This window comes from Pelodiscus sinensis, chromosome 1, assembly GCF_049634645.1.
Source record: "Pelodiscus sinensis isolate JC-2024 chromosome 1, ASM4963464v1, whole genome shotgun sequence".
Lineage (NCBI taxonomy): Eukaryota > Metazoa > Chordata > Testudines > Trionychidae > Pelodiscus > Pelodiscus sinensis.
The window spans coordinates 290,986,287-291,108,182 of record NC_134711.1 but is presented as its reverse complement, the minus strand read 5'-3'; the positions used below and the strand labels follow the sequence as shown (position 1 = coordinate 291,108,182).

Below are 121,896 nucleotides of genomic sequence, written 5' to 3'. Positions count from 1 at the left end.
CACTTCCCTAGATCTGCTGGCAATGCTCCTACTAGTACAGCCCAATATTCCATTAGCCTTCTTCACAAGAATGGCACACTCTTGACTTATATCCAGCTTCTTGTCTGCTGTAATCCTCAGGTCCTTTTCTGCAGAACTGCCCAGTAGGCAGGCAGTCCACAACCTGTAGCTGTGCATTGTTTTCTTCCACCCTAAGTGCAGGACTCTGCAATTGCCTTGTTTCCTCCACCTTAGCAGCAGCCACTAATTATGCCCCACTAAACTATTCCAAACCATGTGTGTAGGGGACTGGACTACATGCTCTTTTGAGGTCTCTTCCAGTGCTATGATTCTATGACCTCATAAGCTACATTCTGCTGGACCACCGTCAGGTACAAGAAAGCAGGACGTGGGATCTGAAAATCACTCCCAAGAGATCAGTATGACCACGAATCTCAACACGTTCAGTGTGGCATGCAAAACATACTTCTGCAGTGTATGATCCTGCTCCCATTAAGGTCAATGGCAAAACTCCCACTGGTTACAATGGAAATGTAGCAAGCCCTTAGTCACTATAACCTGGTGACTCCCTCTCTATCTTTGTGTACACTGTGCAATTCTGGGATGCACTCATATTCCATGATGATGAATGACCATTGCCAGCTAGAAAGAGACTGTCATAGTGTCACCATGGGACAAAAAACAAAGGCAATAAAAAATAGAAGTGCTATTTTTCCAACAGGGAGGAAGTAGTTGTGAATCCGAAGGTTGAAGTCAATTAGGTGAAAGTGATCATGGAATGATAGATTTCATGATTCTAAGGAAAAGAAGGAATGAGAGCAGCAGAATACAGACTCATCAGAACTTCATTGTAAGTTGGAACGTTGTCAGTTGAAATTGCTGTTCCCATAGGAATCAATGGGAATTGGTTCCCAAACCAAGGCTTGATACACTATTTTCACCACAATAACCTAGATTTTTGTACTAAATGAATTATAGCTGGCTAATGTAGTAACATCAATGTATTGATTCGGTAAACCACATTCAAATAAACACATAAAATCACGTATGCTTTGACTGTCCAGAACAGAGCTGGAAGGGGTCTCTTGCAGTCACTTGTCTGATTGGCTCCACAGTCAGGGTAGCCTTGCCACCTGTTCTTGATTGGTTCCTGGCCCCAAACTCAATCAAGCAGAAAACTTGAACAGTGAAATCAGTGATTGGCTAAGGCTCAGCTGATGTCTGCTCTTCTCCCTGCTGGCTTTCACCCTAAGGGCAAAACAAGAGTTGTAGAGGAAAAACAGGCAGTCAGCTGAAAAATGTCATAAGTAGAGTCCAGCGTAAGTTGGATGTCATAAGTCAGAGGACTCCCTGTAAAGACAATGGGCTTTAAAAAAGAAGACTAAATGACATTACTAGAAGGTGCAAAATTAGTGGAAAGACTGGGAGCTCTGGGAAACGATATGGGCCCGAACACTACCTTCCACAGTTCCCATTGGCCAGAAACAGCGATCTGCGGCCAATGGGAGCTTCAAGTGACTATATCTGCAGAGGTGCAGGTAAATGAAGCACCAGCAACCTGCCTGGAGCTAACCCTGTCAAGATGTGTCTGGTTTATTGCTTCTCCCACCCACCGGTCCAAATTTCAATATTTACATGAATAACCTAGACAATGGAGTAGAGATTAAAATTTGTGGCTTTGTAAAGGATAAGTAAGCACTGGACTTAGGCTTTCAAGGGTGTTTGTGGAATCTCCATCATTAGAGGTTTTTCAGAACAGCCTAGACAAACACCTTTCAGAAATGGCCTAGGTGTACTAGGTGTTACACTAGACGACCTCTCAACCCTACAGCCTTACATTTCTATTATTCTAATACAGGAGACAAAGTGAAGTGGGAGTCACGTATGTAAATTTTTTCATAAGCTCTGTTAGTCATTTAGCTTTACAGGGCTAATCAATTTACAAGAAGAAAAGAGAAATAAGACGTGTTTGGAAATGGAAATGTGAGTCAAAAGTAAGTAACAACCTTTGTTTGTATTTAGGGCTATATTTATTTTATATTTGCTTTATTGATCAACATTCCCCAGAAGTAATGTGTTTATGTCTGATACAGTGGTATTTTGGAATGTGAGGAAGGCCTAGCCAAAGTGACCAATATGAGTCCACTGTCTTTAATAAATGAACACACAGCAGTTTAAATACAATTAACTTTCTGTCTCTATTTTATTAGATAAAAGAAACACATGCTGGCATGGGAGAAGACAGGAAGTTAAGGGGAAATCTGCAATTTTCTATTGATTCTGATCATAAAATATCAACAGTGATATAATACATAAGCAAAATGCCTTAGAACAAGCCTTGTGCATCTCCAGTTATCTAGATAAGTTCAACTCCCTTTTAAATGATATAAAAGGGAACTAATAAAACTTCTCTTCACCGAAAAACACTTCAAAAGCTGACTTTTATTGTTGTAACATAAAAGGTCTCATCACAATACTATTATTCCTCTGAATGGAGGATTCTGTGATTCCAAAATGTTGTTACACACCCCATGAATTATTCATCTAGAACTTAAAAAATTCAAACATTAATTTCTAGTTAAATAGCAGTAAACAGTGTCAAAGTAGTTGGAGAAACAGAACCATCTGAGACAATATATATTATCTCTTCTGAGTCTATTAACATTAATTCAGCTTCCTTCCTATTTTGGTTTGTGAGATAAGAATCTGGAGTTTAGATGTTCCCTTTCCCATATGTTAACACCGTATTAGTTGCTACTTGGTAATTTGCTATCCTGTGCTAATATGCAGCCATTCAACATCATCAATACTTCCGATTAAGTCAGGCTATTGCATTCAGATATGCTGAACTCCAATCGTAAGGCACACTGTAGACTGACAGATATTTTCAAGTCTTTTCTTTGATTAGCAGAACAAGCCAGCTTCTGTCAGGAGTGTGAATACTGATATTGTTCCAGGAACTAATAGTCATGTCAGCTGAAGTCAGTTCTCTGAAGATCTTTTAATTCCATGCTCTGATCAATTTTGTATAAGTATTAACAATATTTTTATTTGCTTTTTCCCAAATAACAAATGACACTCTTTTGATTAGGTTGAGCCAAATCTTTCCTGTTTATTGTCATATCTGAAAGTGGCTAATGGAGCAGGAGGGACCTGGTTGTCAGGGAAGCTTCCTGACTTCGAGGGGACCTGGGGAAGCTCTGGCCAGGCAAACTCCCAGGCTGTAGGGCCTGAAGCAAGGTCCGAAGGTACAAGGGCTGCGGAGAGGCAGCCAGGGTAGGCAAAGGCAGCATGTCCACACTCCCTTGCCAATGGTGAGTGGCCATTTCAGACTGCAGTTTGCCCCTGAGATAAGGGGCTAGATGAAGAGTGGCCGTGGGTCACTGAGGCAAGGAGGGCATAGGAGGTTGGGGATTCCCAGAGGAGGAGGACCTTAGAGTTTGGGGGCACTGTGGCAGGGCAGTATCCAGAGGAAGGATGCTACATGCTGTGAGGGACATGGATTTAAACACAGAGGTGGAGCAGAATAGGTATCAGCAGGAATGACACCAGCCAGAAGGAGGTGCTCCAGCACTAAAGAGCTAATTGCCTGGAGGTGCCCATGGTGGAGAGTTTTATGCCATACTTTGCAGGGCTGTAAATAATTACATGTAGCCCATGACAGTGGAGAACCAGGCCTATTGTGCTCTAACAGTAATGAGACCCTGCAAAGGAGAAAGGTCTCAGAACCTCAGTGGCAGCTGGAGTCTGAATGTCCACATTAAACACCAAGTTGAATCCCTCACTTCTGCTGTTTCTGTTTCCAAGAATCTCTGAGTAGGGTCGTTTATCAAGAGTTGGAGTGAACCCAAATGTTCTGGGTGGTAGTGGTGGGGAAAATGATAATATTCAGCTGGGTATCCAGAACTGGAATAAAATCCATTTGTATAGTTAATGCAAAAGACAAAGTTTCCACATAGTTCAGGATGTCTTGTATCTGACAACAGGCAGGAAACTCAGATGAAGCAGATGCACCATTCTCTAGCACTGCCGGGGTGGGAGTGGGGGGCAAAAATGCTTAACAGCATAAAGGAGGGTCAGTGAATTAGCTGCCAATTCCTTCAAGCATGGCCGTCAGTTTCCTGCCTTTGTAGATTTGGGTTACAACTTTAGTGGTGCTTAAACAGAATAATTTTATACTTAATTCTTCTAGACTGCATTTTTAAAGGATGATTTGTGGTAAGGTATAAACTGTATACTTACTTGGGGGTTAGAGTGGAGGTTTTGGAGCTGTTCCATTCTCTTATGTAATTATTTATTTAGGCTATTTTAAAATGAATAGTATTGTTCTGAGTAAGGCTGCTGAGTAATACACACAAGATTGGGGTTTTTTTCTCCATAGGCTTATTTACTGACTGATCAGTGTGGATCCTCTGCAGCTGTACTTGTCTATGATTAGATACAGATTTGTATACACTACTTTAACCCAGGTAGTGTTCTTGTCTAGCCCAGAACAGCACTCAGTGTCATTACTGATTAACACAGAGATATGTCGTCAGAATCGATGGTAGGAACCCTTATAAACGTACTCACCATTTCTCAGACTAATGGCTTCTCCATTTAAACTTTTTTCCAAAATAGCAAAGTAATTACACTGTAACTGCTTGCCATATTATACTGTGACATCTTGCCAAAAATGTAACCTAATAAAAAGGCCAGTACAATTCTACATGTTTTTTTTTTTTTCCTTCGGATAAATTAAAAATTCAGACAGGTTTGGCTAGAGATTTATTTTACACAGAAATGGGGCTGGGACCTCCAATACCAAGTTTATGTATGAGGTGAATTTTTTACGACTAAACTAATAAACCTGTAAAAATAGGGAACTGCAGTGCAGTTCTGTCGGTCACACTGCTCCCTTCCCACACAATGAAAAAATATGTTTGATTTTGGGAAGAGGGTGGGGAGAAAAGCTCCTCACGGTTTCTCTCATGGCATTTTCCCAAAAGCAGCCCATCAGATTGGGGATGTGGTAATGTTCCTTCTTCCCCATGGAGCAAACAAGACGTTGTCTTCTCAAATCTGCTGATTCTCAAAGATCAGCTGGAGGCCTATGCATCAACACTGGTTCTGGGGTCCTCAGCCTCGTTGTCTGGCTCCACTGAAGCCATGCTGCTGGGGGCCGCCCCTTTACACAGCTTCCTTTACAACCTCATGAAGGAGGCGGGGAAGGGTTTGCCAGCATGGAGAGAATTTTTCGGATAACTTAATGCAGCGTGAGGTTGTATTTTCAGCACCTTTACAGCTGCTTGTCAGAGTGAACTGGGTTACCATGCACATCCCTGGGCACTTCCTGTTTTACATGCTATGGGTCAGTTTCCCAAACCCCCTTCACAAGAGCTGAAGGCCTCTGAGCATAAATGCCTTACCTGCACAGCTATGGACAGATCTACACGTTGAGAATCCCCACCACATGAATCCAGTGGACACAATCTCACCTTGTATTATGATACACAATTGAGGCATCCGTTATGGTGGTGTGTGGAAGCCTTTTACAACATTTAGCACACAATGGTGTAATACCTTGTCCTCAGGAAGGAGCAAGGAACTTGCCAGCCCAGATGGCTCAGATGGTGGCAATGCACTGCTGTAATTCACATATGCACAACTTTACATTAAAAGGTGCAGCATGGAGAAAGCTCAGATGTAGAATTCCTCTTCGTCAGTTGGGGAGCCTGGCTGAATGCTGCCAGGGGGTTTCCTATCGTTCAAAAAACAAGGGGTTGCTCTTGGTGACTGTTGGAGTTGGCAATGAGATGCTAAGGGGGATGCTGAAGATGATAAGAAAAAGCTGGGAGACCATTTGCAGAGAGATGGAAGTGAACCACCAGGAAGTTCGAGGGTACTGCACATGGCTGACAACGGCCTTCCTCTGGAGACAGCCTGTTTAGATCTACTGACACTTTGCCTTTGTGAGGGAAGAGACGCTTCCAAATCACTACAAAATCCATTAAAGGTAGAGTAGGCTGAGACCACGGACAGATCTGAGGATAGCTTCATTCCCGTGTCGACATCAGTCTCTTGTGAACCCTCCAACTCCTCAATATTAAGTTTGGGGCTGCATTTCCATGTTTTTAACCTGTTCACAGGTGACCCAGTATTGAAAAACTGGAATGGTTCACTAAAGTGAAAGGAGTCAGAGGCTGGAGAGGAACTCATTGTGGGCAAGCAGAACAGAGACTTGCTTCGCTGAAAAGACCATGAAATGCTGGAAACACTACTGGATCGCCGGGTGAGGTCTCCTCGGTCACCATTTCTTAAGTCCTGCTGGGAGATGCCAAGGAACTGACCAAGGCCATTTGCCCGACGGAGCTTGATTTGACCAGCTGACTTCAGATGCTCACTGGTTTGATCAGGGGCACATCTGTGACTATGAGGAATGTAGCTTGGTGAAGGAGTGAAATGGGAATCCCTTGAAGATGGGAAATGAAGCTTGTTCTGCTTAGCAGACTTCCTATACCAAATACGTGCCTGCTGCAGGAGAGAAAAGAAAAGGGAAAGACCACATTAACACAGACTTGGCAATTTTACAATGGTAAGTCTCCATTGTGGGACTTAACTGCATGTAACTGTAAAGCAGAATGTCACTCAGTACACTCACAGTTAAGTATTTCACTGTAATAATAAAGAGAAAGCATTGTGCCAAAATCCAAATATTTGCATAAGGGTCCTTGGAGGAAAACAAAAGTGAATAGGCCTGGAGCTTTAAAACTGTCCTGCTTTGCCTCACAGGGTGAATTCCATCAATCAAGAGTGAGAACCTGAGAAAGACACTCATCTCTTGGAAGACGGTGAAATTTTAAGACGTTAGGTCTGTAGCAAATTTTTCAGATGTGCTCTGAGAATTTGCTATGTAGTATTTTAAAGAACTGTAGTGTTCTTTATGAGGTTTCAAAATGCTGAGCTCCGAAAGACCCTTATGAAGGACATTTAATTTCATTCCAGCTTAAAACAACCTAGTTCTGTACTTGTTTTTATGTCTCATCTGACATACAGTAAAAGCCTGAACTGACTGATTACCCACTTACATAGTATGTGAAAAAATAAAACTAGAGGAAATTGACACCCCTCCTCCCAAAAACCCCTCTGAATCTTGTGTGTCAAAGCTCAGGCAAAAACTAGAAGGGTGAGAAGAGCTCGAATTCCTCCAGCTCACCAGGTTTTCCTTTTTTTCTCAAAATCCCAGTTTTTGTAGTTCTGAAATTTAATGTTTTGATTAGGTTTTACTTAAAAGGTTAAATAAATTGAAGAGAAATTGTATTTATTGGTATTCTACAAGTTAAACTAGAATGGGCTTTTTAGCTACGATAGATTACTATAGGACTTCATTCATATTCTACTTCCAGCGTTTCTTCCTTTAGTAAAGGAAGTTAAATAGCTTTATGTAAGTGTGAACCATTGTTACTGTTCTTTTTTCATTCTTTTCTTTGCTAAGGGTAGTGAGAAGTTTGCTGTGTGCTTCCTTGTGATTTTGACTGCTGCCTTAACTCAGAAATCTCATCCTCCTGCTTTCTCGTTGAAACTCACTACCCCCTTCTATTTCTTCCTCCATCCATCTCATCCCTTTCCTTATCTTTTCTAGGAATGAAATGGCCACAACTGGAAGCTCTTTGAGATGCATGATCCCTATTTACATTCCATGGGGGGGAGGGGGGATTCAAAATCTGTGTTCCTTCCTCCCTTTTGTCATCCTTTTGAGCTTTGGAACAACGCATTCCTCCATGCCTGGAACTCACTGACAGTGCAACATCCCTCTTGGACTTGGAGGAAGACTTATGTTCATGCTTATCAGCATGCTTGCATGACCCATGGCTAGATCCCTGCATTGGGTCTGTACCACTGATTCTGGTGGATCCAGCTAGAGGTTCCATGCTAGGAGCAGTGCTCTTAGGTTGCTCAGGCTGATGTGTAGGGGCAATTCCCTGGCCAGGATGTGATTTCAGTGCCATTGTGGCTTCCATGAAGTGATTGAAGACCTCAGCTTTCCCACGTATGGACAGGAAAGGAGAGGAAGATGCTGTACCTGTACGTGATGCAGGACTCCCCGGAGCAATACTTGTCACAAAGAGAAAATAAGCGAGGGTAGGGAAGCACATATTTTCAATCTCCTCGGTGGAATACAATATGGACCATCACTTGAAGGAGAACTGCATGGCCATCATCAGCCCTTTCTCCTCAGCCTTCCAGCCTCAATTCTAATGATAGAAGGGCACCAATGTCACCTATAGCTTTTCCTTTACCTCATTACCCTCCAATACTTCTATTCTTAGGGTGTGTCTAGACTACATCCCTCTTTCGACAGAGGGATGTAAATTAGACACTTCAAAATTGCAAATGAAGACAGGATTTGAATTTCCCATGCTTCATTTGCATAATTGTGTCATGGCACTCTTTAGAAAAAGTGCTCTTTTGAAAGTGAAACCGCAGGCTAGACGCGGTTCTCTAAAAAATAGAGGCCTTTTTCAAAAGATCCTGTAAACCACGGAAATTCAAATCCCGGCTTCATTTGCATTTTCAAAGTGTCTAACATACATCCCTTTGTCGAAAGAGGGATATAGTCTGGACACACCCTTTGTGTCAGTCAAAACCAGAATCTCCCACTCTTTAAAAAATACTCAAGTTATCCTTATTCTCTTTTCACATTGACCTAGCTCCATGATCTATTTTCTGAGCAGGGGCCCTTCTCCTCCCTCCCCCAACCTCCCTACTCCTAGAAAACCTTTTTTCAATAGTTAATGACTTTCTGGATTCTCCTTTTCATATTAGTTATTTCAATATGGCTTCAGTAGTTTATATTTACAGGTTGTACCTCCAAAAACTGGTACTCTCTGGACTGGTCCAGCAACATCCGTCATCCTGGATCAGAGAGCCCAGGAGCCTAAGGGCAGGAGGGCCAGCTGGGAGAAAAGGCCAGGGCAACAGGATTGGCAGCACAGCTGGGGGCAGTGAGAGACTGTGCCCCGCAGCTGCCTCTAGCATCCTGCAGCAGCATGAGGCCGGGACAGAGCCCCTGGCAGCACAGTTCACGCTGGGTTGGTGCTCTGCGGCAGTCCTGGAGCCCTGTGGCAACCCCCGGGAGCTCAGGACTGAGGTTGGAGCCCTGTGGCAGTGCGGGACCAGAGTTCTCCAGTAGCTTCTTGGAGCACGGGGCCAAGGCTGAAGTCCTGCAGCTGGCCCCGGATGCACGGGGCTGGAGGTCTGCAGCAGGAGTCTGAGCCTCTGTTGCCTGGGGAGCTGGCAGCAGCTGGGCAAGCAGCCCAGTCAGGTTGAGTGGGGGGGCAGGCGAGGCAGGGTGCCTGCTGGGGCAGCCTTGGGAGCCAGTGGCAGGAGACCTCTCCAGTCCTGTAAAATTCTCTCATTCAGGGCTGGTCAGGTCCCTGCAGTGCCAGACGAAGGAGGTCCAACCTGTAAATCACTTCTTTTTAAAGCTTCACTGGAATTCCACACATGATGCAAAATGCCAAATTTTGTTCCAAGATATAGTCATATGCAGTACCCACAGACTACAACAGGGGCCTCTTAGAAGTAGGCCCAAATAAGCCAATACCTTATTTATTGTTCTCCACCTCGTGACTTAACGCAACATTGTTCAAATACTGTATCGCACAGATATTCTCTCAGCTCTGATACACTATCTCACCTCTCAAGCTTCTGCATCCATTACTTGACACCTTGCTTAGTCAGCAAATGGCTTCATTATTTATATTTTAAATGATTTTACAAGTTCATTGTTAAGACTTTTAAGATAATTGGAATTCTCTTTGCCAATGCTAGATCTGTTCCACAACGTGTGTGGTTTTTTTTTAAAAGATTTTCTAGCGCAAGTCATTTGACTTGATAACTGTGTTTGTGACCTAATGTTTTAAAGGCCTCAGTCAAGGAATGCACAAATAAGGACACTTAACAGCTGCAAGGAGTCCCACTGAGTCTAGCTTCAATGTCTACGGGTGCATGTTTTGTCGAAATATTTATCAGCTGTTTAATTACTTAATCCATCTGTTTGTCATGCAGTTTATCTCAGAGCAGAACAATTCTGCAGAGAAAATCAGAAACATTAATGAGTGTAAACTGTTTTTATATACTGGGCAATGATATAACAGAATAATTTCCTGCACAAACCCATGAAGTGAGTAGGATAAATGTGTGTGTGTGTGTGTGTGTGTGTTTTAAAATGAAATGCTGCATTATGTAGGCTATCCAGAAATGGCTTCAAATAAAAATGGATGCTTTTTCATCCTCACATGCCTATTAAAAGCCTGTGCATAATTTTAAAAATAATTATCTTGTCTTCTGCATTAGGAAAAATCAGATAGCTTGGAACATAGATCCACATTCGTCTCTAATAAAACTTCATTGACTTCCATTCCATTAGATCCATTTCGTTTGATGCTTCTGAAACCTTGATCCCTTATCTGTTAGCAAATCTGGTACTGTAGTTAATTTTATTCAAAGATTCAGTCACTTCTGGCATAAAGAAGAATAGCTTATTATATTATGAAAAGATGGATTATGAATTACCATAGCTTTCACGGCTTAGTGTATTCATACACAATACATATGTGAACTCAACAGGGCTTATGTCCCATAAGACACCCTTGGCATGGACAGTTACAAATAAGCAAACAATTTTTTGCAGATATGAAAGTACCTTATTACCTCTAAAGTCATTGTAGTAGATAATGAAAGCATTCCATTGGCAATGTTTTTGTTATTTTAACCCTTTTCTCAGACTGCCCCCTTCCTTTTTTTTCCTTCCCCTCTCTCCCTACTCCCCTATTTATTTTGGGTCTGCATATTCTAAACTCCAAACCCCGGTCATCTGAAGAAGTGGGCTATGCCCACGAAAGCTCATGATACAATCTACATGTTTTGTTAGTCTATAAAGTGCTACCAGACCATTTGTTGTTTTTTAAGTTTATCCTGCACAGACTAACTCAGCTACCCCCTGAAGTTGCTTGGCATGGTCCTATAGCTGAATCACACTTTGTTTTGAAGCAGTTTTTTACTGTCACTGTTTTTACCACTGAGCTACAACTCCCAGAGAGGATTCCATAGCAGGGGTCAAACACAGTTGGACCTGCTGGAGGTAATTGGGGTACTAAAAGCTGGGTGAATGACAGGGATCCAATGTGAGGGTATGTCTACACAGCAGAGTTATTTAGAAATAACAGCCCTTATTTAGAAATAATTTTCCTAGCGTCTACACAGCCAAATCACTATTTTGAAATAAATTTGAAATAGCAGAGCACTTATTTTGAATTTGGTAAACCCCATTCTATGAGGAATAACACCAAATTCAAAATTGCTATTTCAAAATAAGTGCTGTGTAGACACTAATTTTGAAATAAGGGGTCTCCAGCCTTCCCAGGGTGCCCTGGTGGCCACTCCAGCCTTAACCAAGAACACTTCTCTCCCCGCCCCCGCTCTCCCCGGAGCCCTTAAGGATGTAAGACTCTGGCCACAGTGCCTGTGTCAGTTCCAAGCCTGCCAGCCCAGAGCCAGCAGTTACTGCCCCAGACCCAGTGGCCCCAAAACATGAACCAGCAAGCCACTGGCAGCCAGCCCTCCACCGCTCCCCAGGAGCAGTCTGCCAGCTCCCAGGAACCTGCCAGGGCCCGGAGAAGGCAGGCGTCTTCCAGGCCCAAGATGGAGATCATGGACCTTATTCAGGTTTGGGGGGGGATGCACCCAACGTCCATGATCTCCGCACTAGATGGAGGAATGTGGCCAGCTATGGCAGGATAGCTGCCAGCCTGGCCACCAAAGGCCACATGTGAACCCAGGAGCAGGCCTGCATGACAATCAAGTTGGTCCGGCGAGACACTGAGCCCTGAGCTTCCCCTCCCCCTTCCTCCCCTTGCTTCCCCATTCCAGCTCCCTCCTCCCAGGTTTTCCCCTCCCCTCTCCCGCCTCTTTTCCCCAGTCTCACCAGAGTTTCATTCCCTCCCCCCCCCGTTTTGTTACATAAAGAGAGTTTGTGTTCATGAAAATACGTGTATTTTATTTGACATCAGGAAGGGGGGTTAGGGAGGGGTAAGTGGAAGGACGTGAGGAAGGAATGAGGCACAAACCCCCAGTGGGGCAGACCAGGGAGGCTGTTAGTGCTCCTCACGGTGAAAGCTCTCCCACAGGGCCTCCTGGATACTGACAGCTCCCCAATGGATCTCCCGGATGGCAGCCTGCAGAAAGTGCAGCCAGGCTCACAGCAATGCGTCCAAGAGAAGCACCAGAGTGTCCAGGGGCAGCTCTGGCTCCATGTTGCCGAGTGCTGTGGTGTCCTGAGTGAGGGCAACCGGAGCATGCAGAGACAAAATGCTTTGCTGTCCCTCATTGAGGTAGACAAGCAAGCAGGGAAACCTGAGAACTGGCCCTCCGGGGGGGGGGGGGGGGGGGTTCCCTTTAAGCACAGACCTCAGATAGCCTCAGCCAGCAGCCCCACACAGTAAGTCCTGACCTGATGCCCTGCTGGAACTGGTTCTGGCAAGCCTTAAATGTGATTCAGAGTCCACTCAGTGTGGACATGCTATTTCGAAATAGCAAAATGCTATTTTGAAAAGCATTTTGTTTGTAGACACATTATTTCAAAAGAAGCGATTTCGAAATAACTATTTTGAAATAAGCTATTTTGAAATAACACTGTAGTGTAGACATACCCTGAGAGAAGTGCACTTGGAAAAGCTGCTCATGAGAGAGGTAGTGAGAACACAGGGGCAGCTCAGGCTGGCACTGTAATCAAAATCCGTGGGACTGTGACTGGAAAGCAATATATTTATTTTAATATTTGTAATGAGCTGAGCTATACTTTATGGGTCACATTTCAAATACTATCTGAAATTATATGGGCAAGTGCAAGATTTGCTGGAACACTTTTGGAAGCCCTTTATCTCACATAAGGAAAAACCATCCTAACAGTGAGATGTATAACTTTGCTTATTTGTAATTTTATATAACTCTCCAAAGTGAAGTAGTGGAAATTCCATCTCTTGACACATTTTAAACCAGACCAGAGAAAACACTAGCAAATGTAGATTAGCAGATAATCATCTATTGGTAGAGAGTGTGAGATTAGATAATAAATAGGATTTTTCTATCTCTAAATTCTCTCATTTGCTGGCGATTACAGAAGGAAACCATATTTTAGTCTGGAATGAAACTCTGGGGAAGTTGGCTCCCACTTCCGTTGGTGAGGCGACTAGACTTGCCTTTACTGACTAGCTTACTACTGAATATAGAGAGATAGGCAGTTTTCTGTTCCTCTTTGCTTTTACCAAGTACATTTAAATATAATTTAAAAAAATAAAAGGAATTGAAACACATTTTCCAAATGTGATGGGCATAATGAAAACTGAAACATGAGCAAGAGAGACAGATCTTCCTTTGCTACTCTGACCTTGGAGAGCTGAAAATAGAAAAAATACTTGCTTTTATCTGCTAAAGTAAATTACATGGACTTCTCAAAGGTTCTTTTTCGCATAATGCTTTTTTATCTCCCATCTTGGGCATATCTTTTTTTCTGATTTCAAAAGCAAAATCTCATCAACTATAATTTTTTTCCTTTAGCCTCCTTTCAGTTTGCTTTTTGCAATGTCCATTACGTCACTGCAGATTGACAAAGCATTGGCTGGTGTATCTGTGCTGCTTGTGTTAGAAACAAAAGCTCCAGCTACACTGAAAAAGGATCTGGCAGAACAAAAACTCTGTGTACAAACTGACACGGCACTTGCACAGCCTCTAGAACACCAAAATGGTTGATTTTGATTGAAATTCCAAATAGAAAGGACAATATATCTGTCCACGCCATCTAACCATTTGCACGAATACCTATAAGAAAATAGCTGTTGATTGAACGGATTAGTTATATAATAAAACATATTTTCAAACTAATACTTTATCTGCTACCCTGTAATCTTCACCAATCTTTATGAAGTCGATGGTAAATTACAGTCTCTCCACATCACAACAGAATTTTTGGAGGCAATCCAGTCAAACATTCAGAAATGAAGGAAACAACTTTTGGTGAAAGAGAGAGCTATAGAGACTATACTGGTAGTGCCTACGTCCGATAAGAATAATCCAGGAGAGCTGGTTAATGTTTTGTGTGTTGACTAAAGAAAGGAAATTTCCATCTTTAAAAATTTCTCTTAGTTGTATTTCAGTATTCTTAGAAGCCTCAGCTGACACCAGGGCCCTGCACAAACACAGAGTAAGAGACAGTCCCTATTACAAAGGTCTAAAGGCCAAATTTTGACACCATTCCTCATACCAGTTAGTATCTTAGGGTATGTCTACACTACAAAGTTAATTCGAACTACCAGCCGTTAGTTTGAATTAATTTTAATAGCGGCTACACATACAAACCGCTAGTTCGAATATAAATCGAACTAGCAGAGCACTTAATTTGAACTAGGTAAACCTCATTCTACGAGGACTAACGCCTAGTTCGAATTAAGTAGTTCGAATTAAGGGCTGTGTAGCTACTTAATTCGAACTAGTTGGAGGCTAGCCCTTCCCGGGTTGCCCTGGTGGCCTCTCTGGGCCAAACCAGGGAAACTCTTCTGCCCCCCCTCCCGGCCCCAGAACCCTTAAAGGGGCATGGTCTGGCTACAGTGCTTGTGCCAGTTACAAGCCTGCCAGCACCCAGCCAGCAGACCCTGCACCTGGCACGGCATCAGCCAGCCAGCCGCTGCCACCCAGCCCTCCGCCTCTTCCCAGGACCAAGCTGGTGGCTCCCAGGAGCCTGCCCGGGGCTGTAAGAGGCGGGCACCCGCCTGGTCTAGTGCGGAGATCGTGGACCTCATCAAGGTTTGGGGGGGAGGCCTCCAACGTTCACAATCTCTGCACTATCCACAGGAAAGTGGCCATCTAGGGCAAGATAGCTGCCAGCCTGGCTACCAAAGGCCACATGTGAACCCAGGAGCAGGTTTGCATGAAAATCAAGTTAGTCCAGTGAGACCCCCCGACCCTGAGCTCAGAACATAAGAACATAAGAACGGCCATACTGGGTCAAACCAAAGGTCCATCTAGCCCAGTAGCCTGTCTGCTGACAGTGGCCAGCACCAGGTACCCCGGAGGGGATGGACCGAAGACAATGACCAAGCCATTTGTCTCGTGGCATCCATCTCCAGCCTTCCACAAACAGAGGCCAGGGACACCATTCCTACCCCCTGGCTAATAGCACTCCATGGACCCAACCTCCATGACTTTATCTAACTTCGCTTTAAACTCTGTTATAGTTCTACCCTTCACAGCCTCCTGTGGCAAGGAGTTACACAGGTTGACTATGTGCTGTGTGAAGAAGAACTTTCGCTTATTAGTTTTAAACCTGCTGCCCCCATTAATTTCATCTGGTGTCCGCTAGTCCTTATATTATGGGAACTAATGAAGAACTTTTCTTTATTCACCCTCTCCACACCACTCATGATTTTATAGACCTCTATGATATCCCCCCTCAGTCTCCTCTTTTCCAAGCTGAAAAGTCCCAGTCTCTTTAGCCTCTCTTCATATGGGACCTGTTCCAAACCCCTGATCATTTTAGTTGCCCTTTTCTGAACCCTTTCCAAGGCCAAAATATCTTTTTTGAGGGGAGGAGACCACATCTGTACACAGTACTGACGATATGGCGTACCATAGTTTTATACTTCCCCTCCTCCTCCTTCCCCTGGCTTCCCCCTTCCAGCTCCCTCCTCCCCTACGCTCTCTCTTTGCCTCTCCCACGTCCTTTTCCCAGTCTCCTCAAAGGGTAATTCCCCCCCACCCCCAGTTTTGTTAAATAAAGAGAGTGTCTCTTTTTGAACACGTGTCCTTTATTTTTTTACATCAGGAAGGGGGGCTAGGAAAGGGTAATTGGAAGGAGGTGAGAGAGGAATGGGGCACGCGCCCCCGATGGGGAGAACTGAGGTGGCTCTGCAGGCTCCTCAGGGTGGAAGCTCTCCTGCAGGGCCTCCTGGATCCTGACAGCCCCCGATTGATCCCCCCCCCCCCAGATGGCAGCCTGCGGCAAGTGCAGCCGGGCTGATGGCCGAGTGCTGTGATGTGCCGAGTGTGAGCACTCAGGGCACTCCAAGTCAGGACTGCTTTGCTGTCCCTCATCGAGGTAGACAAGCAAGCGGGGAACCCTGAGAACTGTCTGTCCAGGGTGGGGGTCGGGTCCCTTTAAGCACAGCCCTCCGCTAGCCTGAGGCAGCAGCTCCACACGCTAAGTCCTAACCTGATGCCCTGCCGGCACTGGTTCCGGCCAGCCTTAACTTCGGTTCAGGGTCCACTCCATGTGGACATGCTAGTTCGAATTAGCAAAACGCTAATTCAAATTAGTTTTTAGGTCTAGATGCACTAATTCGAATGAGCTTAGTTCAAATTAACTAATTAGAATTAAGTTAGGTCAAATTAGTGCTGTAGTGTAGACATACCCCTACTGTGTTAGATGGACTGGTGTATTAATTTTGATGAAAGACATGTACCCAGAAAGTCAAAAGGTGTTAAAAATGACCTTGTTAATATCCAAGATTAAACAGTATTAAACAAGGTATACAGAGCTCTCAGTCCGCTTAGTAACATGGCAAACACATTGCAAATCTATTAAAATCTTTATTAAAGATACAGAAAATAAGGAACAGTGCATCATTTGACATGTAAAGTATTAAGTAAGGCTTTTATTTTGATATCCTCCCTTGTTCTCTTTCCCTTTAGCTGGAGAGAGCCTTTAGAAGGAAAACCCTGAGTTTGGCAGTTTCCTAGATGGTATTAAAGATAGTTATAACTGTCCTTTAAAAAACACCAAAAACCCAGAAGCTAGCGGAGATGAACTGTCGCTGTTAAGATTGTTGCTGAAGTCTGATCCAATTTCCTAGAAGACAAAATGAGAAAAACACACACACAAAGGGGAGAGAAAAGAACAGCAAATACAAAAAAAATGTAGCTTCTGTGTCTGGGCAGACCCGCCAATGGGGTGGCAGGAAAAGAGGACAGCTACTCTGGGGCCTGGCAATTGAATAGAGCCCTGGGCTCCTAGCCACCACTGCTGCTAGAGCAGCCAGAGCCTTGGGCCCTATACATCACTGCTGGTTCCTTAGGCAGCACGGACCAGGTGGCATTGAAGGGTTGGCTGAGGAGACTTTCCCCCTGCCTCACCCCTTCCACCCAAGGCCCCACACCTCCAGAGCTGCACCCACCCCCATCTTGTCCAGGGTCCAATGTAGTCTGTTGATTGCCCTGGTCTTTGGCTGACTTTCACAGGCATTTAGCCTTATTAATTTCTCTGGACCTGGTGAACTTGTATCAGCACCAGCTACTTAGAGTTTTGCTTTTAGTTTCTTCTCTGGTCACAGAGTTTCAACAAGGTTGCAAAATATCCCGTCTTGGCGGGCAAAGGCAGATGCTTATTAGACAACAAGAAAGAGGGGGATATGAAAGAGAACAAAGTGAAGGAAAAGGACAAAAGAGAGGCAGGGATGAGAGTGTCATATTCCAGTTGGTGGCTGGATTTAGCTGCAGGCTGTTGAGGAGCTGACATCATGAGGATCCCTCTCTCTGGCCCAGTGTGTTCAGGAAATCTCTCAGGATCAGGACAACTAAGGCTGAACAGTGTCATGGCAGATCCTGGGGTTTCAGGAGAGAGCAGGGGTGGCAGCCATAATGGACTTTTAGTCAGCCAGAATCCACATCCATCTACAATCTCCCAAAAGTCTTTTCTTTTTCAAAACCTCAAAAAAAATGCATGTGGGGCGGGGGAGGAGGGAGGAAGAGGTGTGTGTGATGGAATAGCCCAGTCCCTCATTATTTTATTATTGATCCATTGATTTTTCTTGTTTACCAGGCATGATCTTAACACAGTCCTTAAGTTATATGAATAGGCCTCTTTGTATTAATTCAATCTGTGTATCTCCCTTTTGTACCTTTCCGTTTCAACATTTGTTTTTATGGATTATTGTGACATTTTATAGCTTATAAAATGTGTGTGAAAGTTGAGCTCGGGATTAAAATAAATTTGTTGTCCCAGTCACCACGGCAGGAACCTGGTAGCATATAGGCACACTGTATATTCCGTTTAAACTGGTGTTCAGTATATTGATGTGCTAAGTAAAGGTCATTTTTATATGAAAAGATATAAAAGAAGTTATGTCTCTCATGGTGAAGGATAGACTGGCTGAAAGATCACTTTCTGATTTACTTAGCTTCTAAAACCTCAGTTTAGGATTGTGTATTTTTGCCAAAACCATCACTGACACTAGAGAACCCACAAACATCTAAGACAGAAAAGGCAGAGCACATCTTGGAGGAGAAACAGTGAAAGGACAAGATTCTTAAAAATAGGAGGCAAAAGTTAGATTCTTATATCTATAACTAGAAATTTTACCCAGCATTGCTCAGGTCCTTTAGAGCAGTGGACTGGGAGTACAGGGAGTGCAGGAATCAGTGTTGGGGGGAGGGGTGAGGAGGGGCTCAAGGCATGGAGTTCTTGTGCCTAGGGATGCTGGAGTCAGGGTTGGGAGATGAGGAGGGGCTCAAAGCATGGGGCTGGGAGTGTGAGGTTTGGGGGATGAGAGTGGCTTAGGGCAGGGCGCTGGAGGTGTGGGAGATATAGGAACTGGTGGGGGCCATGCTTCTCGGCATCAGCTTCCTGGGGCTGGCCATGAGTGGGGGAGATGCTTCCTGAGTGGCAGTTCCCTGGAGTTGGCCAAGATGGGGGGCAGTGCTGGCCAGGGGGAGGCCAGCTCCCTGTCCCGCAGGCCACATTGGCTAGGGAGCGAGAGGGATGCTTATCTCCAGCCCTGCTCCCTGCTATCTCAATCTAAACCCTGGCCTTGTTTTAAGTTATGACCAGAGAAAGCTGCATATGAAATTTGGTGATCCTAACTCTTACCATTTAGGAGGAGTTCTTGAGCAAACAGATGGACAGATAGCTTCACTCGCTCACAGACAAATAAATTCTCAAATATATAGTAGATTAGACACATGTCTATATTGAGTCTACTGTTATACAAACAGCCATGTTCAGAAACATATTATACACATACCGATCACAAGATAGTGTGTATCTCATCTAGTGCACTAAAATCCCAAACAAAAACTAGGGGGGTGAAACCAATCACTACGCTCTTGAATGAACTCACACAGAAAAATGATGAAAGATAAAAATACCACTTCACCTATGGGGGAAACACTTTTCACAAAATGATTGCTCCATGTCTGACCTTTCAGTCGTCATCCTCAAATGGAAGACTATACAAGTGATGAGGCTAGAAGCTTAAATTCATAACTTTACTAAATACTAAAAGTTTAAAGACACACTGGATTTGTGATTTAGTACAACAATCTGTACCTCACTAACACCCCTTTTTTGTCTTATGAGTGTCAGGATGTTAATAGGACACTACACCTTGAATGGTTCCTTGAAATATGTATTAACTATATATGTTAAACAACCTGTTCCACATTGTACTTAGCTGTGGTGCTCTTAGTTCCCTTCCCACACCTGAAGAAGAGCTCTGAGTAGCTCAAAATCTTTGTCTTTTTTTACCAGAAGAAGTTAATTCAATAAAAGATATGACCTCACCTATCTTGTTTCTTTAATTTTCAGCACACTGCAAAATTAAAGGAAACTTTTGTAAAGGCTTTTCTTTTTGTCCTTCCAGTCAAAATCCATCTTGGTCTTCCTTTTCTTTTACTATTCACATGCTTTGCTTGACAATTATTTACTGAATTCCTATATACCTTGTAAAATTCAACATATGAAAATGACAGAACCAATACTGATCATAGACAATCTTGTGCATACTAAATCCAATAACAGATCTCCCTTTCACTTCAGATGGAAGAGATAATTGGAGGAAGCATCCAAAGCAAAGATGCTACAACAAAACATTTTTGAGTAGGGTGTAATGTTTGCAAACAAAGGATATCAAATAAAGGACTCATCCATTCATAGGTTTTTTTTCTTGCTCTTACTTAATCTAAGCTCCTTGATAATTGCATTTGCAGAATCTTAGCAAAATGCAGGACAATGTAGCACTTTAATTCTATATGGACTCCCCTTGACGGTCAGAATTACAATCTGGATTTCTATAGACAAAGCTTCCGCAACAACGCACAGACTGACATTATTTGCAAACGACAACAAGCGACACACAATCTTAGCCGCGCCGAACACCATGCCATCCAGAGTCTCAAAAACAACCTGGACATTATAATCAAACCAGCTGACAAAGGGGGTGCTGTGGTATACATTCCCCTGCATTTTGCTTCAGCTACCCCAGACTAACACGGCTACATTTCTATCACTATTCTACATGCGGGGCAATTTTACTAGTTGATAGGAGTCCTAACACTGTAAGCCTTCATCAAAAAAACACCCAGGTCACATTGCTGAAGTATATTAAAATCCTAATCACATAGTCAATCTGTGGCACTCCTTGCCTGAGGAGGCTATGAAGGCTAGGACTATAACGGGGTTTAAAAGAGAACTAGATACATTCATGAAGGTTAAGTCCATTAATGGCTATTAGCCAGGATGGGTAAGGAATGGTGTCCCTAGCTTCTGTTTGTCAGAGGGTGGAGATGGATGGCAGGAGAGAGATCGCTTGATCATTACCTATTCAATTCACTCCCTCTAGGGCACCTGGCATTGGCCACTGTTGGCAGACAGGATACTGGGCTGGATGGACCTTTGGTCTGACCCAGTATGGCCATTCTTATGTTCTTATGTTCTTACATACTTTATTACGGGGAAGTATAGATTTATTTAATTTATCATGGAATACTAGAACTGGAAGGACCCTTAAGAGATCATCAAGTCCAGTCCCCTGCCCTCACATAAATATAAGCAATACTTTTGGTGTGTGGAGATAATCAGAGTATGTAGCAATCAAAAATATTAATAACACAAAACTGCAAACTGAAAAAATATTAGTCTCTCATTTTGATGGGAAGTGAAAATTAATATAGATACCGGGGTAATAGTGACAGAATGTTTAAACCCCTGTACAATACCCTAAGCACTCAGTGTCATTGTGCTCGTAATTACTTTAGTTAGAAGATTTATAATTAAAATCTGGCAATCAGCGAGAACGCCACTATTCAAGAGATTACTGTGGTACATGTGGCCTTTAATCTGTATCTTCACTGACCACCCATAATAGTATCATGAGCCTTTGTGGATAAAACCCACTTCATCAGATGAGCTGGAGTGACAATAACAGAAACCAAAATATTATAATGGGGAAAAAAGTACCTGTCAATTGTAGGACTGATACTAATGAGGCTAATTAAGAGGGCTGGAAGTGTCCCATACTTAGCTCTGTTAACATTAATAAGCATGTGGATTTAGGGGATGATCTGCCCCTTTGATTTTTAAAAATAAAGAGAAAATTAATAGAGGGTATAAGCTATTTTTATTGAGCAGAAATACAATCCCCCAATATTTACAAATAAAAGGTTTAACTCTAGGAAACCTCTTCAGTGAAGCAGCAGCTTTGAGGCATGGTTAAGCAAAACTCCACAATGTACATTAATTGTAACTGTGAAGTCACGTGCCTCTGGTTAAGTTTTTGTATGTATCTTAATGAAGAATGCAGCTTTTGAATTATTATTCTATTTAACTCACGGAAGTAAACTGGAACAGCCTTAGGCGACATCTACATTACCGCAGTAAGACAACCTAAGCTACATGAATAATGTAGTTGGAGTCAACGTGGCTTAGGTGACTGTACCGTGGATTCTACACTGCTGTGGAGAGACGGAGGAGGGGGAGAGAGGAGGTGTCAATGGTAGAACTTTCCTGTCGACTTCCCTTACTCTTCTCATCCAGGATAGAGTAGAGGGGTCAACTGAAGAACAATCTGCAGTCAATTTGATAGGTTATAACTAGACCTGCTAAATCAACCAGTACTGGATTGATCTCAGCGCATTGATTCAGGCTGTAATGTAAACTCCACTTTCTTCTTTCTTCTGGGCCTGATAGCTGTCCGAGACAGAACATCAGGAATGGCTGCCCGTCGCAGGGAGCCATAGCCTGTAATACCTCTGAGGCTGGTATAGGGGGCTCTGTCTGTGAGGTGGAGTGTTTTCCATATAAGGGCATGTAAATTAATAATCTTCCCCTGCTCGCTCCACCCATTGCAGTAACAGATCAGCCAGTGGGCTGACTGGTGCTCAGGCCTGCTACTCCACCCACTGCAGCAAAAACCAACCTATGGGGTGATAAGTTCACAGGCAATAAAACAGGCAGGCAGCCCCTCTCTCACTGGGGATTCGCATTGAGTGAACGCCTGGCCTGATCACCCAGACGCCTTGCACCCCCCGCTCTTGAGTCTTACTGAGCGTACTCCGAGTTGGTCGACCCGAGTGGAGACAGTTTATGAGCGTGTGACCGGTACTTGTGTTCCTGCTGTCTCCAGAACTGGTATAACACCCCTTCCCCCCCACCATCATCCCTATCCTAATTGATTTTTTAGTTGTCCTTATTGCTTACCAAGTGACAGTGGCTAAAAAGTTACTAAGTTAGTTTATAAATAGTTGTGGTTTAGGTTTTTTACTGTTTCCTTGTATAAAGTTGTGTAAATAGTCAGCCCTATGGATAATACCAGTGTTAATTCAACTGTTCCTAACCCCTGGGCAGTTATTGGGAATTATTGTGATTTAGAAAAGCCTCAGGGAATTGTTTTGTGTTGTCTGGCAATCTGTTTAATTTTTGTTCTGATGATTGTCTGGCGCCATCAAAATAAAATCAGTTTGTACTTTTTGAAACCCCCAGTTGTGGTCTCATCCTTTCCGGCATCCCTTCGAACCTCGTGTATTACGAGGACTGACAATAGCTATTTAGAAGAACTAGAAGAGATAAGAGAAGAGCTTCCTGGGCCATCTATTGAGCTGCTGTTAGTTACCTTCTCTTTTCAGACAAATAAAATGATAATAAAATCTCTTTTCAATAAAATCTCTTTTCAAATAAAATGATGATAAAATCTAGTAACTAATAGCTATTTTATAATGATGTCTGGTCCGAGTACTCGTATTTCTTATAAAAACTGCAAAAATGTGCACTTTGACCTATTATTTCTCATTCTGGATGATAACCAAACTATGTTTCCCTTTTCTACACTTGGCTCATCTCCTGTCTCTGCTGAAATAGGGCTTACAGGTATTTGAACATCATATCATCTACAGCTGTACTGGTTTATAAATGTTTCCATGAATAAAGACTTTATAACCTCTCTTTTTAGCAGCATTTCCTTTGGTCTGCCTACCAACACGTTATGAAAGCTCGACTCAATTTGTGGTTCTAGGACAAATTAACATTCATAGCACAAATTAATAAATATGTTTCTGTTTCACCACATACAAAATTAGAGATGCTAGTGAATACCTGCAAAAGGATCTTATTCCCATCATGGTCTTCTGTTTGCCACCTGCCTTCACTGATTGGGCTACAAGGGTTGGGCAAGAGAGGGACAAGTTGTCCAATATCTTCTACTCGGAATTCCAGAACCGCTGACTCAGTAGGGGTTGGAATTTGGCCCTCAGGGAGTCTTTTTAAAGAAAACTGAATATCTATATCCATGTTAGAATAGACAGGAAAGACACAAAAGTCTGCCTTTTTCTGACACACCGGTCTTTTCAGGATTATCTGGTACAGTTTCATAATGTCAACAAAGTTTTCATTTCTGCAGTATATGGCAAAGCGAATGATTTCTCTTCCATAATGCACTGGTCGGATGGCCCACAAAGGTGTCCCAGGGGCTAAAATGAAGAAGTCCTGACTGCATGGCATGTAAGGGAGGAACTTGCCATGCACTCGTTCTGTATGGTGGTAATGCCAAGGTGGCCGCTGAAAGGTTTCGTGGAGTTGTAAAATTGGTTCTTCTCCATATTCCTCCTGCAGAAACAGAATGACTGCAAGGGCTGGCTGAGAAACAGCAGCCTTATCAGACTTCCTGTGTTTCCTCAAGACCCGTCTTTCTGAGACTCGGAACAAATGGAGGTCTGGATGGATCCATGCTAACAGTTTATCAATGGCTTGCTGGAGAACTTTGGATTCACCAGGGTCTGTGATGATATGGATACTGACAAGGAAAGGGTCTTGATTTTCTTCCACAGAAACTTCACCTAGAAGTATAAAACAAAATCTGTATTAGGTTTTAAAAAGTACTTAGTAATGCCTTTATTGTGTAGTGATTTATGTAGTTCTTGAAAGAGAAATAAATTATTGAATGAGTTGCAGTGATTTTTCTGTATGAAGCTCGCCTACAATGGTCAGTAATATCTAGAGGTTAGTACAGTCATAAATATAAGAACCTGATAGTTTGAAAATGAGCTAACATTTATCAAGATAGTATACTGCAATAATTATTTATACTCCTCAAAATGGGATAGGTGCTGTACATTCCTATGTAGAAAGACACAGCCGCTCCCCCAAAGTGTTTACAGTCTGAAAGACAAAACAGATAAAGAATTGAGAAAAAGTGATACAATCAACAAACAAAATGGTCAGGATCAAAAAGGACATCTGGCTTGTTTATTTTACGATTTTGTTTTAGTTGGTGCCACCTGGCCTCGTGCATGGAATTCTATTCTATCAATGTGCCATTACTGTTTCTCACCAAGTAAGAGTATTCAAGGAGCCTGAAGATTTTAAGTGCTTAGTGAAAATGTATCTATTTATTAATAAGTAGCACAAAAATCATGGTATCCAAAAGACAAATTTCACTCAGGCAAAAATTACTTGTTACCCCTCAAATGCATGAAGGAATCTCTATGATGTAGCCCCTGAAATCTCACTGACTAGAAGTGGATAGGGCTAATATTAAGTGACAGCTGGGTGGAGGTCAGCGGAGAAATTGCCAATTTCACTCTGAAACTGTGTATGCAGAGAGCTGTACCTAAACAGAAACCCCAAACAGCTCAATAAATCACTTGGCTAATTTAACTATTTAGTTTAAGTGGTTCTCTTTATTTGGGACTTTGAAATTGCCTATATTCATGAGACTAAAGAGTAGCCATGATGTCTAAATATAGTAGATTGATCAAGGTTTGCTAAGCTTTTAACTGTGTGGGTCACCTTTTAGTAGGAAGATTATCACATAGACTGTCTCCACTTCTGTTGGTGTCTTTGTGAACTTCTTCCCCACAGACTGCCAATGCAATTAATCCCTGTGATACCCAAGCATGGAAAAGCAATATTAGGAAAGTATTTAATGTATTTTTAACTGTCTTAGCGAGTGGAAACAGGGAGAACAGATGTGGCCAGCCATCTCTCCACAGACCACAAGTAAGTGCCACATACCACAATTTGGGAACTCATTTAAATAACTATAAGTACAGCCTATACCAAACATACATTAACAGGAGATTTGGGCAAGTCAAGCTGATGATCAGAAATATGGTGGCAGCAAAGTTCTCATGTCTCTGCTATAAAATGGGTGATGAAGAGTCACTGCCAAGTGGTTAATGAAGAGAACAATAACATGAAGCAAATAGAACACCACTTGTCATCACCTACAGCTCCCAACTTAAACCTGTCCAACACATTATCAATAAATTACAGCCTATACTGGAACAGGACACTAAACTCCAAGAATCTCTGGGAGACAGACCCATAGTCTCCTATAGACAACCACCTAACCTCAAGATGATTCTTACCAACAACCACAGGACATACCACACTAACACCAACCCTGGTACTTTCCCTTGCAACAAACCCCGTTGCCAGCTTTATCCACATATTCACTCTGCTGACACCATTATTGGGCCTAACCAAGTGAGTTATAAGATCAAGAATACATATTCCTGCGCCTCCAGAAATATAATCTATGCTATCATGTGCCAAAAGTGTCCGTCTGCTATGTACATTGGCCAAACGTCTCAGACACTTCGCCAAAGAATCAATGCCCACAAAACAGACATTAGACAGTATCACAAAGAAAAAACAGTTGCTTGCCATTTCAACCAGAAAGGACACTGTCTCAATGACCTACTCACCTGCATCCTACTTCAGAAGACATTCAAATCTGCACTTGAAAGGGAATCCTCTGAACTGGCATTCATGCTAAAATTCGACACTCTCCGCAGGGGGCTGAACAAAGACTCCAGCTATCTTACCCATTACAAAGATAGCTTCCCCAATTATCACCTCTAATACTATTAACTCACAGACATCTACCCTTCTCCACCTCTAATATCAACTCACAGGCATTCACCTTCCTTCCCCCCCCACCCCCGGCATCCCCCTTTTGTTCTGAAATGTGATTTGTCCTTTTCATATGTGTTCATTTTTTTAAATTGTATCCTTTGGTATATATGGCTGTGACTATTTTCTTCCACTATTTGATCTGAGGAAGTGGGTCTGGCCCACAAAAGCTCATCACCTATTAAACCATCTTGTTAGTCTTTAAAGTGCTACATAGACCTGTATTTTGTATGAAGCAAATCAGTCACTGATCATAATAATGTAGAAGGGCTCTCCTGCAGAGACTATTGCAAGTGATATTACTCCAAGGTATCCACTGCTGATGTCCCTCTGCAGGGTAGGAACAGTGACTCTGAAACAAGAAATAAGAATGGAGATACAGGGGGGGAAGATATTTTATAAAAACTAAAAAGAAAATAATGTGGTTTAGTTATACAATCATACTTTTCCCAACAGAGTTCAAATCTGTTCTCCCTCCATTTCCTTTGACAGCATTTGTATAACACAGACAAGGGGCAGGCCTGACGCTTATGCAAATAGATGGCTACCTTTTTTCAGAAGCTTAGGCCCAAGGATGTGAAGCAAAGATCCATCATTCCTGTGGGCTGCTTAATTTGCATAAAAAAAATGAGCATTGCCTTTCTTGCCCTCTTGTCTCTCACTCCGCATATCAGAGGGGTGCTGAATGGTCTAAAGCATTTTTCAAAAGCCAAGCTTTGTGAGAACCAGCATTAGCATTAGCATTAGTATTCTGAAGCTATCACCAAATGAGCTGGTTAGCACAAGATGCTAAAACAAACAGCCTCAAAGGACCACCACAGTATAGCACAAAGCCATCATTAGGAAGAGCTAATGCCACGCATAACCATTCAAAATCACCTTTTGTTGAACTAGAAGAAACCATGAACTAAGCTAAAGGGGGAAAGAGTGTAACCAAAGCTGAAAGAGCTTCACTACTGAATATACATTAGCAGGGACACTTAGAACTGGTCCTACTTTTACACCTGCAAAAGAGGGTCTTTTCATTAAGGTGAGAAAAAGCGGAACAGGAATATGAGGAAAAAGAGTCTGATGAAACTTCTACTAAGCTGATTATACATGGTGTGAACTACTTCTGTGTTATTAGCAAGCCTTTCTTCTTCAGCTTCGCTTATCAAGAAAGGGGTAGAAGGAGTGTGCCACTGCTTCTCAAGTTAGTACAATTCAGTTTGCCCTCTGGCAAACTGTCATAGGAGCAAATTAAAGTTCTGCATATATATTATTAGGCTTTCTATGTAAATGATTAAACCCACTAAAAACCAAAAGCTGAAACATTTATTTGAACCTAAACTGTATAGTTCTCACAACTGTTCTGTTTTCTTCCATGACAGACAGGAATTGTTTCCTTGGGGAGGGGAGGCAGAAACATTAAAACTGTTAAAAGGGAACTATCAATATTTATATATGTTTCACGTAGCTTGTGTTACTGCCATCAGCTGGAAGACTTAAAATTGAGATATGTTAGCAAACCAAAAGCCTGATCCCATAAGCTGTGCGCCCTCCATACCCATTGGTTTCAATGGGAGTCCAGGATGCTCAGCAGACTGCTGGACTGGATCTAGAATGTTTCTTTTCCCATGTGTACAGCTTAATATTCTGTTGTTGTTTGCTCTGTTTACACTATAAGCAAAGAAATTGGAGATCTGATAATGCCGAGGCATCAGTCTATTCTTCCCTATTTTCATTCAGCTATCACAAGTATATTTGGTGAGGAAATTTCAACTGGAAAGATTTTTCTGACACAAAATGCAGTTTCCACAAAAATGCAGGTTCCCCCCAGCACCATCTGTATGGGGGGGCAGGGGAGGCAGAGGCACAGCGGGGAAATGGCACGAGTGGGGACTGAAGCAGTCCCCGCTTGTGCCGATTCCCACTGCGGTGCCTTCAGCTTTTGAAATGTAGCAAGAGCCCCCACGGGCTTTATGAAAGGCAGTGAGCGTGGGGGGGGGGGGGGGGGAAGGGAAGCGACAGGAGCCAGCTCAAAAGACAGTTTCCCCCAACACCCTCTCTGGGTGCCGTCTCCACCTCACACACACCCCACTGCCTCTAGCAAAGGCAGCAGGAGGGGGGAATAGTGGAGACTGCTGTGAAGCAGCCAAGCAGCGGCCAGGGCTGGCTACAGACAGGGGCTGCTGCTAGAGCAGGCCCTGCCCTGTGGACAGCCCTGTCCACTGCGAACAGGGGCTTCTTGGCAGCAGCAGCTCCTGTTTATGATGGACAGGGCTGTCCGCCGTGAACAGGGGATGCTGGATCCAGCACAAGCTGGGACCGAGCAGTCCCAGCTCGTGCTGGTCCAGGATGTTGCGCCTACATTTAAAATGCAGAGTCGCTGTGCAGGTGGTTCTCAGAGCCAGCACGAGCCAAGACTGCTCAGTCCTGGCTCAATCCTGGCTCCTGGAGCTACTTCTGCTACAGCTCTGCAGAGCGGTCCTATCAACTAATCGTACAGTCAATACAAATTGTATCAACTATACGATTAGCTAGGTAACTGCAGTTTAACATCCTTACTCCTGTATAACACAAGCCATAGAACTTGCCCAAAATAATTCCCAGAGCATAACTTCCACTCTCAGCTCCCGGAAAGGAGCACTGCAGGCCTCTGGCTGTTGTGAGTACACCAAGGCCACAGAAAAATAACTCGTAACACCGAGGTCTCAGACTTTATCTTTGATTTCAGTGTTTATTGTCTTTCTACCCTGAGAAAGAGAGAGCTGGTAAGGAGTGAACCAAGGAGACACCTTTACCTATATAAGCGACGAGGACTCCTGTGGCACCTTATAGACTAACTGAAGTGTAGGAGCATAAGCTTTCGTGGGCAAAGACCCACTTTGTCAGATGCACTTCAGTTAGTCTATAAGGTGCCACAGGACTCCTCGTCGCTTTTGCAGATTCAGACTAACACGGCTACCCCTCTGATACTATACCTATATAGCACTTTTGGTTGCAGTACGTCTCTGCCTGTTGTTGGGGCCTGGATGGAACCAGATGGAATGGGTGACCCTGAGCTCCTCTCCAGCCCTAAGAGCTGCAGAGGGTAGAAAGCCTATCCTGATAGGGGGAAGTCTGGAAGAGTGAAGATCCCGAAGGTTCAAGACCATGAGACTTTTACCAGAGGTTGCTAAACCCCCTAACCTAACCATTGAACTTTCCTGACTCTTTATATTAGGGGTGTTAAATATCGGTTAACTGAATAGTCGAGTAACCTCATGAATTCTTATCAGTCAGTCGACTGTTCTATAGTGTGCTCTGTTTCAGAGGTAGCAGCGTGGGGGGCCAGGTGGGAGCTGGTCAGCGAGGGGAGCTAGTTTAAAAACTGACTCCCCTTGCAGACTGGCTGCCTGTCTGATAAAGAGGCATCAGCGTGAGGCTGCAACAGCCCTTGTCTTGGGGGGGGGGGGTCTGAGCTCCCAGACCCAGAACTGAGCTGGGCTGCTTGCCCGCCTGGCTCCTAATACACTTTAAATGCAGAGCCGCAGCGGGGGTACATCCTGGACCCGGCTTGAGCCAAGACTAAGCCAGGCTTCTGGCCAGCCTGCTGAAAAACTTACTGGCAGGAGAGGGAAATGAGTGTAGTCTGTAGCATTAACCTATAAGCTTTTGCTTATCAGTTAATTGGTTAATCAACTACACTATTACATCCCTACTTTATATACCCTGAAAGGGCAGCATATATATATGTGACCTGGCTGCAAGGCGGAGTCACAAGAAAGGAGCAGACCATTACAGGAATGTCTGTCAGCAGGCGTGCCAGGAAAGAAGTGAGCCTGCCACACCTAAGTTCAGCACAAAGGGCACCTGCGGTAAGTGAACACCTCCTCATAGGTCTTTATCTTTTTTGCCTTACCCGCAACATCCTTCTCTGGTCTTCCTGGCACTAACCTCAGCCCACTCAAATCCTTCAATAGGCTACTGCTAAGACCATCTTATTAGCTTGCCATCCTAACCACATAACCCCCGTTGCCAAGTCCTTTCCCCTTCACCATCACGACAAATACCCAGATTTATGGCCTTACCTTTAAGGCGATTCACAACTTTAACTCCTCCCTATGTATCCATTTGTATATCTCATCTTATCATCCTTTCCTCTTCTGCTCTGTCACCAGTGCCGGCATTGATTGCCCATTTGATTACTTCACCAGCTAACACCATCACACATCCTGTAAGAAACGCTCTTGAGTGAAAGGGCTACCCCACCTTCCTTCAAATCCCACCATTTCCCCTTCTCCTGTCAGTCCTTTGCTAAATTGCTAATGGACAATGGCAAGGCAGGGAGCCAGCAGGGGTTCTCCAGATCATCTTAAAAAATCCCCCCAAACTCACCCTTTAAACTGCATGCATAAGATTCCTGTTATTACCTACATCCTTTATTCCCCCACACCCTTGTTTCTTGCATCTTGTCCTTACAATCTAAGTCCACAGGGCAAGAACTACATTTTACTTGGTGTCTAGACAGCACAATGAGGCTCTAACCTTCGCTGGGACCTCTGGGCCCTATTGTGGTATGAATGAAAAGAACAAAAATAAGGGGAGAAGGCTTGCACTGTGGCAGAAGGTGAGTAGTGTGTAAACCCCTAGTTCACATCTTCTTATTGAGCACTTCCAGTTCCCTCTCCTCCTGAGGCATAGTTAAGGATTCTTCATCTGCACTGTGACCTCCTCCTTCAGTTCTTACTCCTGAGACAATGACCTTGCCCACTCCCTAATGTAATAAACCACAATCCTCAAGCCTGCAGTCCTTCTGGCTCAGAAAGCCGTACCTCCCTTGTTATCCTCCATGACAATATGCTGCTGTTGCACCCTGTACTGCCAACAATGAAAAAAATCATGAGTTAGGTGCCTGAAATTATGAGATTGTCTTAAAAATCAGGATAATTAAATACTTTATATAATTACACACATATGGGTTCCTTGTTTTTAATGTTTTAGGATGCAAAGGATGCACAAGAATGAGGGCTAGACACTTGATTAAAACAAAAACCAAAAACCAAAATCCAAAGGATCTTCACAAGGTCCAATTCCCATTGCATCGATGCCCATATTACAAAACTGAGAAATCAAAAAACACTACCTAGAAAGATGTCCAGGTTGCATAACCACAGGATGGCCTAACCACAGGCTAAGTGGTTTAGACTGTTTTCCAGATATTTGATTGGACACTGATCCACCACATGATTTACGGTCTGCTGTGCTTCACCACAGCTGCAGAACAGGGAGGAAACCAAAACTATTGAACACTTGTGGTAACTCTGGTTCAGCCAGCTAGTAACCTGTTAAGTCTAGTTCAGGGACCTACAATTAAATGGAGGCAAATGCAGCAATGGACTCCTTGAATTTACTTAGTGTGTTAGACTCTTTTTCCTACTGATTCTAAAGATGTAATTTTTCGCTACCTGGTGACACTCATCATCTTATGTCTGGTAAGTGAACAGCAGCTCTTTTGTCCAAGGCTGTGTCTACACTGGGCCACTTATTCCGGAAAATCAGCCACTTTTCCGGAATAAGCTGCGAGCTGTCTACACTGGCCCTTGAATTTCCGGAAAAGCAACGACGCTCTACTGTACAAAATCAGCCGCTATTCCGGAAAAACTATTCTGCTCCCGCTCAGGCATAAGTCCTTATTCTGGAACACTGTTCCAGAAAAGGGCCAGTGTAGACAGCCCAGTAGTCTTTTCCAGAAAAGCGCGTCTACATTGGCCACAGACGCTTTTCCGGAAAAAGGGCTTTTCCGGAAAAGCAGCCTGCCAATGTAGATGCTCCTTTTCCGGAAAAACTGAAAACGGAATAGTATTCCGTTTTAAGCAGTTCCGGAAATTCATGCCAGTGTAGACACAGCCCAAGAGTGTATGAGCTGCTGCAACAAAAGGGAGCTGAGAGCTCAGCCATGGGTCATATCCCAGACCATAGGAATGGGATTCATCCTCTGAATATGAGCAGACCTCTGAGTTAGTACAGCATGACATGACCTATTTGAGATCGGGGCATTAGTCAACAGGAGATGCAGTAGGTGGTTTCATCAGTTGCAGCTCTCCAAGCAGACTTAACACCATCTCATTGATACTCTGGCAGGGCTATGTGTGCTAGCTACTAATGGCATGAATGGTCAAACTCAGCTCTATGTCGACAAGCAAAGCAGTATTCAGCTGAAGCAAACACCAGTGCCAGTGCAGAAGTATGAAGGACCACAAGGTCTGATCCCCAGGAGATTCTCAACAGTTTTCGTATTAAGGTAGTATTGGAAGAGAGATTCATTTTCAGGTGTTCCAGGCAATACCATTTGTCAGGCTATGGTAGAGTTTTACTGCCAAATTGTGACAATTAAATGGAATGGTAGTGGCCACCCTTAAACATGGATCAAGGTGGTTTGATGACGGTTTAGAACGCATGTAATTGCCACTGTCATTACCTGCTCTAATTGGTGACTTTGTTAGCAGTTTTTCCACAAAAAGCCAAAAATTGCCTCTTAAATGACATCGTTAAGTGGGTCTGGCCCACGAAAGCTCATCACCTATTAAATCATCTTGTTAGTCTTTAAAGTGCTACATAGTTTTTCCTTTTGTTTTAGCAAGATCAGACTAACACGGCTACCTCTCTATTACTATCGTTACCTGTGGGCTGTTCCCACGTGAGAGCTGAAACAGTGCCAGCTGAAGTAAAATGGAGAAGTTCTATCAGGAAACTTTCCCTGCCACCTCTCATGGTATACCTATTTTGTAGAGAAACAGGGGAGCTGTCAATTCAGCATCTTTCATAAGCACTGAAGTCACACAAATGCCAAGAGAGATGGCGTAATCAAACAGATCCTGTTTATGCAACCTCTTTCGCACTGGTGAACAGTTGCTCACATGACTGGTGCCAGTGTGTTCAATTGGACTTGTGTGAGTAATTCCACATCAACATGAGTAACAGTAGAACAATTAGGCCTTAATATAGCAGCTTGTCTTGCTTCTAATGGGCTTAGCAAAAAGGTAGAGAAGTCTGTTAACTAAGTAGCAATTTATAATTAGTGTATTTGTTTTGATTATTAGATAACACATTTAGTTTAGAATTGACTAGCGCTGCATCATTTTTAGTGGAAAATAAATGCTCTTAAAGCTGAAAGACAATGAAGTATGGATTCTGTCCAACTCCAGATTTCCATTTTAGAAGATTTAAGGTTTGCAAAATGTAACCCTTCCAGACATAAAACGTTTCCAAATAAAAATATGAATTGCTATACTTGGCAGAAATCCAGGATACTGATCCTTGTTATATTTCAGTTTTCTATTCCAAGTTTGCAAGTTGTACTAATTCTGCAAATAAATCCATTAATAATCTCTCAATAAATTCAAAACTGTACAATTTATATGAGCTTTCAAAATGCTTCCAAAGACTTAATCAGAGTCTTTTCACTCTTTTCTGCAGCTGTTTAATATGTGCGTACTTTACTAAAATCTGGTTCACAAGTAAAACAGAGTTTTACAAAAGTATGATTGATTAGAAAAGGATAGAAAATACAGTGCCTTTTAAAGAATAGTTTGAAGCTGTGCATACCTACATCATTGCTCAGTTTGGCCCAAGAGCTAACTCTGTACACTGCACAATGTAACCTAATTGGCCGAGACACAGTCATATGCCATAAAATATATCTGTGGTTGTGCCTACCTAGGTAATCAATGTTTTCTGCACAAAACATAACAAACTACTTAGGACTAATAATGAAAGACTATTCTGAGGCACATAAACATCTCACCTAATGGGAAGGTGCCATGAAATAAGCACATACATGCCTTAGCTGATGAGAAAGGAAAGCAGTAACAGAAAGCATGCTTCGTAACAAGGGCCAAATTCTGATTGCATACTGATGGAAATTGGAAAGCACTCCAAATAAGTTAAAATTTAACAAATGCCCCAATCTTTCGCTGCATTGTGTATGGGCAGATTCCCATGACTGTTTGAACTCCTACTAAAATCAACTGCATAGGACTCTGCCCATGCACAGTGCTCTGCAAAACAGGATGTGAGAACTGAATCAGGTCTTTATGTTCTTAAGGGAGATGTAACGGGGTGGCACTTACCTCTTGCAAGCACCCCCTCGCCTTACGTACGCCTGCACTCTAAGGCTACGTCTAGACTGGCATGATTTTCTGCAAATGCTTTTAACGGAAAAGTTTTCCGTTAAAAGCATTTGTGGAAAAGAGCATCTAGATTGGCACGGACGCTTTTCCACAAAAGCACTTTTTGCGGAAAAGCGTCCGTGCCAATCTAGACGCGCTTTTGCGCAAAAAAGCCCCGATTGCCATTTTCGCGATCGGGGCTTTTTTGCACAAAACAAATCTGAGTTGTCTACACTGGCCCTTTTGCGCAAAAGCTTTGCGCAAAAGGGACTTTTGCCCGAACGGGAGCAGCATAGTATTTCCACAAGAAGCACTGATTTCAGACAGTAGGAAGTCAGTGTTCTTGCGGAAATTCAAGCGGCCAGTGTAAACAGCTGGCAAGTTTTTCCAGAAAAGCAGTTGCTTTTGCAGAAAAACTTGCCAGTCTAGACACAGCCTAAGGGTTCGTCTACACTGCGTGCTTATTTTGAAATAAACTATTTCGAAATAGCACGTCTACACTGCAGGGAAGCTTCAAAATTAGTCTGAGACAAGCTTTCCTAATGTAGACATGCTATCTCGATTTGAAGCCCCAGGAGGCACTGGGGAGAAATAACTTAGAATGGCCTTGGTGAGGGGCTATTTCAAAATAGCAGCAGTGGAGTGTCTACACATGCCTTATTTTGAAATAGCTATTTTGGAAAAGGAGTTATTCCACGTAGAATGAGGTTTACAGATATTGGAATAAGCCATCCGTTATTTTGAAATTATTCACACTATTTCCGAAATAACGCTAGTTATCTCGAAATAACGGTGCACTGTAGATGTACCTACCCTAAGTCTGTGGTGACCTACTGGTGGTTTTTCAGGTAGGTTTTCAACCAGTCAGCCAAGTCTCTCACACAGTATGTATGTGAAATAAAACAGACCCTTCCCAGAGTATGCAGTTTGAAAGGCCCTGTCTCTTTACCCTTGCATTCCTAGCCCTCCTCTGGCTCAGTCTTTAAGTAGTCTCAGCCACGGAATGGGGAGACACTGTCTTCACACACTCTCTAGCTGGGTCATTTAACCATCCAATCCCCTTCTGGGTATATTTCACTGTTCAATAATCAGCCCCCTCTTTGCACCTTTTCGATTTCCTTCCTCAGGACTTAAGCCACTTCTCTAGAAATGGGGAGTGGGGAGGAACCCAGGCCCACCCACTACCCTAGGTCCTAGTCCAGGGACCCTATAAATAGCAGCTACATGCCACTGCATCCCCTTTAAACTAGTCATTATGCTGCAGGAAGTTCCCTGGGCCACTTCCCCTTGGCCCTAGCACCTTCACAAATGCTTCACCTTACAGTAGGGGTGAGGTTTTTTTACTCTGGCCCAGCAGCCAAACAGGATGTCTATCTTGCTCCCTCAGTCTCTGCCAACTGATCTGTCCATGGTCCTGTCTGTCCTTTGCCAGCCAGGAAAACAATGCTCATTCCTCCAGCTCCAGCCACCAATTGACTAACTTCTCTGCCCCTGCAGCTCCTTTTATGGGAGCCTGCTGGGCCCTGAATGCCTGCTCTTTGCAGCCTCTCTCATTGGCTGCTTCCCCTCACAGCTATTCTAGGCAGCCTAGAGAACTTTTCTACTGCTCCTATCTGTGGCAAGGTATAGAAGGAACCTGAGGCCTCCAGCCACGGGACGCCAAGCCTAATACACCCTCTGTCAGGGGACATCTAAAAAAACTGTACACGCTTATCACTGTGGAATGGTGGAGCTGCTTCTGTCTACAGGAAGCTCTGGTGCCCCATGGACAGGGTCTGCTGCCACCTCATGCTGCTGCCTAAGATAGAGAGGCAGCAGTGTGGGACAGCAAGCCGGTCTGCAAAGGGAGCTGGTTTTTAAACTGGCTCCCCTCACAGACTGACTCCTGCCTGCAACCCTATGCTGCTGCCTTTGATACAGAGGCAGCAGCATGAGATGCTTGGGGCTCCCCAGGAGTGGGGCCAGAACAGCAATGAGGAGTAACGGTAGTTCGAATTAGGAGCTTTAATTTGAACTACCTAGCCCGTGCCGCGTGTAGCCGCGGGCAGGGAGTTCGAACTACGGGACATTTAAAAATGGTGGCGCCCAGGAACATGCTTTATTTTGAAATCTGGCACTGCATAAACCACTCCAAAGTTTGAAATAAGCTATTTCAAAATTACCCCAAAAGAAGCTATGCAATTTGCATAGCACAAATTGTATTGCACATTTCGAGGTAAGGGTGCTGTGTAGATGCACCCTTTGTGTCCATGCTTCAGTTCCCCCCCCCCCCATTTTCTGTCTTGTCTAGTTAGATCATAAGCTCTTTCGGACACTGTCTATAATTGTTTTTGTAACACTCATACATTTCATCTCTAATTCCTAGGAATCTATATTATCACACATATTGCTATATCTCAGGGTCCCTAACACAATGAGACAAGGGGGTGAAGATACCCTCTTCACATTTTCCACAGAGTTGAACCTGCACCCTCAGTCTTTTACTGCAACTTTACTTTTACTGCGTTCCTCAAGACTTCAAAGATGCGTCTATTATTCATCTATACAAGCGCAAGGGAAATCGCCACTCTTGTGACAACTACAGAGGAATCACTCTGCTCTGTGTTGCAGGAAAGGTCCTCGCCAGAATACTTTTAAGCAGACTCACATAGCACCTTGACCAAGGTCTCTTGCCGGAAAGTCAGTGTGGCTTCAGGAAGGGACGAGGTACTACTGACATGATATTTCCCGCCAGACAACTACAAGAAAAGTGTCAAGAACAGAATGTCCAGCTCTACACTGTCTTTGTGGATCTAACTAAAGCATTTGACTCTGTCAGTTGTGAGGGCCTCTGGAAGATTATGGCCAAATTTGGATGCCCAGACACCTTCATTGAAATGGTGAAGCAGTTCCATGATGGCATGCTTGCCAGAGTCCAAGATCGTGGCAATTATTCAGAACCATTCGCAGTCACAAACGGTGTGAAACAGGGATGTGTCCTGGCCCCCAGTCTCTTCAGCCTTATGTTCTCTGCTGTGCTGATTGATGCCTTTAGAGAAAATAATTTCAGGATCGACTTGCGCTACCGTTTTGATGGAAGGCTATTTAACTTGAGGAGGCTTCAGACCAAAACCAAGGTTCAGGTCGAGACCATTCGTGACTTTCTATTTGCGGATGACTGTGCCCTCAACTCAGGTACGCAAGCAGGCATGCAACACTGCATGAATCTATTTTCTGCAGCGTGCATGAGCTTCGGCCTCACCATCTCCACCAAAAAAACCAAGGTTCTGCATCAACCCACTCCTGGCTGTGACTACACTGAGCCATCCATTACTGTCAATGGCCAGAAGCTCGATAATGTGGACAGGTTTACATATCTTGGCAGCACTCTATCGAAGGCAGCCAACATCGACGAGGAGGTGAATACTAGAATTGCCAGAGCCAGTGCAGCTTTTGGAAGGCTTAAACTTAATGTTTGGAATCGAAGAGGCATTAAGACTGAGACCAAGCTAAAAGTCTACTCGGCGGTCGTCTTGCCCACCCTCCTCTATGCTTGTGAGACCTGGACTGTATATAGTCGTCCTGCGAAAAAGCTGAATCACTTCCACCTGAACTGTCTACGGAAACTGCTGAAGATAATATGGCAATATAAAGTTCCAGATACTGATGTTCTTCTACAGGCTAATATGACAAGCATTCACACCATCTTTGCAAGGCACAACTCAGATGGGCTGGCCATGTTGTGTGCATGTCCGATGATCGATTGCCCAAGAAGATGCTCTATGGTGAATTACAACATGGCAAGCAATCTCTTGGAGGTCAAAAGAAGAGATTCAAAGACACCCTTAAGGCCTCCCTTAAGAACTGTAACATAGATCCTGGAAATTGGGAGAGAATTGCTGCTGATCGTTCCACCTGGCGCAGACGAATACATGATGGTGCAATAGCCCACGAACAAAAGAGACTGCGTTATGCTGCAGAGAAACGTCTTCTTCGCAAGTCCAGGGCTGGTATCTTCTCTTCCTCCGGTCGGCAGTCCGATCTTTCATGTCCTCACTGTAACCGTCAATTTCGGGCTCGGATTGGACTAATTAGCCATCTCCGAACCCACTCCCAACTAAACTGATGACACTGGGTGGTTCTCATCGACCTCGATGGACGAACAGCATAAATACACTGTCTGAGTTCTGAATGTTGACAGAGGCTGAAGACAGTTCCAAATTACTTGGCTCCAATTTCCTCTGCCCACATTTTAATTAGTCTTCTTTTTATAGTAACATCTTCTGGAAATGCATCTTGCTAATGTAAAGCCCAACATAAAATTATTTTACAAGTCTATTTAGCACAGACTCTCGCTAGCCATTCTTAAAAGCATCTCAGACAGATCTGTGGGAAAATGAGAAATAAGGAAAAATATTTCTGCATATTCCGGAAAAGGAGGGTGAAATCTCCACAGATTTCTTCATTTGCAGCTGAAAAAAAATCCATAACAAAGTTATTTGTTTACTTGTCTGCTGAGACATCAGATGAAGGTAAATACATGTTTAATACAGAATGTAATGCATTTGACAAAGCTGGTTTGAAACAACTGAGCTTGCAGTGGACACGATATCTATCTTGGAAGGGATTATTTTTGTGATGTGGATCCATAAAGGCCAAATCAAACCAAGGCCCTGTTATCCCTGCTTGGTTTTCATGACTATTTGCAGTTATGTAAATGATGCCAGGCAGTGACATCAGAGGAGGAAGGCCATCTCTCTCAGTATGCTTGTCTGCTATAAATTCATGTGCTACAGCAGCTTCTCAAGCCTGTCACCACACCAGACTCATAAGCGGAGTGGGGGTGAAGGGTGCAAAAGCACCCCTCGTGGTCCGCCAAGTAAGCATGCTCCAGCTGGCCAGGGAAGGCAGGAGGGGTGTGCTGCCCAAGCCTCCCTCCCACATGCTCTGGCCATCCGGGGGAAGGCTGGGGCTGATTTCCTTGCTTACTTGGGGGACTACAGAGGGGGTGTTCACCCTTGCAGTCCACATTTACAAAAAAGCGCACACACACACCAGAAATTCCTGCATATGGGCCTACATACTGTAGGTTATCTCTGCAGTCAGAAGGGTGAAAGCTTTGTCTTTTAGAGTACGTCTACACAGCAGCATTATTTCAAAATAACATGCGCTATTTTGAAATAACTTAGTCCGCATCTACACAGCAGGCAGTTATTTCGAAATAATGTCAAAATACTATCAAGCTGGAGGACTTCTTACTCGGTCTCCTGCAACCCTCACTCTATGAGGAGTAAGAGAAGTCAGAGGAAGAGTGCTCTATTTCAAAATAACTGCTGTGTAGATGCTCCCAATTTTGAAATAAGCTATTTCAAAATAAGCTACGCAATTGACGTAGCTCAATTTGCGTAGCTTATTTTGTGTACATGCACCCTTAGTGAAAAGATCTAATTCTAAAGCATACATAGAAATCTGTGGAAATTTTCCTGTGCTGTTCTCACTCACTCACTCTATATATATATATATGCAAACTCCTAGGAGTTAGAGGTAAAAGAACCTGTGAGGAGAGTGACTCCATACTCCAAATAAGTAAAGGAGCACAGTTCTTATATACTAAAGTGATCCTACACTTTCTTTTCCTAAAGAGTTTCTTTTCTCTCCACTATTTCTTTTGGCAATGGATGCTGAACAAAACAGAATTCCTATTTGCTGGTAATGTAAAAAAACCTAGTCTGGCCATCAAAGTGAAGGGGAGAAAGGGGCAAAAATTGGCAAGGGCAGAAAGGAGAAAAACTGTGTGTGAAAGTGAATCATTTAAAAAAACATGCCAACCTCTCTCTTCTACTTAGTGGTGTGGGCACATTCTACCTGGAAGATTGGAGCCACAAGAAGCTACAAACACCTCAGTAATCTCAATGTACTAAGATTTTTACTATTCCTCTGAGAATAAACGTTGTCAACAACTTTCGTAAAGTGTTGAGATGGTGGAACCAAGTATGAGTAATGAAGAATCTTTAAACAAACATAAAAAGGTTTCTCTACCACACACCGAGTAACCTAAAAATCATTTATTTTAATTAGTTACCTGACTGTAAGGATGTATGGGGTTTGAATCTTGGACCACAGCTCACATTTTCATGTTAACACTAGACAACCTGAGCACAGCCACTCTCAACACACTGGGAGACCAGAAACTGCAGGAAGTGCCACTCATAGGAAAGCTGACTGGCAATTACCTCTGACCTCTGATTGGTCCTCCAATGACCTTTGATTGGTCTAGGCTCAGTTCTGAGTCTCAGTTTGGATTTGTGGCTCTGACTCTGGTTTGAGCCTTAACTCTGTCATCCAGCTTCTGATTCTGACACTTGGCTCCATTTCCCGGTTCCAGACTCTCACCCTGACTGCTAGGATGGACTCCTGCTTCGACTACAAGAGGTGACTACTCCCACCCTGGTTCCTGACTCTGACAATTTAGATCACATTTCATGGGTGTCAACTATGATGCTGGCAAACCAGGTGCCAGATCATGCAAAGGCCCTCGTGTTTCAACTTAGCAATGACAAATACATAGCTGGAGTTAGTTTGCCTCACCTGTTAGTGTTGTTAAAATCAGATACAGTTATAAAAATGTGCTTAATGTATAGACTTTATGAAATACTTTTATAAAATTCTGCGTGCATTAATATCACTGATAATATCTGTATCCCACATTATAAGGTAATATTTAAGTGTTCACATTATAATCCTCTTGTAACTGTGTAAACCACCAAACCTGAGAATGAGTGTAAAATGTGGGCTTCCAACAGAAGGTTTATGGGCCTTTTCTCATGGGCAGGACCTTCAACACCAGATGTACTGTGGAATATCAGAGGACAAAAGACTTTTTGGATTGCTCTGCCCTCCCCACTCCACATGAAGAGGAGACATACAAGTGAATTCCTTCCATCAGCTAAGCTTGCAATTTGAAGCAGAAGTGACAAAGGAATAAAAAGCCCTAATGAGGAGGAATTGTATCTCTAGGCTGCTTGGACTCTGTGGGGGCAATATTTTCTAAACAAGAGATCCCCAGTGTTTAGTTTCAGTTAGCCATAAGGGACATACAGCGTTTGCTTATTATAGAAGCTTCTATTACCTTTTGAAACTTAAGACTGTAATGCAGTTGTGAATGTATGTTTCGCTGTTTTAACCTTGCAACTAACTCTCTCATTTCTTTTTCCTAATTAATGAATCTTTAGATAGTTTATTAAAGAATTATGTGAGATCTGAGGTGCAACTGACCTGGGATTAGTGACTGGTCCCTCAGGACTGGGAGTAACCTGAATAGTGTTGCAATTTTTGGTGCAAGGGACCATTACCTGCTTGGCAAGAAAGATCAACGTACCCAAAGGGACTGTTTGTGAGTCCATGTTAAGGCTGCTACAGAGACTGAGGAGTTTACACTTGATACTTGGTTGGTGAAATCTAAGTACAGAATTCACAACCATTTTGGAGTTTGTGCCCTGCTTCTTAACAGTCTGCTCTGAGACTGGTACTTGTGCTGTTGAGTCACTGAGGGTATGTCTACACTACCACCCTAGTTTGAACTAGGGTGGTTAATGTAGGCAACCGGAGTTGTAAATGAAGCCCGGGATTTGAATTTCCCGGGCTTCATTTGCATCTTGCCGGGCGCCGCCATTTTTAAATGTCCGCTAGTGCGGACTCCGTGCCGCGCAGCTACACGCGGCACGGACTAGGTAGTTCGGACTAGGCTTCCTATTCCGAACTACCGTTACTCCTCATGAAACCTAATATGATTTATAAAAGTGCTAAGCTGGTTAGAAACTTAACTACTGTTGAAATCAGTGGGAATTAGGTGCCTGACCTGCTTAGGCTCTTTTGAAAATACTGCCAAGTACCTATCAGCATCTTTAGTTGCCTAAATACCTTTGGAAATCTAGGCTGGATCTCATGAGTAAGTCTGAGGTCCCTCCCCGCTTCTCCTCCCCATATCTTCATAGCTGGAGCTCTACTCCAGGAGCCAGGGAGTGAAACGAGGAGTAACGGTAGTTCGGAACTTTCACAATCCAGTCCATCCAGCAGTAGCAGGCTCTCTGGCTATTTTCCGTCCTTTTGGAATCTCAGGTGAAACAAACAATACAAAATCAACAAAAGGAACTAAACAAAAGGGCAAAGAAAACCTCTAGGAAGTTCTAGCCAGGGTATTGGACTCTCCTTGCTCAGAGTACTGTGAGACTCCAGCACAAGTTATAAGATATGACAGTCTCCTCGCTGTTAGCAGAGAGGGTCAGTTTTCCTATTTATGAGAGCAGAGGTTCTTCTGGCTACCAGACCTCTTCCATGGAGCTGGGAAACTTAACAAACAGCTCCCTTATAGGCCTGCCTCTGATGAGTGGTGTTCCCTTCTTTTAAAATTCCCCTTTTATGCCTGAAATGATTAACAGGTACAGCAGGGCATGGTAACTTGAGCCTATAGCAGCTCCTTACCCCCTTCTATGTTGGCACAGGATTGCTACAGCCTGTTTCCCTCACCCACTAAAAATGAGAGATTGCATCCATGAGGGAAACACTGAATTTAGAACAGAAGCTAGTTTATCTCACTTGATTAAAAATGGACCAATTTAGTTGTGATACAAAACTACTCATTAAAGAGAGATTCAAGAGCTAGGTTTTCTTTTTCTCTAGTGCATGCACACATATACCCTGCCCCCACCAAAAGCACGTCTATACCCCTGTGTTTCTATTTTCCCAAACTACGACCCTAATTCCTGATTAAACGTAAGGTTTGTGGTCATCCAGCTGCTGCTATCTGTTCCACAACAGAGCATGCAGGTAATATTCCCGCTCCGATGCTGTCACAATGTGTGTCAGGTAAGAGTGAATTCCACTCCCTGGCTCCTGGAGTAGAGCTCCAGCTATGAAGATATGGGGAGGAGAAGCGGGGAGGGACCTCAGACTTACTCATGAGATCCAGCCTAGATTTCCAAAGGTATTTAGGCAACTAAAGATGCTGATAGGTACTTGGCAGTATTTTCAAAAGAGCCTAAGCAGGTCAGGCACCTAATTCCCACTGATTTCAACAGTAGTTAAGTTTCTAACCAGCTTAGCACTTTTATAAATCATATTAGGTCCCTATCCCTATCTTTAAGTACCTAAATACCTCTATAAATCTGATCCTTAGACAACAGCGCGCTATCTGTGATTTGGGATACTTGGGTTCTGTTCTTTAAAAATAACTGCTGTGTGACTATGGGCAAAATAGATCTGTGCCTCTGTTCCCTCTTCGTGCAGTTTGTTTTCCCTGTTTAGACTGTATGCTCTTTGGGACAGGGGGAGGAGATATCTCTCACTATGTGTGTGTACAGTGTCGACCACAATAGAGACCCGATCTCTATTGAGTCCTCAAGGTGCTCTGGTAATACAAAAAATAATAATTAAAACAATCCTGTTTAGAAGAGGAGACAAGACTGCTTTCTGGTGGAGGAAAACACAAACAAGACTGAGCAGGAGGACAGAAGGGAGAGAGTCACTGATAATAAAAAGGAAGGGAAGCCATTTGTCATGACTGAAATATTTGAAAATTGAACAATTTGCACCACAAACAACTCTGTGCACTGATGGTTCAGGTGGCCATAAGCTGACTCATCATAATCTATGCAACTATCAACATCTAGGTTGTGGCTGTTCTTTGGAATGCAAGTATGAATGTAGAAATACTGAATTTCTGTTTCAAATTTTAAAACTGGAAGCCACAGAGCCCCAAACCAACAGCTGGGCTTAAAAGTAAAAACAGCAATTCAGTAAAAAAGCTAAACAGTTTAGAAACTAATCAGCAACAAAATGCAACTCTGCTACAAGAAACCACAAAGGTTTACCTCAAATTCAATCCATGCACATATTCTGCAGTAGAATTAGAGGATATCATTACATTTTGAAAGAATTATTTCCTATTTGAATAGTGTTACTTTGCACAAACACCATTAATTTATTCTGACTACACTTAAGAAGAGCCAGCTGTCAAAATAAGATTAGGCCTAGACCTTAAAGAGAAAGAACACTGATTTACAAACAGACAGTGTATTCAAACCTTTTTTTTTTCTTTTATTATGCCTGGTATTGTAGAGCTCGCTGCTAAGGCTGAGAGGTTGACAACCCCCAATCCCAAGAGGAAAAGCAGGGTAATGGTGGTTAGAGATTCTCTTCTGAGGGGAACAGAGGCACCTATCTGTCAACCTAGCATGGCATCCCAGGAAGTAATCTGCCTGCCAGAGGCCCGTATCTGAGATATTATGGAGGGACTGTCGAGGCTCATCTGGGCCTCTGACTACTGCCCCATGCTTCTCATCCAGGTGTGCACTAACTATACTGTAAAGTATGGTCCTGAGCAGATCAGAAGTGACCACACAATTCTGGAGGTAGAAGTGAAGGAGTTTGGAGTGTAGGTGATGTTCTCTTTGATCCTTCCAGTCAAAAGTTAGGGGCCAAGGCAGAGACAGCTGCATCTTGGTAGTGAATGCCTGGCTGAGAAGATGGTGTTGCCCAGAGGGTTTGCTTGCTTGACCACAGGATGCTGTTCCAGGAAGACGGACTACTATGCAGAGATGGGGTCCACCCATCGAGGAAGGGGAAGAGAGTACATGGACACAGACTGGCTAATATACTGAGTAGAGCTTTAAACTAGATTTGACAGGGACAAGTGACCAAGCAGGTAAGTTATAAACACAGAGACCTGGGAGATGGGTAAGAAATTAGGGGAGGGGCCACGGGTTGCACCAGCAACGGTAAAGGAGAGACAAGACAGAACTGGGGGGAGGCGGGGGGAATCAAATCAGTATCTTAGAAGTCTATATATTAACGTGAAACCTAAGGGAAATGAACAGGAAGAACTCCTAATGCTAGTAAATAAACACAACTATGACATAATTGGCATCACAGAGAGTTGGTGGAATAATACACATAACTGGAATATTGGTATAGAAGGGTACAGCTTGCTCAGGAAGAACAAACAGGGAAAATAAGAGGGAGGTGTTGCCTTATATAGTTAAAATGTATATTCCTGGACTGAAGTTGAGATGGACATAGGAGATAGACCTGTTGAAAGTTTATGAGTAAGGATAAAAGGAGTGAAAAATAAGGGTGACGTCATGGTAGGGGGTCATCTAACCAGGAAGAAGTGGAAGAAACTGTTCTTTGAACAACTAATAAAATCATCCAAAACACAGGACTTGGTGGTGATAGGGGACTTCAACTGTTCAGACATCTGCTAGAAAAATAACACAGTAGGGCACAGATTATCCAACTAGTTCTTGGAATGCACTGGAGACCATTTTTTTTATTTCAGAAGGTGGAGAAAGATGCTAGGGGAGAGGCTGTTCTAGATTTGGTTTTACAAATAGGGAGGAACTGGTTGAGAATTTGAAAGTGAAAGGCAGCTTAGGTGAAAGTGATTGTGCAACTGTACAGTTCGTGATTCTAAGGAATGGTAAGAGGGAGAACAGCAAAACACAGAAAAATGATTTCAAGAAAGCAGACGTTAGCAAACTCAGGGAGTTGGTAGGTAAGATCCTATAGGAAGAAAGCTAAATATGCATCAACAGCATGACACTATTGCCAAAAAAGAAAAACATTCTGGGATGTATTAACAGGAGTGTTCCAAGCAAGATACGAGAATTAATCCTTCGCACTACTCCACACTGAGTAGGCCTCAACTGGAGTACTGTGTTCAGTTCCGGGTGCCACATTTCAGGAAAGATGTGAAGAACAACAAAAATTATTAGAGGTCTAGAAAACATGACCTATGAGGGAAGATTGTAAAAACTGGGGGGCTGTGTCTAGACTGCATCCCTTTTCCGTAAAAGGGATGCAAATTAGACATATTGCAATTGCAAATGAAGCGGGGATTTAAATCCCCCCGCTTCATTAGCATAAAAATGGCTGCCGCGTTTTTCCGGCTCGGAGCTTTGTCAGAAAAAAGGGCCAGTCTAGACGCGGATATTTTGGAAAATAAAGCCTTTTCCGAAAGATCCTTTATCCCTCTTAAAATCATAATTTCATTGCTGAACTTTTAATGTCAGAAATGCAGAAAAACTTTCCAAGCAAAACATGTGAATGTTAATTTTTTTTAAAGAAAGGATGACACAGATTATTACGTTCAAACACTACATTAAAAACACTTTGGTGTATTGATGGCCCTCATCACTAGCAGAAGGAGACAAACAAACAACACGGTTGACAGAGCTCTCAGGAGGTCCCCGAGCCAACCCTCCTTTGCCCCCAAAACACCAGGAGCAACTCCCTACTTATCCCATCTGCTGGCAGGGCTTTGTGAGGGCGGGATTGAAAAACCACCTAGGAAAGGGGGCTTTTACCCCCACCACAAACCTCCCCTTTCCCTAGGGTACCTCTGTCCAGCACTTCACTCCCTCCTAGGACAATAGCCTGAGAGCGCCATATCTGCATGACCAGGAGCCCGACGGTCGATCTCCCCACACTGAACTGACTTCCAATGGATCGGTAGCTGTCTGGCATGGCAAGCTTCCACAGGGCAATGGCCACCCACTTCTTGAGGAGGATGGAGGGTCGCATGTGGTGTCCCGTCACCTGAGGTCAGGGGCAAACCACTCACACAGCTCCAGAAAGGTCTCCTTCTGCATGTGAAAATTCTGGAGCCATTGCTGGTTGTCCCAGCGCTCCATAACGAGCAGGTCTCATCAGTTGGAACTGGTGTCCAGACATCAGTGCAGCTGTAAGACCTGCACTTACAAAGAGATGATGAGGGTCTCAATGATAAGCTGGGGGTTGTGTTCCTTCAGGGCCAGGAGGGCAGCCTGCAGAAACTGCTGCAGGAACTGCAGGATGACAGATGAGGGCCATAGACTGCACAGAGATAGCTCCAGCTCCATGGCAGAAGTGCTGAGGTGTCCTCAAGGGCAACCACAGCAGTCAGAGCAAAGGCTTTGCTGTCCCTCAATGAGGTAGGCAAACAAGAAGAACCTGAGACATGGCTATAAGGGAGGGTGGGGGTCCCTTTAAGTACGAGCCTCAGATAGCCTCAGGCAGCAGCTCCAGGAAGTAACTGCTGTGCTGATGCCCTGCCTGAAGTGGTTCCAGGTGGCGTTAAATGCAATTCAGCATCTAATCAGTGTGGTCACTCTATTTCGAAATAGCTAAGCGCTATTTTGACGAGCTTTTGCTATACAGACATGCTATTTTGAAATAGGCTATTTCAGAGTGTTTCTTCCGAAATAGCTTATTCCCAAATAAGCATGCAGTGTAGATGTACCCTATGCTAACTGCCTCTCTATGTCCCCAGATGTATTTCAATGGGGTGTATGTTGGTACATTTGTGACACTCTCTGAGATCTTCTTAGATGAAAGTATCTGTATATAAATGTAAAATTATTGCTCCTACTACAGCAAATGGCAGTGGCTTGGCCTGAAATGGAGCCATGCCCTTTAGGATACTTTAAAAAAATATTCATTGAGTGAAAAGGTTACTGATGGTGATGAGCATTTTACTACTAGCATTGTTTCTCTAAATAAAATGAACATCGAGACATTGTTCAATAAGTACACCTGGAGAATTACTGTGAATGAATATGAAAAAATAGCAGGTTGGTTTCTCAGCCTACTAATCTCTACAGTGGACCTTTGTACCTTTTATTTGTTGTTTATTTATTTGTTTTTCAAAGAGCTGTTATGAGGGCAAAAAAATAGTGTCTCTGCACTAGATTCATGCCATTTGGGCACAGAGTAAAAAGTTGGCAGAGCCACAGGGAGCCAGTCTATCTTAGGGTATGTCTACACTACCCTCCTAGTTCGAACTAGGAGGGTAATGTAGGCATACCGCACTTGCAAATGAAGCCCGGGATTTGAATTTCCCGGACTTCATTTGCATAAGCGGGGAGCCGCCATTTTTAAATCCCCGCTGCTTCGAACCCCGTGTAGCGCGGCTACACGGGGATCGAACTAGGTAGTTCGGACTAGGTGTACCGGTTCCACGAGGTGTACCGGTAGTTCGGAATAGGAACCTAGTCCGAACTACCTAGTTCAAGCCCCGTGTAGCGCGGGTTCGAAGCAGCAGGGATTTAAAAATGGCGGCTCCCCGCTTATGCAAATGAAGCCCAGGAAATTCAAATCCCAGGCTTCATTTGCAAGTGCGGTATGCCTACATTACCCCGCTAGTTCGAGCTAGCGGGGTAGTGTAGACATACCCTTATAGAGATAGACTGCCTTCCTGAATTCCCTTATGCACAGGGGAAGTACACTCACCATCACATCTCTTATGGGGAGCAGATTATTCCACTCATTGAGCCAGACTGATGTAACAGGGCACACAGCCCAGGTTCCTGCCCATCCTAAGAACCAGGGAGGGAGAAGTTTTTACCCCCCTTTGAGTTACTGTAAATTGTGCTGACAGATACACAGGAAGTACCCTAGGGAAAATAACTCAGTCTGCAATCTAACCACTAGCACTGAATTGTTAGCAGACTTGTTTATTTAGATAATCTCCCCTTTCTGTGGGGCTCCAACAACTTTACAACACAGGATTGTGTGTATATGTGTGGAAGAAAAGATCACCAGGGTATGTATTTAGAGTGCTTCTTAAAGTAACATTTTTCTTGTTAGAACTAGAGTTTTTGAAAGTGCCTAAGTACAACTGACTTTTAATGAGATGTTAGGTGCTTATGTCACTTGAGCACTTTTGAAAATTCTGTATGTATCTTTTAAAGCAGTGAAATAAATAACACTGAGCACTAATGATAACTGTAAATTCCAAGCAGTAGGCTAGGACAAGTAGTAGGCTAGGACAACTTTCCGCATTTAGGCTCCTTGTCACTAATGACTAGATATTATGCTTATAAGGAGCACATGGGATATTTTTCAGGGGGAGGAAGGCAATACAGCATGTTCACTGCAAATACTACACTCTGAAAAAGTTATAAAAAAATGGAGTGGTTGTGACATGAATATAAATCTATTTAAAGCACCAGATCCCAAGTTCCCTGCGTGGATACAAAATTTGTATGCACATCCGCATCCGTATCTGCAAAAATGAGCCATGGCTCTCCGTATTGATATCTGTGGAGGCAGAAACCTGCAGATATCCATGGATTTGCTCACTGATTTAGCTGAAAGACTGGTAAAATATATTCATCAAGACAATTACGACTGGCTGCATACCTGAAAAATGCCAAAAATTGCTAACACTAAACTAGCTGCAGATCTAAGTAATATATATCTCAAATACTATAAGGCAAATGAAGGCTTTGTTTAAAAATGCCCACTTCTGGCCAAAGCTATTTGGAGAATGATTAGCCAGAGCTGTGCAAATGACCAATTTTTCATTCTGCTGACAGTTCTAAAAAGTCAGTCTCATACTCTCCTTGAGTCAGTAACTATTCAAATATTTTATGCAAAGCAAAACAATTTCACAAGAGAGTCTAAGAAATCTGCACCCCAGAATAGTTAGTAGGTTAGGATGCTTCCCTACATAGGGGAAGACCTGGGTTAGGGTCCAGATGCTTCAGGAAGATTCAAACCTGAGTCTTCTGTAAGTCAGCTGAGTGCCTTAACCTCTATGCTATTAGACTTGGAAGAAGAAACAATTATTCCTGAATGATGCTGAAATCCCCTCGAGAAGCTAGCCTGAAAAATCAAAATGACAAAATTTTGACATTTCTGATTTTTTTCTAGTTTTGTTTTGACCAACACAATTGACTGAAATTGACACAAATACACAAAATGTTTAGGTTGAGCCAAATCTACATTTTTTTCATCCAAAATAATTTTTGGCTGAAAAATGTGACCCAACACTTGTTATCGCTAATGTGAAGAACATGAAGAGCTAACGATTTAAAGTAGAAGAATTATTAATCACACAAACACACTTTTCGTTCCTCTCTTTCCCCTCAAGCCTGTGGCTCTCTCATTCTTTTGACTGGCAAATATCCTACAAAACTTCTGCCATCTTCTCCGCAGCAGAGTTTTATGGCTTTCACAATGAGGCTATATCTAGACTTCAGGCTTCTTTTGGAAGAAGCTTTTCCAGAAGAGATCTTCTAGAAAAACTTCTTCGGAAAGAGAGTGTCCACACTCCCAAAGCACATTGAAAAAGCGATCTGCTTTTTCGAAAGATAGCATCCACATTGAATGGACGCTATCTTGCATTTCAGCTGTAATTACTATGGACAAACTGGCCACCAGGGCACCTGTGCTTTTTCCTCTTTCCTCTTCTTCCGAAAGAACTCCCTCTTCCCCGTCCACACATAACTTTTTCTGAAAGAGGTCTTTTGGAGAAAGGCTTCTTCCTCATAAAAGAGGTCTACCAATGTCGGAAAAAACCCCTCTGTTCTTTTGATTTTTTTTGAAAGAATGCGATTGCAGTGTGGATGTAAGTGAAGTTTTTTCGGAAAAACAGCCATTTTTCCGACAAACTCTGCAGTGTAGACTTCCCAGTACTGACAAAGGACGGGTGTTAAAATACTGTTGTAATCCCTGTCATGGCTCCTTCCCCACTCTGGCACGATAAATGCAGAAGTGGGGGCCAGCAAGTGTACCCCAAAGCCTTATCTACCAGGCTTTGGTATAAAACTTCCCCAAAATCTTAAAAACCTAGATTTTGGGAATAAAACTTCCGCTGCCACCACCCGAATATTAATAACGAGATTAGGGGAAAGATCATTTGGGAAATCTCACCCCATTATAAAAATCAGGACACACAAGTAAGCAATGCCAGGTTAATAAAAAGAAAAGAGAAACTTTTTATTATTACAACATTATTCCTGTTGCAAGCATAAGGATCAGATGGAAAGGTAACAAAATATACTCATGGAGGAATTACACCATGGGCTAGAATTTAGTTACAAAGAAAAGCCAAAACATCTCTTAAGAAGTGCCAGATCCCATACCCAACCCTTAAAACAATAAAGCCTAACAAAACTAATTAAACTTTACCCTACTTACAGAAAGTGAAGCATTGTTTCTTGGAGAGAGAGAGACATGCTTGTCCCTCCCTGTAGCTGCAGAGGACTCCCCAGAGAGACAAAAGGAGCAAGGAAAAAAACCCAAATTCATTTATCCCAGTTTGAAAGTCCCACCTACATTCCTACTGGTCACTCCACCTGACTAGGTGTAGTTAAGCCCTTAATCTCCAGGCTGCTGGCTAACCCTCATAATCATGACAATCCCATCACATCCTGGACTGGCTTGGTTAGCACAACATCTAGATCACCACACATAATGTGACAAACCGCAGCTGATATATAATTAAAATCTCTTGCATGCACAAATCTATTGTAAATATTACCAAGATGAGTTTGCTTCTATTGCTGAAGCAAAATACAGGACTATGTAGCACTTTAAAGACTAACAAGATGGTTTATTAGATGATGAGCTTTCGTGGGCCAGACCCACTTCCTCAGATCCAATAGTGGAAGAAAATAGTCACAACCATATATACCAAAGGATACAATTTTAAAAAGTGAATACATATGAAAAGGACAAATCAAATTACTCAACACAGTAGTAACACAAATACATAAATGATTACAAGTCATTGTCTAAAAGCAAAGTATTTCTCATCAAGCATTAACAGTGAGTTCATCTATCAAATTATTATTATTGGGACCATAATTTGGGTCCCAGTCCAGGGTGGTGACAGGGCCTGGTAGTATATGTTCTAATACATACATGGCCAAAACTGGATTAATGAAGGGAAATGAATAGGAACAGAACATCGGATAATTTTTTAAAATAAAAATGCAAAGTGTTGATTTATTGGATGTTAGCCCCCCAATCATATAGGTTACATCTACACAACAGTACTATTTCTGGATAATGTCCGTTATCCTGAAAAAGTGTTCTGCGTGTCTTAACAGCAAGCCAGTTATTTCGAAATACATTTGAAATAAATGACTTGTTACTCCAATGTCCCATTAACCTCAATGCACAAGGATTAAGGGACTCATCGGAATAGCGCTCTATTTCGAAATTAGCGCTGCCAAATCTTGCAATAGGCTCTGTCAAAATAAGCTACGCAATTTGCATAGTTCAAATTGAATGTCTTATTTCGAGCTACCTGCTACTTTGTAGATGTACCCATAGAGAATAAACCCTGCCATTAAGACAGCTGTCTTCTGATTATAAGAGAATTAGGACTGCAGGGTGGGAAAGTCATCTTTGTGAATTTCTGTAGTGTTCACTTTGAGTAACAACTTGCACCTATGAGGAGGAATCAGGAGGAAACTTGGAGGAGAGATGTCACCTTACATTGACAAGAGACCATTTATGGGATTCAGAGAGTGGTTGTTGGAAGAACTGGATCTACTATATTTTTGGGAAGATAAAGCCATTATTAAAAAGCACCATGTGAAAATTCCTTTTGGTAAAAGCAGAAAAATGTGTCATATCACATTATTAAAAAAAGGGAAAAAAGAAACCAGATACTATGTTTCATCTTTTATCACTTATGATCAGATTTAGATATCAGGTTAACTAAGAAATATTTGGAAAAGCCAGAAAACATTTCTCCCTTCTTTCACTTTCTCCCTTCTTTAAACTCAAACGAAGAAATATCTTATCCCCCCCTTGTGTTTTCTTGGCATCAATTTACAATAGGCAATGAATCATTTCTAATTCCTGTGGTTTTTGCTGAAACAACAATCGTTACAAACTCTGAGGTCCTATTCACATTGACTAGCCAAACCATGTTTCAGAGTTGTGCTCTCACTGTACCCTATTTTTTTATTCATTTAAGGTTTTTATCCAGTTGAAACTCAGCCTGGCCTTATCCACACTGGCCAAGCAACCTATTCACTGAGCTACTCTTTCCAAATTGAATTAGAAGCACAGCATGGATTGCATCCTAACCATACACTGGTACGTGGAATTCCCTGGAAACTCAGCTATCTCCCTGCTAACAGCTTTGAAACCAAGCTGTCACTTTGCAGTGGAATACAAAACCAATCTAGGAGAACACCCACATGGTGATCAGGGCCACTCCCTCCTGTGATATTTGATGGCTACTTTTGCCTCTTCTGATTGTACTTTGAGGACTCATTTCAGTCCCTCTTTTTACATGCAACAGCTCTGCATGGGTTATTGAAGCTCCACAGCCTACCTATAGTGAATTTCAGGAGTCTAGTGAGGGTCTAGGGAAAAAGATCTGTTTGGTGGTGGAAAGAGATGGTGATAGGAAATTTCTAGATGTTCATTTACACAAACTCCCTCTACACCAGGTCAAATCATAAAAGGATCAACTGAATCAGCGTAAATGGTGAATATAAGAGGTAAGTGTGTTTGGTGCTGTTGGATAAAGCAGGACCAAGATTTAGGGATTTCACTATTGATTGTAATGGCAGCAGAGTTAATCTAGTGCCAAGTGTTTTTGTAAATCCCACCCATATACTGATGAACTGATTTCAGTAAACAGAATTGCCAAAGGGCTTTTTAAATTGTATACAGGCTCTGTGTAAGACAAAACTTTTTTTAAATTTCATGTTATTATTATTCCTTTGATCTTTAAAAAACATTGCTCTTAGTGATGGAGAGTAATGTAGACAGATCCAAGACATATCACTATAATATAAACCTGAAAAACTAAAGATTACTTTATTACATTAAGCAGACATTAACAGATAGCAAATGAAAAAAAAGGGTGAGATTTTATTTTTAATGGTCTTAAAATTATACTCACTGCTTGTAGAGGACATGCGGCTGTACTCAGACCTGCAAGACAAAAATCTTAGTTCAGCAGAACTGTACTATATTTCAATCTTTAAAAGATCATATACAAATTTGGCAAAGGAAACTATAGACTTAATTTAATTTGCTTTAATCAGTCAAACTGCCTAAAAACTACATACAGTTATTTTTTTATGGTAACATAACTCAATATGGAAAAGGTTTTTGAATGTGTCCTCAGAATAGCTGACATTTTGCAGGAATGTTTAAAATATCTATAGAGACTATGCAACTAGGGAAGCATTTTTTTTGAGGCTGCAGCTTGTTTTCCACTACTGCTGGATTATGATCTTCTCTATCCTACATCTTTAATAGCTCCAAAAATGCTTTGAACCTGTAATTTCTAATGTGCATTATATGGATAGAGGAGAAATTGAATTGTGCTTTACACAAAGTTTGAAGGAAGCCAGAAAATTGATTTTAGAAATACGATTCATTGAAGAATGGGGCTTTTACCTTTTGGAGAAGTCTTTTCTGTCTCTTTTCCCCCTTCTTTATAATGTCATATCTCAACAAAGCCTCAGGCTATAATTTCCACGATACTTGTTTTCATTTTATTGTCCACAACAACTAGTGCTGTTCAGTATTTTGAAGAACTCTAGGTAGTTAATTTTGCAGCTGTTCACTATATAACTCTGAACCTTTGAAAATGTTATTCATTCCTTAAGGGGCTAATAAACTTTTATGGTCACCAATTAATCTGAGATTTCATTTTACAAATCAAAATATAAGTCCCTTTTATTGTGACCCAGGGCTGAAAGTTTCTAAAGGGATTTTTCATGGAAATTGCAGGGTGTTCACAATGTGTTGACAGCTCTCAATTTTGTGATATTTGATGTTTTTGTTAAAGCCCCAGGTCCTGGAAGAAAGTGAGTATATGAGGCTTTCAGCTTTATTTATTTTTCAAGAAAAGTAAATTCCCAGCCCTCATGTTTTCTGAGGAAAGCTTAAAAAGTTACTCAAAAGACTCAGAAATGAGAAGACATGTGACATGCACTGATAACTTGCTCATGGAATAAACAAATAACCCCTTTCGCCTCCAAAACAGTACCTTGAGGCCTTTTTCTAATAGAGACAGCTAGTTGGAGTACTTGAGTTCTATAACTCTTGCAAATATTTTAAGCCTTCTAGGTGTTATACAAAATAATCCATCACATAAATGTATACAAATTAAATATAGAAATACAAATTTCCTAAGCCATTTAGCCTAGCTTCCTGGAATGTAGTTTTGTTATCATTAGTTCAGGTTCTGAATTTGTTCTCATCCCCATTCTAATTGTTCTAAGTAATGTGGCTTCTACCAACTCTTCCACGGTCTGTGTTCTGAACATAGAGTAGAGAGGGATGCAAGAAGTGACTAATGGAGCAACAGCAGCTGTTATAGAGCTTGACCTATGCTCATTAAAGTAATTGGCAAACCTATTATTGATTTTAATGGCGACATGTCAAGGCCAGAGTCTCACACAGAACCAGGGTCAGCAGGGGTGCAAGTAAATAAAATTTCTTACTGGTACCGGAGGGGAGGGCACATCAACTAAGAGGGGAGACCATGTGGCTTCCCCATGTGATCCCTCATGTGAGTCCAACCTGCCCTCAGTCTGGAACCCACATGCTCTTCCCTTCCACTCCACATCCCACATTATGTGGGGAAAAAGGGGGCTGGAGGCAGGTGAAAGATGCTGGCGGTTCTGCTCCTTTCCACACTGCCCCTCCCAGGCCCTGCCCCTACGCGGCGCAGCCGTGCCGGTGTACAGGGCTGGGGGCAGGGGGCAGATTTGGGAAGGGACAGCAGGGAAAGGAGCAGAACTGTCAGCAGCTCTTCTGGCTGCCATAGAGCTCCCAGCCCTGCCTCCAGGCCCCAGCCCTGTATACAGAGATGCAGCAGCCAGTGAAGGGGCTGGGAATGGCCAGCAGGGAGTCCTTCTGGTAAGCCGTACCGACCAAAAATAACTTGTTGGTTTGGCCTACCAGGCCTACTGGCCCACTTGCACCACTGGGGGACAGAGACTGGACTTTGTAGCAGCCATTGCTCCCACATTTTGTAAATGAAGGATGTTATCCTCAGGGTACATCTAGATTGTGGATACCCTCGGTACATCTAGACGGGGCCAAATGGCACAAAAGCCTCTTCCGGAAAAGCTATTGGAAAAAGCTACACAAATTGCAGAGAGCAATTTGCGTAGCTTTTTCCGAAAAAAGGCTATAGTGTAGACCTAGCCTTAAAGGGGGAAGAGAAATTCAGGCAAGAATAGGTAGGAAAACACCTCTCCCATACAGAATAATTTTCAGAAGGAGGTAGTGGAGTAACAAAGGCTCTGAAGCAAGGGGGGGAGGGCCTGTGTGTGTGTGGGGGGGGCGTCTCTCTCTCTCTCTCTCTCTCTCTCTCAAAGTCTCTTTCCCCAGGCTTCTTTATACTGCTCTCCTGCTGTTACACCTTTGCTTGCCCAACACTGGCATGATGACACCTATAGGGCTACGTCTAGACTGGCCCCTAATTCCGGAAAAGTCATGCAAAGCAGGTAAGTCAGAATAGGGAAATCCACGGGGGATTTAAATATCCCCCGCGGGATTTAAATAAACATGTCCGCCACTTTTTTTCCGGCTTGGGGAAAAGTCGGAAAAAAGTGTCTAGACTGGCGCGATCCTCCGGAATAAAGCCCTTTTCCGGAGGATCTCTTATTCCTACTTTCAAGGATTCTTACTTTTATTCCGGAGGATCGCGCCAGTCTAGACGCTTTTTTCCGGCTTTTCCCCAAGCCGGAAAAAAGCAGCGGACATGTTTATTTAAATCCCGCGGGGGATATTTAAATCCCCCGTGGATTTCCCTATTCTGACTTACCTGCTTTGCATGACTTTTCCGGAATTAGGGGCCAGTCTAGACGTAGCCCTATTGTACTGAGATTTTTCCCTCTGCATTTTACCTATTCTTTAACTTCACAGGTATGCCTAAAATATTATTTTCTTCCTTAAATAAACAGTTGCTAAACAGGTACATCAGGGAAGAGTATGGCATAGTGATTTAACTAGACTTATGAGTCAGGAGAACTAGGTTCTCTGGCTGATTGAGACTGGCTTGCTGTGGGGTCTCTGAGCAAATCACTCAGGGTATGTCTACACTACCCCGCTAGTTCGAACTAGGAGGGTAATGTAGGCATACCGCACTTGCAAATGAAACCCGGGATTTGAATTTCCCGGGCTTCATTTGCATAAGCGGGGAGCTGCCATTTTTAAAACCCCGCTGGTTCGAACCCCGTGCAGCACGGCTACATGGGGCTCGAACTAGGTAGTTCGGACTCGGCTTCCTATTCCGAACTACCGGTACACCTCTTTTAAAAATGGCGGCTCCCCGCTTATGCAAATGAAGCCCGGGAAATTCAAATCCCGGGCTTCATTTGCAAGTGCGGTATGCCTCCATTACCCTCCTAGTTCGAACTAGGAGGGTAGTGTAGACATACCCTCAATTCCTATGGATCAAATTATGATTTCAACTACATTGGTATAAATCCAAAGCAACTCCACTGACTTAACTGGATTTCCACCAGCATACCAGAGATCACTGCATTAGTGCAAATCAGAGGTCTCAGATTCCTGGCCTGTGGAACATCCCCAGAGTGATTCAACAATACAGCCAGGAGATTGCGTGTCTGTTACCAGCCCCCAATCCCTGCCCCTTCTTACCATTGCCCTGCCCTCTCCCCCATGGCACCCCTTCTTCAGGATGTGGCTTCAGAGATCACAGGGGGGACAGGGAGTCTGGTGCTACGTGACAGCAGTGGTCATACCCCCCTACGCAGGGCTAGATTACCCAATAGGCAGACTAAGCACGTGCTTAGGGCACCCAACAAAGCAGGGGCACCAAAAAAAAAAAAAAAGGATTTTTTTGGGAAAAAAATTGATATTTGATATTTCAAAAAAAGCATCGAAGTAGTCATCATGGGAAAAATCAGAACTCCGCAGAACGCTCTTTTTCTCAGCTGAAAAGAATAAAAAACCCTCAGAGAACAACAATGTGTCAGGACAGACTTGATTCACTTACCCTATTGTGTATGGAAGCAGACATGCTTCGTCGAGTCAGCTTCGATGAACTTACCCAGAATTTTGCAATCAGAAAATCTAGAAAGAAGCTATTTTAATTTCAGCATACATGTAAGTTGTGTGTCATTTCGAAAAATAAAATTTTATTTTACGGTATAGTATTGTTTTTATTTTGAATTACATATGGGAGGGCACCATGATCTTTTCAGTGCTTAGGGCTTCTAAAGGTCTTAATCCGGTCCTGCCCCTACGCTCCCTGCGAAGCAGAGTGCCCTGGGTGGATGCATTTCTTCCACTGTGCTCTGCTTCTCCCACGGCTCCTGTCACCACTGGGAGTGTAGAGGATGCAACTGCTGACACCATGTAGTAATAACCACCCCAGACAGTGCATGAGGGGAAAAGGCAAGGTGATGGTGGAAAGGGGCTGGGTTTGGGGAGTGGTGACAGACAGTCCCTACCCTGCTCACTGGTAGCCTTGGGGCAGATTACACAATTGCTCCAACTAGGGATGGCCCACAGGTTGAGAGTTTGAGACCCCTGGTATAAGTAATAACATGTTATTTCAATTGAATTAGTTTGGATATCTACCAAACAGACTGAGGTCAGAATATTACCATCTGTGTCTTGGTTTAACTACTACAAAGGGATGCTTATTAACATTTTAATGGTTTTGGAGAGCCTCTGATGGCTGTATTATTCTGGAGCTTCAAACAGCCATCACTCTTTTAAATAGAGTGGAATAGCAATAATCACACCATTATATGCCACATAGCTTCTGGTGTATTTCTCAGGTGGCTGAAAGCACAATACTCACCTGCCTAGGATTTTGTACCTTGTTCTTTACATGGTACTGCACTATACGCCACAAGAATGAACCACTAACTAAATAATACACACACTGTCCTGGATTAGTTATAAGTAGATGTCAGTACATATCTCCCTACCAGCAAAATTTAGCCATTGAAGTCTACTTAAAAATTGCTTTCAAGGACCATATCTATAATAATACACAAATTTGCAGGATTCTCTATTGAGATATGAGATATGAACTGAGAGCACGGTGGCCTGGGCTGGCTGCGGGTAGAGGCTGCTTCGGCAGCAGCCCCCGTCTGCAGGAGGGTCCCAGCTGCACTCTGGGATCCCCTGCGGACAGGGGCTGCTGGACCCAGTGCAGGCCAGGACTGAGGAAGGCCAGCTCAGTCCCGGCTTGTGCCCGGTCTGGGAGCTACCCCAGCTACGGCTCTGTAGTTTAAATATAGTAGGAGCTGGGCAGCCTGCCCGCCCAGGTCTTATTACATTTAAACTGCAGAGCCGCAGTGGCTCCTGCTACATTTAAACTGCAGAGCCGCAGTGGCTCCTGCTACATTTAAACTGCAGAGCCGCAGTGGCTCCTGCTACATTTAAACTGCAGAGTCACAGTAGGGGTAGCTCCCATACCCAGCATGAGCTGGGACTGAACGCCTTTCCTTATCAACTAATCCTGTAGTCAATTGAATTTTTATTGACTACATGATTAGTGACATATCCACTTCTTAACCTCCCTAATTGTAAGTGGGGAACTCTCACTGAGCAAGTGAGCTAGATTTCAGAAGCTGGGCTCCAGCAGAAACATATACCGTATTTTCCGGCGTATAAGACGACTTTTTATGCTAAAAAACATCCCCCAAAAATCGGGGGTCATCTTATACGCCGGGTATACAGGCAGTCCCCGACTTGCAGGTACGAACGGGGCTTTTCTCGCCCCGGAGGACACAGACTGCGGGACCTCGCGGTCCCGCCGCCCGTGTACTCTGGGGCGAGAAAAGCTGCTTCGCGTCTCCCTGGTCTGCAGACCAGGAAGACGCGGAGCAAAGCCGCGGAGGGGCTCCGGCAGCGGGGCAGCCCAGGCGCGCCTGGGATGCCCTGCTGCCGGCGTCCTCAGAGGCTTTGCTCCCGGTGTCCCTGGTCTGCTGGAGACGGTCCCCAGCAGACCAGAGGCACTGGGAGCAAAGCCGAAGCGGCGGCGGGGTGCCGCGCTTCTGAGGCTTTGCTCTGGCAAAGCCTCAGAGGCGCGGGACCCCGCCGCTGCTGCGGCTTTGCTCCCGGTGCCTCTGGTCTGCTGGGGACCGTCTCCAGCAGACCAGGGACACCAGGAGCAAAGCCGGGGAGGCGGAGGGGCATTGGGGCGCTGCCGGTTGGCCTCTTAAGAAAATTAGGGGGTCGTCTTATATGCCCAGTTGCCTTATACGCCGGAAAATACAGTACTATTTTTAGCCCAGTAACATGAGCCCCACAACCTCCACTCACTTGGCCTAAGCTTATGAGATTCTCTGCTGTGTTTTTATTTTCTGTGTATATGTAAAAATTCTTAAGTGAATATCTGTAACCTCATGGAACTATTCATTTTATTTTTAAGTATCATGGACTGTCTGAAGATTAACATAAAATAGATTATTTGAAAGCAGAATTAACATAATCTAATATTTTAGATGTTTTTTTCTGCTTGCTGTTTTACATCCCTCCAACAAAAATATTTTGTATGTACAGAGCATTTTTTTAGTTTATTCTCACATTACTTTATAGCCACTGCAGCCACAATAAGCACCACAAGAAGACAGGGAAGTACTTTACACTCATTTTACAGCTAGGTAAACCAACGCACATAGGAACTAAATGACTTATCCATGATTACATCGTAAACCAGTGACAAACCATGAGTAGCACCACTACATAACTGTAATGTAGTCAAGAAGTTGACATGTAGTGATCAACTTTGAGAATACAATGATGAGGGATGTTTATAGAAACATTTAATACAAAAAGCAACAATGCAGCCAGGTGAAAAGTGTTCATAATTTGTGAAATGTACTTGATATACATTGCCTCCTCATCATCTAAAATAAAAAAGACACCAAATAGGTTGGGTTTCTCCATGTTAACACAAGCATTGCTACATACCTAATTTAAAGTATCACCCAGCAATTCCTAGTTACTACTGTTTTTCTACCTCCCAAAATTAGGCAAGTGCTTTACAATATAACAAGCAATTGATTTAATTCAAAATGTAACCAGGAAGACATATACAGTATAAGCAACACATTTATCTTTTATCTATACAAGAAGTTATAATTGCCTTTCTTCTCATGTTCATAGGGTTTTTTTTTTCTCTGACTTTCACTAAAAAGGTTAACAATTAATTCTTTGAACTGTAAGTGGAAAAGCTCCTTAAAGTTGCAATTTCTAATAACTTCTAATTAAAGAATGGGAATATTAGAGCTTTGAATATATTAGTAACATTAATATCTCAAGTTTTCCTATGCATTAAAAAACTTACTATAGATCTCAATTCTGCATTCACCGAACTCAACTGAAGTTTTACCATTGACTTTAAAGATAGCAAGAATAGATCCCGGGCATTAAAAAGTATACAACAAATTCTAAAATTATTTGAAAAGATAATTTTGTGTTGCAAAATATGTGTTGCATGGAAAAAACAGTACTTTATGGCTCATATAAAAGGTCACAGATCATAAAATCACCATGTATTATTTTTAGTAGAACTAAGACAAAGAAAACATATTATTGTAAGTTACTCTTTCAGACATTTCAGTGTTAATTTTTTATTTGCATACACATTTATGTCATCATCTCCCTTTATTTGTTGCTTCCCTCTCCCTTCTTTCTAATTAAAGGAGAGGTTACATGCCTGAAAAAAGAGGCCATACACTGTATATTTCTCTATATATACATATGCCACTTTCCTCAAGAAGAAGGAGTGTTTTTAGCTCTTAGCTTTGAGGGAAGAGAAGAGTGTTCAGTAATGATTTTGAAAATCCAGAATTACATTGTTCTGAGAAACAGATACATTTAGTTTAGCCAAAGGTGATGTTGGAGCTCTTTCAAATCTCATTAATAAATAGCCAATACAACTTAATTGGTTTATATGTTCTGTTCTCTTTATTTAGGCACTTGGCAACTCAGCCCAATCCATTCTTATTGGATTCAGTAACTTAAAATATAGCATTTTTTATCTGCTTTTCAACTTGATCAACTGAAGAACACAGAGTAGCACAAAGATACATTCAAGTGGATTTATAAAGTGATGGTTTAAAACTGGAATCAAACTGCTGCAAAATACTGCGCCTACTACTTTGTCTGCTATCGTGGTTAACAGTAACATCAGCTCAAAAATACATTTTATGGAACTACTTCATAAATTATAATTGTAGTTAGTTGCTATATAACAGTTTTGGCAATACATATATATATAAAGGCCATGCTTGAATAGAGATGAAAATGGTTCACAAAGCTTGGATTTGCTAGAGAGTCAACATACTATTATACACTAAAAGACAGAAAGAGGCCACTCAATGTAATAATAAAACTGCTATTGAATTATTTTGACAGTAATTCTAAGAACACTTTCACAGTATGATTGCTGAATTTTAAATAGGTGTCAATTGGTTCTTTCTCATCACTGAAATAGTTACATAACAAGGAAATCTGCTGAGTTTTTGCAATACTACTTGGGAAGCCATTATGGGTTTTCTATAAGAATAAGAAGGAAACAATACGAAATCCTTGATAGAATTAAACTTAATATAATTTTGACACATCATATGGATATTTTAAAATATTTTTCAGTTTTTTAATCACTTAAAATGTTTTCATGATTCAGGGAAATCATTGGTGGAGTCAGCCAATAATGGCAGCCCCTGAAATTTTTAAAACAGTTAAAACTTTATAACCTTTAAAACACAAACTGTCAACTTTGTATGTCAAAACATGCAAAGTAAATAGAATAATAGAATCATAGAACCATAGAGCTGGAAAAGACCTCAGAAAGTCATCAAGTCCAGCCCCTTGCTCTAGGCAGGACCTATCCCAACTAAATCAACCCAGCCAGGGCTTTGTCAAGTCGAGACTTAAACACCTCTAGGGATGGAGACTCCACTACTTCCCTAGGTAACCCATTCCAGTGCTTCACCACTCTCCTAGTGAAATAGTTTTTCCTAATATCCAACCTGGACCTCTCCCACCACAACTTGAGACCATTCCTCCTTGTTCTGCCATCTGTCACTACTGAGAACAGCCTTTCTCCCTCCTCTTTGGAACCTCCCTTCAGGAAGTTAAAGGCTGCTATCAAGTCCCCCCCTCACTCTTCGCTTCTGCAGACTAAACAGACCCAACTCCCTCAGCCTCTCCTCATAGGTCATATGCTCCAGCCCCCTAATCATTTTCGTTGCCCTCCGCTGGACCCTCTCCAATGCGTCCACATCCTTTTTGTAATGGAGGGTCCAGAACTGGACACAATACTCCAGATGTGGCCTCACCAGAGCTGAATAAAGGGGAATAATGACATCTCTGGATCTGCTGGCAATGCTCCTCTTAATGCAACCCAATATGCCATTAGCCTTCTTGGCTACAAAGGCACACTGTTGACTCTTATCCAACTTCTCATCCACTGTAACCCCCAGGTCCTTTTCTGCAGAACTACTACTTAGCTGGTTGGTCCCCAGCCTGTAACAACGCTTGGGATTCTTCCGTCCCAATAACCTTCAGTCAAACTCTAAAAGGCAAAGCAGGAAAAACTTGAGAACTTTTCTGTAAATTTCTATTATTGATGAAAATTCTCTCTCAACAGTTTGTGTATGTATGGTGAAATCAAAATTTACCGATAAAAATCTAACCCTCAGAAGCCTAAATATGGACAATTTATTTGGTGACTAAACAGAAATACAAATGTATTGCATATAACTGTATCATGTGTCTCATAGATTAATATCTGCTCAAGATAATAAAATAATGAAAATGCAATGACCTGTTTCTTCTGAAGATATATTTTAGAGTAAAGCATAATAGATGATAATTAAAATTCCCCAAAAAAGCGCATTCTGCTAAAGCTACATGTTTCGGTGTCAGCAGTGTAACAGGGATGGGACACAAAATCATCAACATTAACAACTCATCAATATCGGACATAAGCAGCTGTCATGCTGATCAATAATGTCTAAAGGCTACCTAAAGGCCATCTGGGGCAAATCCTTCCAAGTGCCCCTTCAAACAAAATACAGGTTTTTCTATTTTGGAAGAGCATGGTAAATTAAAAGTGACTTGACATGTCAAGGATCTTCTGAACTTTGACCCAAGTATGAATTAGTTGATTATGTTGTTTTCCTTTTATTCACATTCCAGAATCCTAGAGGGTGAAATGAATAACGTGCTGCCTAACTAATAGAAAAAAATGTGGATTTTGTCCTTTATACTGAAAACAGAGATTAGTCATGTGAACAATATTATAGCTATTTAAGGTGAAAGGAAAAATAGCCACATTATTAAAAAATATGGAGAAAAATGTGTAATTTATAACAAAGATATTTCATTTTGCTCATTTGATTATAATGAATACAAAAGGAAATGATAAACCTACTCCAATTTTCAGCTGAACCTTTTTTAAAAACCTGTAGTATTATTTTGAATTTTTTTATTCTGTGCATAAGAACTTAAGAACAGCCATACTCAGTCAGAACAAACGTCCAGCTAGCCCAGTATCCTGTCTTCCAACAGTGGACAATGCCAGATGCCCCAGAGGGAGTGAATGAAACAGGTAATCATTATGTGATCCTCTCTTGTTACCCATTTCTATCTACAGGGAAACAGAGGCTAGGGATACCATTTCTACCCATCCTGGCTAAAAGCCACTGATGGACCTAATCTCCATGAATTTATCTAGCTCTTTTTTTAACCCTGTTAAATCCTGCTGTTCACAACATCCTCTGGCAAGGAGTTCCACAGGTTGACTGTATGCGGCATGAAGAAAAACGTCCTTTTGTTTGTTTTAAATCTGCTACCTATTAATTTCATATGGTGACCCCTAGTTCTTATATTATGGGAACAAGTAAATTATTTTTCCTTATTCACTTTTTCCACATCAGTCATGATTTCATAGACCTGTATCATATCCCCCCCCCCCCTTAGTCTCCTCTTTTCTAAGCTGAAAACTCCAAGTCATTTTAATCTCTCTTCATATGGGACCTGTTCCAAATCCCTAATCATTTTGTTGCCCTTTTCTGAACTTCTTCCAATGCCAATATATCTTTTTTGAGATGAGGCGACCACATCTGTATGCAGTATTCAAGATGTGGGCTTACCATGGTTTTATATAGAAGCAATAAAATATTCTCTGTCTTATTCTCTATCCCTTTTTAAATGATTCCTAGCATTTTGTTTGCTTTTTTTGATTGCTTCTGAACATTGAGTGGATGTTTTCAGAGAACTATCCACAACCACAATGACTCCAAGATTTCACTCCTGAGTAGTTATAGCTAAAATTAGTCCCCATCACATTGTATGTGTCGTTGGGATTATTTTTTCCAATGTGTATTACTTTACATTTATCAACATTAAATTTCATTTGCCATTTTGTTGCTCAGTCACTTAATTTGGTGAGATGTTTTTGAAGCTCTTCACAGTCTGCTTTAGTCTTAACTATCTTGAGCAGTTTAGTATCATATGAAAAGAGCTTTTGACAGCACTGCTGGCAGAATCAGTTTCACTGTTTTATCACACTTTCTGTCTCATACATGAGCATAAGGACCTGGCTCTCATACACTGCAGAGAGTATAATTCACTAGAACAAGATCAGGGTGCCTCCTCTTTCCCTGAACCTTGCCATGGGACTCAGAATAGTAATTTGAATGCACGGACTGGTGCGGGAGGGAGAAAGAGAGAAAGCTTCTCTCTTCTTTGTTCCTCAGACTCCTGAATTCAGCCAGGGACCAAGGTGATGAACAGGAATGCTCGACTCCTCACCTCTTTAAATATGGAAAGGAAGCATCTGTTGTACACATAGACAACCATAAGCCACTCTGCAGGTTCCACACTAGAGAGAAAAAGACTAGGCGAGGAGGTGGTACTGACCTAGGAGGGAAGGGTGGAGAGAGAATACTTTTAAGCCCCTTTGCAGGACCCAGAAAATATCTAGCACAACTGAAATATGATGGAGAGATGGCAGCTTCCTCTGGTCCTGTTGGAGCCAGAGGATGAGCAGGACCAAGAGACATCAAGGGCTAAAGTCTATGCTCTCTCTCCCTCAGTCTAAAAAGAGGAGGGAAGTGAGACCAAGAGATTATAAGGGTGTAAATCCCTTGTCCATGGCTCCCTCCACAGGAGTTCCACTTGAGGAATTAGCCGTCCTCCCCACAGATAGCCAGATGGCAAGAGAAGACAGCAGCATCTGAGATAGAGAATTTCCCCAGCAGCCTGCTCTCTTCTGAACTGAACATTGCATCAACAATGGATGAGAGTAGGAACAGAAGGGGACTTGAAAAAAAAATTGTCTTGTGAGCAAAACACTAGACTGAGCCTCGGGATAGTTGGGTTCTATTCAGAGGTGAAAGTGGGCCAGTATGGGCTGGTACAGCATACCAGTAAGCATCGGCCACTGCTCCTGGCTCATACATGGCTGATGTTAAAATGTTCCCACACTAGCACTTTAACATCACTGCCCCTGTTGCTCCCCTGTCTTTGCTGGTAGGATCCAGCAGCGCTGCCAGATCCTATTGGCAGGGCAACCAATGAGGGAGGAGCAAAAAGGGGCAGCTTCCCTGGGCCACGGTGATTTAAAAGGGTCAGGGTCAGGAAGCAGCGCCTTGGGGTTGGGGTACTTTGCTTGCTGCTGCTATAGTGAAGTAGAGCGCAGCAGGCCAGGAGAGGGTGATGAGGCAAAGTGGAGCAGGCTGCTGGATTGCTCCAGCTCCCACCATTCCAGTGAGTGGGGGTATGTGACCCCTGCTGCCACCCTGCCAGGTCTCCCAGGTAATTCCACTGATCCCATCCACAGGATGGCTGAGGTGGTGACTTCGGGGGACCCCAAAGTGTGGAGACAGAGGCGACCGCCCTGAACCATCTTATGGCTGGGATGGCTCTGGCTCTGATCTCCTGGCTTCTGTTACCGCATCAATGGTGGCTGGAAGCCCCATGCCCTTCAAATCACAGCTGGAGCCCCACAGTTCCCAGCTGCTGATGCTGCTGCCATGGAAGGCAAGAGCTGGCTGGGGGGGGGGGGGGGATCTGGCCCCAGCCCTACCCCTTCCACTAGAGGCTCTGCCCTTTTTGGGGACCAGAGCCACCTCCCACCTTGCCAAAGACCACAGTCCACTGGTAAATTCTGGCAATTACTTTCACCCCTGGTTGTGTTCCTGATTCTGCCAGAACCTTTCTGTGTAACCTTGGCCAAATCACTTGGTAGGCTTTTTGATGCCCCACCTGTAAAATGGGGATATGATGATGAGGACAGCTGGGTGCTGTGAGGGTAAATTCATTAAGATTGTGTGGCACTCTGATTCTCTGAGGCTACATCTAGACCGCTTTCCTTTTTTGGGATACTGGAGGTATCCGAGAAAAGCAACATCGCGTCCAAGGAACACATTTAAAAACAAAACAAAAAAAGAGGACGTGCTCTTTCGCCATCCCTGTAAACTGCGTTCTACGAGGATAAGGGATGTGTCAAAAGAGCATTTTACTTCAACATTTGGCTCCCTGTAGAAAAAGCCTCTTTCAAAAGAAAATCTGAAAAAGATACGCAACTTTCCAATATAACATTGCAGTGTAGACCTAGCCTGAGAGAGAACTATTTCCTGCTTCCCCATGACACTACAGAGGAGGCTTAACAGGTGGAGCAACCCTCCAAGTCCTTTGGGGAGCTGGGCAGGAGGAGGCAGCAGCTAGAAGGAGACCCCTTTTTGCCTGCAGCTGTTCCTAGTCTTGTGCACAGTATATTTGAGCTCCTGTGCATATCCCTGGAGAGCTCCTGCTGTGCGCTTGCAGCCTCCCTTGTCTGTGTGGGCCTCTCACACAGCACCACTCGCATACATGCCAACAAGGAGCCGGGAGGACTGAGGTGGGCACTTGGGGTCAGCATCGTGTAATGATTATTGGTGACTTATTACAGATATGTCTTTTGTGTGCGCTGACCAGGCCCAGATTAAGATCTTTAGAGGCCCTAAGCATTGAAAAGATCATGGTGCCCCCCCCCATGAAATTCAAAATAAAAATAATACTATACCATAAAATCTCTTTTTTTGTGTGCCCCTGCTTTGCTTGTGCCCTAAGCACGTGCTTAGTCTGCCCATTGGGTAATCCAGCCCTGGCGCTAACTGAAAGCCAAACCTTGGGAGCAAATACCCTGAATATTTAGGACTGAGTCCAGATTCAGCTCCGCTTTTTTTCCAGCCGGCAACTGAACACTGACAGTACAAAACTTCACTCAGCAGGCAGCCACAGAACAGACTTTGTATGTGTGTGGACGGGGTGGGGGGCAGCTCCGGACCCGCGGCTGCCTCTTGCAGCAGGCACAAAAGAAAGGAGGAAGCCGAGAAACGCAACAAGTGCGGCAGCATCTCGGCCCCTCTGGCTGCGGGAGCTGGGAAAAGAAACCCAAACCAGCAAGACGCAGGATTAGGAGCGGATCCCCCCCCCGACCCCATCTGCCGCCCAGTGGTGGAGCCGGGCGGGACAAGCCGCCTTCGCGCCTCCGCGAGAGCCGAGATGCCCAGCCGCTTTCTAGCGCCCGCGGCGGCAGGTGTCACTAGAGGGGAGGGCAGGGGAAGCGCCGCCACCCCCGGGCCAAGCAAGCGGGGACCGCTCCCTGGCCAGGCTCTCCCTCCCCCAGAGCCTGGGCTGCGGAGCCGGCTTCCCCCAGCCGGATCGGGGCCCCCGCGCCCACCCCGTCCTGCGCCGCCGCCTCTCTCCCCAGCCCCTGCGCTGCCCGCGCCCTGCCCGGGACTCACCCGCCAGTCTCGGCTCCCGAGTCCACGCAGTCATCCTCGCCGCCCGCCTTCCGCTCCATGGCAGGCGTCAGGGCTGCTCCATCCCCCGCCTCCTGCCCGCGGCTGGCTGCGGCCGCCTCCCGCAGCCCCAGCGCCCTGGGTGCGGAGCCAGAGCTGCGCCGCGCAGGCCGCCGGGCTCCTCTCTGCGGTGGCAGCCGGAGCGTGTGCGGGAGCCTGCCCGCCCCCCTGCCAGCCCCGCCGCCGGGTGTCAGCGCCGCTCCTCTGGCCCGGCCTCCTCCCCGCCTTTGTGCGCGGCTCGCCCCCCACGCACCCCCCAGTGGCCTGCCCGCTCTACAGCAGCCACGCGCTCCTTGAGAAGGGGCGCAGCTCTACTGGGGAGAAGGCCCCACGCTTTGGAAGTGGGTCTGTCTCACAGGTGCCATCATCACTGATAAAAGCTCCCCACCAGGCCCTCTTAAGCACATCTATGAGTGTCACACACGCGCTTGGGAGTACATGACACAAATTCTATATCCAAGGAGCCATCCTGCTTAATTCCAGTGGCTGTGACTGAAGTTTGCCTTCTCCCCTTTCCCCCTCTTTTGCCGGTTACCAGGAGCTACCTTTCAGTGACCTGGGGTACTTTGAGATCTGCTGGGATGACATGGAAAGGATTATTGCCAGGGCTTTTCAAAGGATCAAGGGCATGTCTACATTAGGATGTTTTGTCAACTTAGCCATACTAGTTAAAGACATAACTTCCCTGTGGTGAGCACAGTTATGTAGCTATAAGGATGCTTACATTGAATGGTAGAGCTTATTCAGGTTTAGGAAGTGAAATAAGTTATATGGGCATAAGGCCCTTTAAAATTGCATATAGGTTAGGTGTACAGCAGTATAATGATACTAGTTACAAAAAATCAGCCTTAAAGCAACATGTAACTTCTCTAGTGTAAAGCCTCAGGCTGTGTCTAGACTACAGGCTTCTTTAGGAGGAAGCTTTTTTCGGAAGAGATCTTCCAAAAAAAGTCTTCCGAAAGAGAGTGTCCACACTGCAAAAGTGCATCGAAAAAGCAATCTGCTTTTTCAAAAGAGAGCGTCCAGACTGAATGGATGCTCTCTGGCATATAAGCTGTGATTGCTATGGACGGAATGGCCACCGGGGCACCTGTGTTTTTTCCTCTTCTTCCAAAAGAACTCCCTCTTCCCCATCCACAAATGCCTTTTTGCAAAAAAGCTCTTTCACAAAAAGGCTTCATAGAATGAGGATTACCAATGCCAGAAAAGCCCCTCTGTTCTTTCGATTTTCTTGCAGAAGAATGCAATGGCTGTGTGGACGTAAGGGAAGTTTTGTCAGAAAAACGGCTGTTTTTCCGACAAAACTCTGTAGTGTAGACACACCCTCAGAGACTTTGTCTACACTGCATGCTTATTTTGAAATAACTTGTTATATCTAAATAACAGAGTGCGCATCTACACAGCAAGTCCGTTATTTCGAAATAATTTCAAAATAGTGGGCTTCTTACTCTGACTTCGGTAACCCTCATTTCACGGGGAGTAAGGGAAGTCGAAGGAAGTGTGTTCTTCCTTCAACTTCCTGTTGGGTAGACAGTGACAAAAGCCAAGTTAAGCTACCTTGACTTCAGCTACACAACTAACATATCTTTACTCAACTTTAGACAGCAGTGTAGATGTACCCAGAGGGTTAGCTGTGTTACTCTGTATCTGTAAAAACAACAAGGAGTCCTGTGGCACCTTAAGGAATGTCTGCACTAGGAAATTATTTTGAACTAAGGGTATGTCTACACTACAATGTTAGTTCGAACTAACGGACGTTAGTTCGAACTAACATTCATAGCCGCTACACTAGCGCTCCGCTAGTTCGAATTTGAATCAAACTAGCAGAGCGCTTAGTTCGAACTAGGAAAACCTCATTTTACGAGGATTAAGCCTAGTTCGAACTTACTAGTTCGAATTAAGGGGTGTGTAGCCCCTTAATTCGAACTAGTGGGAGGCTAGCCCTCCCCAGGTTTCCCTGGTGGCCACTCTGGCCAACACCAGGGAAACTCTATGCCCCCCTCCCGGCCCCGGAACCCTTAAAGGGGCACGGGCTGGCTACGGTGCCCGTGCCAGGTGCAAGCCTGCCAGCACCCAGCCAGCAGACCCTGCAACTGGCACGGCACAGAGCCACCCATCCGATGTCCCCCAGCCCACCCCCTCTTCCCGGGACCAGGCTGGCGGCTCCCGGGAGCTTGCCCTGGACCGCAAGAGGCGGGCACCTTCCTGGGCTAGTGCGGACATCGTGGACCTCGTCCACGATCTCCGCACTAGGCACAGGAAAGTGGCCGTCTAGGGCAGGAGAGCTGCCAGCCTGGCCACCCAGGAGCAGGTGTGCATGAAAATCAAGGGGGTCCACTGAGACCCCCGACCCTGAGCCCTGAGCTTACAATGGCCGTCCTGGGTCAGACCAAAGGTCCATCTAGCCCAGTAGCCTGTCTGCCGACAGCGGCCAACCCTAGGGACCCTGGAGGGGATGGACCGAAGACAGTGACCAAGCCATTTGTCTCGTGCCATCCCTCTCCAGCCTTCCACAAACTTTGGGCAGGGACACCACTCCTACCCCCTGGCTAATAGCACTCCATGGACCCAACCTCCATGACTTGATCTCACTTCCCTTTAAACTCTGTTCTAGTTGTAGCCTTCACAGCCTCCTGCAGCAAGGAGTTCCACAGGTTAACTATTTGCTTTCTGAAGAAGAACAACTTTCTCTTACTAGTTTGAAGCCTGCTACCCATTCCTTTCCTTTGGTGTCCTCTAGTCCTTCTTTATGGGAACTCAGGAAGAACTTTTCTGTGTGCACCCTCTCCACCCAACCCCTGCTTTTAGAGACCTCTATACTGTCCCCGCTCCATCTCCTCTTTTCTAAGCTGAACAGTCCCAGTCTCTGTAGCCTCTCTTCATCTGGGACCTGTTCCCAACCCCTGATCATGTTAGTTGCCCTCCCCTCTCCCAGCCTTTCTCTTCCCCTCTCCCACCTCCTTTTCCCAGTCTCCCCCAGTTTTGTTCAATACAGACAGAGTCAATGTTGGAAGAAACGTTATCTTTATTTTGTACATCAATAAGAAGGGGGGCTAGGGAAGGGTAAGTGGAAGGAGGTGAGGGAGGAATGGGGTACGAGCCCCCGATGGGGAGGACTGGGCTGGCTCTGCGGGCTTCTGGGGGTGGAAGCTCTCCTGCAGCCCCCCGATTGCCCTCTCTCCCCAGATGGCAGCCTGTGGCAAGTGCAGCCGGTCTGATGGCCGAGTGGTGTGATGTGTCCAGTGTGGGTACTCCGGGCAATCCAAGCCAGGACTGCTTTGCAAGCGGGGCACCCTGAGAACTGTCTGTCCGGGGTGGGGGTCGGGTCCCTTTAAGCGCAGCCCTCGGCTAGCCTGAGATAGCAGCTCCACGCTCTAAGTCCTCCTCTGATGCCCTGCTGGCACTGCTTCCGGCCATCCTTAAGCCCTGTTCAGGGTCCACTCAATGTGGACTTGCTAGTGTAGCGCCTATGAAAGTTAGTTCGAACTAACTCTGTAGTGTAGACATACCCTCAGAGCCACTTGAACCCACATTGCACTGTGCCCCCACTCCCTGCCAGCAATTAGCGCTGTTTGGATTGCACTGACCAGGGCTTGTGGGAAAATTTAAAGTGCCTAGGGCTTCAGTCACTGCTGTTGCCACAGTAGCAGCAGTGGTAGTGGTGGCCAGGAGCCCTGTGACCTTTTGACTCACCACACCCTGGGGGAGTTGTCTCTTTTGTCCCCCTCTGTTGGTAGGCCTGAAGGCTTATATACAATATAAGCTCTGTTCACTGATGTCCCCTTCCCCTTCCACTGAGTTAGTAAAAACTAGTTTGGATAAAGTATCAGAGGGGTAGCCGTCTGCAAAAGCGATGAAGAGTCCTGTGGCACCTTATAGACTAACAGATTTATTGGAGCATAAGCTTTCATGGGCAAAGACCCACGTCATCAGATGCATGTAGTGGAAATTCCAGAGGCAGGTATAAATATACAGGCATAAGAAAAGAGTTCCAATCAAGAGTAAGGCTAGAGATAACGATGTCAATTCAGTCAGGGAGGATGAGGCCCACTTCTAGCAGCTGATGTGGAGGTGTGAACACCAAGAGAGGAGAAACTGCTTTTGCAGTTGGCCAGCCATTCACAGTCTTTGTTTAATCCTAAACTGATGGTGTCAAATTTGCAGATGAACTATAGCTCAGCAGTTTCTCTTTGAAGTCTGTTCTTCAAAGTTTGGATAAAGTACTAGACAGAGTCCTATAAGGAGCAATCCTGCACTATCCAGGGGATGTCACATCCATACATTACAATATTTATACATTTAAATATTAAGGGACAGATTCTGCCCCACTTCTTCCTTACTCATGTAGAGTGTGATGAGGCACTGAGACCCCGCACTGAACCCCAGGGGGTAAGCGCCCTGTTGGCGCTGCCGGGGAGCGCTTACCGGCCGTGCGCCGGATGCTCCCGTGCTGCGGCGCGGCTGGGGAACGCCAGTGCGGCTGCCGAGAGGGGGAGGAGTCGACCCCGCATCACGACGGCGTGGGGTCAAGGCTACATCAGTGATGTCAGGGTGACGTCTGGCGGTGGCAGGGGATTCAAAAGCTGCCCGGGCAAAGAGGAGAGGGGGCATGGGGGAAGCCGACCCGAGCGGAGGGGGAGAGGCACCCGGAAAGGCCCCGCAGGATGCCATTGACGAGCCGGTAGGGCTCACCCTGGCAGAGGGGTGGCGAGCACAGAAAGGGGAACGGGGAGGAGAGAGGAAGTAGCCCAGGGCAGGGCGGCGAACCAAGCCTGTGGGCTGACGTGTTTAGGGCAACAACCCCATCTGGGACTACAGTGTGGTCCAAGTTCTTAAGGTCCTGGGCTGGGGCCCGCGAGTGAGGGCGGGCCCGGGCCCCCCTCTCTCCTCCGTCTCATGTGGAGGCAGGACACAATGAGACGCTTGATAAAGCGAGTAATGCCGGCAGCCAAGGAAGGACTGGTCGGCTGGACTTAAGAGGGCACGACGCCCAGGACTGTGCAGGACTTGAGACTCAAGACATCGGGTCCGCCCCAGGTGCATGGTCACATAGAGAAACAACTGAAATCAACAGGATTAGTTATATGTGCAAGAATACAGCTGAAGGACTGGAGACAGAGTACTGTACTAGGCAACATGAATAATGGTGGCAGAATCTGTCCCCAAACCAGGGTGTTAATCCTCAAAACACCATGTGATATAATTTCATGTGCCCACGGAAGCTCATGATACCATTTACATTTTTGTTAGTCTCTAAGGTGCTGCAGAACTATTTGTTGTTTTTTAAGTTTTTCCTATTAGGCTACGTCTACACTGCATCATTTTGTTGGCAGAGGCAATGCAAATGAAGCACTCATTTGCATAATTTCTTCTGATCCTTTTTGCAGAAATGTTTTTTGCAGAAAAAAACGCAGTGTAGACAGGGCCATTTGCACAAAAAAAACCCTTTTTCACAAGATCTCTTATCTTTCAAAAAAGGAGGTATACAGGATCTTACGCAAAAGGGGTTTTTTTTTGTGCAAAATGGCCACGTCTACACTGCATTTTCTTCCTCAAAAACCTCTTCCACAAAAAGGATCAGAAGAGACTATGCAAATGACAGCACAAGACATGCTAATGAGCGCTTCATTTGCATTTCCTCTGCTGACAAAATGATGCAGTGTAGACATAGCCCCACAGACTAACATGGCTACCCTTATGAAACTTGTGAGATAAAAGGTATTATCCCCCATGTTACAGCTGATGTGCTTAAGTGACTTGCCCAAGGCTACAGAATGAATTAGGGGCAAAACCAGGATTAGAATTCAGTTCTTGTTTCCCAACTTGGGCCTCAATACTGCGAGGCCCTGAATGTATAATGCCCCACAATGTTAGTTTCACTTGAGATCATTGAACACCTCTCAATAGGTACTCAGTACTTGTAAGACAAGGGCTCTGATGTACTAGTGACTAGTCCTCACTGCCTCTCTTGAGTCCATTCTACACACAGATATCATACTAGTTACCTAAATTGATTTATAAATGAGTTTAATTACATCAGTGCAACTGCATTTAAATCAATTCACTTAAAATTGATTATAAGTTTAACTTCAAACCAAATTGAAGTAAATCAGTTTAAGAGAAGCTAGAACTGATTTAAGAGTGTCTGCATAAAGGAGTTATACTGATTTTGACTAAACCAATTTAAAAACAGCAGTTAAATTGATGCAAAATCCTTTAAGCATAGTTTTAAATGAACAATTAATAGCTCTTTTGCATATCCGACTTTTACCATTCTAATTAGTAATGTATACACTAGGGCTACGTCTAGACTGGCATGATTTTCCAAAAATGCTTTTAACGGAATAGCACTTTTTGCGGAAAAGCGTCTGTGGCCAATCTAGATGCGCTTTTGCGCAAAAAAGCCCTGATCGCCATTTTTGCGATCATGGCTTTTTTGCGCAAAACAAATCTCAGCTGTTTACACTGGCCATTTTGCGCAAAAGTTTTGTGCAAAAGGGACTTTTGCCCGAACGGGAGCAGCATAGTATTTCCGCAAAAAGCACTGATTTCTTACAGTAGAAAGTCAGTGCTTTTGTGGAAATTCAAGCGGCCAGTGTAGACAGCTGGCAAGTTTTTCTGGAAAAGCGGCTGATTTTCCGGAAAAACTGGCCAGTCTAGACACAGCCATTGACTTTTGAGAGGATCTGGAAAATTTAATGCCGCATTCAAGATTAGTTTAGCCCATGTATTCCAGGGGGAAAACTGCCACAACCTTAAAGGAAATATATAATTAAGATAGTAAGGAAAGCTACCACAAACTAGAAGATGCCTTTATTTATACATTTGCCTAATTTAATCCTGTTTAATTTTTGTCTTTTATGAAATTAGGATGAAAAGAATTGTACTCTGCAATAAATTCCAAGCATGTCAGAGATTCTAGGGAATGAGGTGCTAAGCCATCTCTTTCACTTAGCTGTTTCTCATTTACTTGTACCTCACATGAACTGATTGGGGTATGTTGAAAAGGCAAGTTAATATAAATTTCTTTCCTATATTGGGGGAATGATAGTACTTACAAAGATTAGACTAATGTTAGTGCAACTATTCCTGGTTAAATTTCCCCACTTTCTAATCTTTCAGTTGTGTAGCAACAATGCTCTTAAAAATTATTTGAGACAGCACGAGAGGCAATCATGCAAGAACCCTGAAAAATAAACTGTTATTATTGAGTGGTTTTGTACAAAGTAAGATAGCACTTAATACATGAAATTACATCAGCTATTTGCTAGTGGCTTTGTTCTCAAGATGCTGGCTTTCTCACTGGGTGTTGATGAAGCCAGCAGTTTGCACTGCAGGATAAAGCTTTATTAAAGTGAAGTACCAAACTGAGGAAATGAATGTTGGATATTGGATACAAAATCCAGGAGAGCTGCATTTTTGGAAGGCAGAAGAGAGTTAGGGAACTTTTACACTGCACCATAACTCAAAATGAGATATGCAATTTGAGCTACGCAAATTATGTATCACATTTTGATGCTATTTTGAATTAGCTTATTTAATCATTTGGTGCTGTCTACGCAGCACCAAATTTCAAAATAAAGCACTATTCTGAAACTTCCCTTACTCCTTGTAGAATGAGGTTTGCAGGGATGTCAGAATAGCAAGCCTGAAATAATGGGCTTGCTGTGAAGACATGGGATAGCTATTTCAGGATACTCCAGTATCCTGAAATAGCGTTGCAGTGTAAATGTGCCCCTAGAGTGTGGCATACTGTTCAATCTTCATGCTAGGTGATCCCTAAAATGATGGCAATTTCTCTCATGCAGCAGGCATTTAAAAAGGGTTAAGATTAAGTCACATTTCATTTATGGTGGGTCTCAAGCTGTGCACCCAGTCTCCTATAGTTATCATACATGTATTCCACACAGTGAGTGGTGCATTGCATCAAATATACATCTTGATAAGTAAATGACTTGTAGTACTTTAATTATAGTATATTAAAATGTTAGTGAGAAATTCTACCAGTCAATATCAGCTGTTATAAAATCTTGAATATTTAGATTCTGGTCCTGTACCACAGAAGTCAAAGGGAGTTTTGCCATTGATTTAAAGGGGAGGGAGATTGAATCCCCATCTTTCAATAAGTGCAAAATTAGAGGCTTACTAGGTTAGGCAATGGAAATCAGAAGCAGTTCAGCTTTGTATACTTTAAAGAATTCCAGTGTGTATTTAGGCCCCAATCCTGCAAGATGATCCAGATGGACAGGGCTTTACATCCACATAGAGCCCTGTGCAGGTGCAAGGAACCCTCCATATGCATCAGCTTGCAGCACTGTGGCTGTTGGGTGAAAGTCACATTAGTGAAGAGACTCTGTGTAAGGCCTTCAGAACCATTTAAGCAGTTAGGTCCAGATTCTTAGTTGGGGTAAATTGGGAAAACGTCAACTGACTTCAATAAAGCTAGGCTGATTTACACCAGCTGAAGATATAGCCTTTCGATTCAAGTCCCGGGGGCTGTACACGACCCTTATTCCCATGTAGAGCCAGAAGTGGCACATTCTATGGAATTGTGCCTGGGCACAAGGAATATTCCTGACCTGGGGCCAGCCTTCACCAAAGTTTAGAGCTGGGTCTCTCCCTGGCCCTGCCTGTAACCCCTGGAGCATTTAAAATGGCCCAGCCGCCCCCATCAGTAGCGCAGTAGGGCTAGAGTAGCTTCCTACTGGTTGCACAGCTGTCAGCATGTTCCTGCAGCCCCTGGGAGGAGGGGTGTCTCTGTGCATTTTCCTAGGGTTGCCAGGTGTCCAGTTTGACCCCGGCAGTCTGGTATTTTTGCCGTCTGTCCTGTAAAAAAAATTCAGAAAATACCAGACACCTAAAATGTCCGGTATTTTCTGTTTTTTTTCCCTGCCAGAAGGCAAAAATACCGGACACACTGAGCAACTGGGTTCAACCCCCTGCCCCTCTCCCTTACCTGGTTCTGAAGGGAAGCTGCCTTCTGGCTCTGATCAAGAAAACAAGATGGCCGTTGGCAAAAAGCCTAAAGACTTTTCTTAAAAGGGCCATGCTGTTTTAATGCTGTTTTATTTTTTGTTTTTGTTTTGGATTTTTTTGCTTAACTCTCTTTTCTTTCTTTGTTCAACAACTTTCGTCTCCCCCTTTTTTTTCCTCAACAGAATTTTTTCCCTGTTTTTTTTGGGGGGTGGTGTTCAGTATTTTTGGTTAAACCATCTGGCAACCCTACATTTTCCCCATCCCAACTGCCCTTGCAGCCACTAGGCCCTGAATGGCTGCTCCTTGCAATCCTTCCGTGACTGGTTGTGGCCTACACACCCTCCGTAGCCTGTTTGGAGAACTCCCCTCCACTACTGTTTTCTGGGACAGAGTGTTGCAGTTCCATGTGGCCATCACACCGAGTTAGGAAATGACTTGTGACACAATCTTTTTATTATAGGAGTGTTCTACAATCAGATACACTTACTGGTTTTAAATGATGGACTTACTAAACTTCAGCATCATCTCATGACTTTCAAAAGGTTTTATGCTATGCAGTGTTTTCTTTTCCTGTGTTCAGTCTTCCAAAGTATTGTTTGTTTAGTATGTGGTAAATTGCAAGAATGCGAGAGTTAACCATAATGTAAAATATAACTCTGAACACAGAAAACAGATCATGGAAATCTGATTTAAAACATTTTTCTTAAATGATATGTGATACTGTTATCCTGCAATGTATTTGCAGATTCTACCAGTTGCCTTACATTAAGCAGCTTCATTAAAGTTAAATGGAATGAGCAATTAAATGGTCCTTTATGTAAATTGAGCTGAAGCAATAGAAGCCACCACCCAAGACATTGGCCAGCATAGCAAGTGGGCTAAGCTGTGTGGGCTGAGGAGTTTCCTTGGAGAGAGACTATAAATGCCAGGTGTGGGGCATTGATTGATTGCAGGTGGCTGAGTGATTCATAGATTGTAAAGCTGGAAGGGACCATTGTGATCACTTAGTCCGCCTCTTGTCTAACACACTATATAGGATTTCCCTGAGTTAATTCCTGTTTGAATTCAAGCATACCTTTTAGAAAAACATCCAGCAAATTACTAGCAATGGTGAGTTTAACACAGCCCTGCACAACATACGGGCCGAGGGCCACATGCGGCCCGCAGGGGCTCACTGTGCGGCCCGTGCCGACTACAGGCGGCACAGCCCCATCCGATCCGCTGGCCGGGCAGAGGAGTGGAGCGCCACCACGGAGGGGGAAGTGCAGCGATTCTTGATGCCAGGCTGCCTGCATGCAGCTCCGGCGCGAGGAGGCGAGGCACAAGCCAGAGGTCAGGGCGCCAGCAGACACCAGGATGCTGGCGTGACGTGGCGTCATGACGTCACGGCCAGCATTTGCCGGATTAAAAAAGGTTCCAGCAGCCTCGCAACCTGGAAGGCAGAAGCCAAGTCGGGAAGGGGAAGGGACTTGTGCTGATGGGAGGGGGGCAGGTCAGGAGAAAGGGGAAGGCACCAAGGGGCAGGGTGCAGGAGAGATAAATGCCAGGGGGCCAAGTGGAGACATGCGTGTTTTTTTTTTTCTTGACAAAAATGTTTAGCCTGCGTGTTCGGTATTTTTTGGGAGAGCATCCCTACTTGCGTCCCTCAGCTGTTTTCTTTGGAGTAATATGGCCTCCGCCACTTTCCGAGTTGTGCAGGCCTGGTCTAACACAAGGGTGGGCAAAGGGTCTGTGTGGGCCAGATCTGGCCTGCCGAGCAAGGTGATCCAGCCTGCAGAGGCCTTGCCGCTCCCACTGCCCCCAGGCCAATCAGGGCCGGGGGGTGGAGGGAAGCGTGCAAAGTCTTCTTCCACCCAGCCCTCACCCTGCAAGGAGTGTGTGGCACTTAGAAGCACAGTGCGCTACTGGCAGGGCGGGAGGAGACTTTACACTCTCTCCCTGCCGCCAAGCACTGACTGGCCTTGCTAGACAGGGCCAGGATGGAAGGAGACTTCATGAGCTCCCCCAGCCCCCAGGCCAATTAGGACTTGGGGGCAGGGGGAGTATGTAAAGTCTCCTCTCGCCCTGCAAAGGATTCAGCACTTAAAGTCAACCGCCAGCTGCTGCTCAGCTGGCATTTGACTCTCAGTGCGGTGCTCCTTTGCAGGGAGGAGACAGGGAGTGAGAGACTCCACGTGCTTCCTCTCCCCAAGTCCTGATTGACCTGGGGGCACCAAGGGGGAGCATGTGAAATCTCCCACTGCCAATGGCAGGGGTATCTAGAGGTAACTGCCAGCTGTTCAGAACTGGCAGGTCTGAATAGAGCTGGCACAGCTGGCGGTTCTCTGGGGGTGGGGGGGGGGGGGAGGGTGGGAGCAAAGACTTTGCGTGCTCTCCCATCCCCAGACCAATCAGGGTCTATGAGTGGGGAAATTTCTGAAGTGGCCTCTGGTCAAAAATTATTGCCCACCCCTGATCTAACACAACCTTCGTAAGTTGTTCCAATGGTTAATTACCCTCATTGTTAAAAACATGCACATTATTTCAAATCTGAATTTGATTAGCTTCAGCTTCCAGCCTCTGGGTTTTCTTATACTTTTGTCAGCTGTGTTGAAGAGCCAGTTGTCAAATTTCTGTTCTTCCATGTAGGCAGTTAGAAAGCTTATAAAACAGCTAAAAATGAATAGGGTTTGTTGTAAACTGTATGTAATAAGATTCTGACAATTGCAGGGATGCATTCAGAGATCAGGAAAGGGGCAGAGGTGCAGTTAATCCTGTAACCACGACAGCTACTATCACAGATCCACTAGGAAGATAATCATTTCCATGAAACAATGGATAAGACAATATTGTATAATGTTCTAGAAATTGCAATTCAAATAAAAGCAGTAAGTCAAATCTATGTTTATTAAGACAAATGAAAATGGAACTAATTTATAAAAAATCATTTATCTGCACTTACTCTTTTTTCTGTTGACTGCTGGATCTTTCCGCAGGCCTTGGCCCATCTAGTTCATAGATAAATATGCCTGACAGACCTTCAAGAGCACAGAGACAGGCAGTGAAAGGATGTCTTGAGAAAAAGGATTACAAAAGCTACACTCAAAGCATTGAATATGCTGCAGCTAAAAAGAAAGACAACAACACGTACAGGATGGTCTTAATCCAAATCCCAGTAATCAAATTACATGATCAGCTACAGCTTCTTGTCTCTTAATTTATAAAGGGATCAAGCAGTATTAGAATCGGGTTGCTATACAATATGAAGTGCTCATCCTAGCATGACAGCACATACAAAAGCAATCCGTACCATGCAAGATCATGAGAAATGAATTTAGCAGCCATTCTGTACCTAGAAATTCAAGAAATGGGATCTTCATGTCCTTGTTTTTCTCTTTTGGAACTGAAAGATGCTATTTGTATTCAATGCAAATGTGTGACTTTCATTATGGGAGTTACACACATGTATCCAGAGCAGAACAGAAATACAGGCATGCACACAATTAAATAACGGGGCTCATTGTTTAACAACCTATGGCTAATCTTAAGATATAATAATTTATTAGTGTGTAACAATGCTTTCAAAATTTACATTTTGTTTCAAATTTATGTATTTATTGAATGGGAGATCTATTAATCATTTATGTGGTCCCACTGACACTATTGGGACTGCTCATATTGATAAATAAGGACTGCTCACATGAGTAAGGGTTTGTAGGATTGGCCCATAAGTTGTTACTTTTTCAACTGTTTTTCCTGTTACTGCTACAGTTATAAAAGCTACTCAAAGACAAGAACAAAAAGAACAGAGAAAAAGTACAGACAAAATAAAACTCACCAAACTTATAATACAGAGCTACCAAGAGAAGATACAAAGTATTATCAGTCTTAAAGATAAAGTACTCAGTGTCAACTACAGGAATAAAAGTTTTGGCAGCTATTCAGACATAATTAGAATCCCCACCTGCACTCTACTGCGGCTTCTTTTGTATATGAGGAGGCTAAGCCAGATTAAAAGTTATTCAGCTAAGATTTACCAAATACACTTTTCTGTACATTTACACCAACATTTTCAAACCGGGATGCTTAAAGTTAGGTTCCTAAATCCCTGTGTAGGCTCCTAAATAAAGATGGGCTGATATTTAGAAGTGTTGAGCACCCACAAATCTCACAGCTGTAAATGGGCATTGCTGTTTATTGCCTAACTATGAATTTAGGAGCTTAACTGTCAGCATCCAGGTTGAAAAATATTGGCTGTAAGAATAGAGAAATATTTAGAAATGAAACCAAGGAAGAGGTGGCCTGATTAGTGTACAGCTAGGTAGGGGTACTGTACTCACTGCAATTTAGCGGCGCCATAAGCTAGTGTCAAACTGCACCCGTCTCTGGTTCCAGCATCTGTTTGTTTTGCTTTCACTTTCACCTGCTTGGTTTGCCTCTTCTTTCTCCCTCAACCCCCACAGATGACTTTTCAGGGCTGACAGTTTTAAGACGTCTTGGTCTGACCTCCTTGAGCTCTTCTGCCAGACTCTTACCCTGTATGCACTCATGTCCCACTTAGTGCTTTATTTGTAATGAAAGAAGTTCTGGGGTTGAAGCAATTAGGTGCTGGGGTTCAAGCAATTTTTTTATATTCCCAACTGATTCAGCAAGCCAAGGCTATGCAGTGCCAAGCCTAGAGGTTCCAGGGCCCACTCATGTCTGCCATGCTGCCGGCAGTGAATCAAAGTGACCTGTGTATAAACTGCCTCTCCTTGTTCCTTTCTCCTTGACTTCTTTCCACCTGCCTGCCTGACGTTCCGTTGTGAGCTAACATTTGGACAGCACTAAGCACATCATGGACACTGCAAGTAATAAATAATATTAATCTTCTACATCTAAAAGAAGGGTAGTCTTTATAACTGATCTGCTTCTCTGTACTGTTCGAGTGACTGTGGTTGAGGCTGTAGAGCCACAGTTCCTGCCGCAGGGAGCTTACAGTTTAAGTGTAGATACCGATAAAACAGGCCAGCCATGTCACTTGCCAGGTTGCAGCAGTGGAGAACTCTTGCAGTGCTTATTGAAAAGTTTCAAGGAAGGGAAGTGTTGTAAAGGGTGATCTGAAGAATAAAAGGAAAGATGTTGATGCATGAAAAGGGGGAGAGTTCAATGGAAAAAGGGGTGAACACAAATTTATTCCAAAGGAGCTACGGCTATCCCAAAGAGATACAGCGATTAATCTGAATTGCTCCTGCCCCTCAGGTGGCTCCCTCAAATTCCAACCCCTGAAATGATCTTCTGAATACCTACCATGCAGTTAATATTATTTTAACGTATCAGTCCTAGATCAATATTTCTTGTAGGATAAAACATTTCTTCATGGTGTAATAGTTCTTTTAAGTAACTATTTTAGTTACTGTGGTTGCTGTATTATGAGATCACCCACATGAAGACTGCTAAGAAAATGTTTATTGTTGGAGTGATTGCTTCCACTCTTCCTTTTTGGCAAAGCTTTGGGCTCTGAAAGAAGTACATGGAACAAGGAACCCTCATTCACTTTCCCCACCCACAATGTCTCTAAAAAAGTGCAGCTGTAATATATCACCATATGTTTAAACATTTGCTATGTATACAAGAAGGCTGAGGTGTGGTAATGCTGGAGATTTACAGTATAGTTTTGCAACCTGTTTTAATAATAGTTAGTTGCAAGAAGGTATTAGTGCAAGAAGGGTATTAGAAGGCTCAGAGGATTGGAAAAAGGCTGGAGATCCTTTTATCTCTATGTGGCTGATTCAATCCATCCTCCAAAGGTCAGCTCTGATTTAAAGTCCATATCTAAATAGTGGTTCATGTGCAATGAACTGGAGTTTTCACTGTAGTGAACAGATGACCACGTCCCTAAAACACCACATTCAGCAGCCTAATTTGAGGCAAAGGTCTGACCAACAATGTTCCCTCTAATTTTTTCCATTTGTGTGTGGAATACATTTTGGTTATATGCAGCAAGGCATGTACAGATGTGCACCACCAACAGAAAGACATGCTCTTGATTGCAGGCACTATGGGTGCCCTGTTAATCAACTAGGCAGCATTTGAATCTCTCCAGGGCTATGTCTAGACTGCAGGCTTCTTTCGAAAGAGAAATCCGCTTTTTCGAAAGAGAGCACCCAGCGAGTCTGGATGCTCTCTTTCGAAGACGGCCTATTTACATTGAAGAACGCCTTCTTTCGAAAGAGGAACTTTCGAAAGAAGGCGTTCTTCCTCGTAAATTGAGGTTTACCGCCATCGAAAGAAAAGCCGCGTTCTTTCGAAATAATTTCGAAAGAACGCGGCTTGAGTCTGGACGCAGGGGAAGTTTTTTCGGGAAAAGGCTACTTTTCCCGAAAAAACCCCTGAGTCTGGACACGGCCCAGGATGGCTGGCCAGACACTCAACTTACAGGGAACACTGATGAACAGGTATGCAAAGTAAGCAATGCTATCACCCCAAGAATTTGTCTCTGGAGGGAGGAGTGAGTCATACACAAAGAGCTTTGCTGTTCTGTACAGCAAGGATTCTGATATTAACTACATAAAGTTCACAAAATGCTTTGAAGATATCAAGTGCTGTTTAACAGCTAAGTTTATTATTATAGTTATACTAGCCCCTTGCTCACTATGCTCGCCACCCCCTCTCCCCCCAGGGTAGTTGTCTGGCCAGGGGAGAGGAGGCAGGAGTGGGATAGGGATGTGGGGTCTTGGTGGAAGGGGTGAGGGAGGTAGAGGGTTGGTCAGGCTCGAATGGCGGAGGGGATCCGGTGCAGCCTGGGAGTTGGAGGGGGTTCAGGCTTGGATGGCGGAGGGGTCCCAGCTCCAGCAGCCCCCCCGGGGTGTGAAATGGGAGCCAGAGCTGGAGCAGCACATGCCTGGAGGGGACTGTGCTGAGGCTGGCAACAGCAAATGGCTGAGGACGGAGACAGAAGCCAGCAGTGGCATGTGGATGTGGATGACATGATGACGTCATTCTGTCATCCTGCAGGACATTTTTTTTCTATATAAATATAGAGAGATATTCTTAGTATTCTTAGTATATTAAGAACTATTCATCCTGCTGTTTATCTGGTAAATAAAGAGAGCAAGAATACACTCTACTTTCAACATAATTGTCAGCAACAGTGTATTTAATTGGTCCGAGTGATACTGATACTCAGACTTTTCATTCTCATGCAGTTCTGGTGTTGTGATTTGCATTGCTTCGGAGCTAATTGTAGGACAGAACAGTTCTGTAGTTTGTTTTGCTGCATCTGAGAATTTTACGAGGGGTCCCAATCTTCTCCTCTGCACAAAACTCTAGCAAATAGCCTTTGTGCAGGGGCTCCCTTAGCATTTGTCTCCCTCCCTTCTCAATCTGCTTTCAAAGTACTTCTTTGCAGTTCTGCAGATGGGGAACCTGTGGAGCTGACCTCTGCTCTATCCACTGTCTCCAAAGGCTCTCTGTGGTCTCCTGTGTGACAGGAACACATTCTCCCTGAGGCCACTGGTGCCTAGGGCATATGTGCTGCTTGCAGAAGGCAAGCAGTTTATGACTCTCATTTTCCTCATACTGTCATGATGGCTGCAGTAGACACAAAGGAACTGCAAGCTAAGGCAGAATTTGAACTCACGATGACATCACTTTTATTTCACAGGCTTTGCGCCACCTCCCACTTAGCCTCCCTGTAACATCTGTTTTTGTAATGATTATCAGGGGAAACAAATACTGTGTTGTCTGAGATGTGTGAAAAAAGCAGATTTGAGAGGTAAAGCTATAGGAAATCACCCATGTGAAGAGATGCCATTGCTGTTTATCCTTGCCTTATTGTCTGAACAACCATTTAACAATCAAAGCCATTCTAGGAAGGCTGTACCTCACAATTGCTAGGACTCACGATGCAGACCAGTCCCCACTAGCTTGGAGTAAAAATCCTCAGTATCTTAAGTTCTCTTTTGTAAGAAGGCGTCTCTTCAAAAGCTAAAAACGACCGTTCCGACTCTGCATGACTCGCCAGCTGCTCAGACATGGAGGAGGGAGACGGCTGTATGAGGAGCAGCAGCAGGCCCACGCTAGCTTCTGTCACTGAGGTGAGTTCAGACTTGGCACCAAATGAGGCTCAGGAGCCCAGTTCCATGCTGCCTCACCCACGCCTCTCCTTCCCCTTGTGCTGGGACTGGCGTAGGAGGTGACACCTTCCCTATTACAAGGCAAATTCTCCACCAGCATGTCTGGATGATCTAAGGCCACTTTGAGCTGCTGACCTATTAATGGGCTAATGTGGCACAATGTAGCGTTAGCTCATTTGAGAATCTAGCCCAAAATGGTAGGCAGGAGAAGAGCAATATCTGCCACGGTCAGTACAGGGAAGAGCCAACTTATTAACAGAAGTGTCCTATCTTATCTACACTGTGTCTTCTAACCCCTCCCAATTTCACACCTTTCCATGCTAAGGAGGAATTGGGTGAGATCTGCAAGTTTTTTTTTTCTGAACACGCGCGCACACAGACAGAAACAGTCCATCAGCAGCTGAAATGCAACTTCCCAAATAAAATGAAGCCTCTTGTTTCCCGATTAGCAGCACTCCCCAAATCCACAAACAAACCTACCTCACACCTGCCCCTTTTGGGCATATCTCATGCCTCTCTCCATAGACTGCCAAAAGGAGACATTTGTAGGAGTAGACAAATGGGTGTCAAGGCTGGCTTTGCTGGCAGAATGGCAGGAATTGGTAGAGTCTAGCATGGATACATAATTTTGTATCCACAGCTGATCTGTGAGCCGCAAACATGGTTCACGGCTATCTGCAGCTATAAAGCAGATATTCACAGATTTGCAGGGTTCTAGTAATGGAGAACAGAAGGAGAGACCTAGATTAGAAACAAGAACAGGTAAGTAGAGAAGAGTAGAGTGATACAGGACTGTTGCAGGTTGAGCCCGCAGGCCCACCTGTTCCCCTTGGAGGGACAGGCATCGGGCCTCTGAGGCCGTCGAGTGGTGCTCACCCCCGTGTGCATCCCAATGGCCACTGTCAATAGTAACGCCTTTTCTCATTAAGGCAGTCAGGCCGAATGGCCAGCAACAAAATAACACCCCCTCTCAGTCGGGTAGTCAGGCCTAATGGCCCAAGTCCATAGGGAAACTCCCTTCCCACAGGGTAGTGTGGCCTAGCAGCCAGAGTCAATGGCAATGGGGAAGGTAGAGCCCCTTGTGGGGTTGGTAAGCCAGGGAGACCTGAGCCTGCCCTCTCCACCAGATCCCAGCCCAGGGAGGACTGGATCGCTAGTAGCTCAGTAGGGAATCCTACTGAAATATGCCAAACACCTGGGGTACAACTCCCTGTCCTGGGCTACTTCCTACTAGTCTCTCCTGTGTAATCTTCCCCTTCTCTTTCCTCCAGGCTGGGGGCTTCTGCTGTGGTTCCCTGCTGACTGGTGATGGTGTCTGGGTGCCCCTGCACTTCTCCTTCAGGAGCTCCTTGAGCACCTCCTTCCGCATTGGTGGCCAGTCAAGACCGAGCTGTTCCACGGGCCTTTATACCTAGCTTCCAGCTGGAGCATGCCCAGCAGGGCTGTGGGGACTGGGCCTACTCAAACAGGTAGCCAGGCTTAACCCCTGCAGCTGTAATGCAGGGTTGGTACACCCTGTCTCAAGGACTCTGGCGTTGAAAGCAAGAAACTCATTGAGGGAGGCTGTGATATGGTTAGAAAAGAGTGAAAGGTAGAGTGCCTTTCATTCCAAAGCATAGTACAACTGAAATGCAGCCACCTCTGGGGTAGGAGAGTGGCAACCAGTCAGTGATAATCTGCAGGGGAATCTTTTAGTTAAGGACAGTGGAGAAAACTCCTACACTTAGGGAAACTGCCATGAGCTCTTTAATGTAGAAAGGATCTTTCCAAAGAAAGGCGATTTGAGCTATTGCAAAGCACAGAAATGAGGTCTGATTCTGATCTCCCATATTTTCACAGAACTCTGTTGACTTCTGTGACATTCCTCCTGGGAGGCACGAATCAGGCCCGTAGAGCATGGACAGCTTGTTGCTTTTTGCATTAGGACTGCTAGTTCACTTGCTGTGAAAATGTCTCTGTCAGCATTCAGAAGAGGCCACAGAAGCACTGAGAAACTTGGAGCAATTTGAAGGACAACTACCCCAGGGCATGAAAGGGCAATGAAAGACTGACAGCTTTTATTTCTGGAAAGACCCTTGTAGCCATCGTTGTCATTGGCAATTTTGTTCTCTTTGATAACAAGGACAAACAATGTTACATTTGTGGCTCCTGGCAAAAGGAAGTCTGCTTGCCTTTGCACACCCCATTGGCTTTAGTCTATTCACCTACTTGTGTAGGGCAAAGTTATCAGAGCCACCATGAATAACACAGGCTCTGTTAAAAATGGGAGTAGCATGTCTCCCAGAGAAACAAGATGAGGGAGGCAATATCTTTTATTGGCCCAACTTATGTTGGTGAGAAAGACAAGCTCTTGAGCTTATACATCAACTGAAGTTGGTCCAATAAAAGATATTGGCTCACCTACTTGGTACACCTACAATAACGATGCATGGCAACTTTAGGCACTTTCTATTTATTTGTAATATCGGTTTGCGTGCAGATAGATTGTGAATCTCTTACTCCCACATCAGTGAGCTGTTCAACTCATTCCCTGGGACTCTTTGTGCAACTATTTGCTCCTCAGCTGGTGTCAGCAGGCTTGAAGGCTTTACTGTTTGGCTCATCAGTAGGGCTTCTGTTTCTCAGGATTTATTTATTTTCATTGGGGGAGAGGGGAGAGGTATTTTTACCATTTTTTGAATATTATGTCAATGTATGCTCTTTCTCTTTGTATGCACTGTAGTGAGTAATGCATATTGTATAAGTTGCTCATTCCAGTAATATTTACTGTAACAAGAAATTTCTGTGTACTGTTCCCAATGAATAATAAAAACAAACAAAAAAAATCTGAAATAAACCACCTAAACAAACACAAGCTAAATAAAATCTAAAGTATTAACATATGAATAAAATTTTAAAATGTATCCGAAACACAGTTTTTTATCCCCAAAAGGGGAAAATGCCACAGACGTCATGAAATCCACTAAACACTTCATTATCGCTCTTGATTTTACATGCAAAACACTCAAATACTACAATGTTAGGTTCCCCAGGGAGTGAACAGAACAGGCAATCATCAAGTAATCCTTTCCCTGTCACCCATTCCCAGCTTCTGGCAAACAGAGGGTAGGGACACTATTCCTAACCATCTTGGTTAATAGACATGAACTTATGGACAGGAAGTGATGGGTGATTAATGTCTAATAACAAACAAATATGGGAAAAGCACAATCAGTGCATGGGCAGAAAAATGTCAGGAGATTCAGACAGCACAGCCATTGTGCCTCCTTTGGATAGGTCATGGGATAAGCTCCCACCTGCCTCTTTTGGAGAGTCTAATGCCATTGCGGGCAGCAGTCTGGTGTTGTCTTTGTGATCTGTGAGCGCAAAGTATCATCACTGCGCCTGACCCCTGTGCTGGGACACAGGAAAGGGGACCCAGTTGTTCCTTCCAATCTCTCTTCTCCGTTGATGCAGGAGCATGCTCACTCTAGCTCTGTATTTATAGTACCTATCTGTAATTTTACTATAATTAGTTTGGGACTGCAGTCTTGGAGGTTGGGAAGTGCAGTCCTTCGTAAGAATGGGAGGGCAACAACGAATGTCCCAATACAGCCAATGCCTATATCAATGTCTGATTAAACACAGTTCTACAAGAAACAGCTCATTACTCTGAAATGAAGTCTCATGCTGTAACTCAGGAGGCCAAGGCTTCCATCTAGCGGTGAAGTGTGGAGGCGCAAAGGTAGCTATGAGCTGGAATTCAAATGGCTGAAACTCGTGAAAATATTCATATAGAGTTGCTTCTAAGGATGAGGGAAAGAGAGTCTTAGTATCAGAGAGCATGACTTGCTGGCCTCAGATAAGGAGGGAAGGAGAGTGATCGGAAGGCTTCCTGTGAGTTAGGTTGCTGTTACATAACTCAGTGGGTTTGGAAGGAGAGAGGGACAGTAGAAGGAGGGGGAGACTCCAAAAAGAATCAAACCTAAACAGAATTCCAAAGTTGGGAAAAGGAAGGGGAAGAGACCAGAGAGGCAAAGGGAATATTGCTTATGGTGAGGCGTTATCTCGTCTATTTTTAAAGATCAGGCATGTAATTTTAATCAGGTGGTGGGTGGTAATCATAAAGTATGACAGAGTGTGTAAGACAAGGGTGGGTATAAAAAGAAATGAGTCTAAATGAATTGGCCTGTGTTTCAGACTTAATCACTGAAAGCTGCCTTTGTCACTGACAGTGATGAGTACGATTTTCCTGGTCAAGATCATTCTGTCCAAAGCCCTTGAGCATATCTTATCTCTCACATGGTTTCGAAATGTAAACTGTTTAATTTCTTCTTGAAGGAAGTGCAGGAGTGATGCACCAAATGGAGCCTTTCCTGGAAACAGTAATGCCTGTTACATGCTAACTATAGGCTGTATTGCATGCAGTGAACTCTGTAAACAAAGAGGGCTACTATCTTGCAGAAACAGCTTTTACTCCTTTGTGTGAAAAAAGTACCTTAAGCACATGGATTCAGACAGGCAATTTCATGATTTTTATCAAAAAAAGAATGTGGTAAACTCACATTGCACGAGAACTCTTAATATTTGCTTATATTGTGAGACCATGCTCCCTTATGGAAATAAATACATAAAAATGGAGAACGGCAAAGCTTGTTTGAAGCAACAGAAGCCAGAGCTGTCATGCAGAATATCGAAGTCAATAAAGTGTGCTGAACTGGGTTAAACAGGAGGATAATAGGTCAGAGTCAGCTATCAGGTACGGTGAGGCAGCTTCATTGGCTTACTAGAATAAATAGTTGTGGACATTTCTACAGTACCCATTTAGCTATAGTGACAAGCGACAGAAGCGCCTCATGGGAGGCTTAGGCTACTCCATTTTGAGTCAGATCTTTTGTGATCTTTTCATGCTGCTGGTTCTGACTATAATTTTGTCTGCCAACATTGCTTAACCAATGTTCGTATGTCATCATGCTCTCCTGGAGATGGTTTTATTAGTAACGGTTCTAAAAAGGTCACAAAAGGAGCACTCATTCCCTCAAGCTTTTCCATTTCTTCTGAGTTTTGTGGGTTTGTGCTGGTGCCCAGAGTATCAGTTCTGTGAGAGTCAGCTATTTTGGTTCATTGGAGTCATGAAAACATTTGCTTCAGTTTCAGTTAAGCTGGCTTCATACTCCCTGTGTTCTGCTGAAAACTTTCAAAGCAAAACATATTTAAAACTCTGTTTCACCCAATTTCGGGTTGAAACTACGAGTTCTGTCACTGTGTGGTTTTAGTGTGAAAGTATAAAGCTTCATGTGCCCTTAAACCCCAGGTTCACCTAAAGATGTGAAAATTTTAGTAACATGGTAACTAAACCAGACACGTATCATTTTGCTCCATCTGTCTGCTCACACCTAAATATGATTCCTGCTTTATCACCTGCCCAGAATATTTCATTCATGTAACTCTGTGACTGACATAGATGCTTGATGATCATGCAGTCTTGATGCTTTATGGATTACTCATTGTGCTAACAAGTGAAGCACTTAGGCTGAATCTGGTTGACTTGACTTTTTACCTACTGTAATCCTTAGATCCTTTTCTGCAGAACAGCATCTTAGCCAGTCGGTCATCAGCCTGTAGCTGTTCATAGGATTCTTCTATCCTAAGAATAGGGACTCTGCACTTGTCCTTGCTGACCCTCACTAGATTTCTTTTGGCGTAATCCTCCAATTAGTCTAGGTGATTCTAGACCCTATTTCTATCCTCCAGCATATATACCTCTTCCCCTGATCTGAGTGTCATCTGCAAACTTGCTGGGGGTACAATCCATCCCCTCATCCAGGTCACTAATGAAGATGTTGAACAAAACAAGCCCCAGGGTAGACCCCTGGTGCACTCAGCTTGATACTTGCTGCCTATTAGACATAGAGCTGTTGAACATTACCCATTGAACCCGATGATCTAGCCAGCTTTCTAGCCACCTTATAGTCCATTCATCCATGCCATACTTCTTTAACTTGCTGGCAAGAATACTATGGAAGGCCATATAAAAATATTTGCTCAAGTCAATGTATATTATGTTCATCGTTTTCCCCACGTCCACAGAGCCAGTAACCTCAGTAGGCAGTCAGGTTGGTCAGGCATGACTGGCCCTTGGTGAATCCATGTTTAAGTTCTGTTCAGTCTCAGACAGCCTGCTTGTCCTTTGCTGCCCAGTGTGCCCTGCTTCCCACAAACCATTCCACAACACATATTTTTGGGAAGGGAGGGAACAGGAAGTAGCCAGTTGGAGGGTACCCATGGTAGTGAAAAATGTTTATAGTTCATGTCCATAAGTCCTTGCCCAGAGTGGGTCTGGTACTGCTCCTGCTATTCTTTCCCTCTCTGTGGGGTAGGAGAAGGCCAGTCTGGCCCGGGTTTCAAGAAAGCCTCATGGCTGATGCCTGCCCCAAGTGTTGATGTGGCTTTTGCCAAACTCTGTCTCCATGGAGGATAGGGGCTGCTCTGGCAATTGCTACAGTAGGAATCCTTTGCAGGAAGGAAAAATATCATATCAGAGTCTAGTTGGAACTAGAAGTAGATAGTCCGGGGAAAGATCAGGACAGATCAGTGACATATTTGCCTCTTATGTACTCAATTTGCTAGCAAAATCCATCCATTATTTACTTATCACTAAGGAATCTCAAATATTTATTGTTTCTGCCACCAGAGGCTTTATCAATGAATTGATGGATGAGGCAGGCTGCTAGCCAGAACTTACAATAATTCCTCAGCCATCTCTGGAACAAAAGACCCAATAGGCAGAAGAGTAACCCCAGAGTGACCAATAAAGCCTTAAAAGGTTGCATACAAATTCCTCCAGTGAAGAAAGCAAGGCCAATTGTTTGTCCCTTAATCCTTTGTGATTTACTGAGAGCAAAACAGAGTTTACTTGTCAACTTGTCACAGAGATGAAGCTGACGAGAGCCATGGAGTTATTTAAGGCTAGGTACTGTGTTAATAAATGTGGCAACCCTTTGCCCTGTGTCACACTCTAAGAAATGCTGCCAGCAATAGTTACAAAGATGTTAGTAAAAGAGGGATTTTTTTGAGCATCACTACAGCTGTAGTTATTGATTTGTAGTGTAAGGCCTGTTAAGCCCAGATACTAGGAACGTTTAAATAAATGATGTTGAATCATAAAATCTTTTTTCTTATATCACCTTTGAAAGCATTCTTCTGTAGATAAACTGTACATTTGTAACCCCGCGGGCGATGGCTGTCCCATCCTACCCTTGCCCCGTCCCCTGAATCAGCCCACCGAGGCTTAACAATGTCGGTTCCGCCTCCGCATGGCCAGTACTCAAAGTTTTGCACAAGATTAGTAGGGTAAGCAGCAAGGGAAGGTAGGGGGGCTTGGGCCCACCCTCTCTCTGAGCCCCACCCTCTCTCTAAGCCCCGACCCAGAGCCCTAAGGACCGGGGGGTTTCATCCCCAGGTCTGGTTGGTGGGGTTGTGACCTGCAGCACACCAACCCAAGGCTAATCCACAAGCTGCGCCCTGGGCCACTTCCTACCTTCCTTTGCACCCTTTGGCTGTTCCATCTGGATGGGTCTCCTTTCTCACGCCGGCGGTGCTCCTTTTGAACAGCCTGCTGGCACCACATCTGATATAGGGCAGGCTGCCGCTTCATGCTCAGCCCCTCCCCTTTCCTCCCCCCATGGTCAGAAGGGCTGTCTGGCCTTTCTGGCAGCTGCTGAACATGTGCGGCAAAGCTGGGGCCGGGCTCGCAGCACTGCCTCGCTCCAAAGCACCAGGGACAGCGTGGGTAGCATGCAGGGCGCCGGGGCATCCCCGTCACACACCCTCACTCCTAATTCTGTCCCTATCCCATCATCCTTGTCATCTTTGGTCAATGAAAAAGAATCAGTGTTCCCATGTGCCTTACCCAGCCAGTGGGCGACCTCAGAGTGATAGGGCTGTAGTGAGAGATACCACCTCATCACCATCAGGTTGGAATTCTTCATCGAGTGCATCCACCCCAGTGGTGCATGATCCGTTATCAACTTGAACGGGTTTCCTAGAAGATAGTATCTTAACAAGTCAATAGCCCATTTTACTGCAAGCGCTTCTTTTTCTATCGTTGCATAATTCTGCTCTCTCAGGAAAAGTTTCCTACTCAGGTAGAAGATGGGGTGTTCCTTCCCTTCTACCTCTTGAGATAATACTGCGCCTAGACCTAGCTCTGATGCATCGGTCTGCACCAAAAATGGTTTGGAAAAATCCAGTTGTACTAACATGGGAGGGTGGGTCAACCGCTCTTTTAGCTCTTGGAACGTGCTTTCACACTGCAGGACCACTGAATCTTATTTAGTTGTGCGTTTCTCACTAGGTTAGACAAGGGGGCGGCTATTGTTGCGAACCTGGGCACGAATTGTTGATAGTAGCTGGCCAGGCCGAGAAACTGTTGGACTTGCTTCTTCATCTTTGGGCTTGGGTAGTCTCTTAGGGCAATGATCTAGTCTACCAGGGGCCTTATGGTCCCTCCCTCTACCGTATACCCAAGGTACGATACCTCTTACTGTCTGAACAGACACTTGCCCGGGTTAGTGGCAAGCCTTGCTTCCTGTAGCGCTCCCAGGATCACCTCTAAGTGGTGCCACAATAGGCTATATACCACTAGGAAGTTAATATAAGCGGCCGCGTATTGTTGATTGTCCCTTAATACTCAGTCCATGAGCCTTTGGAATGTGGCTACCGCCCCATGGAGCCTGGATGGCATGGTTACAAACTGAAACAGGCTGAATGGTATGGAAAAGGCTGTTTTTTTCTTAGATGCTGGCATAAGGGGGATTTGCCATTACCCTTTGGTTAAATCTAGGATGGAAATATATTGGGCTTTCCCTAACCGGTCCAGTAATTCATCAATCCGTGGCATGGGGTATGCGTCAAACTGTGAGACTGCATTGATCTTCTGGAAGTCTATGCAGAACCTGACCGACCCATTGGGCTTAGGGACGAGTATGATGGGACTATGCCATTCACTACGGGACTCTTCTATTACCCTGTGTTGGAGTATAGACTATAACTCCCCCCTTACAGTGTACATTTTTCTCGGGAAGGGCCAGACCACGTCCTGCACTTTCTTACCAGGTGATGTGGCAATGTGATGGCTCATCTGTGAGGTCCGTCCCGGCTGGGAGGATAACACTGTAGGGTACTTCTGGAGCAGGGTCCGGAGCTCAGTTTGCTGCTCGGGGCTCCTAGCTGCACCGAAGTTGGTAAGTCCAAGTCGCCTATCCAGGGTCCCAACTCCGGCTCGGGTGGGATTGGCATCACAAGGAGTTGCTCCCTGGCATTCCACCTTGTCAGCAAGTTTATGTGATATATCTAGGAGTATTTCCATTTGCCTAACAGCTGAACTTCGTAGTCTACCTCCCCAGCCTGGTCCAATACCTTAAAGGGCCTTTGCCACTTAGCCATCAATTTAGATTCTTTGGAGGGGAGCAGAAGTAATACACTATCTCCGGGTTTAAAGGTGTATAAGCTAGCCCTTCGATTATAATAATGTGCTTGTTTCTCCTGGCCTCTGGTTAGATTAACTCATGTAAATTATCCCAATTTCCAAAGCCTTTCCCTTATCTGTATTATATACTGAACTGACCCCGCAGCCCAAGGACTTTGTTCCTCCCAGGTCTCCCACAATACATCCAGTGTTCCCCAGGGTTGGCGACCATACAAGAGTTCAAAATGGGAGAACCCGGTGAAGGCCTGCGGGACTTCTCTCACGGCAAGTAACGATGCAGAAAGTAACCTATCCTAATTTCTTGGATCATCTTCTACGAACCAACAGAGCATTGATTTTAATATCCTGTTTAAATGTTCTACCAGCCCAGCTGACTGGGGGTCATATACGGACATCCTTAAGCTCTTAATATTTAACAGGCGGCACAATTCGTCCATCAATCGGGACGTCAAGTTTGTACCCTGGTCAGTCAAGACCTCTCAAGGGATTCCCACCCGAGAGAAGATCTTCATCAGCTCGGTGGCTAATGTTGGAGATGTGGTATTTCACAATGGGACGGCCTTGGGGTAGCGGGTGGTGTAATCCAAAACTACCATTATATATTGGTGACCCCCTCGTGACTTTTCCAGGGGGCCAACTATATCTAAGGCAATCCATTCAAAAGGTACCTCCACCATGGACAAAGGCACTAAAGGAAGGGCATGTCTCACAGAAGTTCTTTACTTATCTATGTATGCCGGACCAATAAAACCTCTGAAGGACTCTCTGCAGTGTCTTGTTGTGACCGAAGTGTCCAGCCCATGGGTTGTCATGGGCTAACTCTAATACCACCCTCTGATGGCGTGCTGGAACTAATAACTGGCTTGTCTCTTCCCTTCTCCCACCCAATATAGGTTTTCGGCATGTACCTCAAAATGGGGCCCTTGTGCCTGCATCTCCATCTGGTCCCTCTTTCCATCCAAGGTGTATTCCCAGGCTCTTTGCAAGGATGGGTCGTCTTGCTGTTCTTCGACGAAGCCTTTCCCTTCCAACACCCCGTCAGGTGTAAGCTTCCTGTTGGGCTGGCTTTTCTCCTTCCCCTTCTGTGTTGAGCGTCGCAGTCCCACCGTGTCCTCCTGGGCCCCTACAGAATCTGCTTGGTTCAAGCGGGCCTGCCCCTTCAATTTCTTCCTGTTCCAGTCCCTCCAAATGTGCCAAAATCCACCCCAGTCCCATCCCAATATAACCGGGTAAGCGAGCTTTGGGGCTAAGGCCACTCTGCAAATTGTTTCCTCCTCCCCTTCGGCCAGATGGACCCATGCAGTTGGGTAAGCCCACACTTCCCAATTCACACATTGCATATGCAGTGGGGGCTCTGCCAACTGAAAGTACCTCACCAAGTCTGCCCTCACGATGGTTTGACTACTGCCTGTGTCTACAAGGGCCTCCACTGTCGTGCCCTCCACCCAGACCCTTACCATTATTCTCCCTCCCCCTCCAGGCTGTCCCCCTGGGCTTACCATCAGCACTTGCCCAAAGGAGCAGTCCATGAACAGGCAGTCCCGTCTAAAATGGCCCTCTTGGCCGCACACAAAACACACGTTCTTGGGTCCTGCCCTACTCAGTAGAGTAGGATTACCTTCTTCGGGACCAGCTTGCACTCTTGCGGGGTCCTCTCTTGAAGGGCCAGGACACACAGGGGCCAATCGTCATCCTCCTCCACTTTCCCCCAGCCCTGGGGCTACTTTCTCTTGATTCTCTCTGCCCTTTCGGAACCTGGCCATCCCCCTCTGTGGGGCCGGCGTCTCTCCTCGGTTTACCTTTCTCCTCTATTCCCGCTGCAGCCAGGTAGTCTTCCGTGAGGCCCACAGCTTTGTTGAAGGAGGTGGGGCGGTGTCTCTGGACCCATCACTACTCCTCCGTGGGCAGGATCTGTATAAACTGTTCTAGGAAGACCATCTCCTCCACCTGCAACCCAGTCTTCTGATTGGGCTCCAATCAACGTCAGCCAGATTCCCGGAGCTTCTGAGCCATGGTCCTCGGGCAGGCCCCAGGGGGGTAGTGCTCCTGGTGGAACCTCTGTTGATAGGTCTCCGGCGTAACCTCTAACTCAGGGGTTCTTAACCTTTTTACCTTCACACCTCCCCTGAAAGTGAACTTCATGTTCACACCCGCCTGGGAGCCATTTTGTGCACAACCTAGCCCCGCCCCCTCACATGACAGGAAGCTAAGGGACATGGCTAGGACGATAAGAACTCTGCCAGGGAGCTCAGTAAGGGCCCAGCCTCTGAGGGAGACAGAGGCCTGCCCAGAGCTCCTGGCTGACGAGGCTGAGACCTGGCCCGGGCCTCCACAGCTGCCTTCCCTCAGGCCAGTGAAGGCTTCCCTGCCTGGACCGCTGAGGCCTGGCCAAGCTGCCCAGCAGGGTTACCCTCTGACCCAAGGCTCTACTGGTGCCTGGCGATTCGGAGGACCAGCCTGAGCTGAAGGCCCGGCTCGAACCCCGAGGCCTGCCTGAACCCTGGGACCTCGCGAACCAGCCATCCAAGCTAATTCCCAAGTCCAACAGCTGGTGGCGCTGTGGGGTGAGTGAACCCTGTTACAATGCCTAATTGAATAATATGAGCTTTTTACTTTGAACCTTTTCCTAACGAATTTACGTAATATTTGAAGATGAAAGTTGGCAATGCTCGCGTACTGTTATTGTAGTGTGTCGTCACATAGGCCTGATTGATTTGCACTGCTATTATAGTGTGCCGATCTCTAGAAGTTAATAAGAAATTAATGTTTATAATTTTCATTCATAATATTAATTATGAAGAAATCTAAACTTTAGAATTTTATCCAGTGAGAAGGCAATTGCGATACATTTTTTGGGAGGCACCTCACACCTCCCCTATATCCCCTTCACACCTCCCCTGGGGAGGCGCACCTCACTGGTTAAGAACCCCTTCTCTAACTGATCTAGGATCGCCTCCTTGACCTTGTGGTAGTGGAGGGCCTTCTGCAGGCTGTGGTAGACTAACTGGGCTGGCCCCGACAAATAGGGGGCCAGGAGGGTAGCCCACTGATCTTCTGGCCACCAGGCTATGGCGGCCACTTTCTCAAAGGTCACCAGATACACCTCGGGATCATCAGTTGGGCCCATCTTCATTAAATGTATCAGTAACTGGGACCCGCTGCCAAGGCCGGCCTCCATTGGCCCTGCTAGTCCAGATGCCGAGGGCCCCTAAGCCAGGTGTTGCTGCAGCCACCTCTCCTGCTGGATCTGTTGTTGCTCATATAACTCCCGTAAAAGTTGCCTTTGCTGTTCTTGATTCTGGGACATCAGTTGTTGAATTAGCTGTGTCTGTTGGTGGTGCTGTGTCTGATTTTCTGCCATCCATTCTAGCAGCTTGCGGGTCTGCATCGTAGACCACAAGTTCTTTCTGAAAAACCTCCCTGAATAAAGTAACAAATCTCTCTCTCGGGGCCGCCAAGGCCCTCACCCGCACTATATCATCCCCCCCCCTTTTTTTTCTAAACCCTCACCTCAGAGATGGGACATTACCCACATTCTCCACCACGTGTAACCCCGCAGGGGAGGGTTGTCCCGTCCTACACTTCCCCCGTCCCCTGAATCAGCCTGCTGGGGCTTAACAATGTCGGTTCTGCATCCGCACGACCAGTACTCAAACTCTTGCACAAGGTTAGTAGGGTGAGCAGCAAGGGAAGGTAGGGAGGCTCGGGCCCGCCCTCTCTCCGAGCCCCGACCCAGGGCCCTAAGGACTGGGGGGTTCGTCCCCAGGTCCGGTTGGTGGGGTTGTGACCCGCCGCTAATCCATAAGCCATGCCCTGGGCCGCTTCCTACCTTCCTCTCGCACCCTCTGGCTATTCCGTCCGGATGGGTCTCCCTTCTCATGCCAGCAGTGCTCCTCTTGAATGGCCTGCTGGCACCACGTCTGACATTGGGCGGGCTGCCGCTTCATGCTCGGCCCCCTCCCTTTTCTTCCCCCCGGGGTTGGAAGGGCTGTCCGGCCTTGCCAAGATGAACATGTCACCTCCAAACTGTCAAACTGCAGAGGAAATGTACAGGACCTAAGCCAAAAGTAGCTATTCCGCTTGGAATTTGGCCAAAACAGAAGGGTTCACGCAGGGATGCTGGAACAATTTTTATAGTTGGGGTGCTGAGAGCCATTGAACCAAAGTGTAAGCCCTGTACATGATGGAAACCACCCCTAGCCAGAGGGTGCAGCAGCATATCCCCCCCTCCCACACACACACACACACACACCTAGTCCCAGCACCTATGTCTAATATTTACGAAAAGTTCTATTGGCTCTTTATTGTGCAGAAGTGGTCAGGAGCACAGTTTTGGTCTGGTCTGGTCTGGGCAGGAAGCCATCAGCTCTTGGGAATGCTGCTGTGGAATGCTGCTGTGCCTCTCCTCTGCTACATGGGCTGATGCAAACACAGCAAACCTGTCCTCTGCTCATGACACTGGCTTCCCATAAAAAACTGAGCCAAGGTCAAGGTCTCTGTCTTTATCCTCAAGGTATTCAATGGACTTATCTAAGAAACCACGGAGAGCTCCAGGATGAAGACTGTGATTAACAATTCCTCTTTTCGGGAGACGATGGAACTTTCTACAATAAAGGTAATGCTTGGCTGAGCAGCAGATGGATTTTTCTTGGGAACTGGTCCAAAACTGTGGAACAAACTCCCACAGGAACTAATGACCATCCCAAACCTCACCATCTTCTGGTCCCACTGCAGGGCATATTTCTTGCCCTGCCTTTTCTAACACAAAACATAGTAATGTGCACATTAAAAAAAAAAAAAAAAAGCCAAACAAATCCTTTCCAAAAAAAAGCATCTGCCACAAAAACACAACTCTCCCTCTGGGAGAGCCTAAGAGAGAAAACTAATAACAAGTGACAGCTGTCAGTCATGTCACTTAATGTGTGAGCCTGAATGGAATAAAAAGTATAAGGCCATTTCCAATAATCAGAGTGCCCTATGGAAGAACTATATGGTGTAGTGTATAGAGCAGGAGTGGACAATAATTTTCTCAGGGGGACTACTTAATGGATTTTGGTATGTTGTCACAGGGCAGCTCTACCTCCAAGGGGCAGGGCTGGGGACTAGCCTCCCAGAGTTGTCTGAGGCCAGAGGCTTGGAAATAAAAACACAGCAACGGGCTCGCAGCTCCTGGCCCCACCACTGTTGCCTGGCAGCCACTACGGATTGCTGCAGCTCCAGCCGCTTCCAGGATGGCACCAAGACTGGCAGGGCCATAACAAGGGCTGGGCAAGTGAAACGCTCATCCCAGGCACATCAGAATCAGGGGCACAAAGACACAATAAGTAAAAATAATAAGCTGCAAAAGTAAAGAGTGCGACAGGTGCATACCTAAAGAGAGGGGGTGCATAATTAATATTTTGCCCCAGGCACAAAAATAGCTAGTTATGGCACTGGACCATTTAAATAGGATCTTGCTGCCTGACCCACCTCCTGGAAATTTGGTGGCAGGATATAAATGGAAAGTAGCCAGATGCAGTCTGTGGGCTGGATCAAAGTGAGGCAGGCCGGATCTGGCCCCTGGGCCACATCTTGCCCAGCCCTGGCATAGATGGAAGAATGCAGATATGTCAATACCAATCCCAGCAACACCGACCGCTTTCATTAGAAGTTTCCCATCCCAGATTAGGCCAGTTCTGCTCACAGTTCATTTGCAAGGTCTGACAAGATCACCACCAAAAGAGCAGGTGATTGAATAGCCCTGGTAGTTCAACAAGGCAGCTCTCCTGAAGTCTAAACTAGATTTTACTGACTGAAAGAGTCATCTAGCTAAGAGTACCAGCTAACGGAAAGAAGGAAGGAAGAGATGTGAAGTATCAGAGCTGCAGTGTGTTGTAAAGCAGGCTTTTTCTGTCCACGGCCTTCGCGTATAGCCCATCCTGCCACACAAGGCCCCTCACACAAAACCCGGATACTCAGAGGAGCATGGGAAACACAATGCAGTTTTTGTGAATGGAATTTGACCTTACAGGCATCCTGGGACTCAGAGGCACCAGAAAACAGGGAGGTGAGCATGACTAGATAGCGCCTAGCTGCACTTACAGATAAGCCTCATTTGACCGTAGCTTGACCGGTCTTAGAGGCAAGAGAAAAAGAAAACATAAGGTAATAAAACACAACTGTCTCACACTAACTATGCCCCATCTGGTCCTGTCCACGAGGGGATCACGCACACATCACGAAAATTCCTATAGGGCAGTATTGTCATACTACCTCATCACTAGCCTATCAGGCCCTGCCAAATGCAGACCCTAGCATGGCATTAGACACTAAATTTTTGTATAAAGACCCTCTACCCCTTTGTTCGACGGAGGTTCCGTGTATTGAGGGCACGTGTCTTATTTGCCCGGCTAAAGGATTGATCACCCTGAGGCTGCCTCCCCACCCTTCGAGTTAAACATAGGGGTGCACGAGTCCTGAGCATGCTCCGAGTTCTAGTGTGTCTTTGTGTTGTTATCGTTGCTGGATTTGTAAGTATTGCTTAAATGTATTAGATATTGGTTTAATTAATAGTTAAATTGTGTTAATTTCACTGTGTAATTCTGTAAAGTGTATCTAAGTTCTGTTAACCACACTGTGTAAATTGTATAATTTTGTGTTGTGTAGTAGTGTTGTATTTAGGTTAAGTATAAGTATTAGAAATAGAAGTTCAGGAGTTGTTAAGTTGTAAAAGTAGATTTATGACTAACTCCACCAGCTGCCCTAAAATAACCATAGAGGAGCTAGCTTTAGACAGAGTTTTTATTATCATTATATTGTCTTTATTTTTGTATTTTTTGTTAAGCAAATTAGAAACAGTGATTTGGTATAGTTGAATTGTAATCAAAGAAGTTTGTAATTAGTTAAGTACAGCTAAGTTTAGGGTTTTCTACCCTGTAAAAGCATTAGGCAATTGCTAATTTAAAAAACCATTTGCTAATTGTTAGTTTTGATTAAAAAAAATCATTCCACTTAATAAAAATAATTTGTTTCACCATCATCCAGTAGTTTTCACTGGGTTGTCGGCTTTAACCCTTGAGGCTCCCATCACATCACCGAACCAAAGTGTAACACAGTGCTTTTAAAGCCTTTACTAGTTTATGGGGCCAGCATTGAATCCAATGGGTTCTCAGTGGGGATGGGAGTTGGACTGAGTACATGGTGTGTCCTTAAAAGAAAAAAAAAAAGCAGCTACCAAATATAATACACACCATAATATCTAGGAGTATGTCTACACTACAAAGTTAGTTCGAACTAACGGACGTTAGTTCGAACTAACTTTAATAGGTGCTACACTAGCGCTCCGCTAGTTCGAATTTAATTCGAACTAGCGGAGCGCTTAGTTCGAACTAGGTAAACCTCATTTTACGAGGATTAAGCCTAGTTCGAACTAGCTAGTTCGAATTAAGGGCTGTGTAGACCCTTAATTCGAACTAGTGGGAGGCTAGCCCTCCCCAGGTTTCCCTGGTGGCCACTCTGGCCAACACCAGGGAAACTCTATGCCCCCCTCCCGGCCCTGGACCCCTTAAAGGGGCACGGGCTGGCTACGGTGCCCATGCCAGGTGCAAGCCTGCCAGCACCCAGCCAGCAGACACCTGCACCTGGCACGGCTCGAGCCAGCCACCCGATGCCCCCCAGCCCTCCCCCTCTTCCCGGGACCAGGCTGGCGGCTCCCGGGAGCTTGCCTGGGACCGCAAGAGGCGGGCACCCGCCTGGGCTAGTGCGGACATCGTGGACCTTGTCCACAATCTCCGCACTAGGCACAGGAAAGTGGCCGGCTTGGGCAGGAGAGCTGCCAGCCTGGCCACCCAGGAGCAGGTGTGCATGAAAATCAAGGGGGTCCACTGAGACCCCCAACCCTGAGCCCTGAGCTTACAATGGCCGTCCTGGGCCAGACCAAAGGTCCATCTATCCCTGTAGCCTGTCTGCCGACAGCGGCCAACCCTAGGGACCCTGGAGGGGATGGACCGAAGACAGTGACCAAGCCATTTGTCTCGTGCCATCCCTCTCCAGCCTTCCACAAACCTTGGGCAGGGACACCACTCCTACCCCCTGGCTAATAGCACTCCATGGATCCAACCTCCATGACTTGATCTCACTTCCCTTTAAACTCTGTTCTAGTTGTAGCCTTCACAGCCTCCTGCAGCAAGGAGTTCCACAGGTTGACTCTTTGCTTTGTGAAGAACAACTTTCTGTTACTAGTTTGAAGCCTGCTACCCATTCCTTTCCTTTGGTGTCCTCTAGTCCTTCTTTATGGGAACTAATGAAGAACTTTTCTGTATGCACCCTCTCCACCCAACTCCTGCTTTTATAGACCTCTATCCTGTCCCCCCTCTGTCTCCTCTTTTCTAAGCTGAGAAGTCCCAGTCTCTTTAGCCTCTCTTCATATGGGACCTGTTCCCAACCCCTGATCATTTTAGTTGCCCTCCCCTCTGCCAGCCTCTCTCTTCCCCTCTCCCACCTCCTTTTCCAGTCTCCCCCAGTTTTGTTCAATAAAGACAGATTCCATTTTTGAACACAATTGTCCTTTATTTTGTACATCAAGAAAAGGGGCTAGGGAAGGGTAAGTGGAAGGAGGTGAGGGAAGAATGGGGAACGAGCCCCCGATGGGGAGGACTGGGCTGGCTCTGTGGGCTTCTGGGTGTGGAAGCTCTCCTGCAGCTCCCTCTCCCCAGATGGCAGCCTGCGGCAAGTGCAGCCAGGCTGATGGCCGAGTGGTGTGATGTGCCCAGTGTGGGTACTCTGGGCACTCCAAGCCAGGACTGCTTTGCAAGCGGGGCACCCCTGAGAACTGTCTGTCCGGGATGGGGGTCGGGTCCCTTTAAGCACAGCCCTCGGCTAGCCTGAGACAGCATCTCCACGCTCTAAGTCCTCCTCTGATGCCCTGCCGGCACTGCTTCCGGCCATCCTTAAGCCTGGTTCAGGGTCCACTTAATGTGGACATTCTAGTTCGAATTAGCTAGTTTTTAGTTCTAGACGCGTTAGTTCGAATTAGCTTAGTTCGAATTAGCGCTGTAGTGTAGATGTACCCTAGGTGTGCCACTATGTTGCAAGGGATATAAATCCATACCAAAATCCCAGAGTCAAACATCCCCACAAATTGCAGATATGTGTAGCTGGATCTGAACTTTGTGATGTAGACAGGCTGCAGCTCCCATGAATTCATTGCCATCTTAATTTTGTCTGCATTTAGGCTGCTATTTCAAAGCCAACAAGAGGATTTAGACACATGGCTTCTAAGGCTAATGGCATTCCAAAATTCCTTTATTGGCTTTGGAATCTCAGCATTATTATGTCTAGGGAGTAAGAAATGGGATTTTATTTTTATTTGAAAATCACAGGTCAAATCTTACTATCTTTTCACACCATAAGCCTCCATGTTTGCAACTGTATTTTTCAATAAGGACTTGATCCTTCTGAGTACTGCCCATCTGAAATACAATATGAGCACAGAGCATGCAGAACTTTAGTCTATCAGCAGCTTGTAGGATCAGAGCCTTAAATTAAAGAAGAATTTTAGAGAACCTGGAATTTCATTCTATTTTTTAGCCTGCACAGCAGCAGAGTATTCTTACATTTGACATGGAAGATCAATTTGTGTCTCTCAACATGATTTTTAAGAGTAAAAAAACTATTTTTTGTGATGGTTAAAAAGGTAGCGTTTCACTCAGAATTATTATTTATTATATTATTATTATTGTTTAAAATCTTGTTCATGTTGAACTGCTGATAGTCTCTTAGCACCAAAATAAACCCCCCCAGGAAGCTAAACATCTGCCTAAAACCAGGACAGAACTTAACCTTGGAAAATGAGGGACTTTCCTTTGTATGCATAGTTGGGTGAGTATAAGGAATGGCTTTCTTATGATTTCATTTTCAAGCTTTTACTAACGTCTTGGTCTTTATTAATTAATTTTGGAATTTTTAAATTGTTTTCCACAAGTTCGCAGACCACAAGGCATCTAGTTCAAATTCATGGTCTCAGGATGACTGCAGCTCAAACAACTTGGGGAATTTTGCAAACTGGAAAGATGGGAAATTTTGTTAAAACAACCTTATTAAACACCACTCTGTGATGCCAGTGGGGAATGCCCCATTCTGACTCTCCAAGAAACCCCAGCAACCAGTTTTATGGGGGAGGAGCCAGCCAGTTTATCACCTTCATCTCCTAAAGGAAAACACCTGACTAGCTCCCTTAACACCATGTTGACAAGAAGGCCTGAGATTCCTCCATGCTCCCAGCTGGTCACAGTTGGTACATCTACACTTCAGAGGAAGATCGAAGCTGCTGCTATTGTAGCAAGTTAGAGAAATGGTCAGAGGTAAACAGGATGAGGTTTAATAAAGAGAAATGCAAAGTGCTCCACTTAGGAAGGAACAATCAGTTCCATACATACAAGATGGGAAGCGACTGTCTAGGAAGGAGCATGGCGGAAAGGGATCTAGGGGTCATAGTGGACCACAAGTTGAATATGAGTCAACAGTGTGATGCTGTTGCCAAAAAAGCAAATATGATTCTAGGTTGTATCAACAGGTGTGTTGTAAGCAAAACTCGTGAAGTCATTCTGCCGCTCTATTCTGCACTAGTTAGGCCTCAGCTGGAGTACTGTGTCCAGTTCTGGGCGCCACATTTCAAGAAAGATGTGGAGAAATTGGAAAGGGTACAGAGAAGAGCGACAAGAATGATTAAAGGTCTAGAGAACATGACCTATGAAGCCAGGCTTCATGAACTGGGCTTGTTTAGTTTGGAAAAAAGAAGATTAAGGGGGGACATGATAGCGGTTTTCAAATATCTAAAAGGGTGTCACAAGGAGGAAGGCGAAAATTTGTTCCTCTTGGTTTCTGAGGACAGGACAAGGAGTAATGGGCTTAAAGTGCAGCAGGGGAGGTTTAGATTGGACATTAGGAAAAAATTCCTAACTGTCAGGGTGGTCAAATATTGGAATAAATTGCCAAGGGAGGTGGTGGAATCTCCCTCTCTGGAGATATTTAAGAACAGGTTAGATAGACATCTGTCAGGGATGGTGTAGACGGAGCTTGATCCTGCCTTGAGGGCGGGGGGCTGGACTCGATGACCTCTCGAGGTCCCTTCCAGTCCTATTATTCTATGATTCTATGATTCTATGATCTTCCAGGGTTCAAATTAGCAGTCTAGTGAAGACCGCTAATTTGAAGTGAGAGGGGCACTCCGGTCAATACCGGTAACCCTGTTTCCACAAGGAGTAAGGGAAGTGGAAGGAAGAGTGTTCTTTCTTCGACTTCCTGCAGTGTAGACAGCGCCAAAAGTCAAGTTAAGCTACTTTGACTTCAGCTACGCAATTAATGTAGCTGAAGTTGCATATCTTAATTCGACTTCATTCTGTAGTGTAGCCTGAGGAGTTGGAATCCCGGCCCAATATCTACCATTTGAGATTTTTGGCCAGACTGCAACCCTGACATTGTTAACAACTGAGCTGAGAAAACCACTAGATGATCTGTGCATCCACATAGCAGCTTCTTGATGCTGAATACAGGGGAGACATTTCAAATTTCAGTGGGGCAGGCAACTGGCAGTGAGGGTGCACGGGCAGCTCTGGTTGGCCCCTGGAACAGAGGCACTGGAACAATTTTATAGTGGGGGTGCTGCATGCCACTGAACCAAACTGTAAACCCCGTGTATACAGGCAGTCCCCGACTTACGCGGATCCGACTTATGTCGGATCCGCACTTACGAACGGGGCTTTTCTCGCCCCGGAGCTCACGGGCGGCAGGTCGCCACCCGTGTCCTCCGGGGCGAGAAAAGCTTCTCCCGGTCTCCCTGGTCTGCTGGGGAGGTCCAGCAAAGCCGCTGGACCCCCCCCAGCAGACCAGGGACACCCGAGCAAAGCCGCCGCCTGGGCGGCTTTGCTCGTTTGCCCGGGAGCAAAGCCGCCCAGGCAGTGGGACCCCCGCCGCCTGGGCGGCTTTGCTCCTGTCCCCCTGGTCTGCTGGGGGGGTCCAGCAGCTTTTCTGGACCCCCCCAGCAGACCAGGGGGACAGGAGCAAAGCCGCCCAGGCGGCGGGGGTCCCGCTGCCTGAGCGGCTTTGCTCCCCGGCAAACGAGCAAAGCCGCCCAGGCTGCGGCTTTGCTCGGGTCTCCCTGGTCTGCTGGGGGGGGAGGGGGCGCAGCTAGTGCGCCCCCCCCAGCAGACCAGGCTTTTGTTGCGGGACACCTCGGGTAGAGCAGCTGGGGTGCTGCTGGGTTGGTCCTGTGGGAACCTACCGGGCAGCGCCCCAGCTGTTCTGTCCCATGCTCCAGATTCAGCAGCTGATGAAACTGATCAGGCTCATTCCAGGAAGCTGGGGGCAGAGCAACTCTGCCTCCAGCTTCCTGTAGTCAGCCCCTGGTCAGTTTCAGTGGCAGCAGCTGAATCTGGAGCCAGTTCCGACTTACATACAAATTCAACTTAAGAACAAACCTATAGTCCCTATCTTGTACGTAACCCGGGGACTGCCTGTAATGGAAACCATTTCAAGTAAGGGGGTGCTGCAACCCTAGTTCTAATACTGATGCTCTGGAAACTGACTTTTACATTTTATACTTCAAAAATCTATTTTGGGAACCTTTGTTTCAATTATTTTCTGTATTTTTGATTAACAATTTGTTTACTACAACAAAATTATCAACACAAGGAAGACTGGCAAACACTTGACACTTGCACCTGGGCAGACCCAGTACAAAATAAAACCTAATTTTTAAGCTAATAAAACAGTTCAGAACACACAGGAGACAAATCCAATAAAATATTATTGACCCTACAGCCCTGGTGTATCAATTTTTTAGCCTTTACACAGGTAGCAATGCAGATCTACAGCATGATATATTGCTACTATTTGTAGTATAGACCCAAATCAAACAATTACACTGAAAAAATGGACTCCCTGTTACGAAGTATCACAGGGTATCTCAGAGTGGAACCCCATATTCACCACTGTCTTGATCTGTTGAACATTAATATCCTGTTGGACCGAATGCGCTGTCATTATATATGCCATTATGAAACATTGGTACACATGTTACTGAAATATGGTGTGAGATTGGGAAACGCTTTTAGCCAATCTTTCAGCTGCAACAAAGGCCCAGCCAGACATGTGCTGACAGCACATTAAAAGGTATCCACTCTCCCAACTGCCATCCCAGAGAGATTGCTCAGAGACAGCACACATGTAGTGGAGACTGCTTGACCAACAGGGGCAAAGATCCTTCTTGCAAGCAGGAAGAAAATATAAAAGAGAGGAAATAGCATAATCACTTGGCTCCTCCATCAAGTCAATACCTGGAAGAACATCAGGGAGCAAATACTCTGAACTAGGAAGGATGGTCCCAAGCTGGAGGGCAATCACAGCTTGTGTTTTGATCCTGCTTGTACCATCAGTCTGGATGAGAAAAACTGTTTGGTTCAACTCTTGTTTAGACTTGAAGTTTAGGATTTAAAAAGTTTGTTTAGTTTTTATTTACTTGGCAATTTGTTCAAGGAATTCCAGAGATTCATGTCAATTTTGTGCTGCAAAGAGCATTTTGGCAGCTTCAATTTCTGCATCAAGATTGTGTCTGTTGATACATACTGATCTGCAATTATTCTTATTTTGGTATAATCAAGAAAACTGTCACTGTTTGGATTACAAGCACTTAGTGCAGAAAGCAAACTGGAGTCAAATTGTCTGTCAAGGTCAGCAAGAATTCTATCCAGTGAGGATGGTTGAAATCAGTTTTTATATATCCCTGGCTACTCTTGGGAACAAGATGTGCCTATGACCGACTCTCTGGACCAGATACAAAGAACTGTCCTAGGTTGGGGAATATTTTGTTTGTTCTTTGTGATCTCACTGTGTTTGCACTGCTTAGGTCAACCTTTGCTACTGTCTGATTCAGAATGGCAATTTCATGTCCTTGGTCCTACTTTCTGCTTCACTACATAGCTGCTTCCATTAGCATCCAGATTATCCCATTTCTTGGAGAGCAGCAACACTGCTTGCTACTAGTTCTAGGGCACAATATCAATCCAGATTTTCATTTCTGCAAAACTTCTGAAGCACAATTCAAAATCTCACAAACTTTTTCCAAAATGAAGAGCCTCAGCAAACAGGAATAGCTCTGTAATCTCCCCAAGAGGCCATTTGGAATGCTGGCAGATGCTCCATCAGCTGTCTGAATTGAAATAGTTTCTAGTGTTTCCACTACAATGCCATATCTTGCATGCAGTTTTCCAAGGGAATCATACTGGCAGGACCGACAAGTTTCCCACCAAGTTCAAGTACCTTCTGGTCAAGTTCTTGCTGAGCTTTAGCAAACAGTATGCAGCACTTGCAACTACTTCTGAGGAAGATGTAGAGCTTTTGAGCAAAGGTAAAGCCTTCCTGGCACTTGGGCGATGCTAGAACTTGTGTCCGCAGTAACCAGATTAAGCTTATAAGCATGATGTGCACATCAGTGAAATGTATAATTCTTCTCAAATTTGATCTTCGATTCCTTGTAAATACCTACTCAGCACAGAAACTGCCTCAGAGCATGGAACAACCATTTAATTGATACCAAGCTTCAGGCATCACAGTTCTCGAATAATCAGGATCAAAGCAAAGTCAGCAGTTAAGTTTTTCATGTGGAAGCACCTCCAAGCTCTTTCCTAAATGATTCCTTTTCAATAGTAGTGCACCAGGATATACAGTTATTGTGAATTTTTTTTCTGCTGCATCTTTAGCTTAGTCAGTAAGGACAGAAAAATACTTGACTTCTTTGACCACTTCAGCTATGCTTTCTCTCAGGACTTCTGCAGCAAAACATATAAAATCAGTCTGGTACTCATGACATGTGTTATGTCCAAACCTAATCACTTATCAGTTGATTGAAAAGGCTGGGTTGAGTAGTAACAACCAGCTCCAGAACTGATTGTAATTTCCTTTATTGATGGAGTTTCATGTTTCATCACATTTCCCAACAGCAATACCCCTGGCTTGCACAGAGTCCATATGCCATTAAAAGTATTTCAACAGGCTGTTGATTTTCAGCCATGGCAGAACGATGACTGGAAATGAGCATGTGTACAACACATGCAAAACAACTAGCTTCAAGCTTTCTTGTATTCCTGCCATATAAAGGATGCTGTCTTATGCCTGGAACTAAGTGCATGCTGTTTTAACAAACTTTGACAATCTTCCCATTTCTTAAAGTCATGCTCAATGAATGTTCAGTTGCCAATCTGTTCTACTGGTCTGACTGTGCTCTGAGCAGTGAAGTGATAACATGGAAAACAAACAAAGAAACAAAACCCCCAATGGAATCCATTATAGCTGAGTTGTCAATGAACGGACACAGTAAAAACAACAGCTGAAATGTAGACCATTTGTGAGAGGATATAAATTCAGTTTAATCTGTATCGATCTACCACCTTTGCACAATGCAATATCTACAGCTGCCAAGATATCGTCTTTATTCCCATCATGAGCAGATGATAAACCATGCCTGCAGTTATCACAACTTCTGGGGATATCAGGGAACACAGGGCTTCTTGAAGTATGCACATGGTGGCTGTTGAAGATGTATTGCCACTAAGATCATCCTTCACTATGTTTTCAGTGTTGATGGCAGGACACTATAACTTACAGAAGCTTGTCCATGCTTCCTTTTCAAGGATAGCCCTTCAGCTTTCACAGTTTTCATTTTCAGGGGCCTTTTGTTTTACAAAATGGTAAAAAATTCATTTTCAGTGGTGATACAAGCTCCACTGTACACTGCAAAAATAAAATAAATGTGAGCGTAGTATGTACATAAAAACATACAAATCATGCAATGTAGGCTATTATTCAGTGGTTCCCAAACTTTTCGGCATCATGCCCTCGTTTTGATTTTTGAGAAACCCTCACGCCCCCCCCCCAAAATAGCAGCAAAACTTGAGCACAAAAAACAGCTCTTTTAAAAGAAGAGCAAGTATTGCCCTTTCAAGGCGGCCATTTTGAAGTCTGCCCCAGTCAGCTTGAGCCGCACGTGTTCTGGCGGATGCCTGAGCTCTTTCTTGGGGGAGGATTGATGGGGGTGGGGAGCTGGATCGCCTCGCGCCCCCCCTGGAATTTCTTCAGGCCCCCCCCAGGGAGGCACACCCCCCAGTTTGGGAATCCATGTTCTAGAGCATGTTTTTGCCTAGTTTAAAATTTTCTCCTAAGAAAGAATCTGATACAATATTTATTTTTGGTTTTCGTTAGATTGCAAATGCAATTCAAATCTGACGTATAAACAATTTTCTCAAGTGCAAGTTTTCCACCATTAAATTCTAAACTAAAAAAATCACAATATCATTTTCATGCGCAAAAACCCGCAGAGCGTCCACACCTCAAGGGCGTTTTTACGCAAGAAAATTTACAGTAAACGGCAGAACAGAGGGCTTTTTCCTGTGTAGGTAAACTTCCTTTCCCAAGGCATAACTCCTTTTTGCGCACGTGTTCTTGTGCAAAAAGGTATGTGTGGACACACCGCAGGGGTTTCTTGCGCAAAAAAGCCTATCACAAAAAGCACAGGTGCTCTGATGGCCATTCTATGAATGGCCATCAGAACTTTCTTGCACAAGAGTGTCCATGCAGTGTAAACACTCTCTTGTGCAAAAGCACATTACTTTTGCAATGCACTTTTGAGGTCTGGATGTGCTTTTACACAAGAAGTTTTTGCGGAAGATCTCCTCTGCAAAAAACTTCTTGTGCAAAAAGCCTACAGTGTAGACATAGCCTCAGAGCACATTACAAATTAAACGCAAACAAAAATACAATTGGTCAAAGTCTTTTAATTAGGGAAGCCCGTGTCATGAAAAGTCTTAAGTGTCTGAAAAGAGCTTCAGTTACTTCATATGCTGAGCTGCCACTAATATAATCAATAAAAAAGTTACCTTTTTTTCGCTAAGCAGCTAAGTCAATTTAAATTCCATCTGCAACTGACTGAAAATCAAAGATGAATTTCTTTACTGAATGTGATACATGATAAACCATAGCCAGTCACAAACACTGATCACAAACTTTGACAAACTATCGGTGAAGCATTTATTAATATATTGGCTATACCTCTGTAACAAATTTCGTTACTAAAACTTCTCCAGAATAAAATAATTTGCCAATGACACCGTTTTTAAAAATTACATTTTTTACTTTCCAGAAGGAAGGTGATGGAAAAACAATAGTCATCAGCTGTGAGGTGTTTGTCATTAATGCTGTCCTGGGGGAATGCTTTGTAAACTAGAGCATGCAATCCTTTTCACACCACTAATAGGTAGAAACTTAATCTGGTGGATTGTGGGTTTAGTGGGCTGTCATGGCTGTTCCCATTCTGGCACTTCGAGTGCAGAAGGTGGAGGCCTGTGAGAGACTTTAAAATACCCTGCCACTAATGCAGCATCCCTCAGAGTGGGCCATACGCCCACTTTGGGAAAGCCACTGGCGAGGCCGCACCACTTTGTTTACCTAAAGGGTCCATAACCATGGAGCCTTGTGGCTCCCATTGGCTCCAGTTCACCATTTCCAGCCAAGGGGAGCTGCGAGAAGTGGCATGGCCAGGGCTGCTGGTTCTTGTGGTTCCCTTTGGGTGGAAATGGCAAACCAGAGTCAATGGGTGCAGTGAGGCTCCGTGGCTACAGACTCTTTGTCTACCTAAAGTGCTGCAGGCCTTCTAGTGGCTTTCCTGAAGTGGGCCCATGCTCCACTTTGAGAAACACTGCACTGTTTAAAAACTTCCCAAGGTCTCAGATTACTTGGCCTTGCAATGGTATCGCTGCCACCACCCAAATGCAAAAATCCTTTTAAGAACCCAGGAAGATGCATTTGGGAATTTCTTCCTGTAGGGTACCCTTAAGCTCTTTAATCCTCTCTCTGGAGAGAGATTGAAAAAAACTGACCTTGAAGTCTTAAGCACATGCACACAGAATCTCCTGCCTTCTAGGACACAGGAATCAGATCATAGTCTTAAAAAGGAGATGTTTATTAATAAAACAAAGAAAACATACTTGGTAAAACATTACTTGGTGGCTAGGTTTTACAGAGCAACAGAATAAAGATTAAACACAGAGAACTGCTTCCCTGGGCTTCAATTTAAAAGCTACAGTGTAAGGAGGTAGTTACATATGCTTAGCTCAGAGAAGTCCAATAAACCTGAAAATAACCTGATTGCATCTGACTAAATATCTCAAATACTCAAATATCTCTTGTTCCAAGGTTAGTCCTTTCCAAGGCATGGATGTTACTGGATCATCCATGGCCTGCTCCCTGGCTCAGTTCATATCTCCCAACTCTCTTCTCGTCAGACAAAGATTGAAACAGGAAGATAACTGCTCCCAATTAAAAATAAAATAAAACCATAGTCTGTTTTCATTGGCTTTCCTAGCTACCTGCCAAATCACTTCCTGCTTTTCTAGCATTCCTGGAGACTCTCTAGGACCCACTGTCTATGCTTTTAATCCTTACAGGTTATTTAATTAACCAAATGGCTGGAATGTCCAAAAAAAAGTTGTACCCCTTCCATTCATTACATAGGCACAGACTGGGAAAATTGCAAGACACACAAAGAGCAACACAAACTATACATTTTTAGATATATGTGTAACTGTGCTTTCATGGGTCACAACTGAGAAGACCAAATTAGGATAAACTGCTGAGAAATAGGGCAGATATATCTCAAAACACTATTGATTATTCTCACATGAGATACATCAAAACAGCCACAAAAGTAAACTTCTGTCTCACCACATTGGGTAACAATAAGTCATAAAAGCTGTCCCTGAGGCATTCCAGTCTTTGAAACAGTGGTTTCAGAAATGAGTGGTTCTTTATAAACAGCCTCATCAAATAAAAGGTTCTTCTGATCCCAAAGGACCAGCCACCCAGATTAATATATTACTTAGATCTGACTCATAAATCATGCCGTTGACAATTCTTTGGTATTTAAGAAAGACAGAAAGAAAGAAAGAAAGAAAGAAAGAAAGAAAGAAAGAAAGAAAGAAAGAAAGAAAGAAAGAAAGAAAGAAAGAAAGAAAGAATTGATTAAAGGAGTCAAATACATACAATAATTGCAAAGTTCAGGTTTGTGGAAGTGATGGAATAATCTGCTTACTTAAGTCAAGCCTCTGGATATTTCCAAATCATTGGAAGGATCTCAGACACTTTGTAATAATGCTCCCATTAGTATAAGTCTATAGTCCAGAGGCTTGAGCAATAAAGAAGCTGGGGCAGGCAGGCGGCTGGAGCAGGTAAGAAGTAAAATGGCGATATTTCCAGTGCCTTTTATAGCTTCTGCTAGGTGGAGGGAAATCCATTGTTCCAAACAAAGCCCAGCACAGCTATTGGAAAATTACAGATAAAGATGGAGTATGGAGCCACATGGACAAGTCCCATATCTCAATTTTACCCACACTCTAGCTTGAATGTTCCCAGGAAAGTCCATTGTACAGATGGGTATCTTCCATGATCCACTGTGATTGAATTGTTTCTTGATAGGCCATTCAACTTTAATAGTCCCTTCACAATGTGTTGTCTAAATACCTCATGGGTCTTACCACAGAGGCCAATCATTTGAAATACAGGTACAGAACTAATATTAATAACTTCAAATACAAAAATGATACCTGTATACAAATAGCATAATCATGTTCAGCAGATCATAACCGTTCCATAGACATTGCACATGCCACATTTTGTACAATATTTCTTGCAAATATATAATAGCGGTTGCAACAAATGATCTATATGATCATATTTCAATATGTATTGTTCTTAAAATGGTCTAAAGTCTGGTGGGAGGAATGCCCACTTGATCCAGATGGTATGGTATCTCTGGTTGAATGAAACAATAAAAGACATGACAACCATCTAGCCTAAAAATCAATGTTGTTTTATCAATTTTTATTAATAAAGTAATGCTTGTATTGTTTTCTGGTTGGTTGTTCTGTTTTGCTTAATTCCAGGGTGTGTGTGTGTGTGTGTGTGTGTAACCCACAGAATTTGTTCAAGAATGGAACCTACAAGATAGTCTGTCAAATATCTAAAACAACATCAGGTTAAATGATCTTGAAGTCTATGATGCAATTCATGAGTTGGAAGGTGTTTAAATCCTGAAAAATTGTTATTTTCACATCCATTTTTGTTTGTTGATAAGCCGTGCTATTAGCAACTGCATTGGAATCTCTCATATAACTCTGGGAGGGGAAGAAAAATATTGGTTATCACCTGTCTGTCATTTGCACAGTTTGCCTTAACTGGCATCAGAGCTGTAGTTCAACTTAGGAGCGATTAGATGTTCCTTTGTAATAGCCACTTGGCTGCAATATAAATGTCAGTTAGTATTGGGATTGATCATGTCCTTTCATTTTGAGGCTGATGGCTAAACCAAGTTTGAATCTTCTTACATTATTAGCTATAGCTAATAAGGAATTGTTGGTTCATTTGCAGGCCCATGTGGATTGATATGTCTTTCCCTGGGGAAGATAACCGAGCTAACTTTATAAGCCACTTCATGATGGTCTATAGAACCTGCCTCCTTTAGTCCTGCCAATAAACCAGAAACATTGAAAAAAAATCTCATAGTAGAAAAACATTTTAAAATTAAGACCTTGACTCAGTCAAGTCAAATGGCCAAATGAGTGAACATGATAGGAGAGCTGCATTATCAAAGCTAGTAATCCTATATGCCATTAAATATTTAGACTGATCTATTTGATCTATTTCTCTCGAGCTCTTTCTTTGGGAGGTTTAATAGTTTCCTGCAAACTTGACACTCTGAATAAGCCGCCTAAATATCCTTCTTCAGGCAAATTTGCATCCTGATGCAAAGAAACAATTCTGGGATAAGAGCATGGTTTTTAATTTTCAATGGGATTAGCTATAGCAGGTATACTCAGTCCTTATCTGCTAGAATGGGAAAGAGGAGTATGCTTCCTGGGAGCATAATAGCCATCGCCTTGCTTGTGGGAGCAGTCCTATTTACTTCAAATGGGACTGCTTCCATACAGAAGGGGAATGTAATTCCGCTTTGAATAGAGGCCTACCTAGCGTAGTCTACATTGCACTGTTGCTTCAAGATAACAATCTGAGCGTCTACCCAGCAATTCTGTTATTTCGAAATAATTTTGAAATAACGGATGGCTTATTCTGACTTCTGTAAACCTCATTCCACGAGGAAAAACACCTATTCCAAGATAGCTATTTTGAAATAGGGCGTGTGTGGACGTGGCATAGGGAGTTATTTCGAAATAAGGGGCCTCCAGGAAATCCCACAGGTGCCCAGCTGGCCATTTTGTTCTCACTCCTCAGGACTCTAAAGTTCTTCTTCCCCTGCAGCCCTTAAAGATGCAGACACAGGGGAAAGGGCTTGTGGCAGGAAGCTGGCCCTGACAGCCTCCAGCCACACTGCTGCTGCCATAGCACATTGTCTGGCCACCATGTCTGACTCTCGAGCCCCCCAAGAGCCCACCACTGTTCCCAGGGAGCAGTCTGATGGTTCCCAGGAGCCTACCAGGCAGCAAAAGAAGCGTGCACCATCCTGGTCTGGGGTGGAGATCCTGGGTCTCATTGAAGTGTGGGGCGAGGAGGAAAAACCTCCAGGATCTCTGCTCCAGATGGCACAATGCTGATATCTACAGCCACATGTCTGATAGCCCGGCCACCAAGGGCCCCATCCAGACCCAGGCGTAGGTTCAGATGAAAGTTAAGGAGCTCTGTCAGGGCTATGCCAGGGCAAGGGAGCGCAGCTCCCACTCAGGAGAAGAACCACACTCCTGCCCATGTTATCAGGACCTGCACCTCATCCTGGGGGGTAGTGTAGCCCCTTCCCCACCACTCGGGGTTGGAGACACCCATTGTCGCCTTCCCAGGGGGAAGAGCTGGTGAGGAGGAGGAGGGGGACCCCGATGCAGCCAGCACCGTGACGTTGGTGACACTGGAGCTGGTATCCCATGGCCTGGATGTGTCCAGAGCATCCTCCAAGGCTGGGGAGGGAACATCAGGTGAGTGATCTCAGGCACATGATACAGACAGGGTGGAGGTGGCAGGCAGTGAGTGGTTGGGGTGCGCTCCTTGCTCAGCCTTGTCGGCCTGAGGAATCGTGCTGCATTCTGTGCATGTGGATACATGTACAGCACCAGTCTGGGCAACACAGCCCAAGAAGGATGCATAAGAGCACCCTTGGGCTCCTGCTCACAGGGTCTGGGGAGGCCGGCCAGACACCCAGGTGGGACACCCTCCCATCACAAGCCACCACTAGAAGGAGGCTGGGGACAAGTACACACACACACACACACACAAAACTCGGGAGTGCCACACATGTATGCCTGCATGCTCGAGGCAGCACCCGCTCCCAGAGACAGCACTGCCAGATGTACGTTTGTCTGCTGCGCACACCTCCTTCCCTCCCTACACCCTCACCCCTTCTCCCCCAGTGGCCAGGGATACAAATTCTCTCCCCTTGGGATGCCACCACTGCCAGACCCGGCGTGTGCGTGGAACCGAGGCAAGCCCAGCCAGCCTGAGGCCCCCTGCCCGCCCACAGGATCCTGGTGTGGCCGTCAACTTCCCATGCTTGCTTGTCCCTGGGAGGTGGGGGGAAAGGGGAAAGCATGCTTCCCTGCTGACATCTGGGCCCCTGTAAGAAAAGGGTCTGCTGTCCAGGCCATAAATGGCCTTGCTCACAGGACATCACTGTCATCTGACCCGAGAACTGTCAATCTCAGCTACAGATGGGCTTCAAACACAGTGTCCTCTGGGATAACTGACCCTCTCTCTTTATTCTCCACAGCCAGACCAGCCGCAAGAGTGGGGCAGGCAACACCACCTGAGGCAGCCGCCTGACACTGGGGGAGCTGCAGGCGCCAAAGAACTGCTGCAGGATCACATCTCCATACTCCGGGCCTTGCACGAGAAGCTGGACCAGCGGCTCCGGGAGGACACGCAGTGGCATAGAGAGACCTGGATGGAGTTGCTGCAGTAGGGACGCAACATGTGCGTAACCATACAGGCTCTCCTCACCCACCTGAAGCCAGCTCCTGCTGCTGCTCCTGTCCCAGTCCCAGCTCCGTGTCCTGCCCCATCTCCCATGCCTGACCCTGCTCCAGCACCCCTTCTTGCTTCTTCCCCTAGCCTCCACGCCTCCCCTGTGGCTGCCGAGGTCCCCACACACAAGGCAGAGGAACCATCCAAGCCACACACTACTCCCAACTCCAGCCCTGAGCCTCTTCTCCCCCCTCCTCCCCTTTCAGTTTCCTCTCCCCCCCTCCCCTCCACCAGGTTCTTTTCCTGGTCCCTCCCCAGTTACTTCTACCTCAATTAAATAACTAAGCAGGGTTTTGTTTTTCAAAAACAAAGTTTGTTTTATTGTCTCTTCAGGGGAGAGAGGTGGAGGGGTGAAGGGAGGGATTGTTGGAGGAAAGGCAGAGAGGGGCTAGGCACAGACCCCTAGTGGGGAGCCCCTGGGGTCCTTGAGAGAAAGTCTCCCTCAGGGCCTCCTGGATGCACACCCCCGCCTGATGGGCTTGCCGGATGGCAGCTATCTGTGGCTGTTCAAAGGCCCTTCCCTCCCGGCCGGCCTCTGCTCCCCACCCAGGGAGGAACACCTGCTCCTTCCTCTCACACAGGTTGTGGAGCACACAACATGCGACCACCACCCAGGGGATGTGGAAAGGGGCCTTGAGACACTGAAAGTACACTCTGCCTGCATGTGGGCCCTGCCCAGCATGGCATTAAAGTGGTCATTGCTGGGGTCAGGGTGTCAGATGTAGGGCTTCATGAGCCATGGCATCATAGGATAGACCGCGTCCCCCATGCGGAATAGTGGCATGTCTACGGCCCTGACCCTGATGGTGCGGCTGGGGAAGAAAGTGCTAGCTTTCAGCTTGCGGAAGAGACTGGAATTGCAGAACACGCGAGCGACATTTGCCTCCTTGACCACCCGACGTAGATGTCGGTAAACTGCCAGCAGTGGTTGACTAGGGCCTGCAGAACCATGAAAAAGTAGTCCTTCCCATTTATGAAGAGAGATGCCCAGTGGTTGGGGGCCCGGATGAGGATGTGGGTGCTGACAATAGCGCCCCCCCCAAGTCAGGGAAGCCCATGTCAGCAAAGCCGGAGACAATTGGGTCCATGTCACCGAGGTGGATGACCCTGCGCAGCAGGACGGTGTTGATGGCCCTCACCACCTGCAGAAGACAAACAAACAAACAAACAACAAACAAATAAACAGAGAATCACAGAGGTGCCAGAGCCTTTCAGAGATCACCGAGTCCCACCCTTCCCTCCCCAACCACACCAGGAGCCACCCCCTAAGTAGTCCACATCCCTGGGCTGTGTGAGGGTGGGACTAGAGAACCACTCGAGGAAGGGGGATTCTCCTCCCCAAACCCCCAGTCTCCCACCCTCAAGCCCCTCTTTCCCTTAGGGTTTCCCTTTCCAGCACTTCACCACCACCACCCCTGGGACTCTAGCCCGAGAGCACTATACCTGCATGACGAGGGCCCAGATGGTCAACTTCTGCACACCAAACTGGTTCCCAATGGATCAGTAACTGTCTGGCGTGGTGAGCTTCCAGATAGTGATGGCAACCCGCTTCTCCAGGGGGATGGCTAGTCTCATCTGGATGTCCTGTCGCATGAGGGCGGAGGCAAGCCAGGCACACAGTTCCAGGAAGGTCTCCTTCCTCATTCAAAAATTTCAGAGCCACTGCTGGTTGTCCCACCACTTCATCGCGAGCTGGTCCCACCAGTCGGAACTCATGTCCAGATACCAGAAGCGACGGTGCACTGAGGGGTACAGTTGGAAGAGCTGTGCTCCCAGACAGAGGTTGAGGGTCTCTTCAAGCAGATGGGGGTTGCATTCCTGCAGGTCCAGGAAAATAGCCTGCATAAACTGCTGCATAAAGTGTAGCACAACAGTCAGGGGCCGTTGTTGTATTTGGGGGGGGGTATCTTTAAGCACGCATCTCAGATAGCCTCAGGCAGCAGCTCCAGGAAGTAAATGCTGATCTGATGCCCAGCTGGGTGGTTCCAATTAAATCCAAGTTAGCGCCCAATCAGTGTGGACACGCTATTTCGATGTGCTTTTTATGTGTAGACGTGCTATTTCAAAGTAAGCTACTCTGGAAAATAAATTCCGGCATAGCTTATTTCAAAATTAGCGGCCAGTGTCGATGTACCCCTAGAAAACCACCTGCAGGTGTGAATGCCTGATTCCATGCCCTTGTGATGGTAGAGGGAGGCGTAGGACCCTACCCTCAGTGCTTAATTTGTACTGGGGCTTGCAGGGCTGATCCCAAGCACCCCAGAGCTTACTATGCCAGTTATGAAAGTAAAAAAATGCTGGTGTCCAGTACCTTGTTGCTTGAGCTCCCACACCTCTTTCATTACAAGTTACGCACTGCCTGCCCGAATCAGCACTAAACACACACATGAGCTATTCATCGCCTTTAAAGAGAGCCAGTCTTGTCTTTTAATCTTAGAAACATGAGGGTTATTTCAAACACAGAGAAAACAAATAAATGTTCATGTTCCCTGAGTAGCATGGCTACAGTATTGAGTCATGAGACTTTTATTAGTCCTGCTTGTTTACATTCATTCTTGAAGCAGTAGGAACCTGGTTTCTGGAGGCACAAAATGAGCCTGGATGTTTTAAAAATGGGAGGTAGGAAGGTTGGGGGTCAGGAAAGCACTTAAATGGTTATTTAAAATTAAGCCTATGCTTAAGAGACCCACTAGAGGGACTGAGGTAGATGGGACTTACGCACATGTGTCAAGTTCTTTGCTGAAGAATAGTTTTCCCCGTGTTTAAAGGTAAGCAAATGCTTAAGTGCTTTGCTAATCAGGGCATGCAACATCTGATGTACTCCTCATTGAAAGCAGCACTGATTTTTCTTTAAAGTTTGATTTATCTTGCACTGGAACTATTGGTAAGTCCAGATGAGATCAATCTGCCAGGAAAAGGTAGTGCTTACGTAACCCACACAGCTGCTGGGTCTGGTGCACTGTCCCTGTAGTGGCCCTTGGACCACTTACTGAGAGAAAGGATGAGTTTGCTCTAAAGCCTTAGCTGAGAGCCTACTGGCTTTATAGCTCAAGCTGTAGAGGCTCATGCACTAAGCACCAGAGGGCCCAGTTCATTTTTGCCCATCGGTCTTACACTTGGTCCCAAAGCTCTTCTCTGTGGAACTCCCACTGCAAATCACCGGACTCAAATCATTGCTGGTGATCCCATTGATGCCTGAGTCACTGCTGTCAGTGGAAGACCCATGGGCAAAGGGGCTACTGGAGCAGACCGAGAGTGCAAACACAGGTGTTCATTGGATTCACCGCAGTTAAAACCTGGAGATACAGTAAATCAAATCCCCTTCAAAGGGATATTCAGGCCTGGTCTCACTTCTTTCAGTTGGGGACAGTCACTGCACTGTGCA

General features: G+C 44.7%; 1 protein-coding gene and 1 long non-coding RNA gene across 3 annotated transcripts; one reads left to right on the top strand and one right to left on the bottom strand.

The window, feature by feature from the left end:
* Positions 1 to 5,524: 5,524 nt before the first annotated feature.
* Positions 5,525 to 69,073, bottom strand: FAM124A (family with sequence similarity 124 member A). Of its 2 annotated transcripts, none has more exons than XM_075919087.1 (4): positions 68,868 to 69,073; positions 54,017 to 54,048; positions 23,396 to 24,135; positions 5,525 to 6,513 (listed from the first exon to the last, which is right to left on the bottom strand). In XM_075919087.1, exons 1-4 carry the CDS (start codon positions 68,924 to 68,926, stop codon positions 5,680 to 5,682), a joined length of 1,665 nt encoding a protein of 554 aa, XP_075775202.1. In that variant the 5' UTR covers positions 68,927 to 69,073; the 3' UTR covers positions 5,525 to 5,679. The 2 variants fall into 2 exon arrangements, with proteins under 2 accessions (XP_075775202.1, XP_075775203.1); XM_075919088.1 differs by lacking the exon at positions 68,868 to 69,073 and adding an exon at positions 58,100 to 58,177.
* A 32,690-nt stretch (positions 69,074 to 101,763) lies between these two features.
* Positions 101,764 to 118,743, top strand: LOC142827125 (uncharacterized). The gene is made up of 3 exons (XR_012901562.1): positions 101,764 to 101,974; positions 117,338 to 117,469; positions 118,258 to 118,743. It is a non-coding gene; the product is annotated as an uncharacterized LOC142827125 (long non-coding RNA).
* The last annotated feature ends 3,153 nt before the right edge of the window (positions 118,744 to 121,896 follow it).

What these genes read in the sequence shown, in the direction of transcription:
- FAM124A (XM_075919087.1), bottom strand. Translation starts at nt 68,926, where the DNA reads ATGGAGCGGAAGGCGGGCGGCGAGGATGACTGCGTGGACTCGGGAGCC. An exon ending in CCGCATGTCCTCTACAAGCA is followed by an intron (nt 24,136 to 54,016) that starts GTGAGTATAATT and finishes TTATACTTCTAG; the next exon opens with GTGAAGTTTCTGTGGAAGAA. An exon ending in GGAATAAGATCCTTTTGCAG is followed by an intron (nt 6,514 to 23,395) that starts GTATTCACTAGC and finishes TCTCTCCTGCAG; the next exon opens with CAGGCACGTATTTGGTATAG.